This window comes from Salarias fasciatus, chromosome 11, assembly GCF_902148845.1.
Source record: "Salarias fasciatus chromosome 11, fSalaFa1.1, whole genome shotgun sequence".
In the NCBI taxonomy this organism is placed as follows: domain Eukaryota; kingdom Metazoa; phylum Chordata; class Actinopteri; order Blenniiformes; family Blenniidae; genus Salarias; species Salarias fasciatus.
Genome location: NC_043755.1, coordinates 752,424 through 886,304, shown reverse-complemented (window position 1 = coordinate 886,304; position 133,881 = coordinate 752,424). Strand labels below are relative to the sequence as shown.

Sequence of the window (133,881 nt, the reverse complement as noted above, 5' to 3'; positions counted from 1 at the left end):
ACAATGCAAATATTCTTGGGATTTTAAAAATCACATTGCACTTTGTTAATCTGTCAGCATAAATTCTGTGTTTTGCACAATCTGGGAGACACGGTGATATTAGATATTCATGAAGGGAAACGCAAAGTGTTATTTTGCACAATTGATAGACGCAATCCTCAGTGTGTTCTAGTGTGTTCCAGGTTGTGCTTACTTTTCAAACCATCACTCTACGTGACGTGATCTGTGATTTTGCACACATCCGATCATATTTCATTTGCAGTTAATGGAAATTAAGGGATTTTGTTTTGGTTGTTATTGTCCAAAAGACATTATCTCTTATCGTGAGACGGGCTATAATTAAAATCAACTTGATTAATGAGCTGCAACTAATAATTTTGGAGCCATTGAGCGATGGGTGTAAATGTCAGGAGGCGAGCGGCGGCGCGATGCCCTGTAGTGACCCACCGATGGCCACATGTGACGGGCTCGTCGATACCTCTGCTGGCCGAGCCTCAGTGACACACAGACACACACCCACATGACCTACAGAGGCGGCCCGGAGGCAGCGCCGAAGCGTCGGCAGCGTTATTGGTAAACTGGTCTGGCCGCCGATATCTGGGTCATTGTTCAGCAATCTTTCATGAAACTCGATTCACGCTGAGGCTGCTGGGTCACACCAAGGCCTGGTGGGAGGCTGCATAACAGGTGTTAGCGCTGTAAAGGTTATCCGAAGGGGGCTGCTAAACGAATTGGACGTATCGGGTTAGATTCTGTCTTTTTTTTTTTTTCCCCCCTTCAACAGCCTCATTGGAAGAGCAGAACAGAAGGGCAGGCTGTTATTGAGTAACCTTTATGTCTCCTGGAGATGATTCTGGATGGGAATATATGCTCCACAAAGCGAAACCTTAAAGTGCACCATGTTTCAGCGCTGTCATGGGAGTCCACAATAGATCGGCTGCAAAATGAATCAGTGTTACAACATAAGTTCATTTTTAAGAAAAATGAGATGAATCAAATGCTTCAAGCTGCAAACGCACACACACACGGTGCAGAGAGAATATTCAACCAGGGAGATGGAATCGCAGCTCAGGTGATCCCAAACTTCAGCTTTCCCCTGCACGTGGAATGCCACTGCATTGTGCATTTAAATAAAATGTGACCAGAGTAATTTAGTCAACACAATCACGAGCACAGATGGACCCCAGGTGGTGCTGCTGAAGCCCCCCTCCCCTTCCAGCCCCCCATGGCCTCTTCAAGATAAGAGCACTTGTCCACAAGTAGTGTGACATGTTCGGTTTGTGGTAAAACCTGCTTGCTGCTTTTTTGATTGTGCCGCAGGGCAAACTCCTGGTGCTCATGGGCGACACAAACAGCCACGGAAGAGAAGGCTGGCAAATCGTTCCTGACAAAAACATCCTCATTTCACCCTCAGCTGACCTGCCCTGCAGCCTCAGATCAGCTTTATTTATCACCGCTGAGACATTTCTGTTGAGTTAGTCAACCAATCAGTCCATTCATAGTGAAGATACCACACACACACAGATGTGTGTGAGACAGGAACGAACATTTCCGAATTTCCGATGTTGGTCTTTGGTCAAATTAAGATGTCTTATTTCTCCACTGTCCAACTCTAGTTGAAAAATAGTGGCAAATACATCCTGGAGAATATTCTGCCTTCTAAAAAAATTTGGGAATATGACTTCAATTTTAGTTCATTGAAGGCATTGCTCATTTGGCGTGATGGAATGTTTGACATTTGAAATAACACTGCAAGAGTTTGTATTAATATATAAAAACTGCAGTAAATTTCAAAAGGTTGCCTGTTTTCTGGACTGTGGTGACACTGACGTGTCAGCAGTCATTGGGAACTGGGAGTCATTGAATTTCTGCTTCCTCCCAGCCGCATTCAGCCTTGTGAGCTGGTTTCTCTAGGTTAAAAAAACCTGGTTCTGCAGAGGTTTATCCTTTCTATTGTCACCTGTTTTCTCATGTATATAGTTTTATGGCATCATGAGGTGGAACATCATCTCAGCCTCTATGATGGCGGAAAGGAGATTTAAATGCTCAAACAGAACGGGACAGATTGTTAGTACACTAACCCTAAAAGCTACGTTAAATAAAATGGTTAAAGGGGCTGTATCATGCTTTTTTAGCTAGTCCAAACCCTAGAAATGGCATTAACATGGTAAAAGTTTATTTTTGGCGCTAAGGAAAAGTCATTTTACGGAGCCCCGGACATGACATGGTAAAAAAAAAAATAATTAAATTGTGGCCACGAATTACTGATTCGTTCCCACGAATTAGTTATATCATTCATATACTGAACAGTTCAGTAAAGTTGGAAGCATATTGACAGATACAGACTTTCAGTCTCAATAACTCTTTAACAAAACGTCAGTAATATACAAAGGGCGCTGCATCCCATCGTTGTGAGGTGGACGATATGCTGCAAGCTCATTTTTATTAAAAGTATCTATCAAGCAGCAGAAAATGCTGCGGGGTTAAGGGACCGTCTACAATTTACAAGACACTGCAACAGTGAAGACAAATACCATATCCAATAAATTTGATAGGAGACAAATGAAGGCTGTAGCGATTATGGTGACACTGTAGTAAATCCCAGTGGTGGTATTACGTTTTTTGTTGTTGTTGTTGTTGTTGTTGATTTTGTTTTTGAGCTATTTGTCTTCACTGTTGCTGCGTCTTGTAAGTTGTAGACGGTCCCTGAACCCCGCAGCACTACCGGGTGCTGATTGAAATCAATATTGTTTCTGCTGCTTGATAGACAGATATTTTTAATAAAAATGAGCTTGCAGCATATCGTCCACCTCACAACGATGGGATGCAGCGCCCTTTGTATGTTACTGATGTTTTGTTAAAGAGTTGTTGAGACCGAAAGTCCGTATCTGTCAATATGCTTCCAACTTTAATGAACTGTTCAGTATATGAATGATTTAACTAATTCGTGGGAACGAATTAGTAATTCGTGGCCACAATTTAATTTTTTTTTTTTTTACCATGTCATGTCCGGGGCTTCGTATCATTTTGTGTGAAATTAAAGATTTTCTGGGGCTAATTCTGAAACCCGGAAGAGAAAACGCTGTTTCACTGAAATCCCGCCTCTCCCCCTGTGGACTTTGACTGACAGCGAACTTCAACCAATCAGCGCTTCAAAACAAATACGCTAGCTAGCTTTAGCTCTTTAGCTCTAGCTTCTCGACACACAAAGACACGCGAAAACGTCTTTTCCTGTTAGACACTCACCAAGCGCAGACCCTTCAGACTCTTGCTCTTGCTTGACTGCTGCTTTCAGACGATGGTTAAGGTTTATCTCCGTAATCGGAGTTACAAAAAGCTGCAACGCTGACTGCCGAGGGCCTGCGGGAGGGGGGCTCAGGGGAGCCATCTTCTCCGTGTGACGTCAACGTGGGAAACAGAGCGTTTTCACGGTGCGGGAGGGGCTGCCTCTCTGAGCAGCACAACAAGGAGGAAAGCTCAAACACACAGGTACGAAGGAAAAAACCCCTTTGGGGTGTTTTAGGTGAGTACATAACTATATAACAAGGTTAAAACATACAAAAAGAGAATTTTGCATGATACAGCCCCTTTAAGTTAAATTTGCTGGAGTCTCGTTCTCGATAACCTGCGGGTTTGGTCTTGGTTTATGTGGTCTCGACTACAACACTGGTAAATAGTTCATATTCTCCTGGGACTTGGTAGATAGCGCTTTCTGTCTGGAGTTTGCACCTTCTCCCTGCGTTCAGGTGTGTGTGTGTGTGTGTGTGTGTGTGTGTAAAATTGTTTTTTTTATCTGAACTGCTGTTGTGTGTTCTGCTCTCAATCTTAGTCAATAAATAATGACCCCATGTGGATGGAAATATATAGTTTCCTGCTTTGCATTTCTTTCAGAAGAAATATTTCTCAGAATCATTTGTATTCTAAGAATATTTTTTGTGTCTCACTTCATCGGTAACGATCATTTGTTATTCAGCTGACTCAGTTTGTGCCGTTTGCTTTTGGACTCTGCATTTATAAATATTTATAGCTTTCATTGATTTTTTTTTTGTAGTTAATATATTATTGTATTTGTAAGCTGGGGGTGTAACCTACAGTTTTATTTTGTGCTTTTTGGACGTTTTTTAATTGTCTGACTAGGCTTTAAGTGGCTTTGAACACAGATTTCCTTACTATTGATCCACACACACTGAGGCAGAATGGGAATCTGAGCTTATTTCTCTGTGAAGGCTCTTCAATGCATCCCCTTGATCAAACTACCAGCCAAATGCCTAAAATGTCAATAACTGCACTTTGAATATTAATGATGGATGGTCACATGTTGCCTTGAGCATCTGTAACCTAATCTATTTCCACAATCACAGAAGGAAAAGGTCACTTTATCCTAAGGGATAATTAAATTTTGAATGATTATTTCAGCAACTTCAGTTGTTAGATATTTTTATGGAGTCAGGGGCTGCTTTTAAGTCTGAAGATGCTGATTTTTGAGCCTCTTTAGTAGCTTTCTGATAGCAGTAGCACGTGCGATCTCAAGGTATCCTCCTCTAAGGTTGAGTCCAATTATCTCCTCGGCTTGTTTATGGGTCTCAGGAGGGCTCCGCTGTCGGCTCCTCAGCAGTTCGCATGCTGGAATATAGTAGTCTTATCTCTATAGCAATGATCTCTGGCTCCACTTCTGCCAAATGTTTTATGTCTTCCTGCTAATGCTCACCTGATGGAGTGGAAAGGCCCATTGCCTGGCGTCATGAAGACACATTATCAGAAGAACACATCCATTTTTTTCTATTTTGTGGGAATTTGTCTTTAGAGTCGGTGGTGATTTCTATTTTTTTTTTTTTAATTCTGTCCACCATCTAACATGTTTCTTCATGTTACGTCAGATACACATTTAAAGACGGTATCATAGGGTCATGATTGCAGACCGTTTATGGAGATTTGTGGACATGGTCTGACTAGCCGGGGTCAGTGAGAGAAGACGATTCACTTGTCAAAGGTAATACTGAACCAAAAATGAAGCAGTTTGCTGTGACTGGTCATGGCTGTCAATATTTCTACAGGCATCCTTTCCAGTTGTTTTTCCTAAACAGGCCAAATCAGAGCACATCTTGGTTGGATTTGGTTTGTTCTTCCACCTTTACCTTTCAGTTTCTCCAATTTCATCCAAACCACTAAATCAACATTAAAATAAAAATTCAGGTCATTAAAAAAAAAAAACCTGAATTATAAAGAAAAAGAAAATCACAGATATCATGCGTCACTCAACAACTGAAAATACCAAACGGTATGTTCCGGTTCCTTTCATAGTTTTCCCGTGGTTGCGCTGCTTCCAGACGTGTTTTTTTTTTTTCATATTAAATAATTTAACCAATCAGATTTTAGGCATCATCTGTTGCTAGGGTCAAAGAAATCTGCCTGAGGCCTTCACTGTCCGTTCCTGATGGCTCAGTAAAGTAAAGTGAAGCGTCAAACAGACAGTTGCTTCAACCAATCAGATTTCGAGTTGGCGACTCAGCGCCTTCTGGCAGGCGTACACTAACAACAGCATATCCAGACCTTCTGATTTACATTCACCAAGAGACACAATAGGTGGCAGTATGCACCTAAGTTGCTGGTCGCTATGTGCAATTATTGCAAAGAAGAAGAAGAAAGAGAAGACGACCTGAAGAAAATTAAAACTTAAAGGTGCATTAAGGAGTTTTTCAACCTTAAAAATGCTTATTTTCCACTATAAATATGTTACACGTTTTTAAAGATGTGAACAATGTGCCCTGACATATTCATTACAAGTACCTCTAACAGCGCTAAATTGTCACTTGCAGTGGCGTAGCTGGGATTTATTCCACATGGGTTTTCATGCGGTGCCGACAGCCGAGCGATGCCAAGCAGTGCGGTGCTCGCATGGAGTGGCGGAACGGCACAGAGCAGTGCTAACTCGGAACACGGAGCGTCGGTGCGCCCCCTGTACAGCCACGGCGCCCCCCACACTGCGCCATAGACGGCCGCCTAGTTCGCCTATGCCTGCAACCGGCCCTGCTTTGATGCAAGCCGGGTAGTAGTGGGGCCCCATTAGGCACGTTCCCGACGCTGACATCCGCCAAACCGGTGAGTACTCGGAAAGGGCCCCATACTGGGGGGTTTCGACACGCTGTCATTGCAGCGTCTAGTGTAGCGCCTTTAATTTGTCATTGAAATTGACTGATGTCAGCCGTTCCTCGGGGCCCCCTTCAGCTAGCTCAGGACCCTATGTGTGGCGGCGCCTCTGGCCGGAGAGAAGGCAGCTGCTGCGTTCACTCTGCCTCGGATTTGAATAAACAAAAAACAAACACAAAAATCGTCGGCAGTGTGGTGGTGGGACAGGATTTCACCACAAGAGGGCCCGAGGGTTTTCATAACCCACCAACCCTACGTAAATTACGCCTGTGGTCACTTGAAAGTTGCAGTGCCGGTTTGGCACCAGAATTTTTTTCGGGAGAATTTGGAAGGAATGACGTAATGCGCGCTCCGGCTGGTTGAGTTTCGTTTTGTCCGCCATTACTCCGCCAGATGCTTAGTGAGCAACAACTGAGCAGGATCTTCCAGAAAGTAAGAAAAGACTGGCTTCTAGCACTGCCACAGCTCCAGCACAGACTCCACCAGGTAAAAGAAACTTAATTTTTACTTGAGCGCTACAAAAAGAGCGAGGAAGGAGTTCCCGTCTTCTGTGCACGCGAGCCACAGGCACGAGTTTTTCACTAAGCTGCATTACGCCCAAGGCCTGCAGGGGGCGCTGTTTCGCATAAAACGTGCAAACTCCTTAATGCACCTTTAAGCCAGAAATACCACAGGGCAAGCTTGATTTTCAGCCCTGGCTTTGATCCAATCGAGAAGGATCTGCTAATGGAACTGAAACGCACGGATAATCTATAAGACAGAGCAACTGAACTCTTTTTGAGGGAGGAAAGGTGGATTTTGTTTACAAATAATCGGGATTTTGGTGAGTAAAATGTTCCTCTTTTCCTAAATAATATAGCTGCTTTATTACGTTGTTGATGCTTATTGCATGTGCATAGATGTCGTAGGGGAGTTGTGCACTTCAAGCAAAGGCATTTATTCTGGCTGCACAAGTATCTATCTCCTATGCAACAACTCTTTATGCATAATAATGAGATGTTTTTTATAGACATAAAATAGTTATTGAGAGGTGGATTGGTTCAGGCGGATCTGTTCTGAAGGCCTTAGTGTGAAATGCACGGTCCGCCACTGGGTCCGAACAATAAGATGCATTCACATCTCCAGTAAACAGTAATGTTTTAAGCCTTGTTATAAATGAACCGACTGTCTCAGATGACCTCAGATATCCTGGAGGTTTGTTCTCGATGTGGTCAGTAGATAAACTCCGCTTCAGATTGGTTTCGATGATGAGAAGCAAACACATTCCACATCATCTATTTGTTCATCTATTTATTTATCTTTTTTCATTCGAATGAGTGAGTCATGTTGCACGAATATGTTAGCACAGACGCTGTTTATTCATTTGCAACAGTTATTCCCTCCATCACTCTCCACTGCTCCCCACAGAGTCATCATTGTTAAAAAAATGAAGAAATAAATATCTGAAGATGTTAAGTCGACCCAACAGGCAATTAGAAAATAAGAAAAACAAATTAAAGCTGCCAGCAGCTCTGGATGGCTCCTCGCTACTTGAGGGACTCCAAATAAGGGTCAGAGACTGATCAAATGTAGGGCATTTTGAGCCGATTGGAGCATTTACACCTCGCTTCCTGTTTCCAGCAGGTGGCGCTATGGCCGATGGTCACTATCGTGTTCTGGCTGGGATCAGGTCAGGACTCTGATGCAGCACATTAAAGCTCGTGTCCGGAGTTTTGAAAGAGAGAGGTTTTTTTTTTCATCCAACGTCTTGAGGTTCCGCCCTCCCTCTGCTTTCATGAGCGACCAAGCCACGCCCCTTTAATTGTGCACGCTATTATCCGTCGGGTGAAAATGAGAGCCTCTGAGTCCTACAGCATCCTACATGTTTAGCTGTTTACGGTGGATGTTCAGCAGACAGTGGATATATCCGAGGTAAGCGGAGCGGCTGCTGTGGAGCTAACTCACCTCTACCTGGGCGAGCGGCCGTGCTCTGGGTGCACACTTTGATTGACAACACGAGAATGCGGAAGCTCGAAATCTATTGGCTGAAGCTGACCGGCGCTTTTTCGGATAACATGGGGGTCTATGAGACGAAGGCGGGGCTCATAAATAAATTTTTATATTGCTTTATGCTAATATTACATTGTAGTATCGACCCAGACTGACACATTTAAGCTCTGTTGAAAAATGATACATACGTTGGAAACGAACGGAAACTCCGGACACGAGCTTTAAGTCTGATGCTGATTGGACCATGTTCCAGATACTTACACTGCACTTCCTGTTTCATGGCAAAACGTTGCATTTTGTGCTCTCCAACCCCTCTCCTATCTGCTGGCCACATTTAAAGTAATTTGGAATTACCCACCAGGTTGAATTGGCTTTTGAAAATTTTTGAATTTCAGGAAAAAGCCAAAATCTGACATATTTTTCGAAGTTACGGGCTTCCTGTTGAGTTTCAGCTATGTATCTTTTAGACCTTTTATTCCGTCTTTTCTTTGTGTGTGTGTGTGTGTGTGTGTGTGTGTGTGTGTGTGTGTGTGTGTGTATGCGTGTGTGCAACCATCTGTAACTGAGTAATAGAAATGACTCATCAGTCATAATTGATGATAAATACGTCTGTTTGTAGCAATAATCAGTACTTAGCTCATTTGTATGTACAGGATGATGTAAACATTTCAAAATAATTGGATTTTATCAACATTGTTGAGTTAATTTAGTCCTTAAAATGTTTGTATTTTAGTATTTTATAGCTCCATCTATGAAAGATTTCACATCTGTGCTTGTGTCCTCCAGGTTAACATTTTTTTTAACAGCTGCATTGAAGTATGCTGCCATCCTCCACCTTTTCCCTCTAGGCATCATTTCCATATTTTTTCATTTATTTGTCTCCACTTTTCCTCAGACTTTCATGCCCCCCCCCCCCCCCCCCCTTCTCTTTCTTCCTCTTTCTCCTTTTCCCGCCTTCCCTCTGGAGCAGATCTCCCACAGGTCGGCCGCCTGTCGTGCTGCATGCTAATGTGTCCAGCTGATGTGATGACCGGAGCGGCGATGGCTTGAGAGGAGGAGGAGGAGGGAGGAAGAGACAGAAGCAGGAGAGCAGAGGACCTCTGGGTTTTTCAGGGAGGAGGGGGATGTGAGGACCGGAGCGGTGGAGGGGAGGGATGGAGGGATGTGACGTGAGCAAGCGGGAGTATGGAAACTGATCATTGCAGGCAGAGCAGTGTTGGATAATTCTCCTCTCTCTCTGTCGCTCTCTCTCTCTCGCTCTCTTGGTCTCTCTCTCTCTCTCTCTCTCTCTCTCTGACGCTGCTGGAGAAAAACAAACAGTAACCCATCCACATACTCACACTGTCATGCAGCAGAGGGGACTGCTGCTGCCTCTGCCGCTGCCTCTTGTCTTCGCCCTCTCGCAGCCTCCCGCCTCGCCTCGCCGCTCACGGACGATCCAGGGGAGGAATACGTGGGGAATGTGAGAGAGGACCCTCCTCTGAAAACATCTGCCCGGCCAGCGGAGGACTCCTCCCTCCTCGGCTCGCTCGTCCGGCTCTGCAGCAGCAGCAGGTGAGCGGCGTGTTGATGTCTCCCTCCATTCATGGTGTCGGATGTGTCGCAGGGACCGCTACGGCCTCTGAACGCGTCGTAACACATGGATCCACGCGCTCGTCCTCCCGTTGCACCACTGGGGGACGATCTGATGATGTTTGGATGGTTGAGGATGCGCTGCAGTGCAGGAACAGGGGAACACACTGCACACATCAGTGAGGCTTGCACTCTGCTGGGAGACACAATTTTCCATCAGCTCCTGTTTTTTTTTTTTTTCGCTGTCTGTATGAAACATATAAAAGAAAATCATTGCAGAGCTTTTGTAGTCAAAGCTCCAGAGGCAGATCAAAGTTTATGCGAGGGAGGCTAATTCCCACGCAGTCAGCGTGCTAACGCAGCGGCACGCAGTGTGTTGAGTGCTGCTTTCTCCCGTGTGTGGCTCAGGTTAATAATTTATTACGCTTTTGTTTCTCCAATCATCTCTTTTGCGGTCATATGTGACATGTGAATGCACATACAAACACACACACACACACACACACACACACACACACACACACACACACACACACACACACATACACGCACGGTTATACCTCGCTACGGGAACACTGATGTATATTTTTCACACACAGGCTCAGAAAAGCACGCTTATCCATCCTCTACATGAATGAACGCCACTTGTTGATCCAGGGTTTCAGTTCCCAGTAACTGGGTCAGATGCTTCATCGTGATGTGACACACACACACACACACACACACACACACACCCGCCCACACACACACATACACACACACTCACACTCACACACAGATGCCTGAGTGACATCGACACAAACAGTTCCTGCACAATACAATTACATGCACATTCATCCTGCAAACAAGAGGGACAGCAAGGTCATGCAAATCTCAATAGCAGAGCCGCTGATGTTGAACAAATTAGCGCGACTCTACCAGGGACGTGTTTGTGTTCCACTCATAAGTGACACCTGGATTTAATCAAAAGACGTGTGGCATTTCATACAATGGAGGCTCCCATCCTGTAACACCTGAATCACTTTGACTGACACTCTTTTCATTTGGTCCTCTGTGTTTCTTGGTATTATCCTGCTTTCTATCACCTGCAGATCTTGTTTTTTTTTGTTTTTTTTTCTTCTCAGAAAACGTGTTTTTGTCACTGACCTCCAGTGAAACACATGGTTATTGGACTGCGTTCAGAGTGCCTGCCCACAGAAGCTCCTTTAGCCTGAACCGGATTGTTCTGTAATCATGGCAACCCGTCAGGCTGATGCCAAATCATTTGGAAACAAAGCTTTTAATGCTGCAGCTCTGTTTTTTTTTCCATACAGCCACCTTTCTATTTGTTGAAGACATTTTGTGCTGCTTCTTTTCAAGTTCACTTTCGTGGTTTTTTTTTCTTATTTCATTCCAGCATTCAAAATGGATACCTGATACATGATCTATATCAATATGTTAGCTTGCATGTGTTGGGTTCAGATGCAACAGTGAAGCATGATTTGTGTGTCTCTTCATCATTTCATGTGTCTATTGCTAAAAAAATAATAATCCTGTAGAAATGTGATATTCAAATGATGGGCTACATAATATGATGCTTTTTCTTCTTTATTTCGAGTCTCGGCTTCATCTGTCTTTGGAATGATTGGATTTAAATGCCAAGTCATTTTGTTAATTTTGAAAAATTCCAGAAGAACAATGCAAATGCGGCCAAAAATGAAAAACATTTGGCATTTTACAATGAAATAAAGTCCACAACTTAATAACTTTCCAATAGTGTAATAAGATATTTGACACATCATTGATATTTTGTCATCAATATCACAAGTTATTACATGATTAAAAAAAAAATACTTTCAAACTGTAATAACTGCAGCCAGTAATGTATTAATGTATTAATCAATTCAATTCAATTCAATTCAATTCAATGCAATGTATTGCACCTATACCAGTCGTGGGTATCGGGTCCAACACGACACTCGGTCCACGATGCAACTCAGCAAGTCGTATGTGGTCATAACGATTGCAGATCCCTGGTTTATGGAGTATGAATTAGATTTAATGGCATTTAAAATGATATCTGAAGGAAGCTGAAGTTCAGTCCTCCTGTACCTGCCATTTAAAAAAGTAACATCAGTCCGCCCTTGGTAATAAAACATATTTCTGCATGTTTTGTGTGGTTTGGCCATGTAAGGTAGACATAGTGAATGGGATAGCAATTTATTGAGGTTAAACACTTTTTATCATTTCTGATTACAAAAAATATTTTGACTGTTTTATTGCACCATCTGCCACCACCTTTGCTACATTTCAGAATGAACCAGATGACCACACTGTTGGTTGTTATGGCATTAATTGCCTTGATTATTCAATGTGTCTGTTGTTTGTCTGGTTTTGATTCAATGCTTTGATTTATGCTGAATTTGACATTAAATTGTCTCTAATTTGTTTATGAAGTGGTTTGTTAGAAATGCAGAGTCATTGTATTGAGTTTGACTAGCAGAAGGATCTTTAGCTTTATTTTGAGTTCTCAAAAATAAAGGCACATTGGCATCAAAAATGGGATGAGAAAGATAAATGTAATTCAGATTTTTACCAAATGGTCTGCTATAACTGATATTTAGTTATAGCAAATGGCTCCATCTACGTCATCCTCATATTGAATTTGTCATACGTGACCGTTTTCGATGCCATTGGATCATTTAAAAAAAGGCAAAAACAAAGCCGAGGGTTTGATTGGGTTTGTTGATCTGACCTTTGCTGTTGTTTTCCAGAGTGAGACCCCCCTCCCCGCTGCGTGCCGCCATCCGGGGAATGCTCGGTGGCCACAGAGCGGAGCCCTGAAACACAATGAGCAGCCCGGACCAATGGGTCACTCTGACCCCGGCTGAGTTCGCGCTGCTGCAGGAGTACACTCAGTGTGAGTAGAGAACACACTCTCCCTCTGTGTCCCACTGTGCTCAAGACATTCTGTATTTTCGAGGACAGCGAAAGGGACAGGTGACATTTTAGCAGAGGCACCGGATCACATGTGCTGCTTACTGCGCTCCACCTTCACCGAGCATCTGGAAATCTTCAGATTTACCTCAACAGATTATGTCTTCATGTTCTGTCTTTGCTGATGGATTTCCACAGGATCAACCCCGACTTTAGCATCACTCAATAGCTTGTGGATAAAAACTGTGATAATCAAACATTTGCGATCCTCACTTTTATTGAACAACATCATATTTTCAGCTTAATACAACTGTTTTATATCAGTGACTGGATCCCAAAGTGAAAGTTTTTATATACATCTGCACACATGCAACAGAAAGCTAGAATAGTTCTCATTTACCAGTGCAGTTATTTTATAAAAGTAGGTGAATACTTCTGCAAACCCACTTCACTTCAGCTGGTTCTACGACCGCTTCATGGTAGTTGATCGACGGCAAACTGAAAGCTCCATCTGTTTATGTGACGGCAAGTCATCAGGCTTCGTACGGGATTTTAGTGCATCAGACTCATAGTTCTGGCATCTTTCATGGATCTTACGAATTCATCTGCCGTTCCCACGTTATTGAGACGAAGGTTGTGGGAGTCTGGAGAACGTCCTCAGTGATACTGGAGAAAATTCCGGGTCCGCCATGAACAGATTGCCAGGCGATCGCAGGGCTAACACCGAGCGACACGCAATCAGCGCCACACTCTTTCACTCGGAGGACTATAGATGGAGTTGCCAATCAACTAAGCAGCCATATTCCTTCACTGTGGCTGAAAATATGTGCAGCCACCTGGAAAACGTGCACACGCCGCAGAGAAACACACACGACGACAGTCAAACCACTGCAACAGTGTTACACTGAGGATATCATAAAAAGGTCAACTATAGGCCTTGATTCTGGCATCCCACAGTAAATATTTATTAAATTCACTGAATTTGGGAACCTGATAGTGAATAATTATGAAAAATGTTTTTTAACCTTGCTCAAACATGTGGTGGCTACACAGGGTGGTATCTTGTGTCACTTTTGAGTTTTCAGCTCGTTATGAAATTTGTTGCAGCAAATGGAGATTGTTTCCTGAACACAGAGTTAAATCTCGTTTTCCTTATTTTATGAATAATTGTGCCATTCACCGTCAAGCCATTTCTGAAGAATTCCAATTTATGGATGATTTTTGCAGTTCAGATTCCATATATCCATTGTTCTTTTACTCTTTGTGATCATGCTCTGACTGACAGTGTTGACAGCTGTAAAGATATTTACGGTTGTTCTTTGAGTCTTGTGGTATGTTATAATTATTCCCATTAAACTCATGTTTTACTGTTGCAAATCCTGACGGCATTGTTAAGTTTTGAGTGTGAAGATACCGATTTTAATGGTGTCAGCCTCACAATACTTTCGGCTGGAGAAATTATGTTTGATTCACAGGAGGTTTAGGTTTCAGCCTTTCTGTGTGGAGTTTGCATGTTCCTCTTGTGCACGCGTGTTTCCTCTCACGTAAATATGGAGTGTTTGACTGACTGTTTCTCTGTGTTGGGCGGGTGACCTGCCTTCAGCCCGTAGACAGCTGGGACTGGTCAACTGGGAATGAGTTAATGGAAGGATGGATTCATAAGAATCCATCCCTGCTGCAGTGTTAAAGTCATTTGTAGATTAATCTACCTGCATGTGGTCGCATTATGCATTATATCTGTATATTTTCAAGTTTTAATATTTGAGTTAATTGAGTCCCACCTGCTTTAACTGACCTGTAGTCATAAAGAGGCTGGCAGAAATTGTCTGACTGAAACCCCATGAAACGAGCTAGAGCTTGATGGTTTTGTGTGTTGCAAAAGAGAGAGACTGGTGTGCTGTGGAATCTGGAACAGATTTAATACAAAAATATCTTGTAAATCTTGTAGGATACTAGATGGCATCCTGTGTGTCGATGAACGTTGTCCGTGCACGACTCTGCTCCCACTTCAGATGCTTACAGATGCTTTTCCCTGCAGACCACCAACACTCAGCAGATTCTCTCGATGTTCTGATCCAGCTGTCTGATCCAGTTTGATCAGTTAGGCTCCGTTTACATATCAATGTTTGAAGTGAAAGCAGGCGACAGTTCACCCAACAACATTGCTCGCAGCTGCTGGAAAAGCAACTTTTTAAAAATGCTGCTACTGTGCACGTGCACCACGGCTGTTCTGAAGAGTCTTCTGTCACATGCACGAGTCGATGGAAACTCTTATTTCGAAGTTTATATTCTTCTGAGACTTGATGGTTTTATCAGATTGACAGTCGGCTTTAATAGCAATCCAACGTCATCGTCTGTCAGTATGATAAATGTCCCTGTGCTCCCATTGCTGATGTTTGTAGTGTACTGCTCTCGCATGTGGGTTCATTCCATAAAACGACTAACAGCAACAACTAGTGGCCCTACGTGAAAACTTTTTCAGTGTTTCTACTATTTCATTGTAAATAGACATCATTTTCTAAATGTCGCCGTGTAAAACGCACAACTTTTCTGAAATGAAAACACAAACGATGCCTTTTCTCTTGAAATGCCATAACGGAGCCTCAGTGTCGTCCACTTCAATCATATCTGTGTTGATCTGTGTAAAAATTTTCCCCACTCCTGTAAAAACTGAAAAAAACCTTCATGGTTTGCTCCCTCATTACCTGAGCCGCTGTTTGTCTGCAAACTTTCCCCCGAATCGTCCTCAAACTTTCGAGTATTTTCAGCTCAGGCACATTTTCGCTTCGTCACTGCTGGAAAGTTGGCTGCATCTCCACCCTCACGGCTTCAGCAATCCCCCTCATATATGGAAACGAAGCATCGGTAGAAGCCCCCGCACACACACACACACACACACACACATCCACTCAGATAGCATCAAACCACCGAGGTAACAGTGGAAGCCTACTCGCCGTAAATCGCAGCGCTGTTAAATTCGCTGTGGTTAATCTTAAACGGGCCGCGTTCTAATGATATAATTCTGACGCTGTAACTGAGTCGGCGTCGCCCATGAAGGAAACTCAATCTGCCGGAGCGTTTAATCTTTGGGGTGAGCTGTGAATGATTTATTCGCAGCTTCCGTGCTCAGCAGACTGACTGCGCTCTGGACGCCCGGAGTTTATGTTACGCTTTGCGATGTTGACACGTTTCATCATTTGGAAATTGTACCGAGAATGGAAAATTTGATGATATCTGGCAGGCGCGCTGCAGGATGCTGCACACCACCCACACACACCGTGGGACTGAATAGCAGAGAAGAAAAGAAAAAGAAACGCTAAACGAATCATTCGGCAAAAGAGAAACTATTGAACTACCTGTTGATCAGGACAGAGCCTTTAAATGACCAAATGATTGGAATCTACAGTATTTGAATTAGATCTCCTTTCTCAAAAGCAGTGTAGATCTATTGTTGGATTAGATTTCAGAGCATTTGTCAAACTGAGTCTTTGGAACAATCACCTCTCATATTCAGTTCAGATTTGCATAATGAATGCCTTTCATCTGGGTTTTTTTTCCGTTTCTGTTGGAAATGACATTCCTACCCTTAATTCAGAGATATCAAATATAAGGCCCGTGGGCCAAAACTGGCCTGCAAGGGGCTCCAATCCGGCCCGTCAAACCGCCAGGCAAATGGTAACAGTTCCAAGGAAAACACCGAAAAACCTTTTCTTTTTCTGTATCATTAAAAGTAGCTACATATTGAGATTGTGGTAATTTTCAGAAATAAAATTGTTTGGTTTTGTGAAAATATAACATTTCACCACTCTGCACCAGAGTGAATTTAAAAGTTATTCTGGTTCTGTCTTACAAACCCAACCCACTGAAGACGAAGTTAGGTTGTGTTTGAAACTCCCGATTTCACTAAACACACACGTTTCCTGGTCCTTCTTACCGTTATCGAAAATAACCCCCTGATGGGTTTTCAAGTGTTTCATGAGAAGATGCTGGAATTTACAAGTTGAAGACGTTATTGAGATAAGTCTAATTTCCTCACAGCACAAGGAGACACCGAAGGGGTTGTTATGTGTTTTCTCTCAAACACATTAGCTCAAGCTTAATAAAAACATGAAGAGAACGAGGAATAAAAATGTCCTGAAGGAAAAAGGAGACAAACGGATGAGTCAAATAGATTTAGTTCACACCGTCTTCAGGGTTTGTGGTTCATTTCTCCAGTGACAGTTTCTCAAACTGACTCTAAATTATAACTAATTAATATGAAATAGAGCGTATTGCTGCTTCACATCAGAATCACTGTAACTGATGAAAATATGTAAACTAGGAAGATTCAAATTACAGTTGTAACAGAAGTTTTATTGCAACCTTTTTCCTTTTTAACTTTTATTGAGTTTTACTCAGGGAAAAAACTGGAATGCGATTTCCTCTTGACAGGAACAATATCTTATATCAGTGGTAATAATTACTGATCCACTCTTTTTGGGACAGAGCAAGTTAAAATCTCTGCTCTTCATCATGTTCATCATTATCAAGTTGTAAATTAGCAGTCAGTGTTTACAAGATTCCAAAATTGTAAGGAAAACAGTTATCAGAAACATTTTACAGAATTCTCTGTAAAGTTTCCTCAAGGAGTTGTTTTTAAAGATCTGTCTGTTTTAGTTATGCGATGACTTCTTGTGAATTTGCCCATGCAATCCAAGTCCTCCACTTGGTTTGCCCACCGTCTAATTTCGCTTCTTTAAACTCACTGCAATGTTAAAGTGCAGTAAGTTGTGATCACAGTGCAAGAAATGTGTTCACAGAAATGCTTTTCTCAAATTCTCGTCCTCTCTATTCCCTTCAAATGACAAACTACAGATAAATTTCGCCCGTAATGCTGACGTCTGTAAATGCGCCTTGAGCTGCAGCCTGAGAGCTGAACCCATCCTGATATACTGTACGTCCGTGAAGGAACGCTTGCTGATGATTTCAGATAACCTTGTTTCACCGAGCTCCGTGTATCACAGGTAATAAAATATCTCTTTCTCCGAGCTGAAACAAAAGTCATCTCTGCGCCACATCTCCCCCCCCGATCTGGTTTAATGGAGCCATGCTCGCACACTTTCATAAGGCTTTAATGGCCGTGTGCAGAAGCGAGCACCAAAGGTCTGACTCACAACAATTACAGCTCCTCTTTATGCCACATAATTACTAATGTGAGCCATGTGGCAGCGCGCCGCTTTATTATTTTACCTTTTAGGGTGGGAGGAAACCTCTGCGTATTCCTGAACGCAGCAAACATGAAATGAGTTTTGTCCTCTGCTTAGTCTGTGTCACACAAAAAGCCTTAATCATGACATCGAATGAGGAACTACGTTTCCTCGCTGAGTGCGACGGGCAGCGGATTCATAATCGCGCCACCCTGTAATGGGTTTACGTTTATGGTGTGTTAATAAAGACACACACTCGGTGTCAGTTACTCATTTGTAGTCGCGGTTGGCAGAAGGCATCCAGAGGAACATGAAAGAGCCAGCGGGCAGCAAGACATTGTTAGGAGAGCAGAAGATCAAATGCATCCAACCCATCAGTGGTTATTCTCTCTAATTCAAACATATGAACTGGGAGTCTTGATCCTCTGGAGGCTGCCATGGTGAGCAGACGCAGCTGCAACGTTTTAGAAAAGCAGCGTTTCCTCCAGTTTCCCGGAGACGGAGTCGAAGCATTTATTTTTGGCTCCACCTTGCGAGCCGTTATCAGAAAGGTGGTCTGGTTCAGCCAGACACATCCCTCATGCAGACCCACGGAGGAATGCTCCTTCTCCGTGTCGTCTCTGGGGTTTCGTACTCGCACACGGTCACTTCAGGAAAGAAAAAAGTGCAGCGTGGAAAAAAACCCACAAAAGTTCATGAGCAGAAATGATGACATGAATTTCGAACGGCCGTTAAGCTGAGTCTCCCTGCTGCGTCTGACCTCAAGATCCCTCCTGTCACTGCTTGTAAATAACAACCCGGGATGTTTAAACTCCCTCAGCGAAGACATTCTCTCCTTTCTCAGCTTGAAGGAGGCACTTCATCTATTTGATGGACTCACACTTGGGGGTGTTTAACACTCTCGCTCTCTTGTTGTAGAGCTAAAATATCGGGTGCAAAAATTGTTGGCGTCTTTTTGCCAGACTATAATATGTTTGATACATCTCTCACATGTAGGGTCCGATCCACACACACACGCGGATGTACGCATACACACATGCAGAATCTGATCTACCAATGTGCATCTTATTAGCTGAAGCATGTCATGCAAAATACTGGGATGCTAATACCTTAATATAGAAACGCAATGTGGTTTATCAATGGAAATGTTTGCATCGATGATGACTGGATGAGTTTTTAACATATTTGAAAAGGAGGTTCAGTCATCAGAGATGCTGCTGTTGAAAATGCTCCGAGCCTACAGCGCTTATTCTATGAAACGAAAGTGTTAAAATGATGTGTTTTCACTTTACACGTCGTCTTGTAAATGGGCCTCAGTAAATCAGACCTGGCGGCTCGTCATTTAACCACATTTAGACAGAATCGGCTTGAAGAATCACAGTGAAAATCTGAACTGAATCCTCACTTCAAGCTAAGTGTTGGAGTCTCCTCTCTGCATCCTGGCATTAGGTTTCCCTCAGTGGTGTGAAGCCCTGATCATTGGCAGATAAAATCTGGTTTACTTTTTGTAAAAATACGAACCATCAGCCTCCTTTTAACTACCTAGACTTTGTGCCTGAACTCCCTGCACAGCAGCTGGATATCAATCTGTCACATGCTGTGCAGTTCTATAAACACAACTGCACCTCAGAAGTGCTCCCAGACCAAACATCCACCCATCAGCTCAAGCTGTTGCACTATTTGGTGTTTGCAATCAGTGCTTTGTACTTAAATCTGCAACAACAACCCGTGAAGACGTGTTCCAGGTACAGAGAAGGCACGTGACATGAAGTACAAACCTAACCAGGCACCTTTCTTTAATTTGTAAGAAGCAGTCAACATCTCCAGAGCATGTGAGAAAACAATACTTTTAATTAACTTCAGTAACATTAGGACCTGCTTTCTGTGGTGCAGCAAATTGATTTAGCAGTTGAGCTCATAAACTCTGTGTAGCATTCAGTAATTATCACAGCAAATCTCTCTCGGATAAAGTTATTTTTTGCCCGAAGCCGAGTTATAAAGCGGCGAGTGAGAATAAATCACCCACAGGACTTCTGTTATTTCACTCAGGTTTTGATTTGTTTTACAGCAGCCTTTCTCCAGAAAACGGCACTAATTAGGAGAGTTCTCGTCTGTTTGTCTGGTTGTGATCGCAGCGAGAGTCGGTGCACCCTCAGCTGTTTATGCAACATCGCGTTTAAAAGGAGAACTAGAGCGGAGAGTCCGGCCTGCTCCCTCACCGATGGCTGCTCACTGAACTCAGGATGCCAGTTTAATGGGTGCAACACCTGCAACATGCAGTATTTTCTACTGGATGCGCTTTGAGCTTCTGAGGGTCCATCCATCCATCCATCTGAAACAAAAACGCAAACCGTCAGGAGTTGGTTCCATAAATGTTTGCAGTCTCATTGAAAGCCGTCCTTCTGTTGGACATGTGGAATTGTTGTATTTTCAGCCAGTCCGTCTTCAGGCTTCTTGAGTTTGTCTCTCCGGTTCTTCTTTTTGCTCATCACGGTGGTCCAGAATAGTTTCAATTGGTAAATGTTGCATGTCTGCTTATCATGCTGACACCACTGTTTCAGTCCTGAACTCAAACCATTGCTGTGAATTCTTCCTTCTAGAGTTTCTGAGTAACTCAAGACACCACCTTGTGGCACAAACCTGTATTACATGACAAAGAGCTCTTAGGCAAGTTGAATAATTTGCTGACTTTGGTCAAAGATCATCACAGTATTGTGTTAAAGGTGCATTAAGGAGTTTTTCAACTTTAAAAATACTTATTTTCCACCACAAATATGTTACAAATATTCAATAATGTTAAGCATCTGGCGGAGTAATGGCGGACAAAACAAAACCTAAGGATATAAGGCCAGCGGGAGCATGCATTACGTCATTCCTCTCAAATTCTCCCCAAAAAAATTCTGGTGCCGGACCGGCACTGCAACTTTAGTGACAATTTCTCACTGTTAGCTGTACTTACAATGAATATATTAGGGCACACTGTACACGAGCAACAACTGAGCAGTATTGAGGATGGAGCTTCCAGAAAGTTAAAAAAAAAACCGGCTTCTAGCACTGCCACAACTCCAGCACAGACCCCACCAGGTAAAAGAAACTTACATTTTGCTCGAGCGCTACTAAAAGAGCGAGGAAGGAGTTCTCCTCTTCCGTGCACGTACATGGATGCAAGCCACAGGCACGAGTGTTTCATTAAGCTCCAGTTACACCCAAGGTCTGCAGGGGTCGTTGTTTCGCATAAAACATGCAAACTCCTTAATGCACTTTTAAACATGACTGCTTGTCATTTACAACTATATTAATTAAAATTAGATTATATATTACGCTATTGATAATAGCTTGATCAGGTTGTTTGTAAAATAATCGGCCTTTAATATTAACGTTGCACATTTTCTGCCTGAAGCAAATACTGTGGCTGCTCACAAACTCATACAAACTTTATATTTATGACTGGCCACCGGGACACTCCTGAAAACTCCGCAACAGCCATCAGTCTATCACCCCGCTTTAATAGTTTATTGATCATACAAGTCAGATAGAAGGATGTTGACAGCCAGCAGCAGAAAGTGCTAAAGCAGCCATATATTTGGGTAAAAAGCGAACGAATTTCAGGATTTATCACAAGCTCAAGCTAAAGGAGTTGAGTGTTTTGCAAAAGTCGTCAAAAACATAACAGAAAATGAGAGAGGGAGGAATTGGATCTTTGGAATAGAGCCAGTTAATGATCGTCCAGGAATCTGATGGTGGACGATCAGAAGCCTGAATGATAATGTATTCATGTTCAGACCCAATCTAAAATAATATAAATGTCTGATTTGGTTTTTTTTTTTTTTTTGTTTTTTTTAAGGGGCTATTAACAAAGTGCGAGGGTGCTGACTTTTGGATGCCTTCATGACAGACGGAGAAAACGTCTCTGCTGCATTTCTTTGAATCTGCCTACAAAATACCAAAGAGCAGATTTTTACAAGAAAAAAAAAATCCTGCTTTACTGTCTGTTCTGTGTTAATGAATTTGCCCAGAAAGAGGTGAAATGAAAGCTGCTATTTGATTGTTTTGTCTCAGTTCTTAGTACAGGATTGGCATTATTTAATATGCATATAGTCTAAGTTAATATTGTGAACTTGATTTTCAATAAATGTTTATATTCACTTTTTAAAAACATGTTATGTCACTTCTGGGAGGGAAATTTGTGTTTTGGTGATCGAAGAATATCAGTTTGTTGTTTAGCTGAGTTTTATATTCATCCAGACGAGGGCTATTTAGAGCAAATGTACCGTAATTAAAATGCATATTTACTTATGCAACTTAGAATATCAACTGTGGTCATTTAATATCGTCAGCATAATCTAATCTTATTATTTCAGAACTTTTGCTTATGCATTATTATGCATGCTCTGATGAATAATACATTTTTAGAGTAACTTCTAGTGCCTTGTAAAGCACTATATAAAACCAATGCAATATTATTATTATAAGATATATTATTATAAGTTGTGCATCCGCTGTATGCATGAATCCATAAAACCTAATCCAATGCAGCCGGAGTTGGCCCTCCCTCCAGATCTAAACAAGAAATATAGGAGTTTAAAATAAGGTACACTTAGGTAAACATTGATGTCATTGGTGTGAACATAAATCAAACGTGTAAATGAAGGTGTGAAGCTAAACACATCGTAAATGCACTGACGCGCTCTAAATATTTATTCTCAGACTCAACTAAGAAGCTGAAGGATGTCCTGCAGGAGTTCCATGGAGATGGCGTGTTGGCTAAATACAATCCAGAGGAGGTACGCTTGTTAGAGGCTCCTATAAATAACAGATCGTATCTGATGCAGCCTGTGGGATCAACACATCCTGGCTCTGCTTCACCTCACCGTTACCGCACATCTGAACACAAGCAGTGCTTTTTCTTTGTATTTTGTAATGTAATGTAATGTAAGGTGATAATTGCTGCCTTTAAATACCAAATACACATAAATGGGATTTCATAAAACTGTATTTACAAACATGGCCTATTCTTTATCCCATAATTATTTTAACTCAAAGATCAGATTGTATTTTTCAGTACATTGCATGTTATGACTGTGTTATGAACATGTTGAGTTTTTTTCCACTTCCTCCATGCTGCGGATCACAGAAGCAGGAAATCCTCAGTCAGGTAAATGTCTCCTTGTCCTTTTTACATTATTGTGAGCCAGTTTAGCTAAATATTCCGCTGAATATAAGATGTTTTCTGAATGCAGTAACAGTGAATGACTGAACTCTGACTTTCAGAAGTACCGTGTAACCTCTGAAAGAGACATTTGACTCTGTTTTCTTGTACTGTACTGGTAGTGTTGTGAATATTCCTTCATGAAGGAACACAGAGCTCCAGCAGCAGTGTGTTTGTAACAGATTTAATAGTTTAAGATTAGTTGTTTCAGTGGGCTTGCTACTTCTGTCATCCAGGAGAAGAGTTGTAGAGCTGCTGTCTGTTTCTGTTTCACAGCTTTTTCATCAGCATTATAAAATCCCGCGGCTTGATCGGTATTTAGCTTAAAGTCAGGTTTACTGGAGGAGCACCTCATTAATCCTGGACTAACTCCGTCCTCCTGAAAGACGTCCGGCTGCAATAACACTGACGTCGGCAGCCCTGGATGAGCTTTAGCTTCCCCTTTTTTAAAAGCTGTGCTGGTGGATGATGAGTATTGCTGCCACTTATTGTACAAATTGTTTTAAGAAATGACAAAAATCCAGAATCAGGTTATCAATGCATGACAGTATCAGAAGTAAAGCAAGTTACTTTTTAGTTACAGGTGCTATGATAGTATCTGCTGCTTTTACAGGCATTTTTTAGCACCTTGCACAACACAGGCAACAAGTATGTTCAAAGATTTCTGCAAAGACTTTTATGAAAAGTCTACAGATTCGGTCAATTACACCGAGAGCTGTATCTTTCATCTTTCAGAAGAGGGAATGGGATAAAAGCAAACACAAAGAGTGTAAAGAAGCTGCAACCGCGCTAAAATAGACCTTGGCCGCCCACAGCCCGAACACAGAAATCTGCATCGTGCATCCTGCAGCCTCGTGAGGCAGATCTTCCCCAGAATGAAATGTGGCTGTTTTCTCAAACTGGAAATCTTAAAGCTTGATCACAAACAGCGCGTTCTATTTTCGCAGGAGATCGACTTCGAGGGCTTCAAGGTCTTTATGCAAACATTCCTGGAGAGCGAACTCCCCGAAGAGTTCTGTCAACACCTCTTCATGTCGTTTAGCAACAAGGGGCCCAAACCCAGTCCCTCATCGTCTGACAAACCCAGAGTCTCTGGTGAGTGTAGAAACCAAATTCTTCCCTCTCGCAGCTCCCCGGATCATAAACAAAGTACGTTGGTGGGGGTTTATGTTGTGCAGCTCTTCCCTTTACAGCATTTCTTCAATGAATTGTTGCTGTCAGTTTCCTAAATGAGCCACTCTAATCTGCCGTTTTCCCCAAAAGTCTGAGTGCTTTGCTTTTCTCTGCTGGGCAAAAAAAAAAAAAAAAAAAAAAAAACAAAACCCAAACAAATCCCCCTAACTGCTGGTGCTTTGTGCCGTAAGGCAGTCGTCCCCTTTTATCTTCCTCTGCCAAGTCCGTCCCGGCGGTTCATGATGTAAATTGTAGCGTAGCGGCTGCCAATTGTGTGTTGGCAATATTGGTGTTTGTTTACAGAATTTGTATTAATCTGTGGTAATGACTCACTGGTTTTAAAATGACACTTGTAACCAGCGTTGCTTCTGTCTGCACTCTGCAACTTGGCTCAACACCTCCGTCACTGCCCACGATCTGCGATGAATAATGGAGGCTGTTCTTCCAAGAAGAGCATCGAGCCGAGAACAATACATTCCACTGACCTGTTGGTCGGCTGTCAGACTTCTAACAAAAGAGCAGGGTGGATTTTTATCATGGAGATGCAGGTTTACTGCTTGATTGTTTTACCTCCAGAGTGGAGAAGGTGCATCTCTCATGTATGGAGTTTAAAGCAGTCAGCGATCACGTCGAGGGTGAAGAAAACCACGAGGCTTTTGGAATCAAGAATCAGTCTGGAAGAAGCATTTCCTCTTCCCATGGTGTGCGTGCACAGTAGCAGCGTTTCTGCCGTCGACCAGTGGACACTGAACAGGACATCAGTCGACCAGATCTTATGACGGAATGCGAACCGTGAACGAACAGTGGCTGCATAATGTTGACAAGTTGCCTTTCTCACTCCCAGACGGGAACAGAAAACGCTGCACTGTGAAAATCCTTCTTAAAAAGTGACATTTTCAGCGACAGAGAACACCTTCATCACATGAACAAACAGCCAAGACAGGATTTACAGTTTACAGCCGAAGTGAGGAGCGTTGAATGTCACAACTCTGAACTCACACTGCTGCTGTTTCCTTCACGACAAGTTTCAATCTTTCTTTGTGAAAAAAAACGTTGTTGTCAGCAGCAAACCATTGACATGTTTTAGTCTGAAGTGAGTTTTGAAAGTATCTGGAGCAGGGATGTCAAACATATGGCTCGCTGGCTAAAAGCAGCCCAGCAGAGCGTCTGGCCTGGCCTGTGAGGTTTATACAAACGACAGAAAGAAGAGAAAGCAGCTTTTATATTCACTGTTTTCTAAATGCTGCAGAAATCGTGCTTCCTCAGAAACAACAGGCTCACATCAGTCTGATCAGACGGCCTCTAAAATTAGTCCAGATTCTTCTTCTTGAGGTTATTCACAACAGGTTTGTTGCTCTGATTTATCTTTTCTTGGTTTTTTTGGGTCATTGACGCCCACATCGACTCTCACTGAGGTGAACGAGCTCGTTCCTCTTCATCCTCTTCATGCTGTGCAGGTTGTTTCAGGCCGTGCCGCTTCTCGCCAGTGTTTAATAAAAAATCCCTCATTACAGATTTATAGGTTGAGCGTGAGGCTTCTGTGCCGTCACGGAAAACTTTGTTTCTCTAAGTGTTATCTCGTGTTTTACTTTCTAAAATGTATGATGCAGTTCCGCAGTGGGAAAAATCGTGCGGTATTCAGTATTCAGGCCATGTGATCACCCCTCGGTGAACTTCACACCTCTGAACCGTAACGTCAGGGGAGACAGTGGAGGCATGGTGGAGGCCGCTCTGACCTTTGGTCCGTCTCGCCGCAGGGCTGAAGCTGATCAAAGGCAGCTCCACCCCGCTGAAGACCCCCGCCCCGCCCCGGCCGCTGGACACGGTGCAGCTGAAGGACATCGTGTGCTACCTGTCGCTGCTGGAGGGGGGACGTCCCGAGGACAAGCTCGAGTGTGAGTGAAGTCGCATGGCGCACGCGAAACATTGGAAAAAAAGCAAAGTAAACGCAGAGTACACAGGAAGAACATGTAAACTCCACAGTCAAACCAGTACACCACCAGGAAAAAAAATAACGAGTTTACGTCGTGTGGCTGTGGCTCATGAATTTTTTCTCTTAAAATCCAGACGTTAATGGTTCAATTCCCCGCCTCATTTAACCCCAGTGGGCAGCCATCGTCGTCTGAGTGGGAATGTTTGAACGGCATGAAGAGTGTAAAGCCCCGCTGAAGACTGCGGCGCACTGCAAATCATGTTCTGCCAAAATAAGAAGAGAAGCAGCAGCGTATTCACCAGCAGACTGAGCTCCATGCTACATATCAAAGAGTTTCAGGACTCGCACACCAGCGATGCTACGTGCTGAACACGACTGAAGTTTGATTTCACACTGAATAACATTTAGAAAATAAACTTTTTAAAGTAATCCAGGCTTTTTCTGTGAAGAATAGCCTCATAAAATGAATAAATTAGGGTGAAAACTGTACATTTTTCTGAAATTGTCCGCCTCGTTCTCATCTTTTCTTCACCTCATTCGATAATGTCGTCATTTTATTAGTTTGAACAAGAAATATATTCATTGCAATTTGCTTTCTCTTTGTTTTTTTTTTCTTTGTTGTTCTTTTCCCACTGGTGGAATTAATCAGTTAAATGTGCTTTTTTAAATTTTGGCCACATTTCTAATCCACTCGGGCTTGAGATTCTCTGGACAGGAGGTCAGGCGAGCAGAAGCCTCAAATGATTATGAAGAGAAATTTATTAAACTCTTTCTCCTCCGATTCTGCTTTTTATAACTCGATCTCTGCAGCGTCTGCAACACGTCTGCGGTGGAGTACACGAAGCCTCGCAGCAGCAGCCTATTGACACACCTTTTAATTGCATTTATCACATCATTTATTCACAAGGTTACACTGCTTAATTGGGCAGCAGCCTTTTTTTTTCTTTTCTTTGTTGCCTTAAATCTTAACTATCTGTTGAATTATTGATCGGCTTTGCAGTCATTACATGCAGGACTGACTGAATAATTCAGCTGCTGCCGCCTGTTAGTGTGGGTGTCGCTGGACGTCTGGGGGTTGACCTCTTCCAATATTCAGCTTTTTGTCTCCTGCTCTCTGTCACATTACTCCTGTGGTGGATGGCGCCCTCTGCTGGCTCGTTTCAGCACTACTCGGTCGTTTCTGTGCTATTGTGAAATTTACAAAGCCAGAGAAGATGAAGTGAAGTATGAATAAACTGTCTGCTTATTTATGTTTCAAAGAAAGAGTCAAACAGTTGATCAAGCGAGATACTTTCCATTTGTTTGACGTTACTGAAGTCTGGAACTGGTTTATGTTATACTTATTCCAACAAAATGACATTATGGTAACCGATCCTTCCCAAAAATATATTAAAGCCAGTGAGCAAATTTGTCCAAACAAAATAATTAGGTGAACAATAATGGAAGTCAATAAATATTTCCGAACTTTGCTGAAAAACTTACAATCAGGGAAAAAAAGTGACAAAAGCTGACAGGAGACTAAAATGATCTTTTTTTTGCAGACTTTAAATACAGAGCATTTTCAAAATGATCCTACAATTGGCTGATTAGTGGCATTTTTGTGGGTTTTTTTTTATATCTTTCCATTTCCCTTTCTTTTTTATTCCATAAGCAGATGGTTTTTCTGTTTCTTTATGAGTTCATAGTAAACTGGGAGTGACTGCGTTTCGGTACTCTTCAGAAATGCCACTTTAAGATTTTCACGGTACATTCCTTACCATACCATACCAGCTTTATTTATAAAGCACTTTAAAAACTTTACAGCCGGCCAAAGTGCTGTACACAGACAAATATAAATCACAAGATACAATATAAGAGCAGACAGTGCAAAAAAAAAAAAAAGATCAATTCATAACAATAAGAACATCAATGATTAAAAGCCAGTAAAAAAAGATGTGTTTTCAAAAGAGATTTAAAAGCATTCAGTGACTCTGCCTGTCTAATCTCCAAAGGCAACTGGTTCCACAGCCGTGGAGCAGTGACATTCATAAAAAAAAAAAAAAAAAACACAAAGATGATGTTTGACAACAGATCGTCAGATACCCTGGAAAGCATTTATGGGCTTTCTCCAGGTATTTTGATTTCCAAAAAAAAACAACATGCATTCAAGGTTAAATTGCTCCAACTAAAATGCAGGCAAACATCCAAAGTAATACAAATATGTGTCCTACTTTGATATACTCGATAGATGTGTGTTTTTCAGTGTGTATCTAATGAAATTCATCACAAAACAACAATATAGTCCAGGTGTATAGTTCCAGGAGACGTGATTTTGAAGTTTGCGATCAGAATGATTCAAAAACTTTTCTTCCCCCCACCTTCATCACATCCTTCCCATCATCCTTTGCAGCGTGATTACCTCTTTCAGGCCTCCTCCAGTCACCACAGTCACCTACTTCCAAAACCAAACTCCAGTCCCCGGCATCACTTCCCTCCTCACTTTGCACCGAAAGGTCGCGTTGCCCTCAGGAAGCTGCCTATTAGCTCCTCGTTAGAGGCGCCGCCTGACGTCAGCGTCTGGCGGCGGCGCCGCCCTCTCCGGGTGTCACGCTGCTGGAGGAGTTCTATCCGTGAACATCGGGGTGGAAGCCGTCCGCGTCGTCGTCGTCACGACTCTGCTGCACTCACCCGCACGCGTCCTGTGCCGTGACGTGAAGCAGCGCCCAATGGCAGCCGTTGTGATGGTTTTGTTTCCATGGCGACGCGCTGGAGTGGTAATCGGGGGACACTTAAAGTTGCGGCTTTCAGCTGCTTTCAGCTGCTGGGATCTGGGCTTTGTTTTGGGTGTGAATGCAGTGAAGCACACGGTGACATTTGCACCAGAGAGTGCTGCAGAGTCTCCTGCTAAAATAAAAACCAGAAAACCAGAAAACCGTCCCACACAGCGGGACGTTAAAAATTCAGAGGAGGGTGTCACTGCTGAAAGTCAACATGTTCTCTTTGTCTCCACAGTCATGTTTCGTCTCTATGACACAGATGGAAACGGCTCTTTGGACAGCTCGGTAAATGTCTTTTTTCTTTTAATGCATTTGTTACGTTCAGATGTATAAAATCTGAGTTTTAGATCCTTCGTCTGGTTTGAATCAACATTTTTCAATTCAGTAAAACTCTCCAATTTATAATTTGTAATTAGACTTAACTTTCCAAGCATCTGGAGTTTTGCTCAATTCGTTCTTTTCCTGTGACTTTTCACTTTTCCTCACTACATTTGTGACAAGACAAATGTCTGAACGTTGTCCTCTTTAAATCCTTCAGACTGGATCATTTCTTGTTTTAACCTCTTTGACTTTGATTCAGATTCACAGTTACAGGATAAAATCAGCTGATGGTCACATTTATCCACACTGAAGCTGCAGAAAATATCCCTTTAAACTCAACACATACACACACCCCGGGCCAGTTAACCAGTCCGACCCACTCGAGATGGAATTGAGTCTGAACTAGGATGTGTTTGACACCCCTGCTGTCGCATTATAAACCATGTATCAATTCCAACTTCCTTTTCAGCTCAAAGTAAGTAAGGAAACTACATCACAATAGAGCTGAATTTCTTTGAAGTAAAATTAGTTTTGGAGGATTTGTGCAGTTTTCTTTTCGAAGAGATGCATGTTGGGGACACTCGTCATATTGATTCATTGAGAATAATGAGACTAAAAGTGAGACCTCCTCTACGGCCCGAGTGATACTCAACATTAAAAAAAAAAACAAAACAGTGCCTCATCGTAATAATGTCACCCTCTTCTGCCCCCCCAACCATTGTAATTAAACCATCAGCTCTTCCCACGCTGCCTTTGTTTTCCCCCGTGCGGCGCTCTCTGTGCCCCAGAATGACATTTCCAACCTGTTATTACTGGCTGCTCGTCAGGCCATTCACGCCACTGGCGTTTGGTAGCGCTGCGCTGGAGGAGGCTGCCGCTCGCAGAAAGGTAAAACACTGTGTTTGTGTGCCTGTAATGACCGAGTGTGGCCTCGCCGCAGGAGCTGGAGCACATCATCTCCCAGATGATGCACGTGGCCGAGTACCTGGAGTGGGACGTGACCGAGCTCAAACCGGTAAGATCTGCCTGACACTCAGCATGCACCTATTGATCCCAAATTACTCACTTTTACATGTTTTGTTTAGAAAATTGCAAACAGTTACAAATGTAATGTGCACTATTGATAAAATGTAGAATGATGATGATGATGATGATGATGTCTCACAGTGTTGTTAATAACTTTTTAATGTCATTACAGTAGTTTGACTGATTTGCTGGTAAATAATTCTTTCAAATTACTTTAAAATATAAATGTAGTGAATGTGTAATCATAAATAATTCTTAATTATGAATTACTAGATTTTGCACGACAAAACTAATGCGTAACAATCTTAAATAGAATTCAATAAAGTTTCTGTGAATCAGTTGTAGAGCCTCAACAGTCGCTGTTACACCAAACTCCTGTCTATTAGAGGAGCACCTCATTAATTCTGAACAAACTCTTGATTAATTTCTTGTAGTAATTTTAACATTACCAACAGTCATATCTATTTATTTCAAAAATCTGTCTACATGTATTGATTCATACCTGCTGTTTCTTCTCACTGTTTCGATCAAAAATTTGTTTATTTCCACAAGGGGTTATTATGCTGAGGGCTGCATTAATGTGACAAAAAAGATCCCTCTTATAGGACAGTGAGAAACGTAAATAAACAAACAAGAGTAACGTGTGCAATCATTGGATTTTACTTGAGTTACTAGATTGATTTATGAACACGTAAACAACTTTTTAAGGCAGCCAGTTAGCAGATAATGCAGTAACGTCCGTTCCTCACCGTAGATCCTCCAGGAAATGATGCAGGAGATCGACTACGACCACGACGGCACGGTGTCTCTGGGGGAGTGGATCCAGGGAGGCCTGACCACCATCCCCCTGCTGGTGCTGCTGGGCCTGGAGACGGTGAGGCCGCGGGGCCGAGGGACCACCGGGGGGGATTCTAACTACAGTTTAACTCTTATACTGACCTCTACCACTATAACTACTATAACAGACAGACTCAGGTGGTTCTTGCTTCTTGGTTGCTGGTGCAGGTTGATGATGATCCAGTCCTGACCTTAAATCAAAACTTCCCAAGTCTGTTGATTTGATTTGATGACCATGAGAAAAACACATTTAAAATCCCAAGTCGACTCTGTCAGTACATCGACATGCAGAGGTTTCAAATGTCGTGAATTATTCAAACGATGGTGTAAAAATAATCATTATTCATAAGATATATGAATTTAATGAAAAAAGAGAAGACCAAACTTTTTTTTGTGATCTCGAGGTGTGAAAAACAGTAACAGAATGATAAAAATTCCTGTTTGTAATGCGAGCAGCTGCTATTTATCCTATAACAGCTTAATGAAGTTATATTTCCACCAAAATAATAAAGCAAACTATACATTCTTAACTTTTCTTTATTCATTTTCTGTTATTTTGACAGACTTCTCAAGTCATGACATTTATTTATCTCATGCTGATGTGTTTTGAAGATCTGGGAAACGCTGCAGAAATGTGCAGACAACAAGAAATGAGCACATAAGTTCATTTTGCTCAACAGCCGCCACCTGAAGATCTTTTTTCTCTCACATGCTGCAAGTGCAAATTGACTTTACCAGCGTCTCTTCTTACCTTATTTCATTCCAGTCCTGCAAAATGATTATGTTAATGACTCGCAGGTCTCAGGAGTACATTTACATGTATTATTTAATGAGTCGCTGTAAATTACTGTGATTCACAGTGTCAACTAAATTATTGAAATTTCAAATATAGATCCAAAGAGCGCTGTTTGATTTGTTGCATTGTTGCCATACATGTAGGTGGTGCATAATGCTGCTGCTGTTTTTTTTCTTTTTCGTTCCACATGTCTCCCATATCTCCTCTGTGCTTTCTGTTCTCCCTGACTCTGTTCATGGTTCTGGATTGGTTTAATGTTTTTAGTCATGTTTCTCCATGAGGATATTTCATCTTTTTTTTCCTCACAAGCCAAAATCAAACCGATTTATAGTCATGCAGTTGTTCACTTTTGCAAATTGTGCACTTGAGGGTTAGGGTGAGGTGGTGATTTGAGATCACCGTCCCTGCTGCAAAGTCTCAAACAGCATAATGAAAACTATTCAGAACCTCTTTTTGTTTTTTTGTTTGTTTTTCCAGCTGAAAATGAGGGAAAGCAGTCAGTTTACATGATGGGATGCTAATCGGATTACTCATGATCTATGTAGCCATTCTCACTGCATCCAATTAAACAACAAAATCAACATTAAGGGCGAGACACGTGGAGGATCTTTCCTTTAGAGCTGAATCCAGTCCAGTGGAACACGTTTCCTCTTCATATTCAGGAGGCTGTTACACTGCCAGTTTTTAAATCATCAACACATATTTACATTTAGATTTTTGACTTGATGTGAACTTCACCTTTTTTAATATGTCATACTTGTCATTTTTTTTTATCATGGTCAGTCTTGAACAACATCCTGATTATTCACTGCTTTTCTCGACAGGTTTTAGATGAATAGAATAGGAATTCAGTTTAAAAAAATATGTAAATTATTTTACAGTATGGATAGAACAAATATTAAATAAGACAAATAAGGATAAGAATTTAACTTTTTTTAAAACTTTCTTTTATTAAATATGCTCTCCTGCAGTTCACAGTGCTTCCACTAGATGGAGGCATTTGACAAAGGATGATAGAAAACCCAACTGGGCTCCACACATTTTATTTATGAATGAATTTTACTATAAAGGGACATCATCAAGTCTTCTTCTCTGAAATCTCCACTGACTCTAACATTAAGTAAAATCACTTATGCAGTGACTGATTACTAATCATGAAATGAAATGGCTTGACTCTAACCCCCTCATGTGTTTTTGTGCCCCTCTCTGCAGAATGTGAAAGATGACGGGCAGCATGTGTGGCGACTGAAGCACTTCAACAAGCCTGCCTACTGCAACCTGTGTCTCAACATGCTGATTGGCCTGGGGAAGCAGGGCCTCTGCTGCTCATGTAAGGACCTCGCTTTCCAGGAAGGAGCTCGGAGAAAAGCACATGCAGTCAGAGAGCTGCCGTGCAGGGTTAACGTGCACGTCGCGTACATGCTTATTTTCTCACCTGACTGCTACATGGACTTTTATTTATGGCCTGCTGTAAATGAAAAGGTTCCTGGAAACGGCTTGAATTGAGAAATAAGCTGACGCACAACAGCTTTTAAGATATCCGATTTGTTTTATTTGATACAAATAATTTAGAAACAACAGTTTTACACTCATTATTACACCATATCCTTCAGGAAGTCTTTCAAACTGCAGGATCTGTCTTCTCTTTCCTCTGAGCTTCTTCTCTTTCTTGTTGAAGTTATATATAAAAAAAAAAAAAAGTGTTTCTTTGTGTTTCCCCAGTCTGCAAGTACACTGTTCATGAGCGCTGCGTGGCTCGTGCTCCGCTGTCATGCATCAAAACCTATGTCAAGTCCAAGAAAAACACAGAGGTGCGTCCAATTGAAGTGTTTACCAGTCGGCACGCTTGGATCAGCGATGCTCCACGGAGCTTTGGTCGAGGGCCGCTCTTCCTCTAATGGAATTGAAACAACTCAATCTGCTACTAAGCATTGCTAATTACCAGGATAATCAGAGTTTAGAGAGGAGGTGCACAGACAGAATTTCATGTTTTGTTTTGTTTTTTGTCCTTGTTTCTGCTTGTTTTTGTTGTTTCTCTTGGCTTGTTTGCTTTGTCTGATTGTTATGTCTTTGTTTTTCTGCACCGCGTTTCCTTTCTCACTTCCTTCCCTCTCTATATGCCGCCTCTGCCTCTCTCCGCAGGTAATGCATCATTTCTGGGTGGAAGGGAACTGCCCCACCAAGTGTGACAAGTGTCACAAAACCATTAAGTGTTACCAGGGCCTGACTGGGCTCCACTGTGTGTGGTGTCAGATCACGGTAAGCCGCCCCCCCGCCGAGAGGCAGCCACCTCCTCATTATATTCCCACTGCTTCTTCTTGTTTTAGGGTTTTTGCACCTCGGATACCTCACAAGTCATCCCACCAATTTACACTCAGAAAACACTTGTTTGCAGTTGCGGGGTTAATGGGAAATAAAGCAGATTCAATGACGCGCGTTAAGCAAATAAATCGGGGGGGGGGGGGAGAGATCTCGGCGTTGTGCTGCCGTCGTTAATAAACGCCGCCTCCCTCCAGCTCCATAACAAGTGTGCCTCCCACGTGAAACCCGAGTGTGACTGCGGACCCCTGAAGGACCACATCCTGCCCCCCAGCTCCATCTGCCCCGTCGTCCTGGTAAGACTTCCCTCCCCTCCGGCCAGCCGGGTCCAATCTGACCCGGGTCGACTCGGTGTTATCCAATCGTCAGCCTGCGGCCCCCCCGCTGAGCGCCGATCCTGCAACAATTTGTTCAAGTTTGAGGTTATTTCCAAAGTGGAACAAGTCTGTGTGAGACCAGAGAAACTGTAACTGTAAAACATCAAATATCAAAGTTTCAACTTCTGTTTTTTTTTTTTAAGTTGGCCAGAACAAAAAACTGTGAGCGCCAGGCTTGTTGCCAGGATTGTAGAAGTAAAACTTGTGAGGCAGAATCCACTGAGGCATCGACAGGAAACTCTCTGGAAGGCCTTTGAAGTTTCGCAATGCTAAATTTATTGGATTATAGCAGTTAATTCACATTATTCAGATGGTAAAGAAAAAGTTTTCCTGTCGTGAAATTCTCCTCGAACACTCAGCTTTAACTGATGTTATACTGTCAGAACTTTCTACACCAGATTACCTGCTGTATTTATGGTCATTTGCTAAAAATTTAAGTAGAGCTGATTTCTTTTTTCCAAACTGCTGATTTGCATCATAGTGAAAATCATGAGGAGTTTAATTCTGTTGAAGTTTTAATTACAGTTGTGTTTATATTTACACTGATTCGCTGTTTTTGACGTCAAATTGCCCCCAATTTTTTTTTTTCATTGTTTATTCATGCCAGCTTTGAATTTAAATATCCAATACCTTCTGGTGCATGGAGCGTCTCCATCCTGTGCCACATTTTCTTGACATTCCTGAAGGAATCTTTGTGTGTGCTTGACCTCTGACCTCAGGAACGACAGTCGACGCTGAGGAAAGACTCTCGATCCAGCCAGTCCAGCCGAGGGAAGATGCAGCGAGCCAACTCGGTGACGGTGGACGGCCAAGGACTGCAGGTCATCCTCCTTTCTCTTCGCTTCTGTGTCGAGATTTCATGTTGAAGCCAGATCAGAGGTTTTGGGGGTGTGGAGCAGCATTCCAGGAGTCAGCGCGATGCCTTTCTTGTATTTCTTTTGCTTTTTTATGTTTTTTTTGGAGATATCATGACAAAAAAAACTGGAATATAAGTGTCAGAGAGACGCGTTAGAATTATCTGAACATTATTCATGCTTAAAAACCATCTATGTTGCACATACTTTAGTTTGTCTTGTTGTATTGTGCCTTTAAAGCTTCCTCTCTTTTATTTTTTAAATTTGTGTATGAAAGGTACTTTCATGTCTTTTGTAGCGACTTGTCTTGCAACACTTGTACATTTGGTTGAATGTGGTTTGAAAAAAACCCCAAACATCAGGAAATTTGGCTTTTAGGTGCTTGATATCAGACAAAGGATGTTCTGTGTAAGTTAAAGGTTGCATTGTGGTTAAAGCTTTAAAACCACTGGCTTGAAGACATAAGAATTCCCTCTTTATTAAGTGTGTTTAGGCTCATTCTTCATCTGATCTGGGGCTTCGATATAACTCATCCCCTTTTCAAACGCCTTTTATATGCAAGACAACAATCGTGGTCACATCTTTTCAGGACAGTATTGAATCAGAGTATTTATCAGATCACCAGAATGCATTTTGGACAGTTTGAACTGTAAAAAGCTGCTCCACTGCATTTTCAGGAGAGATTTTCATGAAATATCTTCCTGATCGACACATCAGAGTGAAGAAAGATGAGTTACAGCTTCTGATTTACACGTAAAAATAAATGGATGGCCTCTGTAATTGAGCCAGAAATAGAAAGGTGGGCTCTTTATCTTAAGTCCTGCTGATTCATTTTCCACCGGCTGTAGATCAGCAGTCTGACCTCTTTTCGGGAGACTTTCCAGGGTGTTTTTTTTTTTCTCTCTCTCGGTGTTTTTGAGGCGTCTTGTTCTGCTGGAGCTGCCGGTCGGACTGGGACTCCGCAGCCTCCGCCGCTCATCGGCATCACGGCGCTGCGGAGTCCGGCCGTCCCGGCTCCATCCTCCCTGATGTCTGTCAGCCGGCGCGCTCTGGCGATGGAAGCCCGCCGCCGTCTGTGGCGGCCGCTCGTCTCGGCGTGGCTGCGAGAGAAATAAGATGAATCATATCCCAGGCACATCCATCTCTGCCGCTCGCCGGCTAACCAGCGTAATAATCAAGATTATTATTTATAATTACAGGAAGTAATGGATCACTCCGGACTGGACAGGGAGCTCATTAATTCACCCTTAGCCTGCTGGGTTCGCAGACAGGGGGAGTTAAGTGCTTCATCTGTGTCAGGGAGAGAGCGCCGGGCCAGTTGTTGCTCTCTAACTGCAGGAAGGGCCACTCCAGCGAGGGCCTCTGGGTCGCCGCTTGTTTATGTGGCGCTGGGAGAGTCGGGGCCTCCGGCTGCTCCGAGGCACGGGAAAATCCTCCTGACGCTTGATCCAAGCTGACAAATACGACCGCGGATTTATGAACGGGTTCACAATGTTCTCCACATTACAAAAGCAGTTTACAGGAGAAGACCGATTGTTATTCCATTTCTGGATCACTGAAGCGATAATGTAAACATCATATTGGGAAATGTTTAAAGAGACATAAAATTAACACACAGAGATTTCTCGTGATGTTATTTGTTAGTTTTCGCCTGTTAATCTGATTTGTTTCCTTCTTTTACATCAGAAAATGACACTATCAGACAATCACAAACATGATATGCATCAGCAGAAAGAGAAGAATTTTAAATGAGTTGAAACGTGGCCGTAGCGGCTGAGATTACAGGATCATTGAATCTTGTGTCAGTGTGTTCGTCCTCCTGAAGAAACCTGACCTAATGACTGAAACAAACAAACCAGGGTTTTCCAATTAGGGGACATCTGAGCGAATCTAAACAGATCCGGTTATTTTTATGCGATTACTCCCAGTTATATCTCTCACCGTCATGTGAATAGACTCTCTGGAAATACATTTTATTCTGTCATAGTTTATATCCATGTAGAACTGTGGAAAAACAGCAACAAAAAAAAAAAGACTAACAACAGTCACAAAAATATAAAAACAAGAAAACTGATTTTTCATTCTGGCTTCATAGTGTTGGTAGTGATTGAAAGTTTAGAAGACACGATCTTGTTGTTACACAGAATAAATAGGTGAATAAAGTGTATTGCAGACAACAAGAGCAATTGGACTTTAAGAAGTTCAGTGTGTCAGATTGTCCAGGTAATTATTAAGCTAAAATCTTTAAAATAAGACCTTTTGCAGTCTTGTAAGCCGTCTTGAGGTGACCTATTTTTTAGAGATAGTGGTCTAAAAGTCCTCTCTGCTGCTCTCCTTTATGATTAAATAGAATTAACCCAGGATTAAGTTTCTGGGCGCTCACAGCTCGCCTCTGCCAGGTAACCAGAGAAGCTGCAGCGCGTCACACGACTGGCTGGAGATAGTGGGGAAAATGTCTGAGGGATATGGCTTGAAAGTGAATTCCTGTGAAGCATCCTGCAGTCTCCAAACACCGACGGTTTGTTTTGACATCTCCCATTCAGATCACAACAATAGAGGGCACTCATCCTCTGCTAGTGTTTGTCAATCCGAAGAGCGGGGGGAAGCAGGGAGAGAGGTAAGTACACAATCTGTCTCAACATGCTACAAGAGGCCTCTGAAGCCGCGGAGGGAAGGCAGCAGCGTGGCCTCTGGCTGCCAAGTGCTGCAGGCTTACTTAGTCAAATAAAAACACAATAACATTTACCTAAAGCGCTGGCTGGCTGCGTCTACTGTCAGCTCTGTCTCACACACACACACACACACACACACACACACACACACACATACGCACACACACTGCCTCTCCTCTGACACCCTGCTCACTGTCACGTCCCCCTTCTTTAACCCTGGGCTAATTGGGTTATTACTGAAACATATTCATTCACTCCTTATTACGCCAGCCACTCATTTGTTTAAATTATGAGATCAAAATCTGACTTCAGCCAGTTGATATAATGAAATTGAAATTAAAATGAATTAGTCTTTCTAATGGCTTCTCCTCAAGGGGACTTTTTGGGGGGTCTGTCCCGCCCCGCTGCCCAGTCCGCCGCCTCGTCACGTCTCGGTCGGATCTGCGCTCGACGCCATCAATCAGGAGGTTTTGCGATTTTCAAGCCCGAGGTTCATGTTTCCTTTTTCTCTTTACTCCTGCAGGATCTACAGAAAGTTCCAGTATCTTCTGAACCCGAGACAAGTGTACAACCTGGCCAAGAACGGACCCATGCCGGGGTACGTTCGCCTCCGTGTGTTCGAACAGGAAAAAAGACACTGAGAAAAGTGTTTTGCTGAATTTTCTGTTGTGTTGCTAAACTAAACGAGGAGAAGAATTGACTGGATGCCCACAGAGGGCCTCCAGGGACTTGTTGAATTTTCCAGAGCAGATTCGGCCTTTAAAGAACTACTGTCTGCTGTGTTCAGAAACACATGCAGTTGTTATTTGGTTCATTTGAAAAGATCATTGGTAAAATTCTTCATTTCTAGTAAAAGATTCAGATTCTTTGAAAGTTAAATGATTTCTTTGAAGCAATCCTGATTTTTCCGACCCTCACTCCTTCAGATGTCTCAAACTTTCCCAAAAAATCAACAAGTCCTTCATAATTGACGGAGAAAATTTGTCATAAGAAACTTAGTAAAACATATACATGAAGTTAAATGCAGTTTAATTCCAAATAATTCATACATGAACTTTGAAAGCTTCTCTAGTAATAACTAGATTTTTACAGCTCAGTGTAGTATAAAATTATAAAATTAGATTTTTCTTTCAGACATATGAACTATAGCACTTCTTAAAAACATTTTTACACTTCTACATAAAAATATAGAAATATAAACTAATTTAATGTATTAAATCCTTAAGATTATAGTGTATACAGTGTAAAACCAGTAATGCACATGAACAGTAATCATGCCAGAAAATTCTTATTTATTTTGAGCTTCATTTATTGTTTTGGTGTTGCTTTCTTGTTCTATTTCTTAAATTTGTCTATCTTTAACTTTATCTTCATTGATTAATTGATCCGTTTGTTTAATTTGTGCTGTATTCACGACTGTTAAGCATTCGGCTCCTTTAAAATTGCTTAAATATTCACATTATTTAGTTTTTTTTATTTCGTACTAATGATTGTCCTTTTATAAGTTACTGATTTCAAACCAGAAGGAGAATTACAGCGAGTGAAGTGAAACAAAGGAAGCGAGCCTCAACTCCAAATCCATCCCTTTGTTTGTTACCGTCGGCTAATGATCTCCTATTTACCAAACATGACGGTGTTTTTCTGTTGTTGCTCACACATAATGGTGGCCATCACATGCAGGAGAGGCCCTCGGTATTAAGCCCTCCTCCTGGCTCATTCTCGCAGCGCAGACGTAAATGAGGTGAGTTCAACACATAACCAGTCCTGGAGACGGCGGAATCATGCGGTCGCCGCGTCTCCATATGCATAAGGCTGTATGTGCGGCGCGGGCGGGCCACACGGATGATGGAGAGGGGTGAAAGCCTCGCCATACCACATGTGATCACGCATACAGACCAGCCGCGGGCCGGCGGCGGCGGCGACGGCGGGTTTCCTATGGTTCACATCTGTGATTAAGACAATGAATGGATGATTTACATGCATCAGGCTCCCTCGCTTTGCTGTTTTCAACACACAGGAATGCTTCGCGGGCGCCGTGCCGCCACCTTGTTTGGCTCTGATTAGATCTGAAAACAGAAACTTTGTGACTTATAAAAAATAAATAGAGAGCAGCACACGCAAGGGGACACAAAAAAAAAACAACAAAGAGGAGCCTCCACGACGGAGATTGGGCCGACAACTTTTGGAGGCTGACCTTGTGCTCGGCGTCTCTCCTCTATCGACGTGGGCTGAAACATCACCTGCCTCTCAGGATCTGCTTCCAGAGCTTCTCCTTCGAGCTGAGAAACATCCCCGGTGACCTTTCCCTCGCTGTAACCTTGTTAATATTTTGTCAAGTGAACTCGGCACGCCGTTAGCGGGGCGAGCGGCCGCGGTCGGACACTGCAGCAGCACGCATCGCTGTCAATTAGCAGCCTCGCTAATGCGATTACGGCAAATTAAGTGTTTGTTTCTTGGTATTTAAACATCCCCAAAGTTGCCTTTCATGTTGGCGGCCGTCTGTTTTGCGTCTAACATGGTTTGCGGTCCCAGTTGGAGAGTAATTGAGCGAATCATTTACCCGCCATACGAGGCTCAGAGGCCGGCTCATTCAGTTAGGGCTTTGTTATTGTGAAGGAACGGAAGAAGTTGGACTGAACATTGCCTGTCATGATCCAATTAGCCCGCCAACAGGCAGGCTAGCTCGCTGAATGAATAATTATCAATGCCACATGTGTTATTTTGTGGGATGAGTTGGGGTTTGGAGTGTGCTGTGTGTGGCGGTGGGATCAGAACTGGACTCATGACGTGACGTGCACAGTGTTGGACGTTCGTGTCAAATCTTCCACAAAAGAAATGGTGGTACGACACGGAGGGAAAATTAATCAGGATGGCAAACAGATGAGATGGTTGTTTCTGTTTTGTGTGTAATTTAAAAGCTTTTAATAATCTGAAATTACTGGGAAGCAAATAGTATCTGAAAAAGAATTAGTTTTCGTCTGTCTGTGTTGAAGCTTTAATTGATTCCAGGTCATAAATGCAGTAACAAGACTGAGCGTGAACAGGACCGTCGTCCATTTTCAAAAGGTTGCCTTTTCTGTCGCTCAGAGCACCATAGTGTTGTAAACGGACCCCCAAAAAACAACAGATGTTTTACGTTTTCACTTCCCGCAGCCCTACCAAAGCTCTGTGGCGCCCCCGGGTGGAGAACTCCTTTCACAAATCACCATAACTCTCACTGGGAAAAACAGGTGAAAATGTGTAGAAAGAGAATGAATCGTAACACCACTGATCCTCTTCCAGGCTGAACTTCTTCAGGGACGTTCCAGATTTCCGGGTGCTGACTTGCGGAGGCGACGGCACGGTGGGCTGGATCCTGGACTTCATCGGTACGGCACGCATTGCTCCGCCACATATTTCACATTATCTGGCATCACCCGTTGGTACAAGGACTGCAAACTCCCTCGCCCCCCCGGCGTGCGGCTGCATGCACACACGCTGCCTTCGGTTTCTCATAAAGTACAACATAGTAGAACTTCATTTCCTTTTTTTGGTAAAATTGCAATTGCTTTTCTTAGTTTTCAGGGCCTGGTGCCCTGTTGTTGTTCTGTCTGAAATGGTAAAGCATAATTTATGGCTTGGATATAAACACTTTCATTACGTCCAAGCCTGCGTATTCAGGGGTGGTAAAATGGGATGATTGCTTGAGTTGGAAAACAACATATTAGTCAACATTTGAAGATCAAGAAAAAAAAAAAAATCACCTGGCCTCTTCTATTTGGTCTTGAAGATGTGTTACTTGTTCAGGCGCTCAAAAATTGCCTCAATTTTTTATCAATCAAAACAAAGAGAGGTAATAACTGTCAGGCGAAATGTGTCTCTTGAAATAGACTGTACAGCTGGACGTTCGGAGCGAGCCGCGGTTTGACAGGCAAAATGGATTTGATGCTTTCTTTGCAAGTTTTTCTCAGGGACTTTGTTTGCCGGCGGCGTCCTGCTTCACGTCCTCCGTTTGTCCCGCCGTTCCAGATAAGGCCAACCTGGACAAGAACCCGCCGGTGTGCATCCTCCCGCTGGGCACGGGCAACGACCTGGCCAGGTGTCTGCGATGGGGAGGAGGTACTGATGGCCGACCAGCGTCAACAATACGGGGAGGAATAGGATGTACTGATCCTTATTTGATAAAACGGAAGGATTTAGATGAGGGGTGTCAAACTCAGTTTAGTTCAGAGGTCACAGGGTCTCAGTGCTGCGTTGTTGTCTGCTACTCTCAAGAATTTTGTTAAAAAAAGAAAAAAAGAATAACTATTTTTCCTTTTAAATTGTTACATTTTGCTTGGCGGTTTTGTGGGCTGTGTTCAAGCCTCTTGCGACCCAATTTTGGCCCATCAGCCTTATGTTTGAGACCCCTGGTTTAGATGGATTGTTTAGGTTAAATATGAAATGAAGGTAAACTGATAGAAACCAGGTGAAACTCCTATTTCGTATAAATAAATAAATTGATATAAATAAAATATACAAAGGAAAGTTGGAAGAAAGCACATCAGTTTGTCACAATAAAGTATTTTATCTTATTTTCATAAAATATTGGGATTATTTCAGATAATTTTTAATCAATATTTACAACACAATTCTGTATGTTTTTGAAAACTAAAATAAATGACACACTAACAGATAATGCTACACAGTGCTATTCTAACCACACCCAGGAAGCAGAAGTAGAAGAGAACAAGTCAACATGTTGATGATGAAGAAATCACATAAACCCTATTCACCCATTAACAAAGGAAAGTCAGTCAGACTTGGAAGACATTTCGATCAGTAATTTAAAGTCTTTGAATGTTTCGTCCACGAATTGCTAATATCGCCCTGTGAAATCAAAACAAGCACCGATTAATACATCTGAGCGTCTCCTGTCGTTTCTTCCCGAGGCTACGAGGGCGAGAGCCTCCTGAAGATCCTGCGGGACGTGGAGAACAGTTCCGAGGTGATGCTGGATCGCTGGAAGATCGACGTCACCCCCACCGACAAGGAGGAGCGGGGCGACCCGGTGCCTTACAGCATCATCAACAACTACTTCTCCATCGGAGTGGTGAGTCGGACACCCGGGGGAGAACAAATGCTTCTTTCTCAAGTTTGTAGAGGTTTTTATTTTCCTTTAGACTGATTTTTTTTGTTTGTTTGTTTGTTTTTGTTTTTTTGTCATTTATAGTCAAAAAGACAATTCATTCAGTCTGTATTTATCAGCCCAGAGCCGTCAGGAGCAGCAGGTCTCCGCCACCTCTGACCTCCCACTCACCAACGGACGAAACAGAAAAATTAAATCAAATCTAAAATGTATAAAAATATACTTGACATAGACTTTAGATAGTAATATATTTTTGTTGGTATATTATTTTTCTCCTGTGTGTGTCTGCGCTGCGATTAACACACGTGTGTGTAGATCTGTGCATCTGTAATTCAATTTGTGCACAAGTATTCCAGTTTGTAATGTGTGCACAAAGCATACCACACACACACAATTGTAACACACACACACATACAAATTTGTTTATGCACAAATCAAAGTATGCATGCAAAAATCATAGTATACACACACAACTCTCCACACAGCACATCCTCCTCGCTGCCGTCCGAACTCTTGAAGTTGCAGCAGTTTAAAGCCTCCAAACAGCCCGTTAAAAACACCTGCCGCTGCTTCTCGTCCTTACAGTTTGATTAGCAGGTCACCGCTCGCCGCCTGACCTCTGATCGGCTCAGTCAGGTCACATCCAGCACCCTCCTGCTTTTCCTCTGTAGATTTAACGTACAGGACTCAGTTTTGTTGCTGCAGTTCAAAATGTTCTGTCACCTTGATGCCCGAGTCCAGGAGGGAAACTTCAAGTGTACAAACTATTTCATGAATCGATCAATACATCTGGCTATACTGGTGACCATGATGTTGAGTGTCGTGTGTTTCCTCCGGGAACTGATCAGGCATTTCCCATTCTGACACATGTGCGACATCTTGGTCCAAAATCCGATGCTGGATGAGGATTAACTCTTTCCTTCCCAGTCGCGTGTTTCGGTTTCATCTCTGCACAGCTTTTGCACCTCAGCCTGTTGTTCTTCAACATGATGGTTGGTTTGCAGCAAACATTTACGAACAGTCTGGATCAATCAAGCCATTCTTTAAAATAAAGCTTGACTGAAAATCCCCCACAGTACAGTGTTCTTAGAATGCACTGACCCGTTATGTGTGTTACACATCAGAACCATTTAGATTTTGATTTTAAGACTTAAGACCGTGTGGAGTTTGCATGTTCTCCCTGTGTGTGTGGGTCTCCAGTGGGTTTGGGTTTTGGATGGATGGATGGATGGATGGATGGATGGATGGATGGATACATGCCATTGTTTTTCTGATTTTAACTCCAAAAAGACGAGTGAGATTATGATCACAGTTGAAACTTAAATGTTCATGTGTTATTTTTGTAGAGTTTTTTTAAACAATCTTTTCAGTGATATTTAGATTTCTTTGAGCTTCAAATTAAAAAAACTTATTTCTAAAGAAAGTTTTCCATCCACTACCAGATTAAATTCAGTTGAGGCTTTTGAAATAGTCTTTTCCAACTTAAAATAAAAGATACCACTTAAAGAAATCTTTCACTTTAAGCTGATTGATGTCAACGTGCTGCAGTAACAAAGATCTTCTGTACTTTACAGTGAACGCAGCTCAGTGAAGAATCGTCGTAGCGTTCGGTTGAGAGCCGATCGTGCGTCTCTTCGCACTCGCATGACGCCTCTCATTACAGAAACACCTACATGTGAAGGGATTTTTGCGACTCTCACATCGCAGGTGTCAAACATGAACAACTCCCAGGTTGTTAATAACATGCTGTGGAGATGTTTAGCATCTGCATATCAAATGATACATTTCTTTAAGAGGCTTATTCACAGGTTTTTAAATGACAACAATAAACGAGATACAATATTGTTTTGTTTGTTGTTGTTGTTTAATTAATTGCATTGAAGTCTTGATTTTACATGTCAACTGTATTGGAAATAAGCAGAAGTTATATACGGTAACAAGTTAATTGACAAAAATAAACTTTATTTTAATTTAAAGGAAAGTCAAGGTACTGATGATTATCAGTGTAAATGCAAAGATGATCGTTTTGAATGTTTTGTTTTCTATGAAAAAGTGCTATTTTTCCTTCTAAAACCCTAAATTTTCTCAAAGTTTCAGTACTTTTTGTGCCTCTGCTCAGGATCTGCTCGTTGCCTTTGTTTGACATGAAGTTAGTTTACAAACAAACACAGTTTAACCTTCAGACCAGAGGTGTCAAACTCCTTTTACTTCAGGTTCCACATACAGCGCAGTTTGAGCTCACGTGGGCCAGACCAGTTAGTAATAGCATTATAACCTATAAATGACTAGAATTCCAAATCGCTGTCTTTCTTTTAGTACAAATAAGTATTAATATATCATAAAAAAAATTGACATGTAATGAACGATGCTGAAATTTCACTGAAAAAAAAAATCAACTTAAACACTATCATGCTTCATGTGCTTTACAACTTGTGACACTATCTGCATCTTCTCGTTTGGCCACATGTAGCTGGAACTCAGAAATACAGACGATCAGCTCATATCATGTTCAGAACCACTTGTCAAATCCTAGAAATGATCTTTCATGTGGACACGTTTTTACGTCTGTGCAGCAAATATTGATCACCTGAAGTGAGTCACCACATGATGCACATTAAAGTGAAAAGAAGATGAGGTGGACCCACTTTTGCCCCCTGGTGGTCAAATATATACAATATGAAATATATTGCAGTTGCTATCATAATGTGTCACAGCTGGCTGTGGGCTGGATTGGGTTCTCTGATGGGCCAGTTCTGGCCCATGGGCCGTACATTTGACACCTCTGCCTTTAGATCGTCACCCTGTCTTGTATGTATTTCTTATGCCAGTAGCTCCTCAACCGTTTATATTTTCTGTAAACTGTATTTTGATTTTATTTATTTATTTATTTTTTACAGCTTTGTGCCTTTGTTGTTGTCCTGAGGTAATATTACAGACCGACTAGATAAAAAAAGTAGAAACACAGCTTTTTTTGCCAACTCTACAACGAGAAACACCATAAAAACTTAAGCTGCCTGCAATCAGAAAGTGACACAAACGAACACAATAGAAACGTCGCTTCAGGATTTTTCAGTGTGGCACTCGTGTAAATCTGGTGAAAGACGCATATGGCACCTATTAAAACCTTTCACACCAAAGCAATGGCGGCGAGAATGAGTCGCAGTCACAGAGAAGTGAAGGTGCCAGTAAACAAGGCGAAGTGGAGCCGAACTAAAGCAGCTGGCGCTGAGGCGCGGACCGCCGACACTCTGCAAAACTCCACCGCTCCCCCTTCCTGGTGATTCTTGACTTTGTTGCTCAAGGTTGAATGAGAAACGCAGCGCGCTGCAGCGGCGGCATAATGAGTCAATTTATTTATTTTGATCACATCGTTGTTAGGCCTTTATTGAGATGTGCTCAAGCCCCAACCACCTCTGATCGATAAACAAGCCCGGCCGCGTATCCGCGCGGAGTTACGGACCCGTCGGGTACCCCTGTCCATCTCCGCCGTAATGACACTGATTTCACGTAGCTCATGTTAGCCATTACCGTTAAATGTCAGGGGGAAATATGGTAATTGACATTTGCAGGTGGCAGAGGAGGGAGCCACCGGGGGTGGAGAGAGGTGTGCAGGCTGTGGCAGGGACGTAAGTGATGCATGGCCTTACAAATGTTAGTTGAATAACACCTCCAGGCCGGGCCCCTAATGACGCTGTTTGAGGATATTAGAGGACAGGTCTTGTTAACATTGTGATAGAGGAGAACAATGGCTGCAATCCGTCTGCAGCGCCGAACATATGGTGATCAGTGTACGAGGGGAAGTGGTTAGAGATGCATCTCTGAATATCCATCCTGATGTCTAAGACCATTAATTTACCGGCATTAATGTCAAAACCAGAAACTAATAAGCATAAATATGGATGCATTGAAATGATTTCTGGAAAAAAAAATGTACTTTACAACAAAGAGGTAGGATAACCAAAAACAAATATAGGATTTTAGATGGATCAGTCATTAAACAATTAAAGTTTTTTTCTTGGCTTGCTTGAGAAAATGTTTCTAGAAGCTGTGATCAACTTATTGAAACCTGGAAAAGAAAAACAAAAAGGCCAAAATGGACCAAAGACAGGACATTAATCGGTTGGTCATGAATATAACTGTGCTATAATCATGTGCAGTGAAAATATCAATGGACCTAATATAGAACCGTGTGGAACGCCATACAGTGTACTATGTTTAATGGAAAAATGTTCAGCTATAAACTGACAAAGTACCCGTCCATCTTTAAGATCAAAATAAAACCATTTTAAAACATTTCCACACAAGCAAACCTATCAATTACAGGACTAAAGTAAAAAACTCAACCAAATTCATTCTAAGATCATTAAATATTCATTAAGTTATTATTTACCATTAACAACCACTAACTAATAGCTAACATCCAGTACTGTGGTTTGATGAAAACACGACTGAAAATGAAATTTTCATTGAAAAAATGTTTTTTAAAAAAAAACATGGCGTATTATATGATGGTGTGGCCACACATTTTAGTAATTCAATTCATTATGTAAGCTGCTTAGAAGAGAAATCACCAATAGCAATATTTTTATATCAATACAAAGACAAAACTCATTAAAAAAACCATTCTGTCATTCAATAAGGTCAACTTGTCCATTTTTCACGTATGAAGACTGACATGAATTCAACATATAGTTCTGGGATGTTGGTCTTGTAAAATGAGTCATTTTTTCCGCCTTTGTCCAAAAGGAACAGATTAAATATAAAAACCACAGAAACTGCAGCTTGTGGGTTTTGTTCCTCTCCGTCCTTTCTGTTGATGAAGATGCGACGTTTTCATTAGGACAGGTTTTTTCTTCTTGAGTCAAACTTGTGAGAATGTAAAAGCAAAGCCTCTCTGCCCTGACTGGTCCATAAAGTCATTATAACTCCGATTGTCTTTGCTCACTGGTGGGATTAGTGCCCAGAGGGTGTGATGATGACAGATGAAGTTGTTTGTGGGGGATTAGGAAGATTTTGAGCTCTCTATGGATTTGAGTGTGATATAATATTTCGTTTGCATCTTTTTTTTTTTTTTTGCTTTCCGTTGAATGAAAAAAAAAAGAATTACATTAAAGATTATGCGACAAGTCAAGCTGATAATTACCTCAGAGATTATGCAGATGCAGAGTAGATTGTTTTTGTAATGACACTGTTGAAATCCAAAGATCAGCACTCGCTGTGGATGCCAACATATGCTGGAGGGCGGAGCTACTTCCACAAAAGTTGAAGTCCAGCTCCTTCTTTCTTTGTCTGATTGCTTTGACGGTTCTTTAGCACAATGCACGTCTGTCAGAGAAGGAAAGTTGCTCAAAACATTCCAATCCACTGATTTTTACCCAAAAAGAACTACCATCTTTTTTTTTTTCTTTCTTTCTTACAAATTCCTCAAACCCAACCTTCTGCCACGGCCCGGTCGGGGCTGAGAATTAATGGCGCCATCCCTTTGGGAGGATGTGGAAGTGACGTGAAGTGTAATGATCTCAATCAGGGCCAGGGGTGAGAGACAGAACTAATCACTGAGCGCGCTGCGCTACCATAATGCAGTCAGTCGCCCTAATGACCCTGGCACTCCTGTCAAAGCCATTACTCTCCCCCTGCAGTGAAAGGCACATCAAACCGCTGGGGCCCCACTCATAATTGGACTAAACTTTGAGCTATGAGAGGACATTACACATGTCCTGTATTAATTTGGGTGCCAGATTTTTACATTGGTAATTATTTGAGGGCAGCTACGGGGGGGGGGGGGGGGCGAAGAGGGAGTGAGTGAGGCGACGCCAGCCTGCCGCCGCCAGGGGGTCGGTGGGTCGGTGCACGGGGAGGGGGACGTGTCCCACAAGTGTCGGTGGTTTGGTTCACCTGTTCTGTAATATTTAAGTTCTATTGGCCTGTTTGAAAGCGGAAGTTGGGCTGTTGACTGGATGCTGTTGGTGAAATGAAAATCTTAATTGAGAAAAGAAAATGTTCAAGAAAGTGTTTAGCATATTCAGGTATTAGGTTGACTTGCTACCTTATTTTTATTCCCTTCAAAATGTTAAAAGTAGATCTTGTGAGGTCCGTCTGGTGGTGATTTCTCAGACCAGGCGGGATCTCATTCGTTTGCTCATGACCTTTGTTGAGGGTGGGAGTGTTTTTATAGTCATACACAATTAAGTATGACTGTCTTTCTTGTAGTTGTGGACAATATGTGGTGTGTTTGCTTGTTGTAAAAGTTTCCCGATTAAAAAAAAAAAAAACAGAAAAGGCTGCCCCAGAGCAGCAAAGTGCTCCCTCCACTCCTGGTTGCTTGAAATCGCTGTTTATACTGTTGCAAAGCCACAACTCGACTTGTACAGAGCTCAGATAATAGACCCCAAACCAAAGGGGAGACAACCTCTCCCTGCTTTTGCTCTCTTGTTTGCAGCTATTGTCCTGTTTGTAAGAAAACCAAGTTACAATCTCTCAGATATATCCATCACCTCACCTCTCTGGCTCCAGCTGGAAGCGTGAGGCGAGTCTGCGGGGATCTTGAAGGAGTCTTTTGGTCTTCTGCTTACAGCGTCTTGAAGAGACATCAAGAGAAGCTCCATTGATTTTTTTTTTTTCCTCTCTCTTTTGGCTCCTGCTAAATTTCTGTACAGAGAGCTAGCAGGGGGTCCTCCCTGTAGGTGCTGTTTCAATAGTGCCACTCAAAACGGAGTGGGTCAAAACAGATTGCTTCAGTGGAGGGGGGAGAGGAACGAGCCCAGAAAGTTTACCGCAACTTTTTTCCTCACTTTTCCCTGAGATGCTTTCAGAGCTGGACAAGTTTTATAGCGTTTGTCAGGGGGGGGCTTCAAAAAAATGTCTGCGCCAGCATTTTTCTGCTGATGCTCAGAAGTGTGAAATAAAGGAAATTTTAGTCTGGAGTGAGTAATTGAGCTTGACACTGGTGAAGGCTTGCACGCTTTGTTACCGAATACTCTAAAGTAATTTAGAATCCTCAGGCTGCAGCGTTGTATTGGAATGTTTTTTGGAGTTAATATGTAGGTCAATTCCAAAAAATTATATTTTATTGAAAATAATGTTTATTAAACTACAATGTTACGTATATGGAACATGAGCAATCAGATTAAACTCTAATCTGGCTAAAGTCATCTTGTGTAAACCTTTTGTAAACCTCATGTATGTAAATGGCGCCGGATTGCTTCCACCTGCCTCATTTAGCATCAAACACGCTGTTCACGAGAGAAGAATTTATGTCTCCGCAGCTGTTTACAGGCATATAAGAAACAAAAGAAATGCATATCGTGAATTGGTCGTGCTAATAAATCCATTCTGAAAAAGCCAATATCGCAGTGCATTATGGGATTGATCTGCTGACTGAGTTAGATGATATTGTTGATGTGTATAAACTTGCACATCAATCTGATCTCTTTGTGTCCTTTAAACTGGACAAACTGATCTCCCAGGGATGAATATTTCAAATTAACTGAAAGTGACAACAGCTACTGAAACCATGAGCTCTGAAGTAAAATCTCGGCCGACTGTTGTTGTGTTCTGCTGACATTCTGTCTGCATTTACAGCTTGTATCAATACTTACTGCCGTTTTGTACAAGGTTTTTTAGTTACCCTTCATCTGGTTACGTTGTGACTTCATGTCATGAAAATTTGCCCCAAGAAATATAGTTTGAAGGGAAAACCCATCCACGCAGAGGGAGAACATGCAAACTCCACACAGTTTACCCCAGAGCAACATAGACTCAAACCAGGGAGATTCTCACTCCGAAGAGTGCTAACCACTACACAGCGTGGCTGGTTGGCTCCTTTTAAATTCATGTCATCTAGTTGCATATCTGCTAGAATTCCTCAATGTCGATACAAACCATGCAGCGAGATTTGTTCTCTCTCCTCGGTATTCTTTCCCGGTGTGAGCATCGAACATGCAGCAAACCTCCTTTTTCGTGCCAGGAGGTCTTGAATTTCTCATGTATGTAAATTGTTGAAAACTTTATTCTTGTCACCTTGAAAAAAAACAACAGTTCTGTCTTTTTGGGTCGTGCTTGACTGTCGAAGTGTCAGAGAAGTCAGTCCCACAATGAAAACACAACACAAATCGAACAAGTTCATCTCTCATCAGCTTTTTCTGATCTTGACTGCACCTGCATTGTGAGTTTGGCTTTGGATCTTTAAGGAAACAACAAAGTTGAAAGAAAAATATCAGCATGAAGAGGACAATATTTTTGACATTTCTCTGTATTTTGCACCAGAAGGTGGCTTTAAAATCGACTTTATATTGTGATAACTTTAATATTCATTTGTAATTGTTTGGTTTTGTGAAAATATAGATATTTCCATCATATACACTGTTCCCCACAACAAAGACAAATTTTTAAAATTTAAATTTAAAGGCCACCATGGCGCTGTTTTACCAGCCTGGCCCACATGAGATGAAACTGGGAAACATGAACTAAAATATGTGTGACATCCGTGACCTTTATGGACAATCCAAACGATCCATTTACTCATAATGAATAAATACCATTTTCATGCTTTGATTTCATGAGTCCCTCCACTTTTCCCAAGTCCCTGTTTCCAGCTGAATCCATGTAAACAAAGGTGCTTTCGATGGTTTCAGCAGATCATTTAAAAAGTTGCTGCACTGTTGTCTGATTGCATTCGCTCCGTTTATACATGCCTTGTTTTCTAACTTATGAAGCGCACTAAACCGAGGCGTTGTTAATGTACTTGCGAAACGTCTTGTGAGTCACACCGCAATAACGTATGTAACATGAACTGCGACACCTTTACTTCAAGAACTGCGCCGTGGCAGCGGTTCGAGCCCCGGGTCTCAGAGACGAGAGAGACGGGGAGGATCTGAGCGAGGGAGAGAGGTCGAGAGCGACGTATAGACAAGGAGCGAGGTGAAAGAAAGGGGAGAGAGAGAGAGAGAAAAAAAACTTGGTTGCCAAGGTGTCGGCAGCATCCTGAGCTGTGATTACTCACAATGTGTGTTTAATTAATTAGCTGGTGTGGAGACGGCGTGCTGTTCATCAGGGCTTCTGTCAGTGCTTCTCCATCCCGGGTTCAGCCCCGCTGCCACCTCCTGCACGCGGCAGCTCCTTTCATCGTATAGAAACGTTCTCCGGGGACAGCCGAGGTGTAACTGAGCTGCGCGACAAGTTTGGAGAGTTGGTTAATGAGGAGGTTCACTAATAGTGTGATCTTAAAGGTTTGCATGGAAGTGACTTCAACTCTGGATTGTCAAGTAACCGGTAACAGCACATGTAGATCCTTAGGCCCCGTTTACATGTTTCATGTGAAAAAATGCTTTTTGGGAGTTTTGTTTCATGTTTTTTACTTACACGAAAACAGTTTGAAAATTACACGATGCAGAAATGCTGAAAATAAGAAATTAAACCACACCCATGTGTGCAGAGAACAATAGGAGATGAAGGAGGGATGTTGGTGGAGATCAGGGCTGATATTAGCGATTTTGGGTTGATGGGGTATCGGCATGTGCAGTAGCAGTGTTTTCAAACACTTTTCCCTCGTTTCCACGGAAATGGAGTCAGAGCGTTCCGCCTCTGGAGCCGTTTTCAAAAAGTTGTGTTTTCAGTGGCTCTCAGCACCGTCGTCGCGTAAACGGAACACCAAAATGTCTTGAAAGTTTCAGTACACAGGGTCATTCTGGTGGCCAGAAACGTCCTGCAAACAAATTTGTATCGAAGCACGTGGGCATGAGAGTGCTTAGATGCTTGTTCAATGGATTTTGCATGTTCTCTCATGAGGCTGCAAGTTCTTCTTAAGGAGTACTAGAGCTTCATCCAACAAGCTACAGTTTTCTGGGTTTTGAGTCGACTGAAGAAATGAATCTGTCACCAGGCTGCTGAACCTTTAAACTCCACCTTGAATAAAGAGGTTAAAGGTCTCCAGCTGTACATTTTGTGAACCGAGTCTGTTTCATCTGGTTTGTGGAACATAGTGTTCATTTTAGTTTTCTTCCAAACTTAAGTAGAGACTCCCTTTGACCAAATCCAGATCAGAGCCAGATGGAAGGATTAGATTGTAGTCTGAACACATTTAATTTGTTTCTCACTGTCTTTCAGGATGCCTCGATCGCTCATCGTTTCCATGTCATGAGAGAGAAGCACCCCGAGAAGTTCAACAGCAGGTATGTGGATGTGTGTGGAGATTATTGGATCTCAGGTAAAGGTTCCTTGCATTTATTGAACGATGCTGTAGTGGTTAGCTCTGTCGCCTCACATTGAAATATCCACGGTTCCAGTCTGAGTTTGGTCGCCTTGCTGTGTGCAGTTCGCATGCTCGCCCTGTGTGCACATCTGTCTCTGGTTTCCTTCCACACATAGTGACCCAAAGTCAGATGAGCCGTATGGATAAACTTTTCTGGAAGATGGATGGGTGGATGAATTTATGGTGCTCACAGTCCTTCAGTTGTGGCAACCCGGGTTCAAATCACAGCTGCCACAGGACGGGCATCCGGTGTAATGTAAAAAGCCAATCCTATGGTGCACATTACAGTGACTTGCTGCATTCTAGAAATAAAATTTGAGAAGCCAAAAACAGTTCAGTTCAGTTCAATTCGATTTTATTTATATCACACCAAATACAACACAGTCGTCTGAAGGCACTTTTACAGAAAAACACCCAGAATGCACCATCCTCCTCATTTATATAGCACTTACTGAGTTATGCACAAAAAAGAAAGAATGATCACTAACATTTAAGTATTTTAGAATTCATATAATAATAATCATCTAGTTTGAACCATCACAGGTTACTGCATGGAAACAAAACTGTTACTGAAACTGTCAGCAGGGTAATTGAACTAAATAAATGCGAAATATTCATGTCACATTGGTGACAATCTTTAACAACATTCAGATGAAAAATGTACAGATTTGGAAACTGTGATTTCACTTTCGCTCACTGTTGCTCCTCTCAAAGCGCTTCGTCCTCTCTGCCATGCAGACACTTTGAGATCAGGCCATTAAACAGCTTTCTGGTAAACCGGACTCTCAGTCAGGCCTCGTGCAGGAAACAAAGATTTCAAATGAAGAAGGAAAAGCTTTAGTTGTGTTTTGGGCGTCTGTTTACACGACAACAGCGCTCGGAGCAAATGAAAATGTAACTTTTTGAAAATGCTCCAACTTCATCTCCCTGTAAATGGGAGGGAGTACCGTATTAATTTTTGGGATTGTCGCTGCTACACATGGACAGAACGGCCAAAGTGAATAGTTCTTCTGCACATGCGCGAGTACTTGGACTATAAGAAACGACGTCAGCTTCCAGTGCATATTCTTCAAGGTTTTGTTTTTTGTACGGTTTTGTTTTGTTTGTTTGTTTTTTGCCACATGTGTGATCCCATTGCAAAAATGACTAACAGCACCCACTAGTGGTCTTAGATTGTGACTACGTTGTTTTCATCATTTATGCCGTTGTAAACGGACATTTTCAAAATGCTGCCGGGTAAGCGTAAAACATTGTAGTGTAAACTGGTCCTTGTTCACTGTTTATGCTGCAGTGTGTTTCTCGTGTTTCTGAGGCTGCTGTGAACCTGAATATAAGACAACTCCACTTTCTTCAAACCTATTTTCAAGTAAAAGGAGAAAACAGCCTGTCTTGTATCCGGCTTCTGAAACAGTAAGAGCCGACGTGCCAGAAAGCAAATCAGGCGCTCTTCAGAGTGTCAATAAACCCACAGTGCATTAGCAGGGACCTGATGAGGTCTCTTCATGACAAGAGATTGTATATCCGCGCCGCATGACGAATGGACGGCCGTCATATTTACCATTCCTGATTACCTGGAGGAGATGCGTTCACCTTTGGAAACGAACAAATGTGGCATCTATGTTTCCATCAATATTTAACATGTGCAATGCGTCTCCACTAGAGCCAGGGAGTAATTGCAGGCCTAATTGAATTTGCTTGGCTAGTTTGACGTGGTGGATCAGTCAGAGCGATGACACACAGCCTCCTAATAATCCCATTTCTTCTCATTATCATATTTTACTCCGGTCTTATTACAACATCTAGCCGGCCGTGCTTCTGCGGCCCCGACGCGCCGGAAAATGCCCCAAACAGACGCGAACGAGTGAAACCCGGGCAGGCGTTTAACCGTTGCCCGTGGCTACGGCGGACGTGGCGCCCGGTTGGACGAGAGCCAGCGAGCCGCAGCGAGTGTAACAGCATCAGCTCATTAAACAAAGAGGGTGTGAGGCAGGCGTCATCCAGGACAACATGGTGGCACATCCTTTACAGATGTTGATCCACACGCACACACACACACACACACACACACACACAGAGCGCATCTCTGTTGTTTTACCCCATTCTAACAGCCTTTCCGTGAAAAATGATTGAGATATTTTAAGAAAATTATTCTGTCTGTTATTTGAATTTCATTAATAATTCACACGGGGGAATGAGTTTAGGATCTCTCTATTACACGCTATCCTTGCCGGTTCAATAATGCATGATTATAGTTTTTCAAGGTAGCATAGATTTTGTAAGATTTGTCCAAAGGGCTGGTGTCCATTGGAAGTATAGCGCCGCTTTTATCACTGCAGCTGGAGGCTTTTTCCCAGAAACGGTTGAGGCAGTTGAAGCGAATCGAGGCGACGTTTGATTTGATTCGTATTTAGGCCTAAATGAGACGCTCCGTGTGAAGAAAACACACAGGATAGTTTGACCTCACACATCAGAAGCAGAAGTATTTTATTGATAGGCGCCATCAGAAGCATTTTGGATGAGGAAACGTATCTGGTGTGTGGTACGAAAAACACAAAGTAAACAAACAAAAAACATTATAATAATGCACTGCGAAATATTCTTGAATGAAAATAAGTAGAAACAGAATGATAAGAATAGCAACTGTTAGAATTCTGAAACTGGAAAATTACTGAAAATTACTTATTTAAAATAACACAAAGTTATAAGAATATGTTTTTCAATGAATAAATTCAAGTTTGATCCAAGGGTTCGTTTCGGAAAAATGCAAAATTTCAACATGCAAAATGTGCACATCAGCTTTCTAATGTATCCTTTTATTACTATTGACATGATAACTTAATAAATTTTTCCATGCACGATTCTTAACAGAATTAAACAGAAATGTGTATGTTACTGGTTGAAAGAGAAAAGTTTTCATGATTATTTACATGAATTTAGTGCAAATATGTGCTTCATTTTGAAATTGTGGACATTTCTTAAAATTTAATCATTTGTTTATTTCTTATTATTTCCCCTCATAAATTATTTGAATCGGCATTAATTAACCTGAATGAACTAACAACTGTTAAATCTGTCTCTTGTATGCAAACGAACCAGGTTTGTCATCAGGATTGTTTGTTGTGTCGGTGTTTTCTTGTCTTGTACTTTTCAACGTCAAAAAGAGAAAACAGTTGAAATGCTTGCGTGACAAATTTTATTATGTGATGGAGCTTCTCTTCCTGTATGATCCAGATCTATTCATTCTACTGCGACTTTAGTGAAACTGAATGTTAAACTGAAACTTGAATTAACAATTAAAAAAAAAAAAACAAAAAAACCAACAGCCCCTAAGTGGGAAGCAACAGAGAGATGTGGGGGAGTTTGTTGATGAAATTCAGGGGTCATACTCCCCCCCTCACTGTCTCTCCTTCCCTCCTCTTCATTTCTCTCATTCTATCCATCTTCTGTATTTGCACCTTGGGGTGATTACAGGGTAAAGGTGTGAAGATTTGACACTCGGCAGATAGATTCATTTACTGCCACTGCCGGACCTGGAGGTGATAATGAGGTCGAGGATTAAAAGCAGACAATCAGTCGGCCGGTGACGAGGGGCGACCCCCCCCACCCCCCCACCCCAACCCCCCCATCGCCACTCCTCCTCGACCGCCTTGTTAAAATACACCGGCCCCCCTTTTTTTCAATCTTTCTCTTTCTCTTTTTTTTTTTTTTTTTGCTGATCTCTCATGTAATTACACGCTAATCTCTTGACTCTGAGGGAAAGAGACAAATAGTGCGAGAAGGAGGTTTGTTCAGTTCCACTGCGAAGCTTCCTTCTCTGACTCTGTTCATTATCTCACCACGAGGAGACACTTTATGATTCCTAACAAGCTTTAAAGTAGTGAAACTCTCGTCTCTCAACGTGAATCCTCCAGTTTCCCAACAGTTCAGACAGAGAACGTATTCCAGGTTAATTGGTGTTGATTCGGTTGTCTCAGTTAGGATGCGCTCCAGACCTGCATGACCCTAATTCCAACAAAATAGAAGATAGATGGATGGATGGATGAACTCCATCCTTTTGGGATCAGTTTATATCTAAAATAGGAACATCGATTTCACATAGCGGAGCAAACATATTGAGCCGACTGTTAATGCCTTCTGCAAACTTAGTCTTTCCTTCATTTCTCTGCCACTCATTTAAGACCCTGTATAACGTGTGTTAAATCGCTAACACTGATATGTTGTGTTTCCAGTTTGCACCATTGAAATCCTGTTGGCACAGATAAAATCTGCTGAAAATAATACCACATTCCTGTTAATGGCTTCTGTTTTTTTGACATGTTATCAAACCTATTGAAGCCATACACAAATTTAATTTGGATTTCTCAGTAAAAAAAAAAGAAAATGTGCAAGCTTGGTGATTGGATGTACAACACAGAGAATATTTTACAATAAAATTCACAATCGAATGTTGTCGGGAGCCGGCAAATGAAAATAACAGCAACTTCTCTGCTAGAAATGTAAAACACATAAATATATCTGACATCTGGTCTTCATTCATTTCCTTAAACTCTTTCCAGTTTTTCCACAACAATTAATAAACAGACCCGATAATCCAGATCTGATACTCAGCGTTTGTTGATTATTTTTCACACATCTGTATGAATAATGTCGTTTTTACACCTGTGCACAAATTTTTTAGTAAATCAAACCAAAACAGTCCACTGTGCAAAACTTATCTGCTTCAGCTTCATGCTCGTCCCCTAATTTACACGAGTGTTGGGCGAGTTACTCTAAATTAGTCCTGGAATCCAGCTACTCGTCATTTATTTGAAAGGTGAAGTTACTGAGTCAGTTTTAATTGGCTGTCTTGTGAAGTCCGAATAGAGAAAAACACACACTGTGTTATCAGCTGAGGCGTCAGCTCTGCGTTGGTCAGGTGAAGGAAATATATATCTGTATCTATTTTTATCATATAGATCAGCTCATAGCATGATCAGAATACCCGGTCAAACTGTAGGAAACATTTCAAATGTCTTCACATTTCCACATCTGTGTGCTAATCCTGATCACCTGAGCTGGCTCAACAGCACATAAATACAGACTAAAGTGCTCCCCTGAGGATCAAATCAATGTATTGGAGTTAATGTCTTGATTGATTCTCTGACAGGCCGGTTTAGGTCTGCAGGCCGTAAGTTTGACACCCCTCGTTAAAATGATAGCTAAATGATAACTTAAAAAAAGAAAAAGGTTGAATAGGAACATTTGGAACATTTCGTATGAACGTGGAGAGTTTACACCTTTCAAGTGTAGAAAAACGCCTCTGATCAGAAACATCAGGATAATTCATGTTTGAACTTTCATCTTTCGCTGCAATACAAACCAAAACTCAGATTTATTAAAGCAAAGTTCAAACAAAGTGCTTTTTCTGTTCATACACCAGTAAAAACTTGAACGATCTGTACTGATTTAAATGGGATTGTACTGTAAATGAAGCAGTTATGATAACTACAACCATAAACACACACAGATGATGGTATTTAGCTAATTAATAATAATAAAAGTAATGTGGTTCAGGTGGTGGAGTGGATTTCCTTCCAAACAGAATCCTGGTGGTTAGATCCCCTTGTCTACTCTGTATTTTGAAGTGCTCTTGGGCACGACACTGAACCCTAACTTGAGTGATAATGCCGAGGCCATGTATTCGTTCCCCACTCGTTTCATTATCGGCTGTCTGAATCCCACAAAAGATCATCAGTTTCAAGAATTTACACGTTTGAGTTGAAGATGCACTTCTGCTTTGTATTTCGCTGACTCACAGCAGGTGTCTTCCTTCAGGAGCCAGCGTTTCATCTTCATTTGGGTTTTTTTTGCAGACATAATTGGCCTCTGTTGTCGAGTCTTCGGCACTAATCAGCCTCACGGATCTGCAGGAGAAAACATCTGATTTGGGACGTTGGAGCCGCGGCGTCAGTGTTTGTTTCTTCTGCAGCCTCCGCCGTGGCACTTTGATGCTCCCGTGATATTTGCTCTGCATACACGGAGCTATTTTTGGTCCCGAGACATCTAACACCGTCAGGCCGCTCCTCCGGAGCCCCTCCGCCCCGGCGCGGCCCCCCGCCCCCCGCCGTGCTGGGTAACCATCCCCAGTTAACCTTTCCTGAAGGCGCAGGGAAGCCCGGGCATGAAGCGCTCTTTAGCATAATGAGTATGTTCATCAAAGCGCTGCGATGTGCCGCATTCGCCAACACACACACACACGCACGCACGCACGCACGCACGCACGCACACCAACACCACCCATGCTGGTGTGTGCGCATGCCAGCGAGGGCGCGTGTGTGTGATTCCTGCTGTGCTGGGAACGAGGCCACAGGTGATGGCGCTCTATATTACACATGCACAGACTCTCATTTACACACACACACAGACACACACACAGAACACACACGACGCGGACCTCAGTAGCGGCTGCCCTCAGACCTCATTTGAGGATGAAATCGTTTATATGACCAAAGTGTCATTTATAATTAATGACCACTTGTGTGTAATTTAGAAGGATCTCACCTGTGGCCCTGTCTCCTGCTCAGTGGGAAAACACACACTCTCAAACACACACACACACACACACACACACACTGCAAATTTCGAAGACAAACTGATCATTTTTGTAATAATTTAACAGATTCACTTCAAACTGAGCTGGATCACACTCTCACCCGCTGTATAACTATTTTACGAAAACACACTTTAAACTTTTCTCATTAATTAACGGCGCTGCTCTGTTAAGTTTATTCAAGACAGTTCTCAGATTTGAAGCCTTCACCAACAAATGAGATTCGATTTCCTGCTCTTAAACTATGGTGGTGCTTGTTTTTAATTGTTCCACACCTTTAATAAAGCTCTAATTTAAATATTTGATAAAGTCACATGAGCGTCTTAACAACTCACTCATCCTGCAAATTTAGGCAGCTGGAGTTTAACTCTGCGACGTCACCTTCTCCCGTGTCCGCTTCGTGTTTCTCTTCAGCCCCGCTTCATGGAAAACGCTCTATTTTCTTTGGTAATTTGCAGTTTTCACAGTATTTCACAGATTCGAGGACGCAGGGAAAAGTGGTCTTGGTGGACGGCGGTTAGAGTAGATGAAGGCGGCAGGGAGTGTAAAGGAAGAGTAAAAATACTGATGTTTGTGTGTATTGAGTGTTAAAAAAAGGTTAAATGTTTATTTACCTCTAATTAATTAATTCATATTGGATTTTCCTTTATTAGTCCCACTGCAGATGGCGTTGGAGTAAAGGTGAGACAGCGACAAAAACAGAACAGATGTACAGAAAATAAATTAATTATATGAAATATACACACATCAGGAAGTAGTACGCAACATTCAAATCCATTACCGTTCATTCATACAGCACCGTTAAAAACAGTCATTTCATAATCAATGCACAATATGGATGTGTAGAAATATGCTACATGACATAATATAACAGTAAAACAATTCTGATAAATATACCCATTTTGAGACATGAATATTTGACTTAGTGGATGGCATTGGATGATAAATTCACAACAAAAACACAAACGGCAGTATATTGTAAAATAATATATTGCAAGAAAGCATAAAAAACAGAATTGAATTGAATAACATATTCATTATATATGTAAGTAGTTACAGTACATCCATGGTAAAGTACAGACATTGTATAAACAGAATAAAATGGTATAATATGCATAATTATGCAATATATTGTAAAATAGAGAGGACAGTGCGAGTCCATTACAGGTTTTACACAAAAGAGAAAATCACACAGACACACACTGACACAATCCAGAGTCACCACGAAGAGAAAGTCCCTGTAACTGCATGGAATCCCTGCAGAACATGCAAACTCCACACAGAAAGGCACCGGCTTGACCTCTGCTCTCGTCAGTCATTAATGAAGAATTGGAAATTAAAAGAAAAAAAAAGATTTATCAAGATTTCACTCAGTTCCAAGTATTTATTTGTTCCAAAAAGTTGTATTTTATCGATTTATCCTCATCTTCAGTAAGAAAACAACACACAGCTTGGAGTCACTGCAGCGGGAAAAGAGAGAAATACATTTTTCAGGCCGGTCGCTGCGTCTCTGACGGCAAGACGCTGCGGCTGGGGTCGTTTCTCAAGCTGCCAGCCGGAGTCGGGGCGCTCCAGGCGGTGTCATGTTAAACAAAACAGAGCATTGATGCAATGCACAAAGAGTTGGTTATGTCAATGCGATATTTATCACCTCTGATCAAGAAGAAATTAGTGTGAAAATAAGGTCGTAGATCATTGTGGGTTAGATTAAGTGTCAGAGGGAGAGAGGAAAAAAAAAAATCAATGGCCGAGTGGCTGGCGTTCAGTGTGGCCGGTGAAAAGTGCACCGAGAGGTGCTGTGGCCCCGGGAAAGCGACGCTACGCTGAAGCTCATTGCTTCTGACATCCTGTAATCTGGCGAGCAGGCCGGGGCAGCCTGATGAACACGGCGGTATCGCTCAGATTCACGCTGTTTGAGCTGCATTTGTCTTTGCCTTTGCACAGCTCACCTGTCGCGAAGGGGAGGCTGGGGACGGTGGCGACATGGGTCAGCTGTGAAGCTTCCAATCTATCAAGTCAGAATTCACTTAATCCGCTGTGATCGTGCTCAGCGTCGTCCACAAGTGTCAAACATGTGGTCTGCTGGGAGAAATGGGCCGCTTCTACCACTTCTGCTTTCATATCTCTGCTTGTGCCTCGGGATCATTTAGAGCATTCTGTTTTCTTTCTCTTGGTCTCAGTTTGTATTTGTCTTGTTCAGTTTTGCTTTTTTGCGATTTGTTTGTGCAAATGAACGACACCTCGGCGCCTCTGGAAACCCGAGCCTTTGTTTTTCCTTCCTTCGGCTGATGTTGGTGCTGCACACCGCTAAAGTTGTCACTGCGGTGCGCTTTGCATCGATACGCTGAGGGTTCGATCACAGCAGAGGCCTCGCCATCGCCGCACATGCAGCACTGCTGACCCTACATGTGCAACACCCCTCCCCGCCCCCGTTTTGAATACACAAATCGCTCCCTCTCGCAACATAACCAACGCACTTCTAAGACGTCCTGGATGCGTGCGGCGGCTTAACGTCAGCCAGAAGTCTAAGTAAATGGCCAGTTTATGTTCACTTTTATTATACTTACCATAAAGTAAGGTCCTCTTAATCTACCTTAAAAGTATCATCTCACTCAAACGGACTCCCCATTAATCCTGAAACGAGCTGGAGGCTGGTGAAGATGCTCCTGGGAGTCAGTCACACGACTCCAGGGTTTGGCAGATAACAAACGACAATCCGATCCAGCCAATGAGATGCTCTTAATTACCTAATGAACGGGGACATGAGGTGATTTGTTGCCATGGAGCGCTTGTTAGGTTAAGTGGTGGGAATCGACAGGACGGTCAGATGTTTTGTCTTAGTGTATCTCGTCTTGGAGAAGCCTCCGTTTGGGTCTGGTGGGGCCACTTTTACCAGTCGCACCACTCTCCATGAGAAGACTGCGGATTTGACCTCGCAATTCTACATAAAAAGTAGTTTTGCTTGGTTGAATGTGAATAATAACAGAATGCAGTTGTCTATAAGTTGAATATACCATATGGAGCGTGTCAGATGTGGAAGCAGACTTTTCACATTTTCATGGAAAACTATTGCATTCTTTTTTATTTACTCTCAGCAGAGCTAAACAACTGTTTTGGAACAAGGCTTGTTTAAGCGCTACAGCTGCATTCAAATGATATTGTCTCATCAAAATACACACAGCCTTTCTGAGTGTTTGCTGTTCTTTTGAATTCATGCATCCTCTGTGTGTAAAAACAAACAACCAGGTTTGAAGCTCGTGGTCCCTGGTTCACTGGTTTTCCTTGTTTGGACCACTTTTGATCGATATTGACCGGAAACCGGATCGGCAGTTTTGGAGTTTTATATTTTTCAGTACCTTACTGATCCTGTCCGTCCGATTTCTTGTTAACCGGAGCTCCACCTGTTTGGCTCATTGTACCTGAACACAACATGTGATCTGTCCAAAGCTTCGCTCTCATTAACCTACCAGCAAAGCAGCAGCACGAGCAAAAAGCAACACCGACCGTCCCCTCTGCTGGCTTCATTTCCTTCGTCTGCCGCGGGGTTTGAATATGCTTTCCAGAGTGTCCACCTTCATTTGTTTATGTGCAAACTTGTGCAGGCTTGTGTTCATGTGCTCTCTCGGGTGGCCCCCGCCCGCCCGCCGCCCCTCCTCCTCCTCCTCCACGGCGGAGCTCAGAGGCTCCTGATGACGAGGGCGGTGATGCTGCTGGTGGAGGAGATGCAGGGGTGCGTTGTTGTGTGAAGCCTCTCCTCTCAGCACGGCCCTGGGCCCTCCTGCCTCGTCCCCCCTCCCTCTGCTATTGACCATGTTGCACATTATAAATCAAGCGCGAGTCGCTCTACCTTGCAAGTACCCTAATGAAAGCTCATTTATAAAGTGGCTAAATGGTCCTGACAAAAGTCCTAATGAGGAAATCAATAATTCAGTGATTGTTACTCTGCTTATACTAATACGTCCCTCTTGTCGTGCTTTGATTCCAGCTAAGAGAAGGCCATTTTTTACTCTGCTCAGTTCTCATGTGTCAGCTTTTTTTTTCTCATCTTTTCTTGAATTGAAAAGATTAATTACTCGCTGTTGTCTGTTTTTTTGTCTGTTTTTTTTTTTTGCAAGATCAAAGGTAGTCTTTATGAAAAAAGAAAGATAAAGCTCAGCATCGTTTATTGTGAATATAATCTGAGATTTGGTGGAGGTTTTTTTGTCTTCTTTAATTGAAGTGAGTTTGCATGTCTGTGAATAATTGGAGTGTGAATCGATTCATCAAGCTGTTTAACTGTATTAATAGCAAACACTCATGTCTTTATGATCACTTCAGCGAGTTGAGGGGTGCGAGTAACTGATTCAAACAAAACGCAGGTTTCCAGACCATTTTTGGACTGTGGGAGGAAGTTCGACCACAGTGAGAACATGCAAACTTCACGAGGAAAAGGCTTCCAAGTCTCACTCAGACTCAAACCGGGGAACTTGTGATTGATTCCAGAGTAGTAACCGCTACCCCACCTGTAGTGAGTGAGCACAGGTTTCTACAAAGCAAAACTAGTTATTTTAAATTCTTAGCCTGTAATTGACTCTGTGTGGTGAGACATTTCTAGAAACAAATTGGTTAATATCGGTCAATAATAGTGATTGTCACATTTAAATGGCATAAATAGGTAAATAAATCTCATTGAGACATTTGTGAATAAACATGTCTTGATTCAGTTTATCTGCAAACATATTTACTGTTAAAGGTCCTTGAGGTTTTCTGCTGTTTTGTGTATTCTTCTGCGTTTCGTTCTCAAAAACAAGTCAGGTAGAGGATTGATGGATGGACAATGAAGTCAAAACAAACAACAAAGCAACAACCTGCATATGCACATTGAGAACCTGCAGACTCCAGGCAGAAAGCCCTCCAAGCTTTGAGTTAAAACAGGGATATTTTTTGGGAAAATTGTTTTTTGAAACTGTGAGAGCACTCTTTGACCTGATTGGACATCAAAATGAAAAAGTACAGCAACAAATTGGAGTAGCGTTAAATGTAGAGATGTACCAGTTGGAGCCTTTCTATTTGGAGGTTGTGTGTTCTTAAACTGGTCTCACGTTAAAAAATGGAACATGGTTTAAAATGGTTTAATATTACAATGTTATGGTCGATTTCTACACAGTGTCTTATTACAGTTCAAAGGTGATGATCTAAAAATTGATCAATGTTCGTGCAACATTTCTTTCATGTCTTCTTATGTTTAAAAATGATTTTGAGCCATTTATTTAAGTATTTAACTGTGATGTGTCAGGATAACAAGTTAATTTAATTTTCTCTTCAGTTCAGCAGTTTCCAGACGACATTTGTTCTGATTGCAGATTTACACGTTACTGCGGTACTTTTCCAATAAATCACATAAATAATGAGAGATTGAGAGTAAATATTCAGTCACTCAGAGTGCTGTAATGTTTTGCTCTCATGGCCATGAGAGAGGGAGCCTGGCAGTACGGAGACAGATGGTGACTCACCCCTGCAAGGTCATTGATCATCAGCCTGGGCTCCGGGAGTGTGTGTGCTGTAGGAAGCCCGGGGAGCAGCACCCCAGTCCTCTGTTAATTGCCGGGGCAGGTAGATTACCCTCTTCTGCCCCTCCCTGGGCCTTAACGTTGGGCACGGGCGCCCAGCCGCCGCCCCCGCGCGCTCCCTCAGCTGCCTCTTTAACTGGCTTCAGATTCATCTTTATGCTTCAATTTGTGATTAATGACGCACATTATGCATTCTTCGGAGATTAATGACGGCGTGATTTTTGGTCAGCGGTAAACACTGGAGGTGTATTTCCTGTGTAGATGAGAAGATCCTTTTTTCAAGTGCGAATCAAACAAAAGCGGGGCCCTTTATGGAGTTTGATTCTCTTTTATATAGGCTCAGCTTATAGGAAACCAGAGACAAAGTGCACCAGCTTCACATTTTGATGTGAAGAAAACAGGTTTCCTTTTTTCCTTCTTGCTCCCTTTGCAGTTCCTGTTTGTCTTGTCTCTCTCTTTTTTTTCCCCCTGCCAGAACAAAGAATAAGCTGTGGTACTTTGAGTTCGGCACTTCGGAGACTTTTTCGGCCACATGTAAGAAGCTGCACGACTTTCTGGAGGTGGAGGTAAATCAAACTCAGTACTTTGTGGAGACTTTTATCGGAAACATTTTAGGAAAAACCACCCACTCCTGTAAAGCCGCTTCTTCATAGCTCAGCTGTCATATTCATTCAGGTGAGAGCAGGTAAGAATATTGCGGCGTTATTCCATAAATAGGACACATTTCTACCTGTTCCAGCATCAGACAGAGTGCTGATGTGTGAAGGCTATCTGTGCACCTTCCCTCCCTCTTCTCACAGAGCCTCAGTTCAACACGCAGGTAATTAGCCCTACATGACCCTGCTGTGTGTGATATTGAGTGATAATGAAGATGGCGTCTATACAATTCATCTTCCCCCCTCTAAGAACTCTCCACACAATGCAGAGGTCTGCATTAATTAGTGCTGCCAAGTATCTCCACCACTGAGGCAGTATGAAGGCGAAGCGGTGTTATGAACGCCCCCGATTAAGAATAATACAGGTTTATAGTATTACTGGGATAAGAAGAGAAAACTGTGGACTGCAATGAAGAGGGTTCTCTTTTTATATTGCCCTCTGTTCTACCTAATGAGGTCAAATTGAAAGGAATGGGTTTTCTACACGAAAAGCCTTCACCACAATCAAAACAACTGAGTTTGCTTGTTCAGAAACCAAGATGTTATCGTAGCATAGTGGTATAATAAAGTAGTATCAGGAGGAGGATTGACTCACTAGTTTGAGCTGAAAATGCTCCTGTGTTCTGATGTACTTGGTATTTTTTTGCTTTTCCTTTGAGCATAAATTAGCAAAATTCTACCTTATTTATATTTTTCTGATCGCTTCACGAACAGGAACAATGAGTTGCAACCACGGTGACAACAGGCATAATTTTAGACCAGATTAAAGCCCCATTTACACGACCATGTTTTCAATTGGAAACATTTTTCAGTTTTAAGGATATTTTTCAAAATGTTGCCATGTAAATGCAAATGTTTTCAGAAATGAAAATGCAAAAGTGATGCGTTTTCAGTTGAAGTGTCATTTGAATGAGGCTGAAACAAACAATAAGACAGATTTATGTTCACAGTCAGACTTCAGCTGCTCAATACCAGGAACATACAGAAATCTGAGTCTGATTAAAGATGTTATTAACCTGTGATTGACTCCCATTTTCGTTTCTCTGATTCAAAAGTGCGACGGTGTTACTCTGGACCTCTCCAGCATCTCCTTGGAAGGCATCGCAATTCTCAACATTCCCAGCATGCACGGCGGCTCCAACCTTTGGGGCGAGAGCAAGAAGAGGAGGGGCAACCGCAAGGGAGGCAAAAAGGGCACCGACAAGAGGACGCCGGTGCTCGACCCCAAAGAACTCATGTTTGCAGTTCAGGGTAAGTTTAGCCGTTTTGTTTCTAACAGGAATTAGAATTATGTTCACTTTGCTTTAATGACGATATACTCACAGGCAAACTTTGCTAAGGTATCACATGTCTGTGCTCTGAGCTTCTCATCACTGTCAAATAGAGAAATTTATATAATTTATTATTTATTTTTTATGCAAAATTTATTTTAGGCTCACTTAAGTGTGCAGACTCTTTGTGCAGACTCTCTCCAGACTCTCCTCTGCATTTGACTTAAAATTAAAAAGGAAATACAAACCCTATAGTTCCACAGGGTTCTGTATTAGGACCCTTACTTTTCACATCCCTGCAGCAGCACTATCTGCTGCAGATTTTTTCAACAAGCTGAACATTAAAAACAGAGCTGCTTCATACTGCCATAGCTAAAATACTGCAAATAATTAACTGTTGTACTGAATTTCTGTTGTATCATGAATGACAAACTGCGGCAGAGATAATATCAGAATTCATTGAATAATGTCTGCTTTAACCACGCATATTGATAATTCACAGTTGTGATGGTATTGAAGCCAATCTTTGTACTTGTGTCAAACTTGTGCAAAACTCACACATTGGCCCAGTGTTGATGATAGAGTGATTTATTTTAAATCTCTCCTGAGAGTCTCTCATTACTGACTAAATGTGGTAATAAGATGTGTTTTTAAAAAAAAATCCACCGAGAGAAGTTTTAAATGCATATCTTAACACATGGCAACATTACTCCTGACCATATTTATATGATGTTTCAAGTGAAAATGCATCATTTTTGCACTTTTGTTTCAGACAAGTTTCACTTTTGCAGGTTAATGTTCTGAAAATGATGCCTGTTTACACGGAAACGGCAGAAATGCTGAAACTGATGTAGTTAGCATGCCAGACCACAAGTTGGCGATGTTGGTTGTTTATGTAATGAAACCAAACACACCTGCATGAATAGCATAATGCACTCTAATCATTCAGAATGATGAGTATGTGGCCATTCGGAGTCACACCAGTAGGCCGTCGTTGTTATTTTCCATCTACATATACATAATAACTATTTCCTGCGGTGTAAATGAGCAGCAGCAGTGTTTTCAGCGGCGAAGAGCAATGACGTCGTGTAAACAGTTTCCCACAATGCAACCCAAGTTTTTGCTTTTTGACTTGAGATAGCATGGTCAATTTGCACAACTGGGGGCAGTTTGTTTGGAGTTTGGGAGGGAAAAACCTGCACTCTGACCTAAATAAATAAAATAAACACCCGCTGTGACGTCTCTGGCTTCATCAGAGGCTTTTATTCTGAGTTAAAACCTGCTGTGAATGAAGTCTCTGTCCAGCCCTCCTGTAATGTTTGTCATGCAGTCTTTGTCCCGAGTCGCACCCTCACCGTGTGTGAGGCTCTTTTCTCTCTCTCACACACACACAGGCACACACACACTCTGTGTCCTTGCTGCCATCCAGCAGATCAAAGCCTCAACTTTGGACCAAACTTTTTCAGGCCCCATTAATATTTCACCGATGACAAGGCGAATCACAGCCAGCAGGTTTTGTTTGCAAAGAAGAGGTACAATCATGTCACTGTTTGGAACTGTCAGCGGCGTGTTAATGGTCGCGCGCAGGCATCAGAGGACAGGCGCGGTTAATGGGAGCAGACGGCGGCGGGCCGGTGGGCATGCCCCCGAATCCATTTACGTCAAAAGGAAGCTGGTCAATGGGAATATGTGAATGAATGAAACCGAATGAGTCAGCTGCTGAAATGGTGTGAACCACTTCAGCAGCCTATTAGAAAAAAAAAAGGAGAAAAAATCATTCAGAAAGCTGCAAGTGAAATAAATGCTGAAAAATCATTTAATCGATGGAAAAGATCTGACATTTAGAGATTTCAACGAGAAAGGAAAGATGAGCGTCAGTGTTTAAAGATGTGATTACAGAGGAAAAGAGGCATTAATGCATTAATGCTGGGTGATGCTTTCGCCTTTCCTCATACATTACCAGAGGCAGCCTGGAATGAATGTATGTATGATTTATCCTCCACTTTATAAGAAATTACCAGCTGAAGTTACGTTCTCTCCATCAGCTGCACTTTACCTTCACTCCTCCAGGACTCATTCCAAACGGATCTCAAATATTATATATATAGTTTCATCTGAGTTTTAGTTTTTTTTTATTTCAAATGTTGGTGATATATCACCAGTATTAACATTATTGAGCACCAGATCCTGAAACTGTGCATGGAGATCAGCCTCTCTGCACCCCAAACACCACATAAATATAATGTTTAATATGAAGTGCTGCATGATAAGATGCTGAAGCGCTTTCAAAATGTGATGAGAGCACAATGTGGCACAGAGGAGGGCAGACTGTGAAGGAGATAGTTGATCAATTCAAAGCCCATCCTTGCTATGACGAACACTCCATTAATCCCTGAATAAAAATCAATCACCTCTGTGTTTGTGGCTGGAAAAAAAAAAAACAGGGTACATTTAAAACCTGGGAAGGCACTTAGAGAGAGAGAGAGAGAGTGTGTCTGTGTGTAGCCTCAGAGCAGAGTTGGGCATCATAAGGCCCGAGGACCAGATGTGGCCCTTTAGCTCTGCATAATCGGTCCTCAAGGCATCACTGGTGAACCAACTCTGAGAAGAAGCGACACAGAATAACAGTCTCTCATACAAATTGTGTAAAAAAGAAAGAAAAGACAGATAATTCTAATCGAGCAAAACTCAAGTCAACTTGTGTCTCGGCCTTTTTTCATGTCTCATTTTGGAAAAATGACCTTCTCACCTAGTCTTACTGTCTTACCGATCCTGTCTTATGGGGACCAGGATGCTGAGCCCCACAATTTTTAACATGTTTTGATTTTTCAACGACATTTTTTCTCATCCTGAAGTTGCAACTCAGTTAAAGGGATACTTCAACATTTTGGCAAATTGGCCCATTTAGCGCAATTCCTTAGTCATTTCGAACAGCATGCTTACTTTTTTTGTGAGGGCGAACTGTTGTTTATTCAGAGGTGAGTCGGGGAAGGTCTTCGAGATGGACACAATGGAAGTGGATGGTATTTTTGTTCCCCCTCATCAAACTCATCAAATACAAAATCCAACAACCCCAAAACACTTTGGTGGACACGTTATAATCCGCACATTCACTACGCTGTGAAACACCAGCAAATAATATTGTAGCGTTACGACATTGAAGCAAATACTGGGAACTACTTTTTCTTTTGAGATCACTACGCCCAGACGCCATGTTTAGTAAGTAGTTCCGTCTTAGCAATCTTCGCATAAACAACTCAATCTCGTAATTTTGCATTAATATTTCACAGCGTAGTGAATGTGCGGATTATAACGTGTCCACCAAAGTGTTTTAGGGTTGTTGGATTTTGTATTTGATGAGTTTGACGAGGGGGAACAAAAATACCATCCACTTCCATTGTGTCCGTCCCGAAAACCTTCCCCGACTCACCTCTGAATAAACAACAGCTCGCCCTCACAAAAAACGTAAGTATGCTGTTCGAAATGACTAAGGACTAAATGGGCCAATTTGCCAAAATGTTGAAGTATCGCTTTAAAGCAGGATTGAGGGTCGGACATAGTGAACGCTGGAAATCTTTCATGTCATCGAACATCGGGTACAGATATGGTCTTTTATTATTCCATTTGTTGGACACTGTGGTTTAAAAAGAGAAGGTGTAATTGATGAATACAATTTCGGGTAGCATAAGATAATACTTTATTGATCACAAATGAGAAAATTAAGTCAGCACAGCAGCTCTATTATACAAAAAAATATTAAAAACTGAGAAATATTGAAATATTATGTATTTGTGAAAAAATGTGAACTCTTCAGGGATAAATGGAGAAATTGTCTGATTATGTTGGACCAGTGGTTATTTTTGAAGGACCAGTGTTAAAGATCTGTGTGTGCGCGCGTATGTGTGCATGTGTGCGTTGGGTTTATGTGAGAAAGTTCTGGTGAAAGGTTTCCTCAAGGTGAGCAGCATAACAGAGCAACAGAATGACGTAGAGGTAAACACCGGAGTGCATTTGCCTCGTGGGGGCACGGGTGGGCACCAAGCACAGATCAAACTGTTGGCAGGGATCATTTTTTTTGTGAGCTGGAGTGTGTGTGTGTGTTTGTGTGTGTGTGTGTGTGGACGGGCGGCTGGTTGGTGGGTGGCTGGGGGATAAAAAAACCCTGACCTTTCGGGAGCTGTTAAATCGTCCCGCTGGTGACGCCAGGAGACAAGCCCCTCAGGTGGAAGGGAATGGCTGCAGAGTGAATTATTTAGAATGGGACTGAGGTTTTTTTTGCGGGGGGGCGGGTGAGCAGGTGGGGGTGGGGGGGAGGCATGTGTGGGTGGAGGAGCTTGACGCTTGGGACTGATCCCTCGTGACAAGCCCCATGAAGCTTTCATTGGCGGAGCGGCCTCCCTCCTCCCGCCGCCACTCCTCCTTAGTTCCCCCTCCAGCTGACGGGCTGCTGGTGCCGCTCCGCTCCGTCACTGTCGCCCCGCCGTCGCTCTGCCCTCGGCCTGTCGCTCCACATGCGTCAGCGGAGCCACCGGCCTCGACAGGTTACCGGCTCGACGGTGACAAGGACGCCGTCTCCGATCCCACAGTGCGACGGAAAGACGCGGCTCAGATTCAAGCTGCAGTGCTCATTCAGATTGTTGTCTCGTCTATTTCTGTCTTCGTCACAAACTGATTTCATGTTGATTCTAGGTTGGAATTATATTTGGCTGCAGGCTGATTGTAAATAAGTCAGCCTTTTTCTTTTATTGACAGAAAGGCGGATTCTTCTTTTTTTTCTGGGGAGAAACAAATTTTCTTTCTATATTTGGCAGTTGTTTTTTTTTTTTTTTTGTTATTACTTTTGAGCCTCTAATGGGAACAAATAATGGTCGGTGATTCAGAGCAAACTCACCATTGGGTGAAACCAAATTAGTCCGATTTTCATTCATGTATCCTCACTGTGGGGTGAAAGTGAAAATAACACAAGTCGGGTTTTTTAGGCCATTTTGAGTTGATTTTTAAATGAAGGGATAATAAAGAGTTTTACAGTTGAGCTCTTTGACCTGTAAATCAACATTTTGTGGGTTTTTTTGAAGGATTTGAAAAGTAAGCATTGAATTATTGTGTGTAAATGAATCTATCATAAGTAAAACAGCAACATTAGGCACAACGACGGGACGTCCAACAGGCCCATGTCCTTTCAGAGTGAATTCTTTAAAAAATATTTTTAAATAAATGATAAACCTTTAATGTAATTCTGTGACTTAAAGGAATTAAATGTTGACTTTTAAGTTGATTTTTAAGACTTTGTAATGTCTCATGAACATTTTCTATCGGGAGGTCTTCAAACCCCCCCCCCCCCCCCGATCTTTGCCCCCAGTTTGGAATCACCGGTACAGATCGTGTGAATAAACTCAGCCTTTAGCTCAGATGTGGCTGTTACTCAGCTCTCTTTCAAATATTTTCAAGACTGCAAGAGTATACTGACTGGCTGTTATCATTTCAGTGTTTCAGGAATTACAGTCAGGGAAAAAAAATATCCTGATCTCACAAAACCAAAAACTCATCCAAGTAGCCCGTTTCTAAAGTTGAAGATTCGTTTTGGCGATGGAGTCAACATAGGACATGTGATACATGGAACATCAGAACATGATGATTTAAATCAAACTGTTCGAAATATCAAACCTGTGCGTTGAACACTACAATGAAAAGTCTTTGGAAAAACATTTCCAGAGTGTTGTTTCACTTTTTTAAACTGATCCAATTACAGGTGGGTGGAGTTGATGAGTATTGCTGAAACCAGACACAAGGAGGCTAAACTGTCCTCGTTTTTCTGTCAGTTTTAGAAGCAAAATGAGTTTGTGCAGGTTGATTCAACCCTCTGTCCATGTTCGAGACTGCTTTACTGAATTCAGGGTGACTGTGGACGAAAGCAGGACCCGCCCTGCTCAGGCCGGTCCATTCCAGGACGACTTGGGGAAACAGAGTTGGTCTCAGAAGCTGGTTTTTTGGGGAAATTCATGGAAAAATAGGGAGAACATACAAATTCCACTGATTTTTTTTTTTAACTATGGGTTGGAAGAGCTATCCTCGATGCCTCTCATTTCAAAAATAGTGCATTCTAAAGTTGAAGTTTGGACATCCTCCTCATTACGTTGGGAACTCGGCCACTTTTCGCTGTGTTTGTTCTCAAAACGCCGGTCGCACAGAGCCAGGGCAGCCCGTGACCTCCGGCCTCTATGTTCTCTCACAAAGTGAGTGTTCCTAGGATACCGGCCGTCTGCAGCCCCGGGGAAACAGAGAATTCCTATCGCCGCGGCGACGCCGTCCATCATGCGTGTCAGCGCCGGCCTGTGTGCGCCGTTTGCGGCGACGTGAGAAGTCGCGGTGGGGGTTGGCGGTTTAAAGCCCGGTGTCAGGGGGGTCAACCTGCTGTGGACTGTATGTACACACACTCTCTTCCAACTCCGACCCTGGAAAGCACCGCGCTCCAGATCGGGTCGGACGCGTGTCCGTCAGCGCGCTGACAGCCCGGCGGCGGCGGCGACAACATCTCACCGCCACCGCGGCAGCACTACCTGCAGGAAACACGCTCGCACGCACGCACGCACCCAGCGCCTTAAAAATGGGTCCTGGTTTCAATTAGTGCCTGCGTGCGCCCAGCAGCGAGGCAGCAGCTCCTTAATTTGCGGAGGGACGAGTCGATGGAGAGTCGGCGGCGGCGCGGGCCGCTGGAACAGATGGGCCCCGCATGACACTGGGCTTCCAGCAGGGGCAAAATCAATGCTCCCAACTGAAAAACACACCAGAAATTAATAATTATATTATCACAAGATTGCTTTGCATTGCCGGTGCAATCTAATTAATAGCTGTTTTGTTTGTAGCATGTTGCCGTTTCTCTTTTTTTAAACGGTGAATATTAAGCGTTGCAGACGGCTGAAGTGAGGAGCGTCACATGCGCCGTCTCTCGTTCCTCCTCACCTCCTTCTCACTTTCTCCTCTCCTCTCTCACTTGCTTTATACATTTCTTTCATCCCTCATTTGTCTTCTCACTTCCTGCAGACGTCGCTTTCTTTTGTTTGCATTCAACTTTTAAAATAACATCTCCAGCGTTTAAAAAGTAACAGCGAATGCGAACGTATTTAGTCATCCTCACACGTTTAGCAGTGAAAGTGCGACTTGCAAAGCAACAGACACCCTTTTTCCTTGAATTTTATTGCATTTGCAGTAAAAACACAATTGAAGATTTGACGAAGTTTCTTTCTCCAGACTTGTCTGACCAGCTCCTGGAGGTGGTGGGTCTGGAAGGCGCCATGGAGATGGGTCAGATCTACACGGGCCTGAAGAGCGCCGGGAGACGTCTGGCTCAGTGCTCCTCTGTGACCATCAGGTCGGTGTTTGGAGGGCGGGACTGACCCGACCCCACCTGCAGGATTAGACAAAGCTGAAACACTTCATTTCATTTCATGGGCTCACCTGATTCCTTCTCTCTTACAGAACCAGTAAGTCTCTGCCCATGCAGATTGACGGCGAGCCCTGGATGCAGACTCCCTGCACTGTAAGTCATTGAATGCGCTCACTGTCTTGGTTTTGACTGGTTTTCATCGTTTGTATTAGATAATCTGACTTTGCTTAGCAGTAACTTTACCCCCTGCAGCTAAACGACTGAAACGACTTCCATGTTTATTCCATTTCTTCTACCTCACAGCAAAAAACAGATTATATGACTAAACACTTCGGCTTAACTATACTCTTCAAGAAACTTATCCCACATACAAATTAAGTTATCAACATACAATTTTTATCTTAAAATAACCTCCAACACCAGACTGTTGACATTTCCTTGTATTCTGCTGAACACAAACGACCCACGAAGGGTTAACTGGGGCTTCTGAAGCCACAGCTAAATGAGAAAGTTCCTTACTATGTGGCACCATTGACAGCATCCTGATCAACCATTCAATCAATCAATCAAACTTTATTTAAAGAGCAACTTTCATGCAGATTAATTCAGTTCGAAGTGCCTCCCGGATGAGTGACAGGCTGCTGATAAGACAACACGAGTGAGGACAACAAAATCCAAGTCAGTACAATCCAGGCTCCGTAGGGAAGAGAAAGAGTTAGTTCTTTTGCCTTTATTTTTTGCTGTGTGTGTTTTAATTATGTGAAATTTAAAAAAAAAAGGTACATGAATGAGGAAAGCTGAGTGTATCAACACTAAAGGGAAGAGCGTTGAAGAGATCAATTCTAAGACGGGTAAATAATTCTTATTATTATGATTTCTTACACCACTATGATGCAGCTCTCTTGCTGGATAAAGGGTTAATAAAATCCTCATAAAGCCAGTCATGTAATTTGCTCAGCGTCTCCTTCTCTAACATGCGCCCCGGTAAGTGTTTGCTCTCTGTCCGCGTCATCCCGTCCTCCAAACGAAGCCCCTCAGTTTGTGGTGATTACGGTTGTGTTTAGCTTTAATTAGACTGCCACTGCAGATGAAGTGCAGCTGAGATTTACATATGGATCGGCGGGGAAAAGCTTTAAAAAGCCGGTGCATGACAAAACAAGTAGCCCGCAAGTGCTCTCGTAACTCTGCAGAACAAAGTTGGGATCTGACAATCCATAATTGTGCCGCAGTGGTTTTCTGTTTTCCACCTCGCGCCGAGCCGGCCGTACTGTACGTCAGAGCTGAATCTGATTCCAGTCATCCTGTTAAAAACACCGCAGTTCAAATGGGATGTTATTCCACTAATTATTAACAACAACAACTATGCAAATGCATCTGGGTTCCTCCTGCATGCATAACGTATTTAACACCATCGAGCCATTTGCATCTCGAAGCGACATATGACATGAATCTCTGTCTCTGATAACTGGGTCTGAAGTAACTGACACAAACTTTAACTGGAATTTAACTGCTCATGCAATTTAAGTGATTTTCTCTGTTTAGATATTATTGAATCCCAAATGATTACAGTGCAGAGAGGTCCCTCTAATCCTTTGACAAATGTCTGAGATTATCATTTGTCTATAAGGGAATTAAAATGCGTCGTCCATTAATTTGCAGATGGCTGTACTCATCACATTTCGACTTATTTCTAAATTTGAAGCACAGAACGCTTCATTAAATCGTCCGGTTGAGACCTTGAGACGGTGCTGTGCTCTCCCTCCCTTTGCTTCGTAAAGGCGTCTTTTACTCACCAGGTCACGTGACCGACGTTTAACTGTGCCAGCATGTTTGATTACACACAAAACTAGAGCAAGACGCCATGTGACAGTTTCCATGAAGACACTCAGGGTGTCCACCTGATCGCAAACGCCACAAATTCCAGAACAGCCACGTTCAATAATGTAATAATGTGAGGAAAAAAGAAAAAAAAAACATGAATTTAATAGAACAGATATTTAAACATATATTTTGCATTAATGCACAAATCGTACGGAAATGAGGGTAGATTTTATTTTTGTAACAGTGAAACTTGAAAATTAACTTTTAAAGGACCATGCATTTGTGGGATGAACAGCAGTCTGTGAGGTCTTTAAAAAAAAAAAAAGGTTAATGTATGTTGCTATGGTTGATATGCTCATTCAGATTTATTTATTTATTGATGTGCGTGGATTCCTCCCATCCGTTTTATATGATACGGATGATACTTGTATGTGACGTAAATTTTTTCCCATAATTCCATTAGAGCATTTTAATTTCCACAACTTTTACATTTGTTGCACATACGTATACACACACAACACTCTTTTTTAAATTCCTGAGGTAAGGTATGATTCACAGTATTGAAAAATATGGTATCTCATCAACATGTCAGCAGAAGGTCTGATTCGTCCCTTGATGATTTGGATTTTTTGTTTGCCATCCAAGGTTTATCAGAAAGTTCAATCACCTCTAATGACGTCAAGAAGCTCACAGAGCATCGAACTTGTGAAAGTCTTGTGGATGCAGATGGCTGTATTTCCTCTCCCCATTACTGCGTTCAGACTGGAACAATGTGATTCCACCCGACAGCTGATGCTTGGTTTTTGTCGCAAATCCATCTACAACTTAGAGAAGAAGTGGCTTTGAAGCAGAATATAGTGACACATGATGAAAACCCAAACTTGACTTTAATCCACAACTATATACGTTACCATTTGTTATCTGAGTCACGAACCGCAGGGATTCCCAAAGTTTGTTATGGTAAAGACTTTCAAATACACATTTATAAGCCAACAGGCCTCCTCTTGACATGCCCCATATGGACACGGGGCCATATGGGAGCGTTTCGCTGCTGTTGGCACATTGCTGGGATAAATTCTGTTTGATGAACTGTGGCTGGAAATGCCATCATTTATTTGGGATGAATTGTTCAATAACACTGAAGAACTTGGAGCTGAAAGTCAAAAGTCAGTTGACAGTTAATTTCCTGTAATCTACGTTCATCATTTTGACTTGCTTTTTTTTTTTTTTTTCTTTTTGCTCCTGTTTCTTTTTTTTTTCTTAATATTTTTTCCAATTTGATGTTGATCTAATTGGAAAATGTTATTATGGTTTATTCATGGTTAAATAATAAACATGTTGATGTCAAACTAATTTAATAGGATCCTGCCTAAAGTGGTCACGCGTTTGATTCTCATGTGTTTGTGAGTGATCCGTTAAGAACGACCCCATGAGTCACATCAGGTACAAACAGCAGCATTCAAATGATTGTTTGTCACAATTTACACCAAACACTTCTTGTTTGTGGCCCCTGAACCAGAATGTGTTTGACTGAACCCATCCTGACCATAGTTAACCTCGACTCTGCATACTGAGGAGCGGTGGGCTGCTACGACAGGCGGTAGAGGTCAAAGGTCTCGCACCGGGAACGTCAATGTTAACCTCTCAGCAGTGGGAATTGAACCTGCAAACTTCTGTTTTCATATACACTGAACTTGTGGACCGCCCACTGCAGAAATGCTTTTGGCATAAAATCCTCCAGGTGCTTTATTTGATTTGGAACATAATCAAAAGCCCATCAATCAATGGTTCTCACCATTTTTAGTCTTAATATTTGTTGTCTTCGTGCAGTTTCATGACAGAAACAAAAAACAGCACCCACTAGTGGCCCAAAATGAAAACTAGATCATTTCAGTGTTTCCATCATTTCCGTGTAAACAGACATGGTTTTGAAAATGCTGCAAAAAGGCCCAACTTTTCTGAAGCAAAAGCAAAAGAAGCTTTTTCACTTGAAATGTTGTGTAAATGAGACCTGATGGACCGAATTCTGTAGTAACTATGTGGTTAATGGCTGTCAGGCAATAAAAGTTTGTTTTACATTTCATTGTCTTTTAATAGATTGACAATCGTTGGCGTGAAACTCCATTTGTCCATGACGTGGACAAAATTGTTGGTACCCTTTGTTTAATGAAAGAAAAATTCACAGTGGTCAGAGAAACAACTTGAATCTGACGAAAGAAATAAAAAAAAATTCTATGAAATCTAACTAATGAAAGTCAGGCATCGCTTTTCAACCATGCTTCAACAGAATTATTTTAAAAAATAAACTGAAGAAACAGGCCTGGACAAAAATGATGGTACCCCTAGAAAAGATTGAAAATGATGTGACCAAAGGGACATGTCAATCCGAGGTGTGTCCACTAATTAGCATCACAGGTGTCTCCAATCTTGTAATCAGTCAGTGGCTCATATAGAGGGCGACAGGTCGTCACATGAAGTGTACCACACTCAACATGGACCAGAGGAAGCAAAGGAAAGAGTTGTCTCAGGAGATTAGAAAGAAAATTATAGACAAGCATGTTAAAGGTGAAGGCTATAAGACCATCTCCAAGCAGTTTGATGTTCCTGTGACTACAGTTGTACATAATCTACATATTATTCAGAAATGCAAGATTCGTGGGACTGTAGCCAACCTTCCTGGACGTGGCCGCAGGAGGAAAATTGATGACAAATCAAAGAGAAGGATAATACGACTGGTAACAAAAGAGCCCAGAAAAACTTCTAAACAGATTAAAGGTGAACTTCAAGCTCACGGAACATCAGTGTCAGACCGCACCATCCGTCCTTGTTTGAACCAAAGTGGACCTCAAGGAAGACGACCAAGGAGGACACTATTGTTTAAAACAAATCATAAAAAAGTCAGACTGGACTTTGCCAAACTACATGTTGACAAGCCACACAGCTTCTGGGAGAATGTCCTGTGGACAGATGAGACAAAAATAGAAGTTTCACAGAAGGAAAAATGAAGCATATCAAGAAAAGAACACTGTCCCTACTGTGAGACATGGAGGAGGCTCTGTTTGGTTCTGGGGCTGCTTTGCTGCATCTGGCACAGGGTGTCTTGAATATGTGCAGGGTGCAATGAAATCTCAAGACTATCAAGGGATTCCAGAGAGAAATGTGCTGCCAGTGTCCGAAAGCTTGGTGTCAGTCGCAGGTCAGGGGTCTTGCAACAGGACAATGACCCAAAGCACACAGCTAAAAACACCCAAGAACGGCTAAGAGGAAAACATTGCAATATTCTCAGTGGCCTTCTACGAGCCCTGACCTAAATCCTATCCAACATCTTTGGAAGGAGCTGAAACATGCCGTCTGGAAAAAGGCACCCTTCCAATCTGAGGCAGCTGGAGCATTTTGCTCATGAGGAGTGGGTCAGAATACCTGCAGCAAGGTGCAGAAGTCCCATTGACAGTTACAGGAATCGTTTGATTGCAGTGATCGCCTGAAAAGGTTGTGCAACTAAATATTAGGTCCATCATTTAAGTCCAGGCCTGTTTCATGAGTTTATTTATTTATTTTTAATTATGTTGAAGCATGGTTGAAAAGTAATGCCTGACTTTCATTGGTTCAATTTCATAGATTTTTAAATTTATTACTACTTTTGTCAGATTCAAGTTGTTTCCACTGTGAATTTTTCTTTCATTAAACGAAGGGCACCAACAATTTTGTCCTCGTCTGTATCTTATTGTTTCACCATGATTTCTGCCACCATATTTACTAAAAACGAGGCATGTTCCCTGTGGTGGCACATAGGGTTAAGTGTTGATCTGGAGTCTATTAACGATTGATCTCAGGAAATGATGCATGCTGGGAAATATCCACGCTAATATTGGAAATGCACCAAAATGAGTCGAAGATATGAACATATAGGAAAAAAAATCTAATATCGCATCACTGATTTACTTGTTATGCAAATGAGCACACTGTGCTCCAGCATGTCGTGCTGTGATTCGTCCTGTTTTCTTCTCTCCAATGCCAGATCGAGATCGTCCACAAGAACCAAGCCCCCATGCTGATGGGGCCGCCGCAGGGCCGCAGCTTCTTCTCCTCCGTCATCAGGCGAACGCGCACCGAGAGCAAAGACTGATCCCTCCACCGACGCCCCAGGCCTCCGGGTCTTGACGAGCGCCCGCGGATCCGGGCGGTCCCGAGCCGACCCCGGCTCGGCCCGTCAGTGCAGCTAAAAGGGGATCCTCGATGTGTGTTTGATAGCCCAGCGATCAGTAGCAACCTGTAGGTCCAGTGTGTGTCGCCTGCAGCATGGAGATGTCACGGAGAAGCCCTCCACTCCCCCAAACCGCTCGTTTCCAGGACTGTCATCCACAGTGTGTGGTGTTAGTTTAGCCCCATGAATACTGAAGCTGTTTCTGGAAGTCCACCTCTCTTCTTATTATTATTATTTTTTGCTCTTGTGCTCTGTGCCACGTGGAACAAACCCACCAATGAATGTGTGGTTTTTGTTTTTTGTTTTTTCCAGTGATATTCTATTTATTTATTTATTCACATTTTGCTGCTATTGATGTTTTCTAATCTATATATAAATATATATATTGTTAATATTATTTTTTGTATTTGCATACTGGTGATGCATGATGGGCAGTGAAGGAGGCCGCAGCTGGCGACATATCTGGAGTCTGCAGCCGAGAAGCGAAGTGTCTTTGCTCAGCGTTTCTTTCCCCGCTTCTCTCACGAAGCGCCGCCGAGCCAGACGCTCGGATCCGCCTTCCCTCAGAGGAACGTTCTGCCGTGCTCCGCCAGTGGAAAGATTAGGAATGATTATTGATCGTCCATAAAAAATGCATGACACTCTTTGTTTTTATGTCGCACGAGAAGATTTCCAGACAGTTTTACCAACTGTGTGCACACTTTCTGTTGCATGAGTGACCGAGATCTGTTTTGACACTTATGGAAATTGATCCGTTTTGAGGTGGTTGTTAATTTTTCTTCTACCTTCTTGTTTGGAATTTGCATTGCTCGGTTTCTACGCATATCACCACTTATTGATGAAGATGTCTGCATTTCTATGAGATCCTGATGGAAGTCTTTACTACTGTTTACAGCCAAACTGTACGTGGGTGCGACAGCCGTATGGCGGCAGCCGCAAGAAGCTCTCTGACCTCCCGCGCTCATTGATTCGTTCCCATGTCGAGCGCTGAGTGTTTACAGTCCGCTGCGCATACAGGCGTACATTAACCAGTGAAAGTCTAAATACAAAATGACTATTGGCATATATATAGCACAAGCGTGATTTAAAGAATCGATACTGAAAATCAATCCCGTCAAATAGGTACACTTTTCATGACACAGGCCTCGTGCCCGGAGTGGACCTTCGAAAAATGGTCCATCTTACTTATCTTGTCACACAGATGAACGACGGGCTTCGTACTTATTTCAGACTAACTCTGTTACTGTGGAGTCAGATCTCAATCAAATAGAACAAGGTCAAGCAGAAGGATTTCACAGATATATACTTTTTGCATTTATATGTAAATCCATGTCGACACAAGAATATTTTCAATGCACAGACAGAAGGGTAAAGTTAGATATAAATGCTAAAAAACAAACAGAAAAAGACTGAAAAACAAGTTTAATGAGTGAATAAAATACATGTTATTGAAAAAATGTTTATCATCTACATGGGCGTGTCACAGAATTTATCTACTTATTATACAGTATAGAAACAAAAAAGTCTGCTATGATCATGTCTGGTTCACAAAGACAGAAAAAAACATCTGATCTCTTTATATATTTCAAACTGCTGATTTTTTTATGTCAGATATGTGCTCAAATTATTAAGCAAAGAACTAAAAGGGCTGAAAATTTATATTATTCACAATGTAAACTGCATAGAAGAATTTACAGTTTCAATAAAATTATTACACATATTAACATCAACAGAAATTTATTTTAATGCACATATTTGATTATATATAAAACAGACATGCTTATGAAAACATGTTTTTTTAAGTGTATTGGTCTTATCTCACATGTATTCTACAAATATTGTATATCTGTTTAAACGATGTTAAAAATGGGCATTTAAAATATATATCTTATACATATGTATGTATATATCATATACATAACATCACGAACTGAAACGTAAATATTTATTAAAACTTTTTTAAAGATTTTAAGGAATTCACATGGATTCAAACAAAGTAAAATTAAGTTTATGAGTAGAAAAACCATCATGCAGTCCAAATTGGATTAACATTGGATCGTATTGTGTTTTATTTAAATGAGAACATAATTGTCACAACTAAAAAAGTGTAAATATGAAAGACAAATCAATGAACTTTCAGTGACTTTCAGTATTTTATGTGCCTTTTTCTTTGTCAGACTACTTTTATAATGACTTTCGCTGAAATTGAATGCTGGATTAGCACAGATTTATCAATCATGGTCAAAATCACCTCCTAGACTCAGATCCGATGTGAATGAATGAAGAAGACATCTGACTAGGGCTGAACGATTTGGAAAAATAATCTAATTGCGATTTTTTTTCCCTAATATTGCGATTGCGATTTAAAATGCTATTTTACTATTTTATCTTCTTTTCCCCCCAAATAAGCCATAAATGATTGTTTTAAATATGACCAACACAACACGAAATCTGTTTAGTGTAAAATGTTCTTTCCATTTGTATCAATAAAATTATAAGATTTACAACTTTAAATAAATGGGATTTTTATTTAAATGCTCCAAGAAACATAAGAACAAGCACTTTGTAAAAAAATGTGCAAAATCCACCATATTGACAAAAAATATATAAAATAGGCATCTATCTCACTGCTCCCAAAGCAGTAGTAACATTTTACATAACTGAAGCAGAGAATTTGACTCAGTTTGAAAATATTTTGTAGAATCAGAATAAAGTTTTAAATAAAAAACAAATGCACTTTTAAATTAGGCAAAAAAATAAACCAAACCAGTGTGTAACGGTACTGGAGCTCGGCATTTTCGCTTTGCAGGCGTCATAAGAGGCACAGATAGTTTTTCAAGTGTTGGAACAAATTTGTTGTTCCCTCTCGTTGTGGCAATGGTGGCACGACACGCTCTGCTCAACACTTGACGTTGCGCTGCATCATTTTTTAAATCCGAAATAATCCCACACAACTGATGTGCTGTTCCTCTTCGGGACTAATGTCTCAGTAGTTTCTGAGGAGCCAGAGGCCACTGCGCAAAGCAAAGGGCAGTGGATGATGGTGAATCCGTCACGGCGCTTCTCTCGCTTCTGTTTCTTCTTCTTCTTCTTTGGAACAATGGCGGGTGGCGACCAACAACTTAGGTGCATACTGCCACCTACTGTATCTCTTGGTGACTGCATTTCAGGTTACCGCTTCCGTTTGTGTCACGTGACCACATTTTAATCGCGCACGTTTCGATTGGCAAATCGCGTTTTATCATATAGCAACATTATTGCAAATGCAATTAATCATTCAGCCATACATCTGACTCACTGCAGAGAATAATTTGGGTAAAAACTTATTTGTTAGTTGTCCCAGAATACTGAAAAATCTTCAAAAGTAAAACCTCGGCATTTGTGAATGCCCAAGTTAAAAATATGTAATATTTTAACAGTTTTGAGGACTCGGATGTCTCCGTCATTCTTCGGCCTTGTTTAAAACGTTGACATTTTAAAGGAATACTCCGAAGATTTTGGACCCACGCCCTATCCCTATCATTTACAAAGTGAGATAAGTTCATAAATACCTTTATGTGTCTCTGCGTCCAGTGGCTGGATCCCAGCTGTTAGCATCGTAGTTAGCTTAGCTCAACTGCTGGAGGTGAAGAGGAAACAGAGCCGGACTGACAAAAGTGGACAAAATACTCCTTCCAGTGGTCCAGGGGATGGCGTATTAGCACGTGAAATAAATCCGAATGGTTATAAAACATTTTAAAAGACGCGTTTTCTTTTCAATCCGTTAAAATAACGTTTTGATGCAAACAGATCTGCACAAGCATGGTGCTCCGTGGAAGGATATACCGGCGCAAAGTGGCTGAGTCTATGCTTCTACTGCTGTGCTCCGGTATATCCTTCCGCGGAGCACTGCGCATGCGCAGGTCTGTGTGTATCAACACGTTATTTTAAAGGATTGAAAAGAAAACACGTCTTTTAAAATGTTTTAAAACCATTCGGATTTACTTCACGTGCTAATACGCCATCCCCTGGACCACTGGAAGGAGTATTTTGTCCACTTTCGTCAGTCCAGCTCTGTTTCCTCTTCAGCTCCAGCAGCTGAGCTAAGCTAACTACGATGCTAACAGCTGGGATCCAGCCAGTGGACGCAGAGACACAAAAAGGTATTTATGAGTTTATCTCACTTTGAAAATGATAGAGATAGGGTGTGGGTCCAAAATCTTCAGAGTATTCCTTTAAAGTAAAAACGGAAAATATTTGTTATGTTTCGGTGGTCCTTTTATATGACAGCGGTGATTCGAGTCACTGAAAACGCAACTTCTCGAAAGTGCAATGATTCCCATACGGACGTCTGTTTACTCGCCTTCGTTAATGTTTATAGCGTATTGTTGTCAGCAGCGTGTGTTTCTGTGTAAACAGACCTTGTTTTCAAAAGTTGACCTTTCAAAGTAAAACGTCTCTGAAAGCGAAACGTTTTCACTTGAATCGTTATCGTGTAAACGGGGCTTTGGCCCTAACCCTAACCCTAATCACATGAATGGAGAACAGAGGAGGTGATCGATTGTGATCATGTTGGCCACGTCTCACGCTCATTCACAGGAACCTGCAGTGAGATCCACACGCATCGGCTGGAACTCACTCTTAAAAATTAATTGCGAATGGGAATTTACTTCAAAAGAATAGTAGAATGTAGAATAATTCGAGATTCACTTAGTGGTAGTGAATCTTTCTGTGAACACTTCTTCTCTTTGACGGAGATGTGACTCCTGACGTTTCTATTCAGCCTGTAAATCACTCCGACCGACGTTCTGCACTCCTGCATGTTTCCTCAGCTTCACTTTCGGCGTGACTGTTTGGGTCTTTTTAAGAAGTGCCATAAGCCGAGCGGAGACCGACGTCCGAGGGGTCTCCCGTCTCTCTTTTGCTTTGTACGGTGCCGCATTTGTACAGTGAGGTTGTATTTTTGTACACAGTATTATTTATTTTTCTGCTTACCGCTTCACTCTGGATCTCACACGCGTTTCTTCTTGCCTAAAGACAATTTATGCCTGCCAGTGTTGACCGAAAAAAGTGATGGAAACAAATAAAAGCATTTGTTGTTTGATATGCTGTCTGTGTCTGCTCTGTCTTATGTGACACTGAAGCTTCGTCGGTGCAGTTTAGGGACTTTCTCACCTCATTTAAAAACGTCTTCATGATTTTTGACTGTTTCAACTGATTTGATATTTTTTGGCATTTCTGCATATTTCCCTTTTCAGGTTGTTTTGTGGTTTAAATTGTTTTACAAATGTAATGCGTTTTAACCACTTTCGGCAATTTATGATTTTTTTTTTTTTTCAGTTTGGTTATGTATTACCATTTTAAGCACATTTTCTTGGAGGTATCCAAGTTTTTGAGTTTATTTTTCTCCTCTCCGTTTTTAGCTTTTTTTTAGCAAATGTTGCCATTTTCTGCCTTTTTTTCAAATGTTTTTGTCCTGCAGTTCTCGCAATTTTAGCCATCTTGGATGTTTTTCATGTAACCTTTTAATTTTTCATTCCATTTCATTCCAGCAAGTTTCGCCATTTCAGATATTTTTCATTTACACATTTCCTAGAGAGCTTTAGCCTTTTTTCTTTTTGCGTTTGCAGCAATGTTGCGTTTTCACCTGAAATGTAAACGAAAGTTGTGCCTGGTGACGGCATCAAACACCCCCCCCCCCCTTCCTCAGAGTGACCTTTGACCCAGGTTACTCCCTGTCAGAGAGGTGCAGGCCTGCACTTGACCTGCGCTCCTCCTTCAGTAGGATTGACAAACAGCTTCACTTCAGATCCACTTCAGCTGCCCGCCTGCCTGGATGCGCCGTGGCAGCGGCGTCACGGCTCCTGACTGCTGGACCGGCTGCCTTCACACTCTACCTGTTCTGGACCCGTGAAAAAAAATACCTGTTTTAAAACAACTCACAAACACCTGGAACTTTTCTTACCTGTGGAGCTCTTACTGAGTTTTAAAGTGGGATTTTCCATTAAAATCCTGTAAATTTTCTTCACAAATACACTGCCAGTCCACATCTTAAAGGAAAATATGACTACGTTCCCCAGTAGCTTCAGATCTGATGGAAAATCCTCCAAAATCATCTTTCATAATGACGATAGAGAAAGAGAGTCTTTTAATTGAAAATTACATGTGGGAATAATGAATGCTTAAAGATTGTGAAGGTATCATGAAAAATGAAAGAAAATCGATGCATAATATATACTTTAATGATGTTTTTGGCAAATTTCTTCTCCAGCTGAGGTAAGGTCATGTGTGCTGAATGTCCACTGATCCCTGATCTGTTTACACCACTCTTCTGTTTGATTCCTGCAGCTAACAATCCATTCGTCCTATTTAATGTTGCTGGAGTCCTCTTTACAGCTCACCAGTCCATCACAGGACAAACACTGCCAAATTCACACCTGGAGTCATAAATGAGCCACAAACACAAACGTGGTGTTGTACTGGAAAACAGGGAAAACCCCCACAGGCACAGGGAGAACATGCAAAATACTGACATGAGCTTCACATTTCAGCCCACAAGACAGAAAGAACAGAGTACTTGTTTTTGCACAGCAGCTTTCTAGTGATTAGTTTGTGGATGTAACAGGTGCATGGGGACAGTGAAGCCCTTTCACCAAATATATTTACAAATTGGAAAAGATCACACCAAATAAGGGTGATTCTCATCTTAGAGCCATTATTGTTCCACTCTGTCCATATCACACTCCATTCCCAAAAAAAACCCACCAAAAACTGACTTTTTCAGAGTTTTCTCTCTGTTACTTTTCAAGTAATAACCATGCATTGAAAATCCTGTTAACGCACTGTAAATTAGTGATGCTAAACACTGAAATACGTACTTGCCGCTTCTTGCATTATTTTGCCCGTTTTGCTCTTTTCGAGCATCTTTCCTTTTCAATCAGTTCACTTAATTGATGATTTTTAACGTGTACACATAATACTAGTGCAGATTTTCATACAGATGACAGAATAAGTTGTATTTAGAATACAATTTGGTGAATAATACGTTATTACAGACGGATGCTTTTAAAATAAAAAGTTATTTGTAGCCAATTGCAGATTTCCAATGAGAAACTGATGTAATTTAAACTCTTTTTGAAGTAGTTATTTAAAAAAATGCATTATTTTGCTCACTGTGATGCTTTTCAGCACATTTTAACATGTACACTTTTTTTACACTGACTTTAAAATACTGAAACATCCTTACACAACCGTGTGTAAAGGATTAAAAATGATGGGGGCAGAGGGGAAATAAAGTTAAAAGCCTGAAAGGGGGATGTGGTGAAACCCCTCTAATCTTCTCAGGGATCTGCAGCTGCGTTCACCATGGCCTAAGCAGACATTCTGGATACAAAGTACTTTTCTTTTTAACTTTTAAAACAAAAACTGCATTTATGTTGCAGTTTCAGAATGACAGTTTCATTCTTGGATATTTTCAGTTGGCTTTTTCCTGAACGACTGGAAATATCCCTGCTGCTGTGTGTTTCTCCCCCAACGGGGTTTCTTGTTTTTATATCATAGTCTGATCTGATCTCACTTAATTCCACTGTTTTTCTTGAGGTTTCTAGAAATTTCAGCTGTTTTTGCTCCTTTTCTTTTGATCTCTGTGTCATTATCTTTTACCTTGTTTGTTTTTTTCTGCCCCCCCTCTAACAATCTCATTTCTCTTTCCGTTCTTCAGCTGCTTCTTCCCTCCTCTGGGTGGAAACGCTCCAGACAGGAGGAATACTTCATGGAATAACCGGCTGACTCTAACACGCTGGCTTCAGGCTGTCCGCTGGGCAGGTTCGTCTTGTGCAGCTTGTTCAGTTTTGCAGCGGCTGTCTGTCCTTGGCTTGGCTTCGCGCGCTGACCTGCTCTTTACTTCCAGGTCAGCGCCTCGTGCAGGTCTGCGGCGCGCTCAACAATGTATCCCTTACAGGAGAGGGAAGAGCTGGCGCGCGCGCCAGTCCCTCTGGAGGCTCTTCAAAACACCGTCACCATGGACACAAACTTGACCGGGAAAGGAGTGAGTAGTGCTGTGTTTGTGTGTGTGCGTGCGTGTGTGTGTGTACGCACTGTATGCAAGGGAAAACCGGAGAGGAGGAGGAAGACTGGACCGTGTGTGTGAAGGAGGGGGAGGGGGAGGGAGGGGGTGCAGGTGCAGTTTGCGTGTGTGTTTAAACCTAATTACATAAGCAAGATTAAACAGTGAAGTTTGGTTCAGAATTTTTTTTCAAAAATGTACAAAAGTCCAAACTAAGTTGAGTAAAAAAAAAAAAACAAAAAAAAAAAAAGAAAAAGTATTGGAGGATAAGCGCGTGATGACAATGTTGTCATTGACTCCGGCCGCTCGTGCAGCCTGCAGCCGCGCGTGATTGACTGCCAGCAATCTGATCCAGTGAAAGGCATTGACAACCAATAGGAAGCGGAGTGCGGCTTGTTTCCATGGGAGGCCCCGCGAGGCGATGCCAGGCAGCCGCGAGGCAGCGACAGTGAGCGGGGAGAAGCGCAGGCAGCAGCCGGGACCGTGGAGCTCCTGCAGCCGCGCTCGGGCTCTCTGCAAGCGGAACCAAGAGGAAGTGGAGGGAGATCCGAAGGTAAATTCATGCACTTTTTAATATATATTAAAAAAAAATCCTGCTTCTTTAGTTAATTCTACTAGAAAGCTTTTGGCGCGCTGTTCAGTTCTGCGCGCTCCGCCTTTACGCACGAAATGTGCGGATTGCTTAAACTCAACTTTACGACATTCATGTGTGTTTAATCGATCTTTTCAGGCTAAAACCAACACACACTGGCTCCCCACCGCGCATTTATTATTTTTATCAGGTCTGCGGTCCGGAACTTGTGAATCTTTGAACTTTGTGCGCATTTGTTTTATTGAAGGGAAACGGGACAGCAGAGCGCACGAGGCTGATTCCTCTTCAGTTGAAGCCACAGCTGAGCAGGATGAATGGATTTCACGACCAGCAAGTGCCTCACTGTACCTCTAAGGTGAGTGAAACCTGCCTCAAAAAAAAAAAAAAAAAGGAAAAAAAGTTCAGACTGAATCAGTTTGTGATGTCTCCCACTTTCCAACTCTCCTCACTGATGAGGATGAAGAGGATGAAGGTGCCTCGTGCTTGTTTGTCTGTCTCCTCCATCATCTCTAATGTCTTCTCTTATTGAGCAGATCTGTTCTCCTTTTTTTTTTTTTAATTCTCTCTGTTTGTTCTAATCCCTGTCTTTGTCTCTACTGCTGCCAAGGCTCATTTCTCCCTCAGGGACCATTTAAGTTTCATCTAATCATCAAAGATAAACAGCCAAACAAGTTGCTCCCCACTTTACACCGTGTTATTGCTTATGCACCATGTTACCACTTGTTAATTATGTCTGATATGTGAAAGCACAGCCCCCCCCCCTTTTCCTCTTTGCATGGGTCAGGCTTTAGAAGTGTGTGAGGCATCAATGAGTGGCTCATTCATTTGCTGTTTCACGTGTGCAGCAGTCAACAACAGAATTACTGCTCCAGTGAGTTAAAAACATTGATTTCTGGTTTCTCGCTCTCTCTCTTTTTTTTTCTTTGCTTTTTGCAGAAGCTGCTAGAAAAGACAACGAGCTGCGAGAGGCCAGCGAATGACAGAAAGAGAAAATTCATTAAGTCCGACCTGGCGCTGGACACTGAAGGTAGGCGCAGGACAGAGGGAGAAGTTAATTTCACGGCTCCTAAACATTTAGCAAAATTCAATTGGTTTGTGGCCACCTGTGCTGCTAACTACAGAATCTCAATTACAGCACAGCGGCCTGTGATGATCCTCACAAGCCTCTGTCAGTGGTCAGAGACACAAATTGACTTGTTATTAGCTGCACACATGCCCACTGAGCTCCAATGGCAGCCATAATGAAGTCAGTTGTTTCTGATGCTTCTCCTGGGCTTTGACTGTGTTTCTTTCTTTCTTTCTTTCCTTCCCTTTTTTTTTTAAACTGCTTTCAAACCTCTGCTTTGGTTTTCTCTCCCCACTTCTTTCATTCAGAGCTTTTCCAGGACCTCAGTCAGCTGCAGGAGACTTGGCTGGCAGAAGGTGAGTGCTTTAAAATTGAAGAAAAAAAGGTGGAGAGATGGGTAAAAATGGATAGGAGGTTGTGGAGGAGGAGGAGGAGGAGGAGGAGGAGGAGGAGGTGGTGGGGGGAGAAAAAAAAAAGCTGCCTGGAGTTACATGCCTAGCGTCGCAGTCCAATTAAAAGCCTGTGTGGAAGAGGCACCTTGTGTGTCATGCATACATTAGAGACTGTGAGCGAGGGGTCTTGAGGGAGACCGAGGAGGCTCTACCCAGAGAGTGTCATCACAAATTACCAGGAGAAGGCTCTCCGACGCTCACTGTCTCTTCTGCTTTTGGCAGGAGCTAACGCGCTGCACGCCAGCCGCCACCACTACCTCCACCTCCACCAGCACTCTGCTGTAGCCTACCAGCTCTCCCTCTCCCCCCTCCCTCTCTCTCTCTCTCCCTCTCTCTCTCTCTCTCTCTCTGCTACCTCTCAGCACACCTCTCTATCTTCTCCAGCTGTACCATCTACCTTCTCTTCTTCCATTTCATTCCACGGCTGCAGGAAAAAAAAAAAAGAGACAGAGAGAAATGGATCTATGATTTTTTTTTTACCTCACAAACTTCCAAACTCTCAGAGCAACATTTTTTTTAAAAGCATCCATCCATTTTTTTTTTTTTTTTTTTTTGCTGTTTCATTATTTTTCTCCTCTCTGATGGCAAGACATGCTCACTGTGGTCTAACTGAGACGTGATGCTTCAGGATTTAAGCGCGAGCGTCCTTTTCCCACCGTGTCTGCAGCACCGAAGTTTTGGTCAGTGTGGATTCTCGTTCGTTGTGTTTTCGTTGTGTTTTCACGTGCATGGTGCATGTCGGACGTCTTGACTTCTCCTGTTTGAGTCTCACTGAGCTGTAAATCGCCTCAAAGCTGCATGAAACCAGAAAGTTGTTTAATCAGCACGACTTTCATGTATAAAGTCCAGAGTTTAGTTTATTTGAAAGGTTTTTGAACTGCTTTTTTCAAGCAGAGTGGAAAGTTGGAATTCGAAATGCATTTAAAAAAAATGTTGTGAAAAGTCGTTTGAAGTCATTTGCATGAGAAAACTGAAAGAAATGTGTGTTTTTCTCTGAGAAAGTGTTCTTAAAAATTGTATTTTTTGGTTGTTTTGTTACAAAGAAGAAAAGAAGAGTGTCTTCGCTGCACTCATTTGCTTTACTGAGGAAAAAAACTGTATTTCTCAAACAGTTAAAAACGATTTAACTTAAAAAATAAAACAAAAAATGAAGTTTTGTTAAAGGATTGTTAAAGATTGCATTCAAATATATAAAACTGGAAATTTGCCTTAGTTGTGTGTTGAGTTGACATTTGGATGAATTAAACGCATAAAGAAGGAAATGCATGCAGATCACTGAGGCTTTAATATTTGCTTTTATTCTAGTTTTATTGAAGTCCAACATGTGGCAGTTTGTGATTTTTACAGGGTTTTTTTGTTGGTTTTCTTTGTGCTTTTGCAGCAGTAAAACACTCCATGTCATCTTTAGCCGGCGCTCTCATCGTAAAGCCATCATTTCAGTCGTAAAGCGGAACTCTAAAGTGCGCAATATAACTGAATCAACTTTAATACTTTCCTTTTTTTTTTTTTTTTTTTCAACAAAAGATTGAGTCCTAATACATCCACTCTAAAAGTGTGGAGAGAAATTTTCACTTTGGGCCCCTTCACATAGAGAGAGAGAGAGGGGGAAAAAAAAGACTCAATCATTTATGGGCCCTTATCTATTCTTTAACACATTTGAAAGCGCTCGCAGTGCAATCCAGAGCTCTTAAAAAATGAGAAGTCTTCTTTGAAACTGAGATTGGAGGAGTTGAGCCGACTCCTGAGCAGGAGCAGCGAGGTGTGGGGAGGCGTCGCGGCACACACACACACACACACACACACACACACACACACACACACTCACACTCACACACACGCGCACCGCAGGGTGTGTAAAAGAATAAGACATGATTTTAATATTTCAGCATCATAAGTGAGAAAAGAGACGGCGGCTGATAAGGTATTACTGTTAAAGATTACATTTCTGCCTGTCGTGGATCGATGTACGCTTCAGGATTGTAGATTTAATGAATGACTTCCTGTCCATTAGGACCAAAAGAAATACCTTCTCCCTTCTGAGATTTATTGGTTCAGGTAATTGGAACAAGAGGACGAATTATGAGCGACAGACTGAATTTCCGACTGCTGAGACTGAGAGGTCGGAGGTTTGTCAATGACAGGGGAATATCTGACCCCTGAAACCACTCCTGTCCTCCTTCTGCAGCCACTTTTAAGGCTCAGTTAGATCCAGGGTTAAAAAAAGAAGAAAAAAAAAAACTTTTTACATTTCTCAGGATTTAATTAAGTTTCTTTTTTTTATTTAACTTTGTTAGCTCGCTGATTTATCTGTTAAATTCTGGTGTAGATAACTTCATTTGTCTTGGAAATCAGTGCAGGCAAAAGAGGAAATTTGCTTAAAATGAAGCCACAAGCTGCTCTGATAGTTTCCGACCTCGTGTGTTTTTTTTTTTTTTCCAACCTTTCTTTTTTTATCCTGTCCGTGTCCTTGTAGTTTTTTTTTTTCTTCCAATTTTTTTTGTGAATGGCGGCAGATTTCCAGCTCTGCCGTTCTCCACAGGAGTTTTGTTGCAGAGATCAGCTGGCTCATTCACAGTCTGAGGCCGGTGACTCATCCATCCTCTACTTCCTTTTAGACGCAGAAACACTGCTGCTTTCCTTTTTTTCTTTTCTTTTTTTTTTGTACTCCCCCATTTCTCATCTCTGTCGCTTTCCAAGTTTGTACAAAAAAAACAAAACAAAAAGAAAAGAAAACCTGCTTTTGACCTGCGTTTTTCATTGTTGTGTTACTTTGGCATTGAGGACTTTCCAAGGTTTGAACTCAACTTATCATGTGAGGACTTGTCTTTAAAAATCACGTGTTCATAAACGTGCTCTCCTGTGACCCTTTCACCTCTATAAAACCATCAGAAATTGAAATCCCTCCGTGGGAAAAGGCCCTTAACACTTTGAAATCAGCACATTATATACGTTTTACATCACAAACTGACCAACACTACATATATTCAACCATCTCCAGCACTCATAGTCATCTGGGTTTGACAGATTTCCTTCTAGATCACTAGAAAAGAGTGGGGGAAAACACGAGTGAGCCTGACAGTTTCACAATATTAAGATTACACAAAAATTACACAATATCATATCTCGGTGTTTAGCGTGAGCATTCGAGCCTGTATCCTATGATTTTCATCAAACCAGAGTTATACATCTGTAAGACAATATGGTCATTTGTCCAGTAAAGGGTTAAAAGAAGCAGGCTGGAGCCAAAATTTTAGGAATTTCAATGTAGAGATACAGCTAAATTTAAAGTACGGTCTTAAAAAAAAGCTCTTCGTAACTGAATGAAGCCTAATTCTTTACTCATACTACACACAGTTCGTATACAAAGAACCAAACATGCAAATAAAAATGTCAAAACAACGAATTTGTATTTCTTGAAAATCTGATTTATTCCCATTTGTCGTCTGTGTGTTGAAGTTTGTGCAGAAAGCTGCCTCTGACCTGCGTTTGTCAGTGTTGTGTCGTATTGGCGGGTTCAGATTGTGCATTTCTGTGTTGTGTTTTTATATTTCACCACAACTTTCTGAGTTATTGCTGAGGATCTGACTTGTCCTGTAAGGAGTATTGTATTTAGCACATATTATTCAGAATTTGATGGCAAGGTTTTTTAAAAAGCATTCAGCTCTTGTATTCCTTAAAGATTCACGCTTTGGTGAACGCAGCTCCTCATAAAACATCAAACTGCTCTTTTGTTTCCAGTCTGATTTCAAGCGAAGTGCATTCTAAAGACAACGGAAAGCTTTCGCTGCATTACACTCCATTCCCCTCCATGCCTTTGTTTGCTCTCTTCACCCGCCTGACATTTTTCCTGTAAATACGCAGACATTTCTCCTCCTCGTCTGTTAATTGTTTACTCCCCTCAATTCACACCTCTTGCGAGGAAGAACAAAACAACCCTGACCACATCAGGAGTGACAAAAATGGAAAATCATCATCCTTCTTCTCTCTTTTTTTTTTTTTTTGATGATGATCTCCAGACATGTCAAGGCACGCTACTGATCTCGTGATAATGAGGATCCACCTCATTTTGTGTATAAATAGATGTGCTAATGACACATTTAAACCTTTTTTTTTTTTTTTTTTTTTTTGGTGCCATTTGCTGGCGAGAGTGGAACCTGATGGGGATCGTGGAGAGCTGTAAATATAAGTCGATATAAGTAATTGGGGCCGGAGAGGCGCGGGCTTCATTATCTGAGCATTAGCCGCGAGTGCTGGGGCGTTTTGAGGCGCAGGTGAGGCTTTGGAAAGGGCTGCGACAGACCCGGCTCGGCAGGTACAGGTGGATCCACCAGTAGGGAGGAAGCCAATTAGATACTCTTAACAATGGGTGTTTGGCTGCTGGCAACAGGCGGGAAGCGAGGCGGCCGGGCAGTCAATGGACGAGGCGACCTCAGGAAGTGGACTCAGGAGGTGGACGGTCACCTGAAGAAGAGCAGGGTCTCTGTCAGGCTGCAGTTTGGTCCAAAACTTCACTGCTTTGATTACTTTAAAAAAATATAAAATCACTGATCACAACATTGATTGTGTCACATTTTGGTATTTTTCACTTTTTTTCCTGATTTGATATCACAGAAAGCGGATTTAACCAACAGTAAAGGAAATAATGATATTAAACACGAGTTTGATTCATGTTTTCTCGTGTTTCCTGAAACACATTAACATGCTGTTGCTCATTTTGTTCAGAAAATACCTGCAAAAGAGGTTTTTATATTGATGGTTTTCCTTGTTAAATGAAAGATAAAATGAAGTGTACAGAATTTAAAATAAGAAAACATTTAAATGTATTAATAATCAAAAGTAATAGTATTTATTACATTGAAATCAGTGTTTTTCATGCCTTTTAGAGATGCGTCAAAACATTTTTACCCATAATTTAATAGTTTGAAGTTCAATTTTCCATAGATTAGGATTTTATTCCAGATAATCTGATATATTTTTTCAATTTTTATATATTTTTGTTTGCTTTGAAACCATGAAAAACTAAATTATATCTCAAAATTATTTTTCTTGAATAGAAATTCTTCTTTTTTTATTTACTTTTTTTTTTTTGCATTTTGCATTTTGCAACTCCATGTTATATGAGTGTGTGTGATCCTGACAGAAATACATAAATGTATACAAATATGTCTACTCATTATAACTAAGTCTTTTTAATAATCCAGGATCAGTTAGTTAATCCTTTATCATGTAAAACGGGCTGCATAATAGTGATAATGTTGCTTTATATATGAGACGTAAACTCATAAAACAGCGCAGCCCACTGTCCTGTTTTAACCTCTCAGGTATTCACAATGAAACATTACAAACAAAATGGAAGAAAAAGTAAAAACCTAACCAGATCTTTTTGCCTTTTTTTTTTTTTTTTTTTCTTGTAAAACACATTTTTCGTGTTCTTGGACTGACAGCAGAGGCGAGCAACGCTGCGATGGGGCAAACCAACGTCCCCGGAGACTGCTCGCTACAGGATGGTTGGGGGGGGGGGGGGGGGGTTTGGAGAAGGGGGGGTTATAAACACTGTGTTGTCCATCAACATCAAAAACAATCACCTCCTCTCTTCTTCTTTTTCTTCTTCTTCTTCGTCCCTGCTCGTGTGTTTCAGCTCAAGTTCCCGACAATGACGAGCAGTTTGTTCCAGACTTCCAGACTGAAAACTGTGAGTAAGAGACCCTTTATTCCTTTTGTGTGTGAACATCTGTGGTGTTTCTGTTCTCTTCGCTCGCTGTGTTTGTACTTGTGAGTGTGTGTGTGTGTGTGTGTGTGTGTGTGTGTGTTTTTCCATGTCTCTCGGTAGCCTCACCTCTTGCTTGCACGGTGCTCTCTGGAGGGCTGCAGCAGTCTTGCGGGTCTGCAGACAGGTGCATGGGTGGATGAGAGGGAGGGAGGGGGTCTCTCCCTCCCAATCTGTCTCCCCCTCACGAGCCTCTGAGATATTATTGCACTGTGACTTATTTGCATAAGGAGACATCAAAATATTGTGGCTGATTTTTTTCTCTCTCTTCTTTTTAAGGCAGTTGAAGTGATATTTTTAACTCCCCGCTTGTCAATTGATGGCTGTTTTTCCCAATTTTTTTTAAAATAAAATCTTTAAAAAAGTGTTCCTCCCCGACCTTTCCTCAGAAGTGCTTTTTGTGCCAACCATCCAGTGTGGTTACATTTTTCTAAATCTGGCGGCGTAATATTAGTTACTACTACGTGGTTGGCCTAATCCTCACTGGGGATTTTACTGCATGAAAGAAAACACAGCTTGTTTTTGTCCTCCCTTTTTTTTTTCTGCCTAAAACGAAGAGATTTGGTTTCCAAAGTAGTTCCTAAAAGTTTGAAGACGTCCTCTGCTCTGAGTTGCGAGTGGCGGTGCAGATAAGGCGCGTCTTCACCTGGTTGTGCCTGGTGGTTTTTTGCACACGTTGTGACTGGTGACTTGGCACTTGGTCCGTTCCTGGAGGAAGTAGTGCCAAGGTGGGGACAGAAATTGAGTGAGTGGAGCTCAGTGGGACTCAGAGCAAGCACATGTCTTTCAGAGGAGCCAAAATGCACCGAAACTGAGAAAAAAAAGAGAGAGAGAGAGAAAGAGAGAAGCTGCAGGTCCTCGATGTCCTCGATGCCCTTTAACCTGGAGGCAGAGGTGAAGAAAAAGCAGAAGTTAGGATTCAGCTTCAAAGATTTAAAAAGAAAATGTTTTGAAACTAAAAGAAAATGTCTGGTATTTTGATTTAATGGGAGCCGATGAGATAATCGTACGTTTTTTTTTTTACCGTGGTGAACGTGGAATAATCCAACTTGTCCCGTTTTCTAATCTTGATTTAACAACATATTCAAAAATAACTTGTTCATTGAAGGAATTCTGTTGAAAACAATTTAAACCTAAAGTCATGGAGTGAACACTGTTCAGAATTTGTGCAAGTTTAGAGCTAATTATGTGTTTAGAGTGAAGTTTAGAGTCAGTTGTGTGAATTTTAGAGTTAATTATTGTGTTTCAAGTTTCGGGTTAGTCTTAATTCTTGTGAGAGGTCAGTTTGGTTCAATTTTTCTCGCCTCTGTTTTGTCTAGTCGTCTGCTTGTGAAGCGGTTGTTATCTATGACTGCAGGATGTTGGGCGAACATGCAGGACGCAATAATGTGACGTCTTTATGTTTTGGGATTGTTCTTCTAATTCACATCGCTCTTTCTCTTCACTGTTTTTTGTTTGTTTTTTTTCTCATCACATATACGTCTTCAGTGTCCACCAGCAACATTTCATGAGCAAATGAGATGTTTTTGATATTTTATTTTTGCTTGATTTTTGCGTTTCTGACAGCAGGTATCAAATAATTAGGATAGATTATTTCCTACACAGCTAATTAGTTCAATTTGGTTGAATTTAAACGGCTAAAACTACAGGATGAAAGAGGAAAATCCAGCATTTTCGCACGAGTAGTTCAGACAATAATGGAGAGAAGACATATATATTTATCAGGTGAAAGACTCTAGCAAATCTCAGAAAACCCGACTTTCTTGTAGGTAGTGGAAAACATGTGAAAAAAAGCTTATTTTTACCATTAATGTAGACATTTATATGAATAATTGTCTATTTTTTATGCTAAATTGCATGTCTGTTGATTGTTTTAATAGTAATCTTAGAGGTTTCAGGTGTTTAAAATACATTTAAGGCATTAGATTTATTGCATCTCCTCGTAGAATCGGCCAGTAAATATTCCATCTTGCTGTAGATCAAAAGAAAACGTTAAATGAAATGGACATTTTGGGCATTTCAGCCAAAACGCTCACCCTGCCTGTGCTAGGCAGTTAATATAAAATCCAAAATGCCATTAGAGCAGCAAATTTGACTTCGTATCACTTGATATTTATCCAGTTTCATGTCACTATCACACTTCTCCTCAGGCAGACGTTAGGGATCTGTGATGTGAAGCAAAAAGAAAACATCTGTTGAATTTATTATAAAGATTGGTTTTGGATTGATTAAAAAAGAATGTATGGCTCCTGTTGACATTATGCTGAGTAAAACGGGGTTGTTGTTTTTTTTTTTATGTAGGGTTTCATCTGTGCATTAAATAAGTCCGACGTCTCCTCTCAAAACCCGCCTTTTGACAATATTTTTGATTCACTGTGGCTCCAAAAAAGTGAAAAAAGTTGGCATTTTTGACGTTTTCACACTTTTGGACCTAATAATTGTAGGTGCAAAATCCTCTAACACTAATCGTGCAGTAAAATTAAACTGGTATCCTCTGGAGATATTTATTTTCTTAATTCACAGCTATATTTTTTCAGCCTCACCTTGAGTCAGAGTGTGAAACAAGCCTATTTTTATCAGCACAAGCAGCTGTATGAGCTGGTGAGTCCAATGGAATCGGCGTCAGACCGCGGAAGGTGGTGTTTGGTGTTTGGTTGGGAAAAGCAGAGGTCACCAGGACCGTCCCGTTGTCCTTCAGAGGTAGCCGGGGTGGCTGGCCGTGGTGGCAGGAGACTGCTGACCATCTGAAATGTCCTGTTGGCAAAGCCGCAGCAGACTGGAGGGGCACTAACAGATGGCGGGGGGGTTGAGGGCACCGTGGGCACCGTGGTTGGGCGCTCGAGCAGGCATCCCAGCCGGCAGCTCTCCCATATGGGTTTCACTGAGCCGAGAGGTGGAAGAAGAGAGGAGAGGGGGACGGTGGTGGAGAAGGTGCCCGAAACTACGAGAACTTATACCTCAGCAGACGAGACCAGGGGAGCGAAGGTGGAGCGGCTCAGACTTCACAAGAGGGTTTATTTATTTCTTCTCTTCTAAAGACCAAAAGCAAATCAGTGTTGTTCTAATGCCTTCTGTAGGAACAGCTTAGAGCATTTTAACTTTAATTTCAACGCACAAATACGTGAACTTGTCTTCAAGTTTCACTAAAGCGACTCACACTGTCGTCCACTGATGCCCAAAGGGTCCTTTTTTATCTTTGAGGAGCATTTATAAAAAAAATACTGATAGATATTTAAAAAAAAAGTTTAATTCATTATGGTCTAAAAAGAAATTACACTAACATACAGTAAAGGCGCATTAAGTTTAGTTTGTGAGATATTCAATGCAAACTGTTTTATTTCAGGTTAAAACAGTTATTCTGCTCAGTATTTACTGTTGTGCTCATTTTAAGTCATTTCAACATATCAAGAACTCTTAAATTTACTTGAAACATCTAAAAAAAATCTCTGAAATTGCTAAGCTATTAGCTCACCAGCTAACTTGGCATTCTAGCCCCTAGAGCAGCCTGATTATTTTTATGTAAAGTGGTCATTTCAGTCCTAAAACTTACCACTCAATCATTCTTAAGGTTTTACTACACATCAGCTGTACTTCTATGAATTTAACGTTAAGTATAATTACCTGCTGTAATGGGAAATTGGCTACATTAGCATAGAAAATGAAGCATCACAGATCATTTCAAGATCATCTCAAAATATTTTCTTAAAATACAAAAGATATGTCCAATTTAATACTACATTGGACGGCTTTCACAGGAAATTATGCTTCAAAAAGAATTAAACTCCTTTATTAATGATGTTTTTATCATGAATGATAAGATATTTAGCTTAAATGCAGAACAGTCATTGTTCCAACGTTTTATTTAGTAGATTGTCAGAAAATAATCATGATTGTAAGATTGTTAGAATAAACTAAAACCTATTTTAGCTGTTTTGCTAATTAGGCTAGCTAGCTAAGGGTTTGAAATTTCCAGCTTTAGACTCATGAAATGTCCCGTGTTACTCATTGAATGCAGTTAATCATCTGAAAATCGTTGTTTTGAGAGAACTGAGCCAAACAAAACGCACAAAAAACATGTTTCATGCTTATTGGTGGAAAATAAGAACGTGAAAGGTGTTCACTTTCACTTCATTTTTCAGGGTGGTTTCTTAACTTTGATCAGTAGTGGAGTTAAACTGCAGCGATTCTGTTCAGGTTTAAAAACAAATTAGAGACAAAGTAGAATGAGTCAAAACAGTGTGATTTTTTGTTGTTGTTGTTGTTTTCTTGCGTTTTTCGTGTGCATCATGGTGCCTCTCGGGGAAGCGGTGGCACTTTTTGCCCTCAATGTCAACTTCGCACTCTCCATCAGCGCGGCGCCGAAGCAGCATGTGAGCGGCCTCGGAGCGAAAGTGTCCTCGGGCTGAAGGAGGAGAAAGGAGAAAATTTCTTTGTCTCCAACTCTAACACAGATGCTTACCATTAGCATAACTTAGCAGGGAACGAAGGAGGAGCGGAGGTGTAAAATGAGGCCACACGTTACCAGCAGATCCGAGCCTCCATCATTTAGCAGCAAAGGCGAGCACCTACAGTAGGTGAAAATGGAATGGAGGGTTTTTCGCTGGTGCCAAAAGACCTGTATTTTTTTATGAATGGACTGGAGAAATATCTGCCAAACGTCGGCTTCGGATCTGCCAAAACACACAATTTGTACCTGGGAGCAGCACGACAATGGAGGCCAAGACTTTTTTTAAATGGCGCAGCCAAAGCGTTGGCAAGCAAATTCAATTATTAGACCAAAATGCGGGGCGAAAAAAAAAATCATAAATGCTTGTTTTCCTACATTTTTATTCAATCTGTGCTGCAAATACCAAAGAAAATTGCAGAGAGGTTTAAGTCAAGTGCAGGGAAAATGGAAAAAAAAAACAAAAAAAAAACATTTGCATTGAAAATAGAGCCAGTAATTGTTCTAACTGCTTCTTCTTTTAAACAGCCTACCGCCTCGGTTAATCAATATGTAGATAATGAGAGCAATCAAGCAGTGATGGGCATGACATTCTGGACTAAAAAGGAAGTCTCTGTTTTCGTCAGAGGCGATGCCCTCGCTATTGATTTGTGTACCTTGGCACCCCACTGACGAAATCTATTGTGACATTTCCATTTCTAAATTAAGGCTCTGAGCTGCAGCCCGCGTGCGGCTATTGTTGATGGCTGCTGTGGCTCTTGCAGTTGATCGCAGCGTGCTGCGATGACGGACCCCTGAACTCGGAGTGGAGGGAGACATGGCCGCCGAATGGTGGTCGGAGTGGCGTCGGAGTAGAGCCGGACAGGCCGAGGCGAGGTGTTGTTTTGACTCCTAACAAGGCTCATCCGTGTCGCTGTCGTCAAAGGTCTCCCCTCAGGAAGTGTCTGTTTGACCTCCGATCGATGACCCGGAAAGGTCAGGCCCCCTCGAGGGGCTGCGAAACAACCCCTGAGGTCTGTCATGCCGGGGTCCCGCGTGTCCTGCCCCCCCACCCCCCCTTGGCTGGGTGGGGGTGGGGGGGCCTCGGCTGTGCGCCGGGTGGGGTGTTGGCAGATCGACCCCTGCTCGTACGGCGGCTGTCAGTCAGCCGTGAGAAAAACCCCTCCAGAACGACCCACAGCTCCCCGGAGCCTCCCGCCTGTGGCTGGATTAGAAAAGGAAAATAATCCAGATTTGAGTCTCTTCACCCATCGAACGAGTCAATACGGAGTCACGCTGGAGGCTAATGGACTGATCTCTTTGCCTCCCTTCATATACAAGTCTTTGGAAAAACAGCCACTCGTATCAATTTAAAACTAAACTCAAAGCCATTTGTTGCTCTCATGGAGAAAAAGAAAATATCCCACAGATAATGGGGGGGGGGGAAAAATAAAAAAAACTTAAATAATGTTACAAAAGGTTAAAATCACCTATTCATAAACCACTAATTAAAAAAAAAACTTCTTTAAGTTGTAATTGAAATAACAGTTTACAAATGCGCTTTCTTAAATACATAAGCATGTTGAAGACCGTTTATGTAATATCACTTGAAAAATGTATTTTAAATATGATTTTTTTTTTCATATGTTCTCTGAAAATTTACTCATTTGAAGGCATGTGGCCCTCTGAGGAAGTAAAAGAGAAATAATTCCATAGATTTTAGTCTATTGCAGTATTAGTTGAAGAAAAATAGAATAAAATAGAAGACATTAATACAAATCTTTTTTAAAGAAGCACTATAAACAATGTTAAATTAAGCATCATATTATTTAATTAAGAAATAAATCACTTTTATAACTTATGCTCTTTGAAAGTTTGGAAACTTTAAGGTATACGTCTCAAATAGAGTAAAAGAGAAATAATCCTGTCGCTTTCAGCTGGTCTCAATGTTTTGATAATTGATTAACTTCATGATGTCTTGTTGTTTTGAATTTAACTCTAAATAGCATTTTTGAAATAATTGTCCTTTTCACAAATGCATTTAAAGTTAATTCAACCTGTTTGAGTGAATTTACTCAGACAGGTTGAAAAAGCAAGTTAATTTAGCTTTTTCTTGAATCCAGGAATGAATGGAAGATAATCCCATAAGTAAAATAAAGGAAAATATTGACTGGGAGGCCTGAAGCATCCATTGTCATCACAGGCGTGTTTTAAAAATGGCCGGGTTGATGCTGATGTGCTCTCCTGACTCTAGTGGCATCGCCCTGGCCAATCAGCGGCCGGTCGGCTGCCGACGTCACTTCGACTTAGTTCGCCTAGATGTAAATGAGTATCTAGCGTGAGGAACAAATACGTTACGGAACGGCTGAATCACCAAGGCGAGTTGACAGGAGTCGGTGCTCGTGGAAAAAGAGACTGCATTGTGATGGTAAACTCCGTCTTTCACCTATATTTAATCATAACGACAGAGGTTTTTGAAATTTGTCGGAGTTTTCAGATGTTTTCACTTTTGGTGACTTTGTAGTTCCGTTTTTGTGCAAATGAAAAACCCAAATGCTTTCAAACAAACGGCCCGGAGAGTTAATGGACGTCTGCTCTCGATTCATAACTACAGACCGACTGGTCAATCCCGTGATGGTGCGCTGTGCGCCGGCCTCGCCGCCGCTCGCCGTGGCAGTTCCTGACTCCGTTCGGACCGCCTGAGGGTTCAGTCCGAGGCCCGGTCAATCGGATTAGCGTTGATCATGACTGGAGATGATGGGATGTTAATCAGGACTGATCAGGCACTTAACGGCCTCTCAGAAGCTCGATGTGGGGAGAGAGAGAGAGCGCCACACCCCTCCCCATCCCCCTCCCCCCCTCCTCCTCGGATCAATGAGCCCTGTTGTTGTCGTCTGCAGCGTATTGACAACCAGCTGAAAGCAGCTCGCCGCACTCGCAGTTTTTTTGCCATTGTCATATTTCAGCAGCAAGAAAGAATTCCCGACAAATGAGATTTGAAGTTGGGATGTTGGAGACAAATCCTCTGAGAAGTCTTTTAACTTGAGTTCACCTTCCTCTGGTCCTCGGTCATCGCTCTATTGTAATGCTCATTGATATCTACTTGTCTTCTGCAGGTGAATAAAATCAGGAAAAGTCTATTTCTAATCTGTATCTTTTATATGAGACCAGAAAGCCTGCGATCAGGAGTCAGATGCAGGATGATCTTACGAGGTGTAAAGTTTAATAAGATGACATTGACTGGATTGTTTCCCATAAAAGTAGCTTTTGCTTAATCACACTGTATGTTGGTCCTAGATTGAAATTAGGTTGAAATATCTGATTTATTTCTGTATTTATTGATTTGGCATTTGGCATTTCAAATCAAATCAAACTATTGGTTTCGAGTGTAGCGCAGGCAAAGTGATAAAACCTTTTTCTTAACCATAACTCCCAAACCGTTTACGATATCGCAAAAATTAAAAAACTACCAGAAACCAGAGAAACACAGCTTTACGCACACATACTGGTCAATATGGTGGTACGTGGTATTTCTGCATTTTCACCTTACAACCATAGACATGATCCATCAGTAACACCAGCTTCTGGAAGATGGTTTTTGAAAAAATGAATGAAATCACACTTCTTGGACCCTTTGAACTGGTTTTTCAGACAAAAAAAAAACACATGAACATTCTAAAACATGATATTAACGCTACAAGTTTCGAAAATGGAACAAATCTTGGAAAAGGCTCTGAACACTCACTCATTTTATGACATGAACTCTCAATGAATCGAGCTTCAAGAGGGTCAACTAACTATTCCAGTCCACATTCAGAGGGCGTTTATTCGGTCATCCTGGAAAAAGGAGGTATTGACGAAATCGCAGCTCCTCTCTGATGGTGGCAGGAGGGTCGGAAATCCATGGAAAATATTGGAAAATGGCAGCTAATCAGTAAAAAAATCAATTGTACAACTCCAGCACACAAGTATATTGACTCACTGATCCATTTCGGGGTGGATCTTTATGATTCAGAATGTAAACCCTGCTTAGCTAAGCTAGGCTAGGCTAGGCTAGGCTTACTAGTCATTTACATAATTGCTCTTGAGAGTTGAAGGTATGTTGGAAAAAGAGACATTAACGCTCACATATTGCACATCATCTAAAATAAAATCGAAATAAATCCTCACAGTTTGACAGTAATTCTATTTTTAGGAGCCTTAAATATTACATGAAGTCGAATGACGAGTGATTGATAACGTAGTTGCCATAAATAGACGCAGATTCTCTAAATGTGTGTGAACTGAATTAGCTGAAAACAGATATTGAACATTGTTCAGATGCATCACTTTCATATTATTTTAAGTTAAGTCTGTTAACTTGGGTGTTTTGTATGAATCTGGTCGTTTCACAAACATAATTCGGGGATTAGTTTGATTTGTAAATACTTTTTCTTGGGCCTTTTTTTTGTTTGTTGTTGGGTTTTTTTTCAGTGTTAGTGTACTTTTCCACTGTTTCCTGCTCGTTGTCTCACCTCGTCTCTCTCTCTCGCTCTTTCGGTGTGTCCTAGTGGCTTTCCACGGACTGCAGCTGAAGATCAAGCGGGAGCTCCACAGCCCGTGTTCAGAGCTGAGCTCCAACTGCAGTCAGGAGCGGCCCTTCAAGCTCCAGTATGGAGAGAAGTGCCAGTACAGCATCAGGTGGGCCTCAGCCTGCAGCACACACTCCAAACACGCTCGCATTTCACAGCTATATTGACAAAATACTACAAAATTCCTTACAATAGATACATTTGTTGTAGAAAAAAATAACAGTCCTACTAAGGCCAGTGGTGAAACATTGTACATGAAGATATCCTTGCTTGTCTATCAACCAATACTTTAGCAGTGACCAATAACATAATAATTATTAAACATTTTAAATGTGATAAAAACACACACACAAAAAAATCATAATTGAATTATATTTCTGCGTACGGACCAGTGCCATCCACTGCACCTATTTTTAAGTGGCAAAAAAAAAAAAAGTTTGTTCTAAAACATATGCAGTCGTGTTCTCACTTTATTAGGGGTTGTTGTTTTTTTTTTTTATTGAGAATGAATTTTGTCAAATTTTTGGTGAAATGTTATTAGAATATTGGCAAGTTGTTAAATTCTTGTCTTGCCCCAAATTGTGATTGTCATTATTAGATTACTGTGTGCTTCACAAAATCATAATTCTGTTGCTCCAGTTCATCACAGCTGAGAAGTTTATTTGAAGAGATGCAAGAGTCAGTTTCACAAATAAAACACACGCTGTGGTTTGACACTGCTGTGTGTCCTTCCAATGGGAAACTAACTTCTAGTAAAAATGCTCATAGGGTAGATTGAAAACATGAATTTTTTTTCAGGGCGAGTTAATCAAAGTATGTGTCTGTATATTGCCTGTACTGAGTGAATATTAACTTTTAATTTCTATTTTCCTACGAAATGCTTTGAAGAAACTTATTTGTAACAATATGTGGTTTTATTTTAAAATCCAAAGCGGCTGGACATCAATACTGGCCTTTATCCTCAATAATTTTCAAATTTATCATCACTGTATGACATTTTCTGTCAGTCCCAACAACAAATTTGCTGTTAACTTTTTAAATTAAGTGAATTTCAAATTATTCCAAAGCACCGTGAGATAAGTACAGTCGTGTGAGCGTCCTCAGTTTCACGTTAAATGAACATTAACAGCAGTCATGTGTTCTTTGTTTGGACTTTAATCTCGTTCTGGTTTGTTTTGTCGATAGAATTGTAATTAGTTGGTGTAATGATGTTGCATGCAGAAAGATTTCTGGAAATGATTTCTGATTTATTTGCTCATCTGGTGGCGTCAGCTCAGTTTAGGATGGAAAGCCGAGCACAGCGTTCTTTAGCATCTCAGGGATGAATACGGTACCAACAGACGACGTAACAGAGCCTCAGATATCTATTTATATCTATATGTAGCCCTGATCAGGAAAACCTATTTAAAGTTGCTTAATGAAAAGTGCAAAGGGATCATTCATTAATGTTGTCCTCCTGAAACCTCTATTTTTGCCAGTTACTCTCACATTAACAAAAGGAAAGTTGTGTAATGGCAACAGCACGACATGTTTGATCCTCGCAGCTCAGTAACAGAGATACAATATGCTGATATTTTGTCATACTTTTTCTTTCTTTTAAAAAAGACAGATATCTCATGAATATTTACTTCATGTGCTTAAATGTCTTAATAAAACATCCAATTTTATAAAGTAGAGCAAAGTACGGAAGAATCAAACTAAAATATCAATACACAAGATTTATTTTCAAATAATTTGTCAATTTTGCTTGTTTCTGTTGGTTTTGCAGTGATGAAAACCACTTTTGACTCTCTCCTTTATTGTGGTTACCACAGTGCCTATGAGCAGAAGCAGCCAGCAGGAATGAAGCCCTCTAGCCCAGTGACGCCCCCCTGTAGCACCCCCGTGTCCCCCCTTCACCATGGCTCCCCCACGGCGGCCCCGACGCCCAAACCCGACCGGACCTACGCCCACATCCCGCCCTCGCAGCCGCTCCCCGACAGCGCCTACTCCATGGACCACAGGTAGTTCAGCCCCGGGTCAGTCAGAGATGAGAGACCCGGGATCCAACCACCATGAGAACCATAACTCGGTCTGGTCAAAAGATCTGATCATTTTAAATGCTTTACAAGAATTGGATTCCATGTTATTTAATTGCTCAATCAGTAAAATGAGTGATGTATCAAACATTTGTGAAAAATTGAGGAAATAGTCAGATGCACCAAGATGTATCAAACTACAAACTAAGACGTAATGTAAGTAGACGCCTTAATTACTCGAATGTGTTCAGCTTCACCGCCATATTGGATGAGGACCCGCTTCGTCTCCAGTGCATTCACTTCTATTGAAAAATCAGATCTTTACACAAACAAAATAATCCTAACTTGCTGAGTTTTCAACAGATTTTCAAAGCGTTTGGTTTTTGACAGAGGGCGCACGTGTCAACACATGTAGACACATGGAGTCGTGATTTAAGGTGCTTTGACACATGAAAAATGAGGCTTTTCATACTATACCACTTCATTCGGATAGCTCTGGTTATGTCAGTTATTAATGTCACATCTGAGCTCTTTCAGAGACATTTCTTTATCTCAGCGTCTATCAATACTTTAACTGTCTGTTTCATCAAATGCGTTAAAAATTCAGTGAGCTTTGAGTATTATTCAAGTGAATAAACAGAGTGATTGGTGAGGAACACTTCACGAGGTGCACTCCGTGTTGACACATCGACACATCCAGGTCTGTTTTCATTGTGATCCAACCTTCTGACTCTGACTTGGTCGCCCCTCTCAGGTTTCGCCGCCAGCTCTCGGAGCCGTGCCACTCGTTCCCCTCCCCTCCGACGATGGCTCGGGACGGCCGGCCCATCTACCACAGGCAGATGTCGGAGCCCAACATCCCCTTCCCTCCTCAAGGCTTCAAGCAGGAGTACCCCGACCCGCTCTTCGAACACCCGAGCATGATGGGAGCGCCGCTCCCCCACGCGTACCCCGGCGGCATGATGATCAAGCAGGAGCCCAGGGACTTCACCTACGACTCAGGTGAGTCTTCCTCCACCTCTGTCATTCTGCTCCGGTAAGACGAAGAGAAAAAAGTATGAGCCGTTTCCTTTTTTTGGAGCTTTCCTCACATTGTCATTTTCAGGATGGAAGGAGGGGGCTGGTGTTTATTGAGTTTGCCCATTATTAGGGCAGGGGATCTGGTTGGACCGGGTGTCTGTGCTGTTTGCCATTTCCTGTGGCGCTCTAATAGAAAAGGGGGGGGTGGGTGCAGTGCCTGGTCACAGTCCAGAATCCGCCCTCCCACGCATGTCCGCTCCCTTCGGTTAGAGAGTGAAGGGACCTAATCACGGAGCCTCTGCGGAGCCCGAGGCTACATCAGGACATGAATGAACATTGGCCGGGTTCATTCACAAGGCGGCGGAGATGACCCAGGAGGGTCTGTGTGACCAGTCAGGGGGAAAAGCAAGTTCAAGGAAAACACTGGCAGCCTTTTTCACGTCTCCTTTACTTCAAGTTGATAGTTTTTTGTTGTTTTTTTTTACCAGCAATTCAACAGATCGAGACAGTGCTTAAAGCCAAACAGCTGCAATATCTGGTGCTTTTTATTACTGTTTACTAGTAGAGTTAATTTGTTTATGAAATATTCTCAACTGCAAGACTTCTTAATGGTAATTTTAAGTAGTAGAAAACAATTTGAGAGAAAAAAACTTGACATTCAATTCAAAATCTTGTATTTTCAGTTGTTACCAGGCTGTGGCTGATGAGTGTTACTGTTATCTACTCTATGAGTTAATCTATTGCAACTGAAATTTAATGTCTGGTTTATTAATTTTGGACACATTTTGAAAAAATAGGGTTCAATCGCAAAATATTCAGTTCGATGTCATCTTCAGATCACTTCAGCCAACTTCCTGTTTTATTACAACCTTAATTTTTTTTTCTCAATCCAAGAAAAGCCCAGTATGAGAAGTAACAACTTTGTGAGATTTGACGAGGAAACAACTAACAGCAAACTGCAGTGACTCACTACTGCCACCCACAGCACAAATGTGGCATTACTTAAATCTCGCATGCCACACCTTTAAACTGTGATCAAACTTTTCAATGATGCAGGTGATCACTCATAGATTTGCTCAGCAAATGGCTAAAATCTTCATTGGAATTGTTATCGAAAATGTGTCCTTTGACATGTTTGATGATTAGTCGAAGCACCGGCCGGTCTTTCAACGCTGTGTCCTGCGTACATCTAAGATGGATCATCGGAGTGGATTTATGAGCCGTCACAGTGGAGCATGTTGACTGGAGCAGGCCTGTTGGAAAGGATGGGAGGGGAGCTGGTAATTCCATTAGCAGCAATTTCCTCTACAAGCCCATTACTTTGATGAAGCTCAGAGAAATGTTTATGGGTCCTAAATGAAGGACCTCAGTCTGTTTATCGGACAGTCGCTCCGTAATCTGTTCGGGTCGCTTTTGATCGCAGCGTCTCTCCTGCAGTGTGGAAGGTTCAGACACGAGACAGAAGTCACTGTACAGCAAATACAGGCAAACTGATGAGTAAAGGTTCAATAAAACGCTAAAATGTTGTGATTATGTATGATTTTAGTGATTAACATATAGAAACATATAAGAAAACATATAAGAAATAAAATTTCATGATGTTGTTTCCATAGGTAAGTTATGCAAAGCAGTCATTTTAAATGGTCAATCTTGTTAAGTTTAATTATCTGAATCTCAAAAATCAGAATATCAATGAAAATTTAATCAACTCATTACAAATCAAATAAAGACTTCTAAGAATAATTTCACTGGTAATCATGTTAAGTATGGTCTTTAATTTAAAAAAATAACAATTTCATGACATTTATAGTATTTTAAAACCTTTCTAAATTTTTGTTTCTTTAAAGAAAAAATTATGAATAATAAAAGGATTACAATATTTAAGTATTGCAGTCGAGAGAGACAGTGAGAGAAGGTTAACAATTGTGAAAAAGCATTTTAAAGAACGTTTGGTTGATTGATTCGTTTACTTTATGTCTTGAAATTGAGGGCCACGCTAAAAAAATGCTCAGATCCTTCAAATGAAGGAAGATAAGACTGTAAAAACCCAGGCAGTGGAGTTTTAAATGTTCAGCATGTGCAGAATAAAGATTTGCAATTATTAAAAGCAAACAATAAAAAAGGTCTAAAAGCCTCATCCATCACCTCGCATAAGGCATCACTTTAGTATTATTCAGATCAGGAAGTTGCCTCACTTCCTGTCACTTAAGCAATGCCCACTTCCTTCTTCAACAATGCATTGACCATATTTGGTTATTTGTTTCTTGTTATTCCCAAACTGTCCTTGCATAATGGCCGCCTACAGCTGAATGATGAACTGCATCTCCTGTGTCTTCTTCACTGCTCGTCCCACTGGGTCAGTATGAGCTGGAGTCTGTCCAAGCTGGCGACGGGAGAAGGCCGGACGAGGCCTGGCAGAGGTCGCCTGTCCATCACAGGGCGAACAGACAGACATAAACACTCACATGGGAAATTTAGAGTCGCCATTCAACCTCAAGTGCATGAATATGAACGCCACCATATCAGAGGTCGCTTATTCCAGCCTGCTATGAAGCCCTCTTCTAATTGAGCCTCCCTTTAGCTCCCAGCTAAAGGCTATAAGAACAGAATAATTCACTTTGAAATGATGGAGGAACTTGCGCAGCGAGACGCTGAGCAAGATTTCACCTGACATGACGAGCACAGTGGGAAAGTGACAGTCACTTAGCAAAAAGGAAAAGACCGATGATGAGGAGAGACAAGTGATTTCTGCCTTTAACCCAAGAGAGTGAGGAAACAAGTGTCTAGTAAGTCAGATTTAAGGTCCTTGTTTTCAGCTGGGGGGAGGGCTGGCTGCCCTGAATATTGCATCGCTTGATACCTTACGTGCACGTGCATTAATGACTAGAATAAAGAGATGCTATGCAGTATATTTCCTATTGCTGAATTTGAAACTTGGAAATATTACAGCGCTGGGTGTAAAGAAACCTGCATTGTTGCATCAACCCAATAAGGAACAGAAGCAGAATCACAGCTAATTTATGCAAACTTTATTATGTTTTGTGCACACACATTTATCAAGCCATCTGCCTTGGAAAAAATTCTGATGCCGAATTTTCTCACAAGAAATGTAATGTTTGGATGAAGTGCTCATCGTGTTCAGCTCTGCTGGCCTCAGTAACGACAGTTAGAGCTGTGATGCTGCTAGCTTTAGCATTAGCTGTTGTGGCCGCTGGCCTCAGTATCATTGTTTCCGTCCTTAGTTACATTAATGAGTCGACAGTGTTTGGTAGCAGTGATGTTGTCGTGCCCGGAGAAGTGGGAAAACACAGTGGAAAAGTTTTGCCTTTTTTTTTCCTGAAGCTACATGCCGCACGGCGAACATCGACATGAACCCATCAAATCAGCCAATCAGAGGCAGAGTAGAGCAGGACATGGCTTCATCATCAACATGCGATTTGGTTAGCAGCTTCGGCTGAGTGGTGCTGCAGCCCCAGCAGAACCAGGCAGACCAACTCACAAGCACAAACATACAAAAGCAGGAAAACCGTTTTAATAAAATGTACGAATCTGATATTGTTCATTACAAATTAGATGGGGACAATAAACAGACTGTTTGAAAGGTAAAAATTGGGAAAGAAGTCTCTTTCAGATTATTTAAAACAGATTTTTTTCGATAGGAAAATTACGTATAACGGGGTTTTTTTCTGACTTTTCAAGTCCACATAAGAGAAAAATTAAGCTAGCAAAAAGGTGTTGAATAATTCAGCAACACAAAGAAAGGGTAGGGGAGTCAAACCAGTGAGATTACCAAAAGGAAAGAGGTTGTTTCACTGAGGGATCTATTGTAAAGATAAGTCCTGGGTGTCTTAGCTAACATTGCCGCAGCTGCACGGCATTCACTGAAAACATGAAAGAAACCAACACCTGCAGGTCCGTTTAGCTCTGATCTGAGTGTGGAAGCATCGTCTCAGGCCCTCGCGTTATCACAAAACTTACATCGTGTCAGCTTGTGTTTCCACACGAGCGCCATGTTTCACTCGGTAGTAAATCTTCCTCCGAGTGGAGACGCTGGCGGCGTGCATCAGCGGTGTGATATGGAGAGCCCGCCCGTGGCTGTGAGCCGCTGCAGCGCCGACCCCGGAGGGCCTTTTCTTTAATCAGAGCCACTGGTGCATTGAGTGAACAGGCTTTGACTGCTCTCAGATAACTGAGATAGTGTTCTTAATGCTGCCTTCGGGCCCTTTAACACCCACTCTCGTTCTTGCCTGGCTTTCAGCAGAAGTGCCTAGCTGCCACTCCGTCTACTTACGGCAAGACGGCTATCTGGCTCACGCTAACAGGACTGAAGGTACCTACCACGACACGTGTGGATGTTTTGGGTGGGTTGCTGAGGATGGGATCCTGGGATTTTTGCTTGAATGTTAAATCACATCTCCCATTTTCCGACCTGTCTTCCAGGCTGTATGTTTGACAAAGTGGCGCGACACTTCTACGACGACACCTGCGTGGTGCCCGAAAAGGTTGAAGGTGAGTCTTCCCTGAGATCTATGTGGTGTAAATGGAAAAAAAATATATATGTGGCCTTTTTTTTAACCACCGTTTGATGATCTGTAGGTGACATCAAGCAGGAGTCGGGCCTGTACCGCGAGGGTCCGTCGTACCAGCGCAGAGGCTCGCTGCAGCTCTGGCAGTTCCTGGTGGCTCTGCTGGACGACCCGTCCAACTCCCACTTCATCGCCTGGACCGGCCGTGGCATGGAGTTCAAACTCATCGAGCCAGAGGAGGTGAGCAGAGCGGTGTTTCAGTCCACTATAGCGTTTGTTTTTCTCAATGTAGCCTCTCCTAACGACTCAAGCAAGGTCTATCTGTTTTGAGAAATTTTTACCCAGAAAGTCAATACAACTTGTAGGCTCGCAGCGGAAATGGGAATTATGGACTTAATCTAATCATCTTACTTGACTACTTACTACTAATGTTCTTTGAGAAAAAGACACCTTTTAACACTTGAATCTTTGTTGTGATTTTCTGATGGAGACACACATCAAGTAATGATGTTTCATGAAGCTAATATGCTATGCTAAGTAGAAAATTTTATTATTGTCAAACTTGGTGACATGAAACAAGCACAGAAAGGGCTGCATGATGCGATGATGTTATTGAGTATTGTGACAGCGGCTGGGTGGATTATGATAATTACAAACAGTTACGCAGATGATGTTAATGTCTTTGTGCCTTAAGGTTTGGTCTTTGAAATAACACGAAACATTTCACTGTCAGTATTTTATCACACGTGTTTTTGTGGATTCATCACACTTTTATTGGATATTTAAAATATTACTTAGAATTTGTAGACCATGAATGAGCATTGCGTCATACATTATGTCTTGCTCGCCTGTCTTTTGCAACATTTAAATTGCTCATACTGACATTGCAGTAATTTATATTTAGCTGAAAGTTAGTTTAAAACTATTACTATTAAACTATACATTTTTCATTATTTATCAAGATTGTATGTCATAAATTACAACAATTAAGGCATGTTGAAACAGAAAAAAAAAACACCACATCTAGCCAATAAATAAACAATTTTGTGTGTTATTGGACTCTTACAAAATATGTGTGTTGGTAATGTAAAGCTAAGCACTGGAAAACATAGTTCTTGGCTTGGTCAGCTATTTTTTTCTTAATTTTCTGGCACTTCTACACACAACTAGATAAATGAAGCTATCAAAAATAAGCCAAAAAGATAAAATGAGGAAATCATTTGTTTTAGATGGTCCAAAAAAAAAACTTTTTCAGTTAAAATGAGGTTATTAGGAGCAGATGAACTGGAAAATCAAACGATGCTGAAGCAATATTGCTTTCTCCAGTACCTTATAGGTTTATTTTGCACTCCACAGTCCGACCCTTCATTGCTAAATATTTCTCAGGACATATTCCTAAAAATATCACCCATGTTGGCGGTTGGGCCCTTTGAAATGAAAACAGAGGCTGAGTGTGTGTGTGCCCACATCACACACAGTGGGGCTCAGTCACTGTCGCTCGCTGCTGGAGGGTGGAGGGGGATGCAGGGTGGGGGTGGGGGGGGGGCGCGGGGGCAGCGCTGTAGAAAAGGGGGAGATAGAGGACTACCTGGCAGACTTCCACGCCGCCCGATGGTGTCGGGAGGTAGAGGCCAGCTGCAGCTGACAGGGGGGCCCATTCATGCCATCAGGTGACCAAACGCAGTCGCATCGGGACGCTCGCCGCCGACTCCCGCTCCTCGGAGCGGGCAGGTGTAGCCCGTCAACTGCCAAGAAGACGAAAAGACAGCAGGTCCTCCGATTGGACGAGAGAGAGAATAATGGAAGAGCGAAGGTGGGAGCCGGAGCAGAAAGCCTTTAGGAGCGGTTTGGTTTGGACTGCGAGGCCGACGCCGTGTGGTGGGAGGTCTGGCGGACAGGTGCTGGAACATCTGCTGCCTCCTCCGCTGGGTGTGTGACAAGCTCCTAATGAACACATCCCTGGTCCGGTCAGGCTGGACGCTCGCTAATTACCGTCAGATTAGCAAAATACAGATTCATAAGTTTGACATTTCAACCGCCGTCACGTTCACGTCACAAAATCAGGTCGAGCGACAGATCAGAGTCTGTTGACTGACTGCCATTGTGCCGTTTTTCCCTGTGTGTCTGTGTGACGAAGGTGGCTCGCCGGTGGGGGATACAGAAGAACCGGCCGGCGATGAATTACGACAAACTCAGCAGATCGTTGCGCTACTACTACGAGAAAGGAATCATGCAAAAGGTAAAAGAAAAAAAAAGAAATCTGCCACTCAGAGTTCTAAACGAGCTTTTTCCTGATCAATCCCGTCTAATATTATGACAACAAGGCGTCATGTTAAGGCGAAAAGCTTTGAGCTTTCACACACTGCAGACGGGCTGATTGGCAGCACCTGTGTTAAAGGGGTGTGGCGCGTTAATTCTCCTTCCTCACGAAGCCTTCATGAGGAAGACAACAGTGTCAGCTGCTAATGACAACATGAGAACATTCAGCTGATGGAAAACTGGCATTTTCTGAGCTTGGTGCAAATCGGAGTTAAAATGTTTTCGTTTGTCGGCTGTTTTTTTGGAGCTCGCAGGTTTATAGATTCCTCGATCTCGAGTTGAGGTTTTTGGGTTTTTGAGTGTAAAATACATCAAATAACCTTAATGCTCCACTAGTCTCTTTGATAAACTGATAAAATATCAAATGTGTAACACCTCTGCATCTTTCCCCTCTATTTTTTATTTCTCCTGTTTTTTTTTTTAGCTTAACTTGCATATTAGAGAGTTAAAGGTAGAAAACTGTGGCCTTCATGGAGGGTGTCTTTTCTCAGCATGATTTTTTTTTTCTTTTTTAATTTGTGAGTGTTAGATTAAGAACACGTAAGTTCAGGACAAAGCTGTTTTGACTAAGTCACACAGAATGTATTTTGTGTGGAATAATTAAAAATAACCTTCCAAGAAGGCAGGTTTATTTCTGCAGGTCAGTTCAGACGCAGGTCAGTTCCCAGTTCTTTTCAGGGAAGTAACAGAAATACATTAAAACTTGGGCTGTCAGAGTTACTTGCATTAATTTTCATTGATTGATATAGAGATAACTAAAGATTTTTTTTTTTAATTGGTATTAATCAAATGATTAGGCTTTTTTTTCTTTCTTTGTTTGAAAACTGTATTTTTAACATAGAAATTGTATTAAGTTGGTCTACATGTCACTTTATTTTGAAAGAAAAATCTAAAAAGGTATAAAAGGAAATTCTTTCCCTGCTTGATTCTCAATCAAGATGCTCTGGTGAGAACTGAGTCACTGCAGGAAGTCGCGGCGCCGAAACTTCAGTGATTTTAATTCAACCTTTGAACTGTTTATCGAGACTGATGATTGAGCTGAAAACTGCTTTGAAATTCAAAACAGCAGAATTTAAAAAATGCAATTCAAAGCGTGATTAATACGGATTAACTATGGAAATAATGCAATTAATTGTGATTTGAAAATGTATCTTTTTGGCAGCCCTAATTAAAACAAAAGCACAAATAAAGAAAATCAGTTTGACAGGCGCCACAGTGTCAGGCTGTGCGGTGAGGTTGATCTACAGTGCGAAAAGTCTCATTTGGGTGCGTTTGCCTTCAGGTGGCCGGCGAGAGATACGTGTACAAGTTTGTGTGCGACCCCGAGGCCTTGTTCTCCATGGCGTTCCCCGACAATCAGCGGCCGGTGCTGAAGACGGACATGGAGCGGCAGATCAACGAGGAGGACACGGTGCCGCTGTCGCACTTTGACGAGAACATGGCCTACGTGCAGGAGGGGCCCTACTGCCAGCCGCACCCCTACAGCGAGGGCTACGTCTATTAACGTCAGCCTCAACACACACACACACACACACACACACACTGCAAACACACACTGAAACCACACAGGCACTTCCTCCTCCTCCTCTTTTTCTTCCCTCGTACACCTGAGACTGTCACCTCCTCTAACTCGCAGCCGGTCCGGGAATAAGACTGAACACACACACACACGCAGCAGAGCCTCCCGTCCCTCATACACACACACGCACACACACACACACACTTACACACACACATATACACACTTACACACACACATATACACACACACACTTCCTCCTTTCTGCTCTTGTCTTTCTGACGTCCAGGCCGCACAGCAGGATGGAGAGTGCACTTTATGGACAGGAACGGCGCGGCGCTTTGCGGTCGGCTTTCTCCCATTCTTTATGTTTTGTACATTAATGTGGAAATCATCCAGCCCCCCCCCCCTGCCCCCCCTTCTTTTTCATCATCATCATTATTATTATCATAATTTCGAGCATGCGCCGCCGTGTGAGACCGGACTGGACGGCTTCGATTCAGTTTCAGACGGAGAACTGAAGCACGGCAGCGTCTCGCTCTGGAAGCGTCCAGCGTCGACACTTTTTACGGCGAACTCCAGACTCGGAGACGTGACGTGATGATAAAAGAGACGCCATTAGCCGTCGGGAGGATCTGCAGATCCCTCTCTCTCTCTCTCACACAGACTGTAGATCGCCGCCTTCGCTGTCGACTCCACTGGATCCGACCCTGGAGCAGCTGAAATGAGCCGTCTGGGTCGCTGGAGAAGCGAAGGATGCGCTGGAATTGAACGGATGAAAATACTTTTTGCTTTTCTTTTTTTTTTTCTTCTTCTTCTTCTCCTGCGTCACATGTGAACGGCCGGTGTCTAAGTTAATCAACGAAGCCGCAGGCCGCTGTAAAATAAGTCATTTCCTGTAAACAGCCATCTCTTTATTATTTTTTTTCCTCCCCCCTTTCTATTCTGAGATGAGCGGCGGTCGTTCATTTGTTCATGTCATTTGAGTGTTCGGTTTTTTTAAATAACGGTTGAAAAGTGTATGTAAAGTCAAAGTGGATCCAGCCGTTTCTGTCTGTTCACATTCAGGATAGCGTTTCCATCCCCGAATAATAATAATAATAATAATAATAATAATCAATTAAAAGAAAAAAAGAAGAAGAATTGAGCTGATTTGATTGGCAAAAAGATAATAAAAAGCTTAAAATAAACAATAAAATCAGACTTTTTCCCTTTTTTCTGTTTTGTTCCAGGTGAACATTATAAGTGTATATTTTGCTTTAAAAAATGTTGCTTTGCCATTATTAGGTTGGTCAATAAAAGTATAAGAACTATTTAGAGTTTTATAAGGTGATGAATAAAACTTCATGTTATTGTATAATCAGGTAAATACACCTTTTGTTGCTGCTTCAGACTGTAAGTGTATTTTCTAGTCTCAAGATTTAAAAAAAAAGTGTGGCAGCTATGGCCTGCTATTTTATTTTATTCTATATTTTCATTTTCATTTTTCGTTTCTTTGAGTTTTCGTTCAGTTTGAGCATTAAAAAAAAGAAGAATCTGTCTGAGCTTTGTTTCTTGAGGTTCACATGTGTGGGATGGGATTGGCAATAGGAAACAAATTCTGTAATAAAAATAGGTATTAAACCAAGAAAATGACTTTTCTTAATGTTTGATGCAAATTCTCTTCACGTTTAAGGACCTAAGTATGAGGAGAGGTGGCAAAGAAATTACTTTATTATTTATTTGAGTGAAATGTCAGACATCTGTACTTAGAATATCTCACATTTTAAGTTTAAGAGTGATCAATGATGTTTTAAATATAGCTTAGCCATGTTCTTTCTGCGCAATGCGTCGCACAATATTGCAAAAGACTGACTGAACTGCAATAAATTATCATTACTATTAAGTATTTCCATACACTTTTACGTTTTGTTTTCATTCAAGCAGAAGCACAAACATCAGGGAAAATGACTCCTCAAAAAACCCAAAACATAACGCTGCTGGTGGGAACTGCTGGTGGGAAGAAAAGAAAAATCATATAAAAAAATGTAACACGGCCAAGTAATGGCTGGTGAAAGTTACGGCCGAGAGAAAGAACACTGTTGTTTGTAAGGACTCTCAAAGATATCTACTTAGTTGTTTGTTTGATTATTCATACTCACATTACTGGTGAATTTCTCATTTTCCTGATATCGTGCAAGTTTCTTATTAAGACAATAATTCAGTTTGTGGATCCAAAAACCCAATCATGATCTGTTTCACTGGAAATGCTGAGAATACATCGAGATAATTAACAGTAAGAGTGTGTTTGCTGCTGTAAGTGTTCAAAATACCCCAAAAAAAAAAATAATTCATTCGATTAAGGCATTATACTTGAGTACAATTCTAAAGCTGCACTTTCTCACTCACTTGAATCAGATTTTTTTTATACCACTATTCCTAATTTTGCCACCTCTGAAAATGATTAAAAATGCATTTTCTTGTGTTATTTCCACTTTCAAACGTGCCATTGATCACATTTTTGACCTGTAGCGCCCGTATTTACATACTCGGAGTGAGCAGTGTGTGTCAGCCTGTAAAGACTAATAGATTATGGACCCTTGTCAATTTCCAAGTTGGAGCGAAGACTCTCAACCGCAGAAGCATTTAACCAAAGTGACACCTGAGGGAAAGAAAAATCAATGGCTAATTTAAGACACCGCTTTTTCATGTAGGTGAATTGTCTTTTTTTTTTTTTTTGTTTCACCCTACAAGACTGGCAGTAATGAGAAAAGTAAAAAAACAAAAAGAAGTGCAGTCGCACTCCCTTAAAGTTATTATTTCCTTCTGTAAAGTGTCACTATTGCTAAAAATCAATGACTAATTTAAGGAAGCATTGTTTAATTGGTTCCACTGATGGGAAAAATGAAAACGGATGTGTAAGTAATGAAAAAAACTCCACTTCTTGCCTTAATTTGTCAGAGCGGGTTCCAAGCCGACCCCATTACAGTCCCCCACCCTTAGATTTTCTTTATTGATTGCCTGTAGAAGCAGGGAATTGCCCTCAACTTTAAACACCTGATTGCTTCCCAGAGGATATTTAACAACATCTAATTTGACATGTACAAAAAATAAATAAATAAAATAAAATACAAAAGCAGAACTGCAGCTTGTAATAAGATGGATGACACTTTTGAAATGACAATAATAAAGAGGAACAAACACACAACCATCCTGTATATAATCCTGAAAATACGGTGAACAGTACATCCAACATGGTTAGTTAAATTAGTCCAAAAATGTGATAAAACAGCTGATTTCATCTGTATTTTAACTTCCAAGTGTCATTTTATAGTGATGGTGTTTTTTTTCCTTCTAATCTAATAATATATTATTAGTAACATGGCTATTCATGTGAAAATATTAAATTATTGGCAAGACGTTATGCTATTGGTTTAATTTTTTTTAAATTGCATTATTGATATTATTGCATTTAAAATCACTGAAAATTGTTCAGTTATCGGTCGATATTTTACATTTTTGGCCATTATTGCATTTTTGATCGCTACATCCCTCAGTACTTGGGAAAGACAGACGGTTGTTTTTCACAATTACAATCTGACATTTGGGCTCTTCTGGCGTAATTCTTAACTGAGTGTAAAATTTTAAAATGAATTTCAGTATTTTTGGTTGGTTTTTTTTTAATGTTTTTTTTTATATATATATATATATATATATATATTCCAAAGGAAATGGCATCAAACTGCAGGGTTGACCCAGAAGCTTTGTAGAATCGAATCGAATGTGTGTGTGCGTGTGTGTGTGTGTGTGTGTGTGTGTGTGTGTGTGTGTGTGTGAGAGAGAGAGAGAGAGAGAGAGAGAGAGAGAGAGAGAGACTGGAGTTAACTCATACACATTAAACTGTAGATGATAGTTTGAAAAACCCCAATGAAGACTGAAATAAACCTTTCAAAACAAATAGAGGACATCAACGCTGCTAAAGCAGGTTTTCAGTTGAAGTGTTTCTAAATGCAGTATTCTGCTTCTTGTTTCTTCAGTGTTAAAGGGAGACAACACGGGCTTGTTTGACGCTGCTGGTTTGTGCACGGAGAGCCAGTTTCTGAGTGCGGTTTGACTTTCTGCAGTTCAAATGAACTTCACGGTTACAGACAAGACACAAATGGCGGTGTGGTTTATTCAAAGTCATATCATTGAAATCCCATGCAAATGCCTGGGCGCTTTCAATACGCGGTGAGTTTTCCATGCCAGTGGCGAGCTGCTGGTGAGAGAGCGATGCACTGCAGGGTTTTCAGCAGAAATGCTCATTACAGTCTGTGTTAGCTTGAAGTTTATTGTTTACAAGAGAAAAAAAATCCAGCCATATTTCTGCATTTGTTGCTATGCATACCAGGGCAGTCAAACATAAGGCCCGTGGACCAAAACCGTCCTGCAAGAGGCTCCAATCCGGCCAATCAGTCAAGCAAAAGGGAAACATTATAAAAAAAAAAATTTCTTGTTTTTTAATGAAATTTCTTAAGCATTGGGGACACAACACTGATATTATCATCATTATGGCTCTATTTTAGCGATCCAGTCTGTGGCTCCTGTTCTGCACTCTTCATGTTGTAATTGTTAGATATTTTAGTGTTTCTGAGAGAAATACGCTCAAACAGATGTTTTGACGAAGCAGCTGAATCCAGTTAAAAAGTAACTCGTCTCAACAGAACAGCAGTCGCACTCGAGTGAAAGTCTTGCGAGGGGTCTGAAGGTCCCGTTCTGGATTGTTTGTTTGACACCTTTTAAAAGCTTCGTGTCACCGGGGCTGAAAATCACCATGAAAAATCCTCTTATCTGGCCTCAGATTAGCAAACCGGGGCCTCAGCTATCGACATATTCACCATTTATGGACATATGCTTTACATCCTGTGCCACCGGCCAAGAACCCCCCCCCCAACCTCCCACCCCCCTCCTCCCCCTCCGCCTCCTCTGCTGCACCGCCGGCTAATATTCTGTGTATCTGAACTGTGAATTGTGGTCCTCCCCCACTGTAACAAACAGATGGCCGCTCGATCTTGAGTCATCACAAACCCATTACGGCAGCGGCTCGTCCTCGGCCAGGCCGCCTCCGTCCGTGCCCCATGGCCCTCGCCGGTGTTTGCTCGGGCTCTTAAGTCGTCCTCGGGCTTCGTGACACGCCGTGTTTGCTCAGGTTAAATGGCTTGCGTCGCCCCCGCCGAGTCCCCCCCCCCCGATTGGCTGCGACACCGCAGTGTTTGACAAGCGAAATGACACCGAGCCGCCGCCCGCCGCCCCCCTCTAAAAAGAAACCCATCGAAGCCTGTTTGAAACAAGTTGGCTTTTAATACAGTGTGTTTACACACCGAAAAGCCCTAAGTGTGTTTCTATCTGTGTTGCCAGGGTCTATCAGCGGCCGGACCAGTGAGCATAAATCATTCACAGGTAATTCAGAGGAACAACAGAGGCTCCAAGAGGAAAAAGCAGGGAAATTATGAAGCCTGGATAATGGAGGCCCCCCTATTACAGCTGCTGGCTGACTTTAAGACTGCTGTATAAATGGTTTTATTACCTCGGAGGCTCTATTTTGGAACCAGCACACGTGTCTACAAATCACCTCTTCGCTACATCAAAATGGAAAACTTTCCTCTTTCTTCTAAAGTTACGGCCCCTAAATTCACAAACAAGTCGAGATGTTTCTGTTCTTTGGTCCATTAAAGATCAAAATGAGCTGCAGGTCTCCGTCACCGGATCAAAGGTCTCAGAGAAGCTGCTGATGCTGAAAGGAGCCTGATTCTGGTCTCATTTAACAAGGATGCTCTGGTTTGTTTTTTTTGTTTTTGTTTTTTGTTTTTTGTTCGGGCAATGCTACAGGTTCCTCACACATTACAGTTTTCGCTCCTTTGTTGATCATCTTCCTGCTTCAGAGCTGATGAAACACAAAAGCTGCCAACCCCCCCCCCCCCCCTCCCCCCCCCCTCCCCTCCGCCTCCCCCCTCCTCCTCCTCCTCCCCTGAACACACCCCAACACAAAGACTGTGACAGTAATAAATAGCCTCTGTGATCCAGGTTTAGAAAGCTGTGAAATTGGATATTGAGATGCTCTCCGGAGCTGCGGGTTGGGAGTAGTTTCAGACTAGACTGTGGGAATCGTCTAATCCGATCACCGGCAATGTAAGACGGGGCTAATCGCCTATCAGGCCCGGCTCTGCCCCCGCCCCAGAGGGCGTCGTCGGTGGCGGAGGGGAATTGATGCCGCGCGCCTTCTGAATGGAGAAGCCTGAAAACTCCTTTGTTTGTCAACACACTGGCGAGGGAGTCCGAGGGAGATGTGAACGAGCAACGCGTTAAGTAAATATAAGACGTACGCTGTGAAAGAGGAAGTAATCCTTCAGAAACATGTAAACAAACTTCAGTGTGACACTTTGGTTATAGTAACTACTTCAAAAATCTAAATCTGTCATATTCTTAAGATGCACATTCCAAATTTTATATGAATATATAGAATAAAAATATGTGTGTACTTCCTTGTGTATTGATTGGATTGAGCTCCATCACCCTCCTCCTCCTCCTTTCTTTCTTTTTTGTTGTTTTTGAATCATCGGTTAATGGGTTTCAAGTTGTTCTTTGATAATAGCAAAACAAAGCCGAAGACACGACATCTGAATCCCACCTGGCTGCTGACCTTTCTGGTGAAGCAGCCTTCCTCACCCTCGGCTCTTGAGGTGGGGAAGTGAAGAAGACGCACTCCTGCGTTCCCATTTCGGCGACTCTACAAAGGCGACGGCGCTCATGCAAGCAGCTTTCGTCAGCGCCTGATGAAACCTAATGAAAGCTGTTTGCTGTAATGTCGGCCGTCTTAATAAACATGAGAACACAGTGAGCGGCCACTCGGCTTTAATGAGACACTCAATATTGGACACTCGCAGATGATTTAATGATGATTTCTTTTTTTCTGGGCAGATGCATCGAAATAACCACGGGGTCAATATTTGTAAATAACGTTTTTTTTTTTTTTTTCACTGTCATAGGTGAGCAAATAACCTCATGAAGTTCCATAAAATCTAACACGAATGATTAGGTCAACTGCAGCTTTTTTTCTGATGCATGTTTGTACATTTTTAGGAGTGTTAGAGGGACTTTTGTTCATAAAATCTTTATTTGCATGGTATATAAACGCAAAGAAATATATAGAAATGGAGAAATATGAAGTAAAATCACTGATAATACTCAATAATTTCTCTGAATTTTTATCTTCAACATGTCAAAGTGCAAAAACTTCATTAAGAAATGTCTCTAAAATGAAGTTCATGAAATCATATTGATGATTGAATAATGTAAAGTGTGGAGAAGGCAAAGTGGAGAAGCATGAGGCTGCACCAGATTTCCACTGACCTGCATGAGTTTAATGTGGAATATCCTAACATCCATATTGTTCCTCCTCCTGGTGTAAATTCAAAATATTTTTATATTTCAAAAGGAATTGATTGATTGTCAGGCAGTTTTCCATTGAAAACATATATTCATTATATTACCTGCAGCAAGAAAAGAAGAAGATCACAGGTACAGACACATACATGTACAGATGTGCGTTCTAATATATTTATGCATTCTGTACCTCCAAGGTTGGTTTTGTTATGTGACATATAGCTTGATCGCAATACACAAAAGACAAAACAACACACACACACACGTTTAATGATGTCCATGAATCACCAGCACTGGTTTTTAGAACTGCCTGTTTTAACGTCACACCTTTCTTATTTCCCACCGATATCCTCTGTCCCTAAACTCCTGGAATAAATCTAACCGACGCTGAGCGCCTCTTCCTCCGAACAGCCCCCGCCCGGAGCCCCGGCCCGGCTCCTCCCGCCCCGGCCTGGCACGCCGGCCGCCTCTTCACCTTCCACAATGTCGTTTGATCTCTGCGACGCCGTCGACGCCGTGGATCGGCTCCATGACAGACCTCGTAGCCACAGCCACCCAGCGAGGTGGCCAGCCATCTGTCACGGGGGCCCGGAGACCTTGGGCGGCAGAGGGCCCAACCACCCCCCCACCCCACCCCACCCCACGCACCCCCTCGCCCCCTCCCCGCCCCGCTCGCCCCCCTCCCAGGGCCCATTAGCTCTCCCTAATGCAGCCAGTGTAGCTCCGAGAGGCCCCTAACAGGCACAAAATGGACTGCTACTTATCCTCCTTAATTCCCAAATGAGTTCTCTTTAGCGTATGCATAATTCATTCCTCCAAGTCACTTACGGGCGCCTTTCACCCGTTTAGCAAATACTCGTGTCGGGTTTATCTTATTATTCCCCTCCTTGTTGTCGTGCGACAGGTTCAGGTGCGTAACGCTGATCCCAGACGCCGCGAAACGCGCGCAGAGATTAATCTTAGTGGGAAAATAAAAACACCAGAGTGTGAAAAACATTCGCAGGAAGACGAAGAAAAAAAAAAAAAAGGATGAGTCTGGATTTTTGTCATTCAGTGAGTTTTAAATAGCGAGCGAGCGCAGAGCCTGGAAAAGTATACTAATGTAGTCAGATGAAGATAGATACCACAGGGGTATATTTAGACCACCTCACATTCATAATACCTAATGCCCTTTAAATAGGCTTAAGAGGACGACTAGAAATAGTCTGTGATAATTAATTATTTTGGGTAGATTTCTCCTTCTAGGTTTCTCTTTCCACGGGCGGATTCATTCTGTCTCTGCAGCTCCGTGGCAGCCTGGTCAAATCCACTAAATAATGCACCTGTTACGATACACCTTAATTTGTTGGAAAGAGAAGAATTAGAGACTAAATTGAATACAGGCAGCGGCATTTTTCTTTAAAGTTTTTCCCCGGTGCAAGACCCGCTAAGACGAATGCGCCAAAGTCTTGTGGATCCGCGAGATTTCAAAGCGTCCCTGTAAAAGACGAGAGTGGAGTTTAGAGGTCAACCGAAAACCCAAACGCACAAATAAATACAGAACCACTCCCGTTTCTGCAGAGGTATCACCTGTCAGCTTTAAATTAAAGCCTATGAGCAGTAAATACATACGGACTGAAATAGTCAAACAATTGTCAACATACAGAAACATTTCACATACACACACACACACACACACACACACGCTTAAAACTGCCTGGAAAAATCAACACGGCTGCGGTAAACAGTCGTATTTCAGGCAGCAATCAAAAAAAAAAAACAAGTGTCATAAATAGGGTAGACAAAGATATCTCTGGCTATCGTGAAAAAACCTGCAAAACACACACACATACACATACACACACACACACACACACACAAGCACACCCTTCTTCTCGTGAGCCACACGGGAAACAAAGGCGTAGTGTGATCGCACAAATGGCTGTCTTCCAGGATCCCCCTCCGCAAGCCGCGCCGCGAAGAAGCCGGGTAAATACATTACAGCGGCGGCGAGCGCAGACACAAAGGCGTGCGGGGCAGGGGCCGGCCGCGGGCAGCGAGCTGACCATCACCAAGCCGCTCATGTGAGGAGAGATTGAGCTCCGGACCCCCGTTGTCCTGTTTTGGCAGCAGAGGGCAGGGGCAGCGAGCGCCGGGCCAGGACAATATGTTTTTTCAAACGCCCCTCGGCCAATATTTATTTAGCTCCAGGCCGGCATGTCTGAGGAGGCCGGCGCGGCCAAGACGGCGCTCACAACTGTGACTGTCAAGATGCTACCAACATCAGGCCTCGAGAAGACGCCGACCTCTGATCAGGAGGGACCACAGGTGGAAGAAACACTCAAATCAGAAGAGAGATGCTTTTCAACATGATGAGACGAGATAAGACTCTCTTTCCCTCTCTTCAGTACACTTTTTTCCACAAGCCTCTAACAGCTCTGATGAAGACGGGAGAATCCAGTTGAAACATTTAAAGTAGGCGTGTTGTGAAAAGTGACTTGTTTGAAGAGAAGAAGAGAGAAAAACATATGAAATCCAGATTTCAAACCAAAATGTATCCATGAGCAGAGACAGCGAGTTCAGAGTTAATCGACTCTCAATACTGAGATTTCAGGATGAGATGTGTTTGGTCCAGTCTGAGAGAATCGCCATGCATTGAAGAACTGGATCCATAAAAATGACAGAAGAAGGAGAGATGTGTGGTTCAATAGATGACACTACTCAATCCCTGCTTTAAAGATCTGGGCCAGCTCTGCTTTAGCTGACAGAGTGGTCGTCTCTCAGTTGGAAGGTTGCTGGTTTAATTCCCCATCTACCCTGTCCACGTATCAGAGCATCTCTGAGCAAGACCCTGAACCAGGAACCTGCCTCCAGTGGATGGACTGAGCTCGCTGCACGGCAGCCGCCTCCACTGCTGCGTGAATGGATGAATGTGATCAGCAGTGGAGGCTGATCAATCAGTGGGGAAGAGCTGCATCAGTGAAATTCATCCATTTAAATCCCCACCCTCCCTAAGGAGAGCAGATATTTATTTTTTTATTTATTATTTTTCATAAAAAATATCTATATTCACAGTACATTACTCTCACAAATTCTATCAAAATAACTCTAACCTTTTATTTTCAAAGCATCAATGAGTTTTTTTCCTGATTAAACATAATAATAAAAAACAAATATTCCAATGTGAATTGTAAAATTACAGAAAATACTATTTAATCAAAGTAATATGCAATTTTGTAATTCATCACTTTGAAGGTTAGGAGCGTGATTCTCACTGCAGTGTTTTTTTTTTTTTGAAGATGTTTTACGAGCAGGAAGTCAATAGGGGGGAAAAAATAGGAGGGGGAAAATTATTTCCCAGGAAAGAAAGCTGGAATAAAATAGTTTCCCACTCTACAAAGAAAGACAAAACACAAAAACGGCACTTTCACGTTCATTCAGGGTCGTTCAGGATTCAGCAGTGATTTGTAAGTAAATGGTAAACGGTGAAAAGTGAGGTGCAGCCTGCGTACAGGGTTGGGGTAGAAAGTGGGGGAGCAGAGAGAGAGAGAGAGAGAGAGAGAGAGAGAGAGAGAGAGAGAGAGAGAAGGGGGTACTTTATTTATTTCTTTCTGGCTTTTAAAACAGATGGTTCCTTATGTGCTGAGCGGAAGTGTCTGTTAACTCAGTTGGCTCACGATTGGTGGCTGCCGGCCAATGACAACAACGGGATCGGGAGTGTGAGCAACAGTGCAGTTTGCTTTCTTCAGATGCTCCGCGAACAGAAGGATGGCAGCCTGCAGATACTGTTGCACGGCCGCCCGAGCCCGGCGGTGCCAGCGCCGGCACCCGTCACACCTCACGGCGGCACCCACAGGCTCTGCCGCCAGTCTGGGTTACAGGACAAACAGAGGCCACCAACACGGGGAAAGAGTTCAGTCTGCAAAGTATGATCGTTATTGAGGAACAACAGCAAGAGAGCTTGTTTAGAATCTAAAATGCCATATTTGGATTGGATCACATGCAGTATCGTGTCAGAGTACGATGTGCTGGGACCCATTAGGTTGCTCATTACGGATCCATTAGCACCCAAAATTGACCAATATATGTGTTATTCAAGGAAGCATTATTTGCACAGAGCATGGAGGACATGCCCATCACTCAAAAATGTCGGACAGAGACTCAAAGACTCAGTCAGCTGGAACAAAGGTTCCCAACTTGAGGTCCAGGACCTTCATGGGGCCGCCAGAGTTCAACAAGAGGTTCAAAGCGTCACTAAGATAATTAAAATAAGATTTGTGCAAGTCAAAGAAATGCACAATAAGGCACTTTTCAGAATCTGGAGAAGACCAAAATAATGTACTGCTTTTTTATTTTGGTCAGAATGTGGGTCTCCACCAGTGTTTCTCTTCATTGCAATGATTTAACTAATCAAAGATTAAAAAAATAAGTAAATCTGCAGTCTTATAATCTGGCTTCTCTTGGGCACCATATAATTGATTTATACATCCGGCTTTTTACCTTGAAAATGTAAACAGTTCGCATCTTTAACCAGGAGAAGGGAACGGATGTAACAGAAAATGTATTATTGTTAATTTTCAAAGGATTCCATTTAGTGTCATGATTCATGTTTATTTTCTTGCTTTTCTTTGAGATTGTGGCTGTTTCTGGTTTCAGGATCCCTGATTTCCCCTCCCTGTGTCTGATCGCTGCTCCCTGTCCTGATGTGTTTCCCCGGTGTCTGAGTGTGTGATTATCTTCAGCTGGTAGCTTCGCTGTATACCAGGCGTCTTGTGTGTGTTCGGGTCTTTGGTTCATTGTTTGTCTGTGTGGGGAGTTCTCTCGTGTCTCAGTCTGTGTTCCTGCATCTTGCCTCAGTAATTATCTCCTGGGATCTCGAGGAGTTTGTTATTTCAGTTGTTTAGATTTTGTTTTTTTTTGTTTTTTTTTGTTGTTGGGAGTAAAGATAAGCTTCATGTTCCACTAATGGCAGAGTCTGGCTCTTGAGCCTTCTGAGCCAAACACACACCTGTCTTATTTAGAATCTACTGCATAAATTCACCATCATTGTTGTGCAGATTTGGGACCATTAACACTGGTTTCTGTAGCTTTCTGAATCAAAATACTTTTAAGATAAATCATGTTAAACCTTTGCTTATGAGTCTGACAGTGGGTAAACATAAACATCTGCTGTCTGGAACAAATGCCAAGGAACATCAGGAGATTATTTCTCCGTCATTCTCCAGAGGAAGTCACTCACCTTAGTTTGCGAATGTGCTAAAGGTCATTAATGCTCTATAGACACATACAATCAGTTGAGAGCTGCTCAAATGGTGTTAATGTCACTGTCTTTAATTGTCCAAGCATAACTTCAGTGGAATGAACCTTACTCCCTGTTGGTACCAGTCTAAAAAACATATCGGCCAAATACCAAAAGGAAGGGTTGAGCTGTTTTTCAGAAGAACAGAAGAAGAAAGTCAAAGATAATTATGACAGCAGCGACGGCTGGAGGTACATCAATGCTGGTATTGAGAAAGAGGCGATCGGAGGCGTTGTGGTAGACGGTGGTGGTCTGTGAGTCCATCAAACACCACGAGGTTCTCACACAGCCGCTTTTTTAAAAACTTCCACAATTTCATAACCAATTTTAATCTCAAGGCTGCTGCTCGGGTGCTGCTCTGTTGGTCCAAATCCAACAGGCTTCCATGGAGAAAATGACCATAATGTACGGCTTAATGTAAAGCTTTATACCTTTCTATCTGGATATGAAACATGGAATATGGATATATCAGCAGTTTACTGCTAAATGCTAAGGTGGTGGAGTGAGGAGTCTGTGGAATTGGCATGGTGCAGTTTTCTAGGAATGCTGGTTTCCTCCGACAGTCCAAAAACATACACTTAAGATGAAGTGGTTATTCCAAACTGCCCATCTGTGTGATTGTGTTTCTGTTTGCTCTGTGACGGACCGGTGGCCTGTCTGGGCCGAACCCTCCCCTCATCCAGAGTGACTTTGAATCAGGTCAAACTTCTGCAACCATGACCTGGGTGAAGCGGTTTTGAGGAGCTCTATAACAGGAGTGTCCAACCCTGGTCCTGGAGGGCCTCAGTCCCTCAGTCACGTTTCGACATCTCCCTACTCCAGCACTCTAATGACGGGATCATCATTAAGCTCAATGAAGAGTTCCTCACTGCAGTCGGCTGAGCTGCAACACGGAGGGACCTAAAACACATCTAACTTAGACAGTCTCAAACCAGGCAGCGCCTTGAGCCCCCCCCTCAGGTCCCTGGACACTGGACACAGACGGCTGAACCAACACTGAATGTTTCTTTATGATCAATATAGCTGCAGTTTCCACTTAGCGCTATAGGCACCGTCAAAGTGTTCGAAACCAAGTTTATTATCACTTTCCATGTTGTCTCATCTCCAACAGTCTAACAGCATCATACAGAAAAAAAAGAAAAAAAACATTATCTTGCCCCGTATGACAGTCAGAATAATTAAATTAGTCATGCACTCTATATGTCTTCACACCAAGAGGTCCAGGAGGCGTAATCAGCCTATAGGAAATGTGTCTAATTAACCAGTTGATTAATCAGTATGCTAATGAAACCATATTGATACAGTTCCATGTATCTGATTTGGGGCTGAGTGTGGAGAGAGATCAAATCAGAGCAGTGGGACAGCAGGGCTAAAATGATGCATCGAGTGTCTGGCAATATGTCCCCCCCACCACCACCACCACCACCACCACCACCACACACACACTGAGGAAAAAACACACAGAAACACATCTCGGTCTATCCATATGGCTGCGTTTGCGGTGCATCTGGCTCAGCATGCCGTATACAGTTACAAGCCTATATTTCCAGTTGTATTCGCACCTCACGATGCCGCGCGCAAAGTGAAAATTAAAGGCAGAAGGCTTGTGTGACGGGATTAATTAGACGGAGGCCAAGTGAAGTCACACTCCTCGTGGCAAACACACTCCAACCCTCAATTACTCACAGTGAACAAAGCAATTAAAAGGTCTGTCCTGTAGAGCGACCTGCTACTGGATTGTGAGCAGTCTGTAGTGAAACACCCAGGGGCCTAAGGAGCTCCGCTCGCCAGGTCCACAGGTAGGTAATTACTATTGATCAACTGGCATTAGAGCATGTGAAGCATGTGAAACCACATTGTTATTTTTGCCAGCCGCTCTCTCTATTTTAGGAGTCGTCCTCAACAGAAGGATTGTTTGGTTGCTTGTGGGCTGACGGGGGAGAGGAGGATTCAGACAGACAAACAATAAACAGGCGGCTGGATAAAAACCGACAGAGAGTCAGTCAGACGTTCTGATTTGAAGACGTCTGTAGCTCTCTTAACAGACAGGGAGGTGCACTGGAGAAGAACATGCTGAGATCGTTTAATTGGGATCTATCAGGATAGTTTAGAGCAAAAGGGAAGGTGGCACGGTTCAGATGGAGATGGTCGGTGTGTCAGGGTGAGACAGAGGCAGCTGATCCTGAAGGGAGCAGTTAAAAAACAAAACAGAACAGCTAATGAGCTTAAAGATACTGTGGAAATGCATTAACATTCCATGTGTCTGTTTCTGTTATCATAATGGAGAACAGTGTTCAAGTTTTGGAAGACTACGACCAACTGGAGGAGAATCGCCAAAGGTCAAAAGGCTGTATGTTTGATGTAAAGTCCAAATTTTCTGTGGTGAGTTTGCATGTTCTCCCTGAACATTCCAGATAGTCCTGATTTTCAGAGTCTAAAACCTCTAAAATAGGATGTTTCCTAACAGGTATTTTTAGTTTTATGCAGCATTAATAAAAATGTGCAGACACCATTTATGATTTCCCCCCTTTAACCAAACTGCGATCAGAACATTGAAGAAAACATAAAAACATAAAATCTGAATGAGTTCAACTTGAGCTTGATCACATGAAGAAAGTGATGCCAACTTTCAGCCGACAGTAAGTAAAAGCAGTAATATCAGTATGGGGTTTTAAACAATCAGACAAACCCTCGTCTGAAAGCCACAGTTTTCAAAGTATGTTTAATTAGGGGAAGGGAAGTCACAACAAGTCTTAATGAGACGCTTCCTTTTAAACACTTAATATGTAGAGTTGGTTATAATGACGCTGGAGCCCCATCAGCAGACAAGAGAGGAAATATTCAATGATTCTGCAAAACCTTCACACTTATTCTGGGGAACTTCTTGGGGCAATACCTGAAAGCAAAAAGCCACAAAAGTCTTAAAATAGAAAAAAAACCCCAAAAAAAGCTACAATTCAAACCCTCATTTTCAACATTTTGCATTGAACCCTCTTTCTTAAAAAAAATCTGTTTTTGTTTTTTCATTTCACATATTCACACTCCTTGGTAAAAACTGTTAGATTTATATTAACAGCCTGTTTTTTTAGTTCACTTTCATTCACATAAGTGTTAATTACGACACAGTCCTCAAACAGCATGTGCAGGTTCTTCAATTCTAGCTCGTCTACAACAAAGATTTAAAAACGTGAAAATAATGTAAAAAAAAAAAAAGTAATTGCAATGTTGAGCTCTTACTTTCACTCCAAGAAGCCTGAGGAGATTTTTATCAGGTGAGGTGAAGGAGCTCAATATGCCCACTGTATTGTAATTTGCATGTATGAATTATTATAAATTGATATTATATTATGTGAATAAAGTGTTCAACTGAAGAAGGATGTTGAAAAAGTGATTTGAGGATTAAAAAAATAGACAAACATCACAAACATAAGTCCCTTGATATGGGACTTAAATTGTAAAATCAAAGCTTCTGTTTACATATTTTCAAGGTAATAAACGTACATCGTCTTGAAATTTTGGCCTTTGTTTAGATGACGCTGATGCTGAGATGTCATTTACCACATTTTGTTTGTGTCATTTTCTGATTCTCATTTCAGGCTCTTTGATTTCCCCTCTTGGTGTCTGATAGGTTTCACCTGTGGCTGAGTGTGTGAGTGTCTTCACCTGCTGGCGGGGGTGGATATGAGGCCTGGCTGGTTTGGCTGTGTTTGGCTTTCGGCCTCAGTGATGCTCTCTTGTGCTCTCTGTGATTTTGGTCTTTTTTTTTTGAAGGTTTTTTGTTTTATTGCGCTCTGATTAAACAAGCTCTTGATGATAGAGTTGACCTTGTGCTCCTCGCTGTTCTGAATTTAACAGCAAATCCAACAATGTGTGAATTTACAGCTCCATCATCTGGTTTGCATGTGGAGAGGCTTGGGAGTGTCAAACGCAATGTAGTTCAGGGGCCACGTCCACCAGCCTGGTTTCATCTTG

At 41.9% G+C, this 133,881-nt stretch overlaps 2 protein-coding genes across 4 annotated transcripts; both read left to right on the top strand.

The window, feature by feature from the left end:
• The first annotated feature begins 12,464 nt into the window (after window positions 1-12,464).
• On the top strand, window positions 12,465-81,146 carry dgkb (diacylglycerol kinase, beta). The gene is made up of 24 exons (XM_030102043.1): window positions 12,465-12,607; window positions 22,518-22,594; window positions 22,945-22,965; window positions 23,967-24,114; window positions 25,950-26,087; window positions 29,117-29,166; window positions 30,143-30,217; window positions 30,983-31,102; window positions 33,074-33,191; window positions 33,584-33,672; window positions 34,004-34,120; window positions 34,378-34,476; window positions 35,277-35,378; window positions 37,955-38,028; window positions 38,607-38,681; window positions 41,366-41,451; window positions 42,092-42,181; window positions 42,994-43,154; window positions 53,295-53,359; window positions 66,053-66,143; window positions 67,289-67,484; window positions 74,753-74,873; window positions 74,981-75,041; window positions 80,728-81,146. Exons 1-24 carry the CDS (start codon window positions 12,538-12,540, stop codon window positions 80,833-80,835), a joined length of 2,352 nt encoding a protein of 783 aa, XP_029957903.1. The 5' UTR covers window positions 12,465-12,537; the 3' UTR covers window positions 80,836-81,146.
• An 8,135-nt stretch (window positions 81,147-89,281) lies between these two features.
• On the top strand, window positions 89,282-117,640 carry etv1 (ETS variant transcription factor 1). Of its 3 annotated transcripts, XM_030102044.1 has the most exons (13): window positions 89,282-89,510; window positions 89,797-89,904; window positions 90,486-90,576; window positions 90,924-90,971; window positions 96,706-96,759; window positions 105,808-105,937; window positions 107,643-107,831; window positions 108,601-108,848; window positions 113,125-113,196; window positions 113,307-113,375; window positions 113,463-113,632; window positions 115,530-115,631; window positions 116,994-117,640. In XM_030102044.1, the coding sequence occupies exons 1-13, from the start codon at window positions 89,379-89,381 to the stop codon at window positions 117,213-117,215; spliced, it is 1,635 nt and encodes a 544-aa protein (XP_029957904.1). In that variant the 5' UTR covers window positions 89,282-89,378; the 3' UTR covers window positions 117,216-117,640. The 3 variants fall into 3 exon arrangements, with proteins under 3 accessions (XP_029957904.1, XP_029957906.1, XP_029957905.1); XM_030102046.1 differs by lacking the exons at window positions 89,282-89,510; window positions 89,797-89,904; window positions 90,486-90,576; window positions 90,924-90,971 and adding an exon at window positions 91,607-91,747 and having other exon boundaries at window positions 113,128-113,196; window positions 116,994-117,639; XM_030102045.1 differs by lacking the exons at window positions 89,282-89,510; window positions 89,797-89,904; window positions 90,486-90,576; window positions 90,924-90,971 and adding an exon at window positions 91,607-91,747 and having other exon boundaries at window positions 116,994-117,639.
• Window positions 117,641-133,881: the final 16,241 nt, after the last annotated feature.

Coding starts and splice junctions, on each gene's coding strand:
- dgkb (XM_030102043.1), top strand. CDS start 12,538: ATGAGCAGCCCGGACCAATGGGTCACTCTGACCCCGGCTGAGTTCGCG. Junction 12,608..22,517: donor GCTGCAGGAGTACACTCAGT/GTGAGTAGAGAA, acceptor ATTTATTCTCAG/ACTCAACTAAGAAGCTGAAG. Junction 66,144..67,288: donor ACGACTTTCTGGAGGTGGAG/GTAAATCAAACT, acceptor CTGATTCAAAAG/TGCGACGGTGTTACTCTGGA.
- etv1 (XM_030102044.1), top strand. CDS start 89,379: ATGCCAGGCAGCCGCGAGGCAGCGACAGTGAGCGGGGAGAAGCGCAGG. Junction 89,905..90,485: donor TGCCTCACTGTACCTCTAAG/GTGAGTGAAACC, acceptor TGCTTTTTGCAG/AAGCTGCTAGAAAAGACAAC. Junction 90,577..90,923: donor CCTGGCGCTGGACACTGAAG/GTAGGCGCAGGA, acceptor TCTTTCATTCAG/AGCTTTTCCAGGACCTCAGT.